Source organism: Labeo rohita, chromosome 24 (genome assembly GCF_022985175.1).
Source record: "Labeo rohita strain BAU-BD-2019 chromosome 24, IGBB_LRoh.1.0, whole genome shotgun sequence".
NCBI classification, from domain to species: domain Eukaryota; kingdom Metazoa; phylum Chordata; class Actinopteri; order Cypriniformes; family Cyprinidae; genus Labeo; species Labeo rohita.
Window position 1 is genome coordinate 22733304 of NC_066892.1, and position 121809 is coordinate 22855112.

Sequence of the window (121809 nt, forward strand, 5' to 3'; positions counted from 1 at the left end):
AATTGGTCGGAACAGGAAAAACGTGTACTGTAGACTGCCAAAAGTTATAACAAATCAAGGAGAGTGCAAAAAAAAAAAAAACTGTTTGAGGAATAAAAGGCATTTGCGGTTGGTTAAACTGAACCAGCATTTCCAAGGCAAGAATCTTGACAACATTCGTGTTTGTTCTTATCATTTCCGGTCAGGTAGGTTAAATATTAGGCTAATATCTTAATTAATACTGCTTCTACGTATCTTTATCACCTATTAACTAGTTTGTCAAAACATTGGACCCTTTCTTGTGTCCTTCTTTATATGATTTAGCAGCTTCCACGTGTTTTTCTGTGGTTAGGACAGCATAAATTAGCAGAACAACATATTGAGTAGTACATTATCTATGCTGTTGTTTACATCCAAGTACTGCCAATATGGCCGCATATCAGGGTAACTGACCAAATCGTGATTTAAGTGCAAACCCTTTATACTTTAAAAATCGATAAAATCAATACTTTATAATGTAAAAAATAAATAAATAAATAAAAAATTGGTAGGCTGTTGTTGAACAACTGTTCTACTATTGTTGAAAGAAAAATCCTATTTTGTACACTACCTGTAGAAAATAGTCATAATTAGTCATAATTGTTTAATTTTTTGGAAAATCGTTATTACTCATTATTATTCACTTACTTAAAGCTTTATGATTCTGCAAAGATAAGCAAAGTTATTATATATAAATACATTAAATAGCCTAAGTAGGCTTACTTTCACATTCATTCTTATTAGCCAAAAACAGATTTTCACAAGAGGTTTTTTTTTTTTTTTTTTAATTTCTTGCACTCATAATCAGATACATATCAACACAATAATGGATGACAATATAATAAAATAAAACAGGAAGACAATAAATGAAAACAAAAAAACAAGAAGAGCAGAGGTAGCAGCTCAGATTACATAATCATCAAATCATTACACATTTTCACAAATTTGACACTTTTTTGTTATTAATGTATTTAAGTGTTAAAATTAGGTAGTTGAGGTCACAAAGAAAATTATGTAATTCGGTTAATGTTACAGAAAATTTACATTTATGTATGTAATATTTTGCCAATAAAATAAATATGTTTCCTATATATTCTATGTCATGTTTACTATGAGAAAAATAACAGAATATACCGCACATAGTGAAATCAATGTTTAAATTGGATTTTGAAGAAAGGAATTTTGACAAGTTAAACCAAAATTCTTTAACAAGGGGGCATTTGAAAAAAAGATGATCAAGTGACTCAGTATTGAGATTACAAAAATTACAGTTCAAGTGAGCATTACCAAATTTGGACGTAATCTCATTAGTGGGGTATATGTTATGCAAAATGTAATTCCACTGTAATGTAATTACATTATTCCACTTATTACACAGCTGCTTGATAGATTATTTAGATGTTTCGTGTCAAAATAATTAGACACAAAACACTGATCTGAGTTGAAATATCTGAACACAAAGCTTCCATGAAGAAATCAGTTGCTAGCAAGCAGCAAGTTTAAACTAGACAGACATTTTAGGGATACAGTGCAGTCATACCAGTTTTCTTACACAACATTTCACCACATAAATAATCAAGTAGTAGTACTAGTTTGTTAATTATCTTATAATGCATTACAGTGTACAAAAAAAAAAAAAATAAAAAAAAATAAAAAAAAGGCAGCAGCTGCGTTTGTATGAAACAATAGAGCGAGTCCACGATACCACGGTAACAGAATTAAGAAATTGTGAATATAATATTGAATGGAGCTTTAATATTTTATTAGCTAACAAAACGCAAAGCTTCCACCAAAAAATACTATAAAGCATATAGCACCGACTTAAGTTGCTCCGAATGAGTCTGTGTTATTAGCTTTTACCAGTTGTTATTGAGGAATAACCTACCTTGGAATGTCATGACTGACCAATCAGAATCAAGCATTCCACAGAGCCGTGTAATAATTTAATTTAAAGCACAGTCACCACAAATTCAGATTTAACACTTCTTATTTACTTTGAGATCATTGTGAGGTTAAATACAGATCTGAAATCATAACAAGAAATAGTTTAATATCTATGATACTGGGTTTGAAATCAAATGTTTGCATAGTTATGACAGGAAACACTAGCATCTAACAATGCCTTGGAAAAAACAATTAATGTTAAAAAATAAAGTTTATACATAAACTCAAATAGGAAATAAAACACTTATCGAATAAGCATGTGTCCTGTTCTGTGTCCTAAATTCCTGAAACATTGGTGTCTCATTTTAGAGCAGTCAATGCAATTTACGAAAGAAAAGTCAATTAAATATGTATGTGGGTGTTGGTATGTGAAAAAAATCAGATGTAATCCCCTTTGTAATCTCTGGCATTTTTCAGAAGTAACTGTAATTTAATTACACATTTTTTCTCAGCAGCTGTAACTAATTGCTATTACATTTATTTTGTAATTAAATTACGTAATTCCGTTACGTGTAACTAGTTGCTCCCCAACACTGCTAACGACTTGATCTAAGTAAAGTCTAACGTAGTACATGTATCAAGGGTTTTTGACCTGCATTACAATACGTGATGACCTACATTACATTACATTGTAAATACTTCAATTTTTAACCTTATTAAAATCATCCACGATGTTTTCGTCTTTACAACTTCAAAGTTTTTTTTCTTTCTTTTCTTTTTTTTTTTTTTTTTTACCGCCTGAATTTTATATGTTATCGCCAGGATACACATATCAGTGTTGTATCCATTATTATAAGGATACAGCAAGCACTGTAACATGATTGATATGCAGACGCTGCACTGCAAATAACTAATTATTAAGATATATATCACTCTGACAGAGTAAGCCTACATGTCTTTTTGACTATATCCATCATCTTTATTTAAATTTATTTTGGGATATTAGATTAATGCTGCTACATTTTATTTATTTAGATTTTATATTATTCTAATATTAAAAACATTTACAATAATAATAAAAAACAACAGCCATTAAATTTAAATTAAGACTCTACTTCGCTAATAACGCCTCAGTCAGGTCAAATAAATGTTTTATTAGTTTATTTTCACCCTATCGTCTGATACAATACAAAACACTACAAAACTACAAAAGTCTCCCTGAAGAGAGAGAGAGAGAGAGAGAGAGAGAGAGAGAGAGAGAGAGAGAGAGCACAGTCTAGCCATTGAAACCGGCAGACGCAAAAAGAGCTGGTTACCCAGAGAGGAAAGAGTGTGTGCTTACTGCAAGACAGGGGAGATTGAGACAGAGGTGCACTTCCTCCTCCAGCTGCCACAAATTCAAATCTATAAGATAACTATATGTAAATAAATTCACAAGCATCATAAAGATCGTCAGAGGCATGATGAGGAACAAATATTGTATTTTTAAAGTCATGCCAATAAAGCTTTTTTTTTTTTTTTTGTCTTTAGCCATTAGGTCGATCTATCTCCAAGGATTAAATAATAATAATAATAATAATAATTAGAAATTGTCATCTTTGTGTTAATATACCTTGTCCCCGACCGTGTGCGCATTTAATTGTTGGACATGGGACTTTAAAGCCCCGGTATAACCCTCTATAACGAGTCTATCGGTTAAAGGGAACCCCGACTGACAGGATTGTTTTCCTTCTTTTTATAGGGTATAAAAAATGTCCGCATATTTTAGTAGGCCTATAACTTTTATACTCTGTCACGGCACAGAGAGTGAGAACGAAAAATAATATTTGATTCATGAACAAATTATTGATATAACTATAAGACTATCAGAGAAAAAAAAAATAAACCCCATTTTTTCATAAAGAACAAACAATTTTGTAATTAGCAGAATTTTTATTTCCAAAACGAATGAATAAAAAATAAAGATAACTTAAATCCTAAAACTATTTCATTCAAAACTACGCCATCGTTGCTTAAATAAAGTTTGAATGCACTTACTAGTTTAAAATCACAGAATATTATTATTTGTGTAAGCCTATGAAATGCACCTATATATCGTAATTACGGTTTAATTTACATGAAATACTAGCTTCAATGAAAGCCGCAATACTGCGCATGCCCGTCAGACATCAAATTCGTATTGGATCAGCGCCAGCTGACTCCTAAACTGTAGATGTCGCTGTGAACAAAAGCAATACGGAGATTTACTGCCGAAGAAACAACAAACACTGGAATATAAACTGAGTTTATTATAAAGTTTTATTCTGTTTCCAGCAGTAATCTGCCGTGCGTCTTTGCTGAAAAGGTGAGTCTATGATTTGCAGGTCTTGTCAAAGAAAATCTGCAAATATATAATGGAACAACAGAAAGACTTTAGAAACAATGTCCTCCTTTTGTCTTTGTTTATACGTTGCGTTTGATAAAATGTTGCATAGCGTTACCGTTTATTTAGACAAGTTTTATTTGTATGTAAAAGTGATTAGCTTGGGCTTCATTATCTACAGAAATGGCGTCAAACAAATAAATACAAATATAAACTTTTAGCCTTATTTTGGATTTTAGTTTGACATTATTTTGTGTTGTCTCTCTTTGTGTTGGACATTGTTTGTTGAAGGTCTTGTGTAATCCTCTATACTGTACGAATGTAAATGTTCAAACATTTAGACAGAACAACAGACTTTTAGACATTGTGTTGGTCTAAAATAGAATAAAAATAGGAAGTTCAGGGAAAACCCCTATTTATAAACTTCCTATTTCTATTCCTCCACTTACTATTTTAGACCAACGCAATTTTAAATACAATAAAAAAGCAACAATGGAGTGGAAGAATATAATTAAGCCAGGACTTTTCGTATAATAAATTAATACAGTTAAAAACATAATTGTGGATTATTTTGGTAGTGCCAGAATTGCCAAATATTTTATTTTAATTATTGCCGTACAACATATGCATCTACCCATGTCATTACAGCCTAAATAGAGTTTACAGCTACATATCTATTAAAAAAAAACAAAATGCATAAATTAAAAGGTTTATATATGCCACTTTTATTTGTATTATTTTTGAGTCAATGTATCCCTATTTTTAAATTAAGAGCCATACTTCAAACAGAGTTACATGTTTTTAGTACTTTCACAGTCTTGCGTCATATCTGATAAATCTATAACTGGTTAGACAGAAACAGAATTCAGTACGATACACTCACTCATTATCAGCACTGAACACACTTTACATGGTAAGAGTTGTGCAATATGCATATATTGACATTTTCTTTTTATTTTGTTAGTACATGTTATATTTGTCTTGAATTCATCTCTGCTCTACAAACTTTAAGTTTTCTGTATTATAGTGTATCTCTTTTGTGTGTTTTCCTCTTCAGAAATGTCTCTAGTCAAGCAGAATCTTCACCCGAATAATGAGGCAAACATCAACAAACTGATAAACCTCAAGCTGACGGCCTCATATGTGTATCTCTCCCTGGTCTGTTAAACATAAACATTGACCATGTTTATTTGAAATGTTATTTTTAGCTTTATGTGTTTACATTTGTGCACAGAAATACATTTTAACATAAAGGTTTCTTTGTTAGCAGTTACTTAATGCTAAATGTGCATTCTGCACAGGTTCTAAAATATTTTTAGAAAATATCAATTGTTGCTAAGTTTTTAAGAATAGAATATTTCAGTGTTTAAATCTGAATATTCTATTTGCACTAATGGTGAAATAACGTTGTTTATATATTAATAATTGACCCCTGTATGTCTGTTTAACACTAATACAGTCTCTCTTTGTCTCATAGGGAATGTATTTTGACAGAGATGATGTGGCTCTGCCCAACTTCTCAAAGTTTTTCCTGGAGCGTTCACTGAAGGAGAGGGATCAGGTGGAGCACCTTCTGGAGTATCAAAACACAAGAGGAGGACGAATTGTTCTCCAGACCATTGTGGTGAGTGGATTTTAAAGGAATAGTTCACCTAAAAATGGAAACTGTCATAATAATATACTTTCAAAACCATATACTTAAAGCTGCAGTCTGTAACTTTTTCTTGTGTTCAGAATTTACAAAATTTATGTAATAAGCGAGTACATTGAGTAAAGATTTTTTTCCAAGGACTAGAAAGATCTGTTCAATGACTGAATGAATAAATAAATAATTTTAAAACAAAAACTATTTATTTATTTACACACACACTCGTTTGTAATTAAACATTGTTGAATAATACATTACAGTTAAAATTATAAACAAGTACTTTACATGTACTTGTGTGTATTATCACATCAAAATTGTTGTTCTTGTTTAAAGCATGACAAGTTTATTAAAAGAGAAGTCCACTTCCCGAACAAAAATGAACAGATAATGTACTCACCCCTTGTCATCTAAGATGTTCATGTCTTTCTTTCTTCAGCCATAAAGAAATTATGTTTTTTGAGGGAAACATTTCAGGATTTTCCTCCATATAATGGACTGATATGGTGCCCCGATTTTGAACTTCCAAAATGCAGTTTAAACGCGGCTTCAAACGATCCCAAATGCGGTTGTAAATGATCCCAGCCGAAGGAAGTAGGATCTGATCTAGCAAAACGATCGGTTATTTTCATAAAAATAATACAATTGATATTCTTTTTAGTGTCAAACGCTCGTCTTGTCTTGCTCTGCCTGAACTGTTTTTTCCAGTTCATGAAATTATGTTGAAAAACTCCCATCTCATGTTCTCCCTCAACTTCAAAAACCCCCTATATGGCTGTTTTACCTTTTTTGTTAAGGGTGTTTGATCTTCTTTGCATGTTCACTTTGCAAAGACTGGGTCAGAACTTTTGCAGTGATGTAGGATGATTTTGAAATGATTTTTGAAGTTCAGGAAGAAAATACAATTGGACATCGTGAGCTATAATACATAGAGTTCAGGCAGAGCAAGACAAGACGAGCGTTTGAGATTAAAAAGTATTTAAGTTGTATTTTTTTAAAATGAAAATAACCATTCATTTCGCTAGATAAGACCCTTCTTTCTCACCTGGGATCATTTACAACCGCATTTTTGATCGCTTGAAGCCGCATTTGAACGGCATTTTAAAAGTTCAAAATCGGGGCACCTTATCAGTCCATTATATAGAGAAAAATCCTGAAATGTTTCCCTCAAAAAATGTAATTTCTTCACGGCTGAAGAAAGAAAGACATGAACATCTTGGATGACAAGGGGGTGAGTACATTATGTGTAAATTTTTGTTTTGGAAGTGGACTTCTCCTTTAAAACAAGGATTTAAATTGTATTTTAATGGAAAACTATTAATTTGACAATATGTGACCCTGGACCACAAAACCAGTCAATTTTATTTATTTTTTTTATTTATTTATTATTTATCTCTTTACTTGGATTATTGCATAATCTAAAAGCTGAATAAATACTTTCCATTGATGTATGGTTTGTTTGAATAGGACAATATTTGGCTGAGATACAACTATTTGAAAATCTGGAATCTAAGGGGGCAAAAAAATCTAAATATTGAGAAAATCACCTTTAAGTTATCTAAATGAAGTTCTTAGCAATGCATATTACTAATCAAAAATTAAGCTTTGATATATTTACAGTAGGAAATTTACAAAATTTCTTAATGGAACATGATCTCTACTTACTATCCTAATGATTTTTGACATAAAAGAAGAATTGATCACTTTGACCCATACATTGTATTGTTGGCTATTGCTACAAATATACCCGTGATTCTTAAGACTGGTTTTGTGGTCCAGGGACACATTAAGTGTGAAGAAACAAGTGTACTGTAAGTTTACTATTCTTGGGTACTTTAAAGTTTAAAGTGCATTACAAATGCATGTTCAATACAGTTGGGCACACTTTCACAAAGCTGGTGTCATTGGCATCAAATCTAGAAGCTTATAAAAATCCATTTTTATCTTGCTCCCTATCACTTATCAGAAGCCCAGTCGTGATGACTGGAAAGGGGGTATGGATGCAATCATGTTTTCTCTGGATCATCAAAAGTCTCTTAACCGATCCCTTTTGGAGATCCACAAAGCAGCTGGAGACAACTCTGACCCTCATGTGAGTAGCTTAAAGGAAATGGAACTGATAACCCTTCTTCCTTCTCATTTATTGTATGTGTTTTCCAATATATTAGCATGTTATTATTTTTGAATAACAGTGTAAATTACTTTCTCCATCACACTGTTCCAGCTCTGTGATTTCCTAGAGAACAAATTCTTTACTGACAGTCATGACACTATTAAGACGCTGGGTGACTACGCTGGCAGCCTGAGTCGCCTCATCTCTTCTGACCCGCACGGCAAAATGGGAGAGTACCTGTTCGACAAGCACACTCTCTGAACCACTCCGATTTGATGAGTTTTGTTGCCAACATTCCGTTAATCAATATGTGCACTGGTGAATGAGATTAAGGATTTTCTGCACATTTCCATTTTTACCTTTCAAGAGATAGTTTGGTAAGAACAAACCAGTGTTTTGACACCACATTTTGAAGTTTGTTTAAATCACGTAAAAGTGGGCCTCTACTGTGAAGTGTGGTAATCCAAATATGGTACCCTTGCATTCAAGCCTTAACTACTCCGTGTCTGTTTACAGAATTGTATAGATGATAGAGCCATATCTTGCCAAAAACCATCCTATAAGCTCCTGTAAGTTCTTTAGGACGGGTACAGTGTGTCAGCGAAACGAGAGCCTATATTTATGTATTGTACTCCAAAAACTTACCTCAAACTCAATGTCAATATAGCAATAACAATAAATCAAGTATTTCAAAAAATTTTTGGTTTCTGATTTTTCTTGGTCCTTTAATTTAACCTCTTTACAGTATTATTTTTTTTATAAAGTCTATAAATACAATTACATTAAAGCAAATTCATATTATACATATATATGACTATCTATAACTTTTTTTTTTTTAAACGTAGTTCAATTTACATTTGTACTCTATAATCAAATTAAGCAAATCATTTACAGATCACAGAGTAACTTGAGACATTGCTGTCTTGCTCATAAACTCATAAAATGCCGTCTTTTGTTAAAATGGAGGGTGTATGTACATTTGTTCATTTAGTTAGTTTAGCAAATTAAAATCAGAGGCATATTCAAGTTTGAAAATCTACAAAAAAGACAGTTATAAATTAAGTAATTATTTTAAGATATTGAGCCATAATAATGAAAATGGTTTTAAATTGTTACAACACAGTCAGTAAAAAACCATAAGCATCTTGGGTGAGAGTGTGGGAACTGAAATGTTCTCATGGTTGCACACAGTTCCTATGAAGTATGAAATTAATTAAGCTGGTATGTTTTACATATTTTATAGTAATTAAGTCATTATAACATTTTATGCACAAAATATTGTATTGTTTTTATTATTATTATTATTATTATTATTTTAAATTACACTGAATTATCTGACCAAATGAACCTGTTCTTTAAAGTGCTGACTGTGAATAAAAAAAGATCTTTTTGCTTATTTGACACTGCACACATCCTCCTTACGCATGGACATGGTTGAATACACCAGTTGTTTTAACTGACGCTAAAGGCAGTTATGAATTAGGCAGCTATAATGTGTCAGCCACAGAGATAAGGACTGAAACTGCTGACTCATTTTGTGTGTTGTTCGGATATGAAAAAGTATCCAGTTGTTTTCTTGTTCTTGAATGTTTTTTTGTGTGGTTTGTGTTCTCAAAACCACTGAACTGCACTGAATGCTTCTGCCCAAAAAACGTATTTCTATGACAATAGATACATAGATCTAACAAAAAAAAAAAAGAAAAGGATTATAATTTGTAAAATATCAGTTTTATGTAAAGTTATTGGTAATGTTTAACCAGCTAAAAAAGCAAAAGGGATTTGAATTACAATTGTTTTGTCATGGTACAATAGATATACAATGAGATGCATAGCAAAGTGGAAAATAAAATGTATTTAAGATCTTTACTTTTTTCGTTAATTAGAATGGTTTAGACCAACAAAAAAAAAAAAAGTATAATTTGATGAATCTGGAGCTATATAAAATATTTAGAGGCCAAAACTCAGCAAAATTCTAATATCTTGTATAGTTGATTACTTATCTAGGATGAATATAAACATCAGTTGTCATTCTGTATCGCCAAATATTATCTCTTATTGAAATGATCTTTTTAAATCCATAGTTTTATGATCAAAGCTCTGTAGTTTTTATTTTGGGAGCCAAAATTACAACGGCGTTGTAGTATAACAATGTTTTAGTGCCATGTTAAAAAATAAAAAAAAAAACGAAAATTACGAGATGTCATAATATTTTGAAAATAAATTAGAAATATTTTGAGAATAAAGTCGAAATGTTAAAAAAAAATAAAGCAGAAATCACAAGAATAAAGTCAAAATATTTTGAGAATAAAGTCTGAATTTTTTTTTGTGAATAAAATTAAATGTTTTGAGAATAAAGTCAAAATGTTTCGAGAATGAAGTTGAAATTACGAGAATATAGTCGAAATATTTTGAGAACAAAATGAAAATTACGAGAATAAAGTCTGAATGTTAGAGAAAGTTGAAATTACGAGAATTAAATTTAAATTAAAACAGGGTAAAAAAGCATGATGGCATTTTAGTGCCACATTTAACAAATAAATAAATAAATAATCTAACATTATGAAAATAAGGTCAAAATGTTTCTAGAATAAAGTTGAAATTCCAAGAATTAAATCGTGAAAGTCCACCAAAAAAATGTATTAATAATCCCAAATAATAATCCATTCATTTGTCTTTCATATTGCATGTACAACACTGTTGATAGCAAAGTTAAAATCTTATCATGCGAGGCTGTTGTTTTCAAGAGAACAGAAGCACTTTATTTACCAGCTCATAAACAGATGGGGCAATCAAAACCTCAAGAGGATGCAGAAAAGCGTGGTGGAAGATAATGAATGCAGTATGGCCCTGACTGCTGTCATTGGTTTGAGGTTCCTCTTTAAAGGAGGAAGTTTCTTGATGTCACCAAGAGGTTAGGAAATGACATCAGATTGGATGGTTATTGAGCACATGATGGACTGGATCCAATCATGATGTCCAGAGCATGCCAACATGCATGTGCTAGTGAAAAACAAAAACAACCTGAGTTGTTTATTATTCAAAATGATTCACAAGTCAAATAACAACCCAATCGACAGGATTTTAAATAAACTATATCAATCCAAGCATGTTTTCAATTATACTGCTTACTGTACAGCAGAATAGAAATATAACAACAACAACAATAATAGAAATTCAATATTTTTAATACCATCCACATATTAAACTCTACTGACCTTCATGCTGTACCACCAAAACATCACGTTTCAAGTAAATCGTTGTGGCTATACACTCATTTCCTTCTGCATTTTTTATGCTTTTTTACTGATTGTGGTTAAAGGAGAAGTCCACTTCCAAAACAGAGATTCACATATAATGTACTCACCCCCTTGTCATCCAAGATGTTCATGTCTTTCTTTCTTCATTCGTAAAGAAATTATGTTTTTTGAGGAAAACATTTCAGCATTTTTCTCCATATAATGGATGGTGCCCTGATTTTTAACTTCCAAAAGACAACTTAAATGCGACTTCAAATGATCCCAAATGTGGTTGTAAATGATCCCGGCCGAGGAAGAAGGGTCTTATCTAGCAAAACGGTCAGTTATTTTCATTTAAAAAATATACAATTTAAATACTTTTTAATGTCAAATGCTCATTTTGTCTTGCTTTCCCTGAACTCTTCTGATTCAAGACAGTTAGGGTATGAAAAACTCCAATCGTATTTTCTCCCTCAACTTCAAAAATTCATTTCAAAATCATCCTACATCACTGCAGAAGTACCGACCCAGTCTTTGCAAAGTGAACATGCAAAGAAGAGAAGGGAGAACATGAGATGGGAGTTTTTCAACATACCCTAACTGTCATGAACCGGAAAAAGCAGTCCAGGCAAGACGAGCGTTTGACATTAAAGTATATAAATTGTATTATTTGTATGAAAATAACCAATCGTTATGCTAGATAAGACCCTTCTTTCTCAGCTGTGATCGTTTATAAACTGCATTTGGGATCGTTGGAAGCTGCATTTAAACAGCATTTTGGAAGTTCAAAATCGGGGCACCCTATCAGTTCATTATATGGAGAAAAATGCTGAAATGTTTTCCTCAAAAAATATAATTTCTTTACGACTGAAGAAAGAAAGACATGAACATCTTGGATGACAAGGGGGTGAGTACATTATCTGTAAATTGTTATTCTGGAAGTGGACTTCTCCTTTAACTCATCAGAACCTTTGTCTTTTATTTTTTCAGTCGTAAAGAAATTATGTTTTTTGAGGAAAACATTTTAGCATTTTGAACTTCCAAAATGCAGTTTAAATGCGGATTCAAATGATCCCAGAACTTCTGCAGCAATGTAGGATGATTATGAAATGATTTTTGAAGTTGAGGGAGAAAATACGATTGGAGTTTTTCGACATACCATAACTGTCTTGAGGCAGAATACACAGAGTTCAGGGAGAACAAGACAAGACAAGCGTTTGAGATTAAACAGTATTTAAATTGTATTTTCTTTAATAAAACAAAATCGTTTCACTAGATAAGACCCTTCTTCCTTGGCTGGGATTGTTCACAACTGCATTTGTGATTGTTTGAAGCCGCATTTAAACTGCATTTTGTAAGTTCAAAATTGGGGCATCATAGCAGTCCATTATATGGAGAAAAATCCTAAAATGTTTTCCTCAAAAAACATAATTTCTTTACGACTGAAGAAAGACTGACATGAACATCTTGGATGACAAGGGGGTGAGTAAATTAAATGTGAATCTTTGTTTTGGCAGTGGACTTCTCCTTAAAGAGTGAGGTTAGAATGTCACAAGTGCAAAAATTTACTGTTTTAGAGTTTAAAAAAACACTAGTAATTTTTCCATAAAGATTTCCCTGGTGTAAGCAGAACTTCAGGCTGTAGATTTTCAGTAAAAATCACTGTCTTCATCAACTTCGAAATCAAGCACATGCAACTCGTTTTTTTGTATCACTCTTCCTTCCTCTTCCTCCTCCTTCTCCTCCTCAACCTCTGTGCTGTTTCTGGGTTGTTTTCTATCCCGTTTCCCAACCTGATGATATTCCTTATAGATACCAGTCAGAGCCTGTGCAGCCTCTACAGACACTTTCAGCTTTCCCACCACATCCTGCTCTTCATCTGCACTGACAACTGAGACAGAAAAACAGACAATTAAGTTATGCATGTTTTTATATTTTCATCTACTTTAAAAATGACTGCAGCTAACCATCGATTTGTTCTTCGATAACATCATTTCCAGTCAGCAGAAGTTCTCGTAAATCCAAGTAGGCATAGCCGACATCTTCACATTCTTCTTGCTCGTTCATGGGCTCACTGACTACCGTGAACTTTAACCTTAAAGGAAGGATTAAAGGTAAAAAAAATATATTTTTTAGAAGATTTTAATGCCATGTGCAATGATTCATATTTTTATATCTATCAGTATCTCTAATCTTCTTTCTCTTTACCTGCCCTGGTTGGGGTCAGTGCCCTCCAGCATGGTGTAGAGGTAATGTCTCAGAGGAGATGCTTCGATGCAATCCACATGAATAACTATGATGATGATAAAAGGTAAGAATACATGAAATCTTAATGTTGTGTTACTTTAGCAGTTTTTTAAATGAATCACATCAATACGTTGACAGCCCTACTTTGCAATATGTTCTCTTGGAGTGAATGCCCCAAAAGACCTACAACTTATTTGTAGTTTTTTTTTTTTTTTTTTCAGATATGCCATTATGCCATTTTTGTTGTGCTTAATTGTAAAGAATTTGCACTTGTTGTTGTTGAGTTTTTTTTTTTTATAATGTTGATGAAATAAAAAGCCTCCACTTACATTAAGTGAACTTACAGTATGTTACATTTTTTTTAAAAGTCCCCTTTTTATAATCTTGTAAGGTTTTACTAACATTTGGCTAACATACTAAAGCTAAATATAAACTACTTTATTATTATTTATGATATAATATCATAAATAATAATAATATGTTATTCATTGTTGCATTTAAAGTTCATTTATTTTGTAATATTTTATAATTGGAAATTAACTAAATGAACTACACTGGTGTAATAACAATATATATAAGTTTCAGTAGAAATTACCATAAATACAAACATGACATTGAAAAGTACACTTTAACCACATTTCGGTAACACTTTACTTTACACAGCCTTTATGTATAATGCATTTTAAATGTAGTTTTTTAAATAATGCCCTGTAATGCACCTTAAAATGCTTAAAATTGTACAATCTCATGAATAATTGTATCCACTGTTAATACATTATAACACGAATCAATTCATTGTTACACTATGCATTTTAAATTTGGTTTTATAAAACGGATAGTTCCAGTCCTTGATTCTGAATGGCTGAGCTGTGCTCAAAGATGTTGTAAATTACTCTACAAAAAAACACCTTTGTTTACGTATGTGTGTTGCTCGGCAACCACAACTGTTTCTGGGGAACTAGATTTTTTGGCGGAAGAATAATGTTTGTATTAATAAGCACACAGAAGAGTGGTTTATAAACAACTCTGTGAATGTCCTTGAGTGTCCCAGCCAGAGCCTGGGCTTGAACCCAATCAAATATTTCTGGAGAAACCTGAAAATGTTCATCTGCCCCATCCAACCTGACAGAGCTTGAAAGGTGAGGAGAAGAATGGCAGATAATTGCTAAATGCTGATATGCAAAACTTGTCGCATCATACCCAAAAAGACTTGAGGCTTGAGTTAAGGGTATGAATACTTATGCAGTGTGTTTATTGTGTTTAACGTTTTAAAACATTTGCGAAGTTGTGACAATTCTGTTTTTGCTTTGCCATTATGGTGTATGGAGTGTAGATTGATGTGGGGATGGGGGAATAAAGCAGTGTATTCTAAGGCAGCATAAATGTGGGGAAAAAAACTAAGGGGTATGAATATTTTCGCAATGCACTATAAAAATGTCAACTAAAGTGTTACTTATATTTTAACAAATAATAGAATTATGAAATTATATATAAAGATTATTTTAAATCCTACTTAAGTGGGTCGAAACATATATTTTTTAATTAGACATAACATAATTGAATTGCAATTAACTTGCAATTAAGTGTTCAAACTCATACATTTTGTTCACACATATGTTTATTCTTTTGAAGTACATTGTTTATGTAATAATTACTTGGACTTATATGGACTTTTTCATAAGGGTATGAACAGCATTTCTCTTTGTAAGTGGCTACAACCAGCAATAGCTTGTTGACTGCTGCAACAAGTTTCCAGGTTTCAAAGTTTTTCCACACTCAAAATTAGTGCAAATCACAGTCAGTCCAAACATAATTGATTTTTGATATACAGCTAATGTGTGTTAAATGGATGTTTGGGCCAATAAGACATCACTGTGGATGGAGCTACTTATAAGATAATTTCACTTTTGTGAACTTACCTCGTGTAAAATTATAATGTATTTCCTCCCCATCTGTTGGTTTACGCAGGGACATAGGTGTTTCTGTTGTCTCCATGGGAATACCTAGAAGACGGTACTCTACATAAACCTGGTGGACTGATTGGTCAAGTGCAACACTTGAAGAAGGGTTAAAAGAGAGTGACAGGATTTCCACTCTGAGTCTGTCTCCCTGTGACACACAAAGACAAATGTTTGACTTTATAATGTAGATTTGACTCTTTACATTTAAAAACAGAAACATACCCTATCCGAGTACATGATCACAAACATTTCTGGCTATTTCTTACACAAAATGTTCCAAAATGTGTCAAATAGTATTTAGTAATGTAAGTACCTGTTGCCACAAGGGGCACTTTAGTCTAATTATAGCAAAACTTATAATAAAATGTAAGTTCTAATAAAATGTAATGTTTTGATTACTTCCAGCATCTGGCATTTTAAAGCATGTCAAAGTTATGTCAACAGTGTCGTAGTGCTTTACCAAAGTGCAATATGATAATGATAAAAGCGATCCTCCAGATTTAAATCTAGCTATATTGTAGTTACATTGTAAATTGCATTTACATATAGTTGTCAAGCACAGATAACAGTATCATTGTGGCTCGGTCACATGCCTGTAATCAAAAGTAATCAACAGAGTTAGATAACGGATGATTTTTCCAGAGCTAGTTATCAGTCATTTAAGTGACAAGGTTGAGAAATATATGTTATGGCTATCATTTCAGTTAGTAACATTTCAGATTACAAGCAGAATTACTGTAACATTAAGTGTTGTTCCTTATTGTGGTTGAGCATGACTTAAATTGAGGCAATTATTGAAATGAGTTATACTGCAGTAATAACTTTGGTCATGGAGTAGTTTACGTGTAAATAAGTAGCTTAAACTGACAGCTGCTAGAAAGTAACACATAACGCTTTAATCCCACAGTGAGTCAGCCAGAGCTATGGAAGCCCATTTTGGCCACTGAATTAAAAAAAAAAAAAAATTATAATATAAACTCGCAATTCTGACTTTTCTTCTCAGGATTGTGCGATACACTGCCCTCCAAAAGTTTGGAAACACCCTAGAAAAGTGGGGTTTTGGACAATATTGGCATGAATCCTATTTAATTTGTGATAATTTTGCACTGATACGGGTCAACACAAACTACGAAAACATATTTTATTACATAAACAGTTTATACATAGAAAAAACTTTTTAAAAAATTTTCAATTCATCAAAATATCCACCATTAGCAGCTATTACAGCTCTGCATAATCTGGGCCTAAATTCATTGTATTCTAAATTTAATTGGCAATCAGTTGTTGAAGCTATTAAGGTGTGCTGACCCAAAAATCTTTTAAAAACCTGGGCCAAGTTTAAACCAGTAACCAGGCATCACAGCTGGCAAAGGGGCATGTCTGACTTTGATATGTATATATTGCCATTATTATGTAATCAAAAATGAAAATTATTATTGCTGGTCTTCAATGATAATGTCAAGTTACTTTAATGTATTTGCACCAAAAAATGATAAGGATTTATGCTTATATCGTCCAAAACCACACTTTGCCAGGGGTGTTTCCAAATTATAGTCAAATTATGAAGAAATTATGAAGAAAAAAGACTGATGTTTTCTTTAAACTGTGAGTTTAAATGCGAGGGTTTTTTATTGCAGTTGCAAGTTTATATCACGCAATTCTAAGGGGGGGAAAAAGTCAGAAATGCAAGATAAAAAGTTGCAATTATCTGTTTTATTTTTTTATTAAAGGGGTCATCGGATGCCCATTTTCCACAAGTTGACATGATTCTTTAGGGTCTTAATGAAAAGTCTCTAATATACTTTGATTAACAATTCTCAATGGTTTTGTAAGACAACACCCTTTTTACCTTGTCAAAATGAGCTCTGCAAAAATCATCTCATTCTAAGGGGTTGTTCCTTTAAATCCAAATGAGCTCCGCTCGCCCCGCCCCTCTCTTCTCTCTGTGGAATGACGAGCTTGATTACTTTAGCCGCATGTAGCCGCGTTTAGCCGCTAAACTTCCTAACTATCATGTTATAAGGAAAGGCGATCGCAAGATTCATAAAAAAACATTTATACACACTTCTGCTGTAAGTGAAGCTGGATCATAAATGATTCACGCGAACATATACGGATATATGTAGATCGGGAGTCGCATTCCATGCACAAACAAACATAATCTACTGCATCTTCAGCGGCTCAGATGTCGGGAGTAAATGACGACCACTATGTTCATTATTACATCCAGCATCACAACACCTCAATTGCATCAGAGATATTCTTGTCTAACTTACATCCGTGCTTTGAAACAAGGAAAGTTACTGGACTGTGACAGCTGGTCTGAGGTAAGAGCTCATGTCAATCAACTATCGTGGGAGCGGCCTCTGTCAGTGTGACGACACAACAACAGGCATCTGAGAATGGCTCCATTTGAAAAAGGGGATATTATTTTTACAGATTAATTAAAAACCACTGCATGGATTTTTATCATTATAGGGTAGATTTGTACATACACTGCCAACACACATTAATGTTCAAACAACATGAAAAAGTGAAGTTTCCATCCGATGACCCCTTTAAGTGGAGCAAATGGGCACAAAAGAGCACAAAAAAAAAAAAAAATGTGGCAGTAACATGAGAAAAAAAAAAAAACTCTGGGAGAACCCAGGCTACACCAGGAGTCACTTCCCCTCTATAACATTTTTTTAATTGTTGAGATTCTATTAATGTAACATGTTTATTGTCTGTTATCATCACCTTTTTACGTGGTTTTGGAGGGTGAGGACTTATGATGACATCACTTCCAGTTGAATCTCTTGATTCATCAGACTGAGGGGCATCTATGTCACTTTGAGCTATTTTGGATATAAGACACAACAAAAAGCTTTAACTTGCTGTTTTATAATTTGTGTAATGAATAAAATTCTGGGGGAAAAACTCACTTCTATCTTCAGTTTCATTTTCCTGATCTTCATATTCCTGTTCCTCCTCCATTTTAATTTGCTTCAAAAGAAAAGATATTGAAGACACTATTGAACTGATTCAAATACTCAGTCGACACCAAGTATTCTTGTTGCATTTCCTTTACAGTTCCTTACCTCTGTCGAGTCATTTCGATAGCTTCTGTGGCTGCGAGGGGTGCTTGGCTTTGAGGCCGATGGTCTGACAATAGAGGTGGCAGGACTCGGGTAAGGTGACGTTGTGGGTTTCAATTTGTCCTGAACTGACAACGCTGCAGTAGGATGTTGTTTCCGTCTAACTGACCTTGAAGGTTGAGCCAAACGAGGTTTCTGATGATAAGATGTCAGTTCAGTGATCTGAATGGATGGTGACTGAGAGGGTTTGATTGAACTTCTTTGAGGGGTTTTAATAGACATAGATGGGTGAGTGTCAGTGGTCTTGGCTTCATGGTCTGGTGGAGGCCGAAGCTGAGACAGAAATTAAGTTAAAAGATTGAATTTATATTTTTCTGGCATATTAGACTTGCAGTTTTCATTTTGTAACTACGCTCCATCTCTCACTGTTAAAATTTACTTAAGACTGTAAATCTAAAAGCTTCATGTGAAAATATCAGCTTGCTGCAAAAGACTGCCCAATTCTTTCATGTTTACGGTTGAGGTCAAAAGTTTGCAGAATCCGCAAAATGTTAATTATTTTACCAAAATAAGAGGGATCACACAAAATGCATGTTGTTTTTTATTTAGTAAATATGTTTACATATAGTCTACAAGAGAAAATAATAGTTGAATTTATAAAAATGACCCCTTTCAAAAGTTTACAATCACTTGATTCTTAATACTGTGTTGTTACCTGAATGATCCACAGCTGTGTTTTTTTTTTGTTTAGTGATAGTCGTTCATGAGTCCCTTGTTTGTCCTGAAGAGTTAAACTGCCTGCTGTTCTTCAGAAAAATTCTTTAGGTCACACAAATTATTTGGTTTCTCAGCATTTTTGTATATTTGAACCCTTTCCATGTCCGTGGTTCACTCCGCCCTACGCAGCTTGCATATTTTGCGTATAGGGAGGATCAGCTCTGCATTCAGGTAACCACACAGTATTAAGAATCAAACATATGTAAACTTTTGAACAGGGTAATTTTGATAAATTCAACTATTATTTTCTCTTGTGGACTACAAGTACACGTTTTTTATGTGAAATATCTTTTTCAGGTCAGTACTAAATAAAAAATAACATGCATTTTGTATGATCCCTCTTTTTTTGTTAAAATTATTAACACTTTGCAGGTTCTGCAAGTTCAAAAACTTTTGACCTCAACTGTAAATACTGTAAATAAACTGGTAGATGTACTTATGTACATTTAAAATATATATTCAAAATATTAGAAAAAGGAAATGACAAAGATAAAACAGCTGAAATGAAATGTTAGATAACATTTTAGGAACCAATTCTTAGTATTTGCTTTAGCATGCATTAGCTAGCAGTTTGGGTGTTTATTAGTATTTATAAAGCATTATATAATATTAATATTAGTATTAGTATTAGTATATTAGTATTGGCTTAATCTGCATGACTATATTTTAAATCCCTTAATCCCACCCCATGAATTTAACAACTACAGGCAAAAGTCGTAGTTAATAATTAAAGGAGAAGTCCACTTCCAAAACAAAGATTCACATATAATGTACTCACCCCCTTGTCATCCAAGATGTTCATGTCTTTCTTTCATCAGTTGTAAAAAAAATTATGTTTTTTGAGGAAAACATTTCTGCATTTTTTTTCCATATAATGGACTGGTATATGGTGCCCCGATTTTGAACTTCCAAAATGCAATTTAAATGCGGCTTCAAACGATCCCGAATGCAGTTGTAAACAATCCCAGCTGAGGAAGAAGGGTCTTATCTAGCGAAACGATCAGTTTATTTTCATGAAAAAAAAAAAACATTTAAATACTTTTTAATTTCAAATGCTCGTCTTGCCTCAAGACAGTTAGGGTATGTTGAAAAACTCCAATCATATTTCCTCCCTCAACTTCAAAAATCATTTCAAAATCATCCTACGTCGCTGCAGAAGTTCTGACCCAGTCTTTGCAAAGTGAACATGCAAGCAAGATCAAACACCCTTAACAAAAAACGTAAAACAGCAATAAAGGGCGATTTCAAAGTTTCTGAGAACATGAGATGGGAGTTTTTCGACATACCCTAACTGTCATGAACTGGAACAAAAACAGTCCAGGCAGAGTATGACAAGCCCAGCATGTGGCATTAAAAAGTATATCAATTGTATTATTTTTATTAAAATAACTGATTGTTTTGCTAGATAAGACCCTTCTTTCTCAGCTGGGATCGTTTACAACCACATTTGGGATCGTTTGAAGCTGCATTTAAACTGCATTTTGGAAGTTCAAAATCGGAGCACCATATCGGTCCATTATATGGAGAAAAATGCTGAAATGTTTTCCTCAAAAAACATAATTTCTTTACGACTGAAGAAAGACAGACAGGAACATTTTGGATGACAAGGGAGTGAGTAAATTATTTGTAAATTGTTGTTCTGGAAGTGGAGTTATCCTTTAATATCTCACTACAGTTAATAGTGAGAATTGGTCCCCAAAATTAAGTGTGACCAAATGTTATGAAATGTCAGTTATTAGTTACAACATTGATAATTACCCCTTTAACAATTAGACTTACATTAAATATTATATTTGTTTTAATTGTTTATTGCTCAAATTAATTTAAAATTGTAACGTGAAATGTAGAAGTGCGAATGAAATACTGTGGGCAGTTATTGTCATTCACAGGCACTCACCCTGGGCTTTGCAATGGGTCTCTGTGAAACCTCAGCACTAGGCACCATTCTCTCTTTCTCTGCTCCGTCTTTTTGTCTTGAGGGTGCCTCAGGTGATTGGAAAGGGTACTTCCACCTGAGAGTGGCCCTCACCATTCCTCTTGGATTGCCAGCAGGGTCTCTAAGCACATAATCACCTGACAACAGGAAACAGAGTAAACGTTATTCAGCACAGTTAACCTTTGTCTTAGTGAATACTGGTTATGATTTTAAATTTTAGCTCATGGATTTTGGTGATTTTTGACCCTGCATAGACAGCAAAGCAACTGAAACATTCAAGGTCCAGAAAGGTAGTAACACAAAAATTATTCTTTTAACTTCATAAAATTACGGTTGAACCACTGATGTAACGTGGACTATTTTAACAATGTCCTTACTACCTTTCTGGGCCTTTAGCGTTTCAGTTGCATTCCTATCTATGAAGGGTCAGAAAGGTCTCAGATTCCATTAGCAATATCTTAATTTGTGTTCCGAAGATCTTACGGGTTTGGAACGACATGACGTTAAGTTATTTGACTTTTTTTTTTAAGTAACTCTTTAAATTCTCAATTACAGTTACTGTTTAATCGTACTGATTACCTCTGATTGGTCTGCCTGCTGCAAGGGCTCGTAGTGGGATTGGTGTCTTTGCCAGATAAGTGGGAGGAGTCTGACGTTCACTGTCATCAAACACGTACACCCACAGGTTGCCCACATTCAGGTATTCCAGTACATCTGTGGTTACAGCTAATGGATAGCTCGCTGAATCACCAAAGACAGGATCCACACAGCATTGAATTATGGGTGTAGAATGAGGTGGCAAGTCATAAAGGCGATATGTTAAGTATGCATCAGGGAGTAGTCCTGGCCAGCGAGTATTGAGGCCCACACAGCGCTCTAGTACCACCTCAAGCTCATTGGGTATCCCTACGCCATAATCATATATTTCCTGTAACACATACACAAACACATGTTTATCATTTTGAGGTAATAAATAGGGAATAGTTTGACTTTTCTTCTTTCTGGAATACAACTAGAAATGTTAATAACTTCTAAAATGCGTGCAGTAATAAAAGCATAAAAAAACAAGGTTGTTTAAGATCCAAAAGAGATAAAAAGCACAATAAAAAGACTGATCTACTAGGAAATGAAAGCGTCAGCAAAGGCTCTACCAGGAAGACTCTAATGCTATGTCATTTATTCATGACTATAAGCTCTGACCAGTCACTGCTTGACATTTGGAGCATGTAAGTACTGAACTTTCTTTTTTACTTTCTCAGTAGATGACACTGATATTTCTCACCACCACCAGGTGGGTTTCACCTTCAGGCAGGACCAGCCAAATATGCATTTACAGGATTTGGCCTATGCCATAAAACTAGACTTGAATCACTGTAGCTTCAGCTACAAAATCAGACATCAGAAGATTGCAGAGAACGGTCCGGACTGCTGAGAGGATTATTGGTGCTCCCCTGCCCACCCTTCAGGAACTATATACATCCAGAGTGAGGAAAAGAGCTCAGAAAATCACTCTGGACCCCTCGCACCCAAGCCATCCCCTCTTTGAACTCTTACCATCCGGCCGGCGCTACAGAGCCCCAAATATCAGGACTACCAGACGCATGAACAGTTTTTTCCCCCAGGCAATCCACCTTATGAACAGTTAAAATGTTCCTCCCATTGTGCAATAAAAATTTGTAGAATAATCTGACATCTACTGCTACCACCTCCACCCTAATACTCCCCTAACACCTCCCTGCATTCCATCCTATCACACATAGCACAACTGTACATACCAATAGTTATTTGTCAATTTATTTGTTACAAATTATAATTAATATATTCTATTTTATTTTGGTCTATTTATATTCTATTTATGTTCTATGTGTATTTTTCTTATTCTTTTATTTTTATTGTCTGTGCGTTGTTGTCTCTGTGTACTGGAAGCTAATAACACTGAAACAAATTCCTTGTATGCGCAAGCATACTTGGCAATAAAGCTCTTTCTGATTCTGATTCTGATTGTTACCATCTGTTAATTCTTTATGGAATGAATACCATGTTAACATTCACCTTTTCCCTCTGAGTCTTTCTGGTAGAATATCCTTATGGCTCTTTTGCTGCTTTTTTGGGGGTGGTATTTGATATATTTAAAATTTCATTTTAGGGTGAACTATGCTCTCAAGTCTTTCCTAAAAAGTCCTGTCCCATTTACCTCTGGTTGCCCATGAGCCCATTCTGAACCTCTGGTGTGTCTTACAGCTGTTCTGCTTGTGGCTTTTTCCATTTGAGGTTCTGTGAGTTCCACCTGAGGATGCAAACACACCCAAAACTCAAGGATTCCTATGACTTCCCCTTCGGCTCCTGCAGAATAAAGGAATTAATGATTTGAAACTGCAGTGGCAAATACTATTGCAATAAAGAGCAACAAAAATAAAAAGATGCCTAATTGAGCACACCTACACAAGCATTTTTAAATGCTATTTTAATTGAAAAGTTTATGTGACCTCATTTGTGAGCCTGGACCAAAAAACAGTCCTAAATAGCATGGATATATTTGTAGCAATAGCCAACAATACATTTGTGTGGGTCAAAATTATTGATTTTTCTTGTATGCCAAAAATCATTTGGATTTTAAGGATATTAAGATAATGTCCTTAGATATTTTGTGAATTTCCTAACGTAAATATATCAAAACTTAATTTTTGATTAGTAATATGCATTTCATTTGGACAACCTTAAAGGTAATTTTCTCAGATATTCGAATAGTTGTATCTCAGCCAAATGTTGTCCTATCCATATGTCCAATGAAAAGCTTAATTATTCAGATTTCAAATGTATAAATCTTAATTTAAAAAAATTGACCCTTATGACTGGTTTTGTGGCCCAGGGTCACATTTGATCTTACCTGTGATGTTGGTTCTGTTTTTCATTCGTTCACCTCTGCGTTGTACAGCTCCCATTAGAGAAATTCTTGCCTTCCCACGGGTCATAAATTGTACCCCTCCAAGCCCCTGGTGCAGTTCAACAGTAATGGACCCACCCTGAACTCTGAGCTTCTCCAGGTCGAACTCAGAGAGGGCGTAATGCGACGTGAAGCCATAATTTGGCTGCCCACCTGATATTAATGAAGTTGAGAGGGTTTCAAAGTCAAGGAACCCATAGGTACAAAATGTTGCAACCCCTTGGTGATCTCCTGTGCCTTGTCCCATAAGTCTCAGTCCCAGAGGTGTAAAGGTGGCTCCTGTGAGATGGATCTCCAGAAGAGATTCTCCTCCACGCAAATGTGTGATTATGGCGCCCTCTGCAGTGGGATGGACTGACTCCTGTTCCAGCCCTGTCCAGGTGTACTGCAGGGGTATGGTCTGCTTATAGTTTCTAGGGCTGTAAGCGAACTCTTTGAGCTGAGCTACAATAGTGCAGAAAAAAATATGATGTCATCATACTTGCATTATTAACTTGAAATAGAACAGTAGGGGAGAACTGCCTAATTTTCAATCATGTCATGTTTTTTTTTCAGTGTCTATATAGACACAAAAATAATTGTTATTGTAACCAAAATTATCGATTTTTTTATGTTTAATAATAATAAAGAAAATTTAAATATTAAAATTTAAACAAAACAAGACTTGGTACCAGTTGAAACTTATGACAGCTAGCCCCAAACTTGTGTATATTGTCCAGCAGTTTCTCTAACCTTGTAAATTGCTGATTTGAAGGCTTCTGCTTTTCAGCAGCTTGTCTTTTTCACCTGCCCTCCTTCTATTCTCCTCCCTCTCTCTTTCAAATTTTTCTGTAATTGTCTTCATCTCATTCTATAAAAGAAAATACTGTAGGTATAATGATTGATGTTTTGGTTTATGTGGAGTGAAAAGAGTTATTCTGAGCAATTTACCATATGCAGCAGTTGAAATATACAGTATTCCTCACTGCAAATTTATGTGTACCTGAAGGTCAGCATTTAGTCGATGCTGCAGTAACAATAAGTCCCTTGTTTTCTGGAGTTCCAAAGCAGTTTCTGCATATGAGGCCTGTACTGCAGTCAAATCCCTTGATGTGTCTTCTAACTTTTCATCTGTTTTCAAGAAGCACATCATCCCTTGAGTCTCCCGCTGCATTCTAAAGGCCTAAGAGAAGAGCACAGGAATGAAGAGAAAAAGAGAAAGAGGGAATGAAACAAGCAAGGCAAAATGTTGTTACACAGCTGCTTAAACGTTTCAAAATATAGGAAGGCAACTTTTAAAACTAAACATGTTACCTTAATCTGCAGAAGAGTCTCACTCAGATCTTCCACACTCATATCAAACTCCTGATAGAGAATGAAAAAAAACATGGAAAAATGTCTAATGAATTGAACGTCTGGTCCTGGGATTTGTTTGTGAAGTAAACTTTAGCATACAGCAAATTTTACTTTTGTAACAGAGTCCAGTTTTTCTTGCAAAGATGTGACTTCCTGCCTGTGCTGCAGGACTTCTCGCTCCAAGCAGTCATGTTTTTCTCTAAGGAACATAACCATATCTGAAACACATTCAAAACACTTTTATTTCAGTGAGAAGATGTGCATGGATTAACACTAACATTAGATATATTTATCATACTGACAGTCCGATATGATGTGATGACTACACAACATCTTAGAGTCTGAGTGCACACAATATCACTTTTAAAGCATTTCCAGAATAAGCTGAGATGTGGTCTGGAACTGATGCTGCTAGTCAAAAGTCCAGCAATGCAAGAATCTTACCTCTGTCTCGTTCCTTCTCCTTCTGAATCTGATCATTCTCATGTGTCATTTGTTCCTTTTCCTGCTCCAGCATTTTCCTTGCTCTCCTTTCTTCCTCCAGTCTTTCTTCAAGCCTCTGTACTTCCTCTCTCCACCTCTCTTCTCTAAATTGTTCACTTGTTTTGTCTATTTTCTCATGTTGTCCTTCTTGATGGTTCTGGATAGACATAGTGCTATGGTGGAAACCAATTTAAACATATAAAAATTATAGGCTTTTCTATACTTTTTGTGCTTATTTATATAAACCTACAACCTGATCCATAGACAGAATTCAAGAAGCTTGTGACAAAATTGCATGAATGGGTCCAACTGACCTTACAAAAGATAAATTAATAAAAGCCCAAATACCCAATGAAAACACTGTGCTCAGAATGCTTATTTCTATCCACCAATTTGTCCATCAAGCTTTAAAGCTTGCTGAATTATCAGACGAATACAAAACCAAGTGTTAGATGATACTTGATTTTCTTATGACAATCGTCATTTTACACTTCCATGATTACATGATATTTTCTCCAAAAAATAAAAAGACTGTGATAAAAGCTTGTGTGTTTGGGCAGTTTTCAATAACACTAGATCCAGTTTACATGGAATTTTACATGGCAATGTGCTTCACTGTCAGAAAATCTGAGGAGAATATTGAGGAATTTGAGGAGAAAATTTGGTTTATTTCCTCTGTAAATCTGAATGTCTTCTGATTTATTGACGCTTCTGTAGATTTCCTAATTTCCCCCTTGTAATTTCTCAATTTTCTTTTATTCTGCTGTTATATTTAGTCTTTCAGCATGATAATCTGATACTAATTTTGTGCTTTCTTGTTTCTTTTGTGATTTTTACACAGTGACAAACTATGATAAAAACTGCATTTCAAGTAGTTTACTCCAAAATCATCAGCTAGCGAGCCAGCTGTGTCATCATTTTGTTAGATATATATAGACTGAAAAGTAGTGGGGATAGTTAGGTGACCACTATCATAATATGTGACTCTGGACCACAAAACAAGTCTTAAGTCGTAGCAATAGCCAAAAATACATTGTATGGGTCAAAATGATTGATTTTTCTTTTATGGCAAAAATCATTAGGAAATTAAGTAAAGATCATGTTCCATGAAGATATTTTGTAAAATTCCTACTGTAAATATATGAAAACTTAATTTTTGATTAGTAATATACATTGTTAAGAATTTTTTTGGACAACTTTAAAGGCAATTTTCTCAATATTTAGATTTTTTTGCACCCTCAGACTCCAGATTTTCAAATAGTTGTATCTTGCCAAAATAAGTCATATCCTAACAAACCATACATCATTGGAAAGCTTATTTATTCGGCATTCAGGTGATGTTTAAATCTAATTTTTGAAAAATTGACCCTTATGACTGATTTTGTGATCCAGGGTCACATATATGACTCTGGACCACAAAACCAGTCATGAGGGACCATTTTTTGCTTTCCATTGATGTATGATTTGTTAGGATAGGACAATATTTGGCTGAGATACAACTATTTTTAAATCTGAAATCTGAGGGTGCAAAACAACATTGAGAAAATCGCCTTTAAAGTTGTCCAAGTAAAGTTCTTAGCAATGCATATTACTAATTAAAAATTAAGTTTTGATGTATTTGTGGTAGGACATTTACAAAATATCTTCATGAAACATAATCTTTACTTAATATCCTAATGATTTTTGGCGTAAAAGAAAAATAATTTTGACCCATGCAGTGCATTTTTGGCTATTGCTACAAATATTCCTTTGCTACCTAAGACTAGTTTTGTGGTCCAGGATCACATATCAAAGCCAAAAGAGTGGCTATTATTTAGAAAATAACTTATCCCAGTGTCAATGAAAAGGTCCCTGATTGTCCCCCACTATCAATGCCCCTGACTACCTCCTATGAAACACTGACCTCTCCAGAAGTGAATCATAGCTATTCTTCAAGAGGTTCTTCTCCCCCTCAAGGTCTGAAACTCTCTCCTGAAGCTGAGAAACAGATGTTAGTATAAGACTGCAAACAAGAAACCTTGGAATAAAACCACAACTCGAGCAGTACCTCCCCCAGAGCTTGCAGTGAAAGCGATGCAGTGTTGAGCTGGCCCTCAAGTGTTATCACTCTCTGCTTCTCCTGTTTCAACTGCTCGCTCAGTTCCTCCACCTTCCCCAGCAGTGCTCCTTGGCTCTCTTTTAAAGACCTTTGACCCTATAGTATAAGACAAAAAAGACATACAACAAAACCCAATTTATTCAATAGCATGTATCAATGTTTTTTCCAGCTATGAATATGACTTTAATGGTTGTTTTTATTCTCAGACCTTGTAAATGTTGATATGACCATTTTTTAACATTAAGAAAGAGTAAATTATGCAAAACATAGGAAATGTTTATTTTCAGGTTAAGCTCACCTCCTCCAACTGGTTCTCATAAGCCTTATGAAACAGAAGAGAGGGAGAAATGAGGATAATGTGTTTTAATGCAGAAATATAGTTTGGATGACATTATACATATGCTTTCAAAGCGGAAGACCCCATCTAAAACCCAATTTACCATCATCACACACTGAAAAACAAAAAAATATACTTTGAACCAACTTTGCCATAGCTACATTTATTAGTTTTTTCTTAAATTATATTGATATGATTTTTTTTTTTTACATGATTTTTCAGTGTACTAAAATGCCTGGAAATACAGTAATGTTTATACTATTGCTGGTTTTCTGACATTTCACTTTGATGATGTGACAGCAGCTGCAGCAAGTACACCCGAATGCCAGCCATTATGGGAAATACAAAAAATGATAAAGTCAGTTCAGCCTTTTTGAGAAACCCTTTCTGATGGTTTTTTACTAACCACAGATGGTAACTTTGTAAAGTACAATGTTCTCATCACCATACTGGGGCATTAATTGTTCAGTGAATCCCAAATCAAAGACAAGCAATAGTAAAGTGGATGCATTATTTTAATGTATAATAGTTTTCACTGTTTTTGCTCTGTTTTGGTCTTATAGCTCACCTCCTGAAGAGCACCGAACTTTTCCTGAAGGACCAGAAGGGAGGTGCTCTTTTCAGAAAGCTGCTTCTGCAATTTTATCACATCTACATTATCTTTTATAATGAGTCTGTAAAGAAGAATAAAAATTGTTACATACATGCTTTGTTGTTGCAACTGTGGACATTATTTTTGACTGAATCTGAATAGCAACTGAACAAGCATGAACAGTCTATTGTTAATTTATTAACTCTTTTCCTACCTGTGTCCATCGGCTTGCTGTTTGCGCAGGTCTTTCACAATACCCTCAATTTCTTTTTCTTTGCCCCTAAGCGTTTCTCTAAGAGACTGAGCTGTCAGCTCCAGCTCTGCCACCCTCCCTTGCTGGGTTTCTATGATGGTAGATCTGCTGAGAGAGCAACAAGTTGAAAAAAAATTAGAAACATGGATGTAAAGGCCAAAAATGGACAATGCACAAGCAAGGTACTTTACATTGGCAATAAATATGTTATTTGATTATTAATAGCATTGCAGCAGTGTCCTATCATATGCATATGGGTCATGAAGTATATTAGGCAAATTAATCTAGCAAAGTCTTTTTGAATAAAAGCAGATCTACATGACAGAAGTCTATAAATTCTGCCATAAGTTTAACAATGCAAATGTTGAGACCCTTTCTTTCTTGCTTTCTTTTTACTTTGTTTGCCTTAGCTCAGTTGCAGGTATATGAAGCAAGACACTATAGTGTGTTTTGCAGAATTGCAAAGATAAAAACATCCAACAAACCTGAGTAATGCAAGTCTGCATATATAGATGAGAAAGAGACAGAATGAGTAAGGACAATATTTTTTGTGCACTGAAAATAACAATTACCTAAAGGTTCTGGCTGTTTAGATTTACATTAATTAGTTATACAATAAGCATGATTGCGTAAATGACCTGATAAACACCCCCTGATTTATTTTTTATTTTATTATTAATATATAAATATAATTAATATATAATTATAATATATATAATTTATATATATATATATATATATATATATATATATATATATATATTAGCAGTTTGAAGTTAGTAACTTACATATAATCACATGAAAATGTAGATAATGTAAATAGTATCTTATATATCATATCATGAGCACCTATTTATGTTATATACACCAATCAGGCATAACATTTTGACCACCTTCCTAATATTGTGTTGGTCCCCTTTTTGCTGCCAAAACAGCCCTGACCCATCGAGACATGGACTCCACTAGACCCCTGAAGGTGCCCTGTGGTATCTGGCACCAAGATGTTAACAGCAGATCCTTTAAGTCCTGTAAGTTGCAAGATGGGGCCTCCATCGGACTTGTTTGTTCAGCACATCCCACAGATGCTTAATTGGATTGAGATCTGGGGAATTTGGGGGCCAAGTCAACACCTCAAACTCGTTGTTGTGCTCCTCAAACCATTCCTGAACCATTTTTGCTTTGTGGCAAGGCGCATTATCCTACTGAAAGATGCCACAGCCACTACAGAATACCGTTTCAAGGATGGTCTGCAACAATGCTTAGGTAGGCGGTACGTGTCAAAGTACCATCCACATGGATAGCAGGACCCAAGGTTTCCCAGCAGAACATTGCATAAAGCATCACACAGCCTTCGCTGGCTTGCCTTCTTATCATTGTGCATCCTGGTCCCATGTGTTCCCCAGTTAAGTGACGCGCACGCACCCGGCTATCCAGGTGATGTAAAAGAAAATATAATTCATTAGACCAGGCCAACTTCTTCCATCGCTCCGTGGTCCAGTTCTGATGCTCATGTGCCCACTGTTGACGCTTTCAGCAGTGGACAGGGGTCAGCGTGGGCATCCTGACTGGTCTACGGCTATGCAGCCTTACACGCAACAAACAAACAAACACACACTATGTATTCGGACACCTTTCCATTAGAACCAGCATTAACTTCTTGAGCAGTTTGAGCTACAGTATCTTGTCTGTTGGATCTGAACACAAGGGCCAGCCTTTGCTCCCCACATACATCAATAAGCCTTGGCCACCCATGACCCTGTTGTCGGTTCACCACTTTTCCTTCATTGTACCACTTTTGACAAATACTGACCACTGCAGACCAGGAACACCCCACAAGAGCTGCAGTTTTGGTGATGCTCTGACCCAGTCGTCTAGCCATTACAGTTTGGCCCTTGTCAAACTTGCTCAAATCCTTGTGCTTGCCCATTTTTCCAGCTTCCAACACACAACTTTGAGGACAAAATGTTCACTTGCTGCCTATTATTTCCTACCCACTAACAGGTGCTGTAACGAAGCGGAGATGAGACGAGGATCTATGTGCAAGAGTTTATTGTACATCCAAAGAAAACAACAAATTATCCAGAACGGGGAACCCTTAGAATCCAGGCAAGAACAGGGAGCAACCATCACAGACATTAAACAACTGACAAAATACAGGGGAAAGACAAGGACTATTTATACACAGGGTGAGGTAATGATCTAATTGGTAACCGGGGTAACTGATGAGGGAGTGGGTGTGGTTCAATGAAGATCCATGGCAACAAACAAGGGAACAGAGGTACAGGGAAGCAGGGAACAATAAGACACAAAAACTACAAAATAAAAGTCCTTAAACACGAATACAGAAGACAAAGACCAGGCACATGACATAACCCCCCCTCAAAAGAGTGGCTTCCAGACGCTCCAAACAGAAATACCAGTCCAGGAAGGGGGAGGAGCTCAGGCAGAACTGGGGAAGGGATGGAGGGCCAGGTCCATGTAAGGGGAGATAAACAAGGGACTGAAGCAGAGCAAGAGGCCAGGGTGGAGTCGGCCAGATGGGAGGAGCTGAGGACCACCAGATCATCATGAGAAGACCTCCACGGCGGAGCAGGCGGTACCCAGCAGGGCGGAGCAGGAGGCTCAGGAGCCCTCCAGGGCGGAGCCGGAGGCAGAGCAGGTGGCACTAGAGCCCTCCAGGGTGGAGCCGGAGGCAGAGCAGGCGGCGCTAGAGCCCTCCAGGGCGGAGCCGGAGGCAGAACAGGTGGCACTAGAGCCCTCCAGGGCGGAGCCGGAGGCAGAACAGACGGCGCTACAGCCCTCCAGGTCGGAGCCGGAGGCAGAGCAGGTGGCACTAGAGCCCTCCAGGGTGGAGCCGGAGGCAGAGCAGGCGGCGCTAGAGCCCTCCCAGGCGGAACAGGAGGCGGAACAGGAGGCGGAGCAGGAGGCGCAGCAGCCCTGCGGGGCGGAACAGGAATCTGCATCACGCTCTGGGACCTGGGGAGAGCAGGGACAGAGGAGGCAGACAGAATAGAGGGAGAAGGCGCAGCAGCCCTCCAGGGCGGAACAGGAGGCGGAGCAACCCTCCGGGGCGGAACAGGAGGCGGAGCAGCCCTCCGGGCGGAACAGGAGGCGGAGCAGCCCTCCGGGGCGGGACAGGAGGCGGAGCAGCCCTCCGGGGCGGAACAGGAGGCTGCGTCACCGACTGGGACCTGGGGAGAACAGTGACAGAGGATGTAGACAGGGAAAAGGGAGAAGCAGAGAGTTTGGTGGTTAACGCCCCCTCCGTAAGAGGTTCTACGGCTGGCGCCGACACCTCTGGAGGCATTGGCGCAGCTTCTCCGACGGGGAAGGCCTCTGGAGCAGACTTGAGACCAGACGGGGCCTCTGGGGCAGACTTGAGACCAGACGAGAGCTCTGGTGCAGGCTTGTGATCAGACGAGAGCTCAGAGGCTGACCTGTGAACAGGCGTGACCTCAGGAGCACAGTGTGTAGCCCACACACACCACATGGCCACTGCCATTAAGGGAAGAGCAGCAGCGATAACGTCACTTGGCTTGTGAAGATCTGCTGTAACGTGGCTTGACTCGGGAACAACATGGCTTGACTCGGGAACAACATGGCTTGACTCGGGAACAACATGGCTTGACTCGGGAACAACATGGCTTGACTCGGGAACAACATGGCTTGACTCGGGAACAACATGGCTTGACTCGGGAACAACATTGACTTGGCTTGACTCGTGGGGAACAGCTGCTGTAGCTTGACTCGGCCCTGTAGCTTGACTTGAATCAGGGGTAGCTGCCGCAACAAGAGGGAGCGCCATCTTAGCTGTCCGTACAGCCATTAGGGGTGAGTCCAACACGTGGGTCATCATGTGGCGTGACTTGGAGACAGCGACCATCTTGTGGACTGGCTTTGGCGTGGCGGCCATCTTTGCGACAGGCTCTGGCGTGGCGGCCATCTTTGCGACAGGCTCTGGCGTGGCGGCCATCTTTGCGACAGGCTCTGGCGTGGCGGCCATCTTTGCGACAGGCTCTGGCGTGGCGGCCATCTTTGCGACAGGCTCTGGCGTGGCGGCCATCTTTGCGACAGGCTCTGGCGTGGCGGCCATCTTTGCGACAGGCTCTGGCGTGGCGGCCATCTTTGCGACAGGCTCTGGCGTGGCGGCCATCTTTGCGACAGGCTCTGGCGTGGCGGCCATCTTGCAAGGAGACTCAGGAGTGGCGACCATGCTGTGAATTACCCTTTCTACTTCCTTAACAGAAAAAGGGGATTCACAGAACAGCAAAACAAAGTCTATATACTGTGACAGGGTCCAGCTGGGGTCCTCATCCGGTAAGTTTAAACTAACCTCTGGATCGAGTCCACTCCAGAAACAGTCCTTTATTTTGGTGTCATCTCCAGGCACTAGCTGGCTGTAATAAAGGAACTCCTCCACATAATATTCGATCGGTCGGCCGTTTTGAAAAATTGAGCAAAGAGTGCTCAGAGGGTCGCGATAAACTCCTGCTAGATCCATAGTTGGTCAGTTGTTCTATGTCTGTGATGGTTGCTCCCTGTTCTTGCCTGGATTCTAAGGGTTCCCCGTTCTGGATAATTTGTTGTTTTCTTTGGATGTACAATAAACTCTTGCACATAGATCCTCGTCTCATCTCCGCTTCGTTACAGGTGCCATGATGAAGAGATAATCAGTGTTATTCACTTCACATGTCAGTGCATAATGTTATGCCTGATCAGGTCCCTTAGACTTTTTGGTGCCATTTTTTAATGTCTTTCTTTCATAGTGAGTGAAAAACATGCACAAACACATACCCACAGGTCAACTTACAATCTGTCTATGTCTCCTCTGGTGTCATCCAGTGAACTGATGCCACAGCGGGCAGGAGCAGTTTGGGCAGCTCGTCTGACCCCTCCGTCCCCATCCACACCTCGCCCTGAGACAAAGAACGAGAAAGTATTGATGCAGCATTGATGTAGTACTGACTTATTAAGTCATTTAAAGTAGGCTACCACAGGCTATTCTTTGTATTTACATGACACCACTGTATTACCATGATGTATGTTCAAAGCAATATTACCATTTTATCATATTCAGTGGCTCCTCACCTGTTCGTGGCCTGTTATGTGTTCTGACACCAAGGTCTAAGATGTGTTGCTTGGCTAAACTGAGTTTACTCTGCAGCGCCCCCTTTTGACTCTCAAGAGTCGCTACACGAGCCTCCAGCTCTTGAATAGTGTCCTCCAGCTCTCCATCCCTCCCTGCAGACGGAGGTCCTTGCCTTAATCGCAGCAGTTTTGTTGACAACCTGAACAGCCAAGACAATAATAAAAGTACCATAAAGAAAAATTGGCAGTACCCAGGTTGTATGTTTCTGGAAAAGCCAATTGAGATTTATGGAAATGACGACGTTAAACTTTCTCCTGGTATTATAGATCTGTTAGTGTGTTTGTGTACCTGCGTAGTTTTTGCTCTTGTGTGCGGCTGTGTTGTTTGAGAAGTGTGTTCTCCTCCTGTAGACGGAGACATTGGTCCTCCAGCTGTTCGCGTGGTATTCTGAACAAACGTTGGCGATCTGTATAAAGACAGAGACACAAAACGACCTGTAAGACATAGTCATTTACAATATTTGCTCAGATGTTGCTTTTCCATAGCCCATAGATATTGATGGAGAATGCAGAAAATAGTTCATAGTTATGGTAACTGGAATGTCTGTCTTAGATGTCTGTTCTGAAAAGGACAGATTAAAATGAATGGCATTAGCTATAAAATGTGGATAGCATAGTTGGCCAAAATTCCAAATTTTGTCCAAAAAGTAACAACTAATAAATATAGCAGCTCAGATAGTTTGAATGTTTGAGTTCATCTGAAAACTTCTGAGCAGTTTGAGACATTGTGATCTCCTCTGAAATTTATAAGGAGACTCATGATTTCTTGTTTAAACAATAAAAAATAGTAAAAATAGCACAAAATTAAAATAATAGGCTATATATAAGAAATGAGTGCTTGTTTTTAGGACTGTATCTACACACTTCTTACCTTTTATTTTGAGCACCTGTGGTGGTCTTCTCCAGTTTCTGGTATCTTGATCTGTGTCTGAAATAAAGCATGCATTTTCCTCAAACTAGAAACGAAGCTACAAATGATCTTTTAACCCAAATAAACACACAGCCTTATACACACCTGTAAGAACAGTTATCAGCCCTGATCTCAAGCCCACATCCCTCACGGGGAGGTCACCTGCTGTCTCATCCACTGCCAGTGACATTATGAGAACTACCAGTCCCAACCAATCACTGCCTTTTTGAGGCAAGGGGTTTAGGAAGTGATGACACCACAGAGGAAGGCAATGGGGCACCTTTCATTGTATTTTTGTAACTTATCCTGTCACACAACAAACAAGAAATATTTCTAACTAAATGTAGCAGTTGAATTTCATCTAAACTATATTTACTGCATGTAATATTCAATTATTATAAAGAAGGGATTTTCAACTTTACAGAAAACTTATGGACCTTCCAATATAAAAACGTTTGTAAAAGATTAATTCATATTTAAAATAATGTTATTCATCATGATTTGACGATGCTCCAAATGAAACATGTTGTTATAAAGTGTTAACTTTTGATTAGTGACCTTGGATTATTTATTTATTTATTCATATTTATTAGTATTTATTTATTTATTTTTATGTATTTATTTATTTGGTCCAACAAATGACCATGTGAAAAATTCAAGCATTCAAAATATATACAGCTGAAGTGAAAAGTTTACATATACTTTACATAAGTAAGAGGGATCAAGCAAATGCATGTTATTTTTATTCAGTACTGACCTGAATAAGATATTTCACATAAAAAACCTTTACATCTAATCTAGTCCACAAGAAAAACAGTTGAATTTATAGAATTTACCCCATTCAAAAATTTACATGTACGCTTGATTCTTAATACTGTGTTGTTACTTGAATGATCCACAGATGTGTTTTTTGTTAGTTTTTTTGTTTAGTGAAAGTTGTTCCCTTGTTTGTCCTGAACAGTTAAACAGTCACATAAATTCTTCACACAAATTTTACAGCATTTTTATGTATTTGAACCCTTTGTGTATTTTTATTTGCCAGGGATGAAAACTTTTCGAATTTTCGAAAGTTTAGGCTAAATGTCACTTATTTTGTCTTCTGGGAAACATTTACACCCCCGGCTCTTAATGCATAGTTTTCTTCTGAAGCATCAGTGAGCATTTGAACCATCTGTAATAGTTGCATATGAGTCACTCAGTTGTCCTCAGTGTGAAAAGATTCTCAAAATCATACAGTCATTGTTGGAAAGGGTTCAAATACACAAAATCCTGAAAAAAAAGTGTAACCTGAAGGATTTTTCTAAATAACAGTGGGCAGTTTAACTGTTCAGGACAAACAAGGGACTCATGAACAACTAATACAAAAAAAAAAAAAAAATGCCTTGTGGATCATTTAGGTAACAACATAAGAATCAAGTGTATGCAAACTTTTAAAAAATTGACAATATGAAGAATGACAATCAAAAAAACAAAAACAAATTGACAATATGAAGAATGACAATCAACAAAAATAGATATGTAACAAAGCAAATATTGTCAGATTGAAGTAAACTAATAAAGAGTGATGATACTTGTTCATCTGTTCAAATATGCTTATTGCTTTTTCCTGAGTAAACGGTATATCCAATTAGTTAAATGATGCAATGAGAACACAAAATATTGTATATTCAGATTTTATGTTTTATGACATTTGTTATTTGTAGATAAATAAAGTTCGGAAATCGCTTGTACTTAAATGTACTTAAATCGCTTGTACTTAAATTTCTTTCATCATTTTTATTCTTTCATGACCTCATATTAATTGAGACACTACATCAAATTATTCTCCAATCAAGTCCTTTTATAAATTCATGATAATTCATCATGAATTGATTGTCATTCTTCATATATTCAGTTTTTTTTTTTGTTTGTTTTTTTGTCGTGTGGATTATATGTAAATGTCTTTTATGTGAAATGTCTTATTCAGGTCAGTATTAAATAAAAAATAACATCCATTTTGTATGATCCCACTTATTTTGGTCAAATAATTAACATGCAGATTCTGCAAGATGTATAAAATAACATACTGATCCAACTTTTTCATTTAGAACTATTTTACTATCTATTTTCTTTCATCATTTTTATTCTTTCATGACCTCATATTAATTGAGACACTACATCAAATTATTCTCCAATCAAGTCCTTTTATAAATTTATTTGTCATAACAGGTGAAAGCAAACAGGTGCATGGAAACAAGCTTCAGATTAACAATATTTTAGAAATTTCCTATAATTACAATAACATCTTACAACGATTCTGACACAGATGGAAAGAAAGACATGGATGACACTGATATACATAATAATATAAATAAACTGTGTAAAGTTTTCCCAGTCGCATACCTGTATGTTTGTCTGTGTGTCTCCACTGAGCTTTATTGAGTACTAATCCTCCTCTCAGCACCTGTCTGTCTCATTCATCTTCCCCCAACGGATCTGTCCTCTCCTGTCGTTCTCTTGTACTGCTGTCTTCCTCACAATCAACTCCTAATCATCAGCATGAAACTTCTCTCTCGTTTTAGGTCTGATTGTTAGCTTCTCTCTTGGAAAGATGCTGTTTCATCAATCCAGCTTTAATCTGCTTAATCTCTCTGCAGCTCCTCCTCTCGGTTACTTGTGTTCCTGCCAGTCTCACAGCATTTCTCAGTTACAAATACGCTGTGTATGAATGTGAATATATATATAGAAACAACTTCAAACACTAATCATCAACTGTTTAATTATCAATAACATTGTCTAATGACAAATGCTAAAAGATAAAAAGTTTATTATTGAGTTAAGCAGCATATGGTTTGATAATTCCTGTCTAATGTGATTGGTTGTAGTAATAACTGTGTAATAATCTGATTGGCTGTTGTGTTTGTAGTAAAGACAAGAACAGGAGGTCAATGGAGAAAATCAGATTACAAGACTAGGATGAAAGGAAGCTTTAGTGTGTGTGTGTGTGTGTGTGTATATGTGTACTTGTTTTTGCTACATTGTGGGGACCAAATGTCCCCACAAGGATAGTAAAACCTGAAATTTTTGACATTGTGGGGACCCGCCTGCGGTCCCCATGGGTACAAAAGCTTATAAATCATACAGAATGAGATTTTTTGAGAAAGTAAAAATGCATAAAGTTTTCTGTAAGGGTTAGGTTTAGGGGTAGGGTTAGGGTAAGGGGATAGAAAATACAGTGTGGACAGTATACAAACCATTGCGCCTATGGAGAGTCCCCACAAAGATAATAAACCAGACATGTGTGTGTGTGTGTGTGTGTGTGTGTGTGTGTGTTGTTTAATAGATACAAACTGGAAAGTGCAAATTGATGTGACTGGAAAAATTCTACACATTTAAGTACAAACAATTTCCGAACTTTATTTATCAAATAAAGTTCAATTAACAAATTTACAAATAACAAATGTCATAAAACATCAAATCTGAATAAACAATACTTTGTGTTCTCATTGTATCATTTAACTAATTGGATATATAGTTTATTCAGGTAAAATCAATAAGCATATTTGAACAGATGAACAAGTATCATCACTCTTTATTAGTTTACTTCAATCTGATAGTATTTGCTTTGTTACATATCTATTTTTGTTGATTGTCATTCTTCATATTGTCACAGTATCATATGTCTTATCCTCATTATCGGCACCAACAGGTTGTATAACTAGTGGGGCATTGTTATTTCCTGTGTCATTCATGTCTGGGTTGAAGTAGGCCAGTAAGGTCTCAGTAAAGCACTGTCCAGTGAATGAGTAGATATGTGTGCATGCACTTGCATCATAAAATGATACCTGACCTTTGTCGTAATCCACATATATGCCAATTTTCTGTGGAAGAGTCTTTAGTGCCAAAAGCAATGATTCACGGTCACAGGCCCTGTACTCGGTGCCCCCCCTCAGACAAACTGCCCAGTAACCATCCTGTGGGCTCAGTGTCACCAAACCCTTCCTGTTGACAGATTTCCTGGCCACTCCCAAGTCCCATGCTGTTTTACCTGAGACTCCAACTTCCCAATAAGTCCTTCCCTTTGAGATGGGCTCTCTTGACAGGACGCATGGTGCCACGTCAAAACGTTCAGCATTGTTTGGAACTTTGCGTTCTACGTTGCCGTCGGTCACGCACTTCCTGTCTGCAGACACCACCAACCAGGGGTTTGCTGTGTCAGGGTCAAGGGTCATATCCACTGCAAGAAGTACATCAGACAACATCATAGAACGTTTTCTAAATAGTGGTTTATGTCATTTATAGTGTATCCACATGTTTTTGTTTTACCAAAGTAGTAGTTCAAAATGTACCAGAACTGTGTTGAATTGTAGACATATTTATACACAAGATTTTTAAAGTTTAAAATAAAGATTCAAGATGGTTCAAGTAAAGACACAAATTTGTTAAAGATTTTAGGTAAAAGAAATTAAATGAAAAGATTCAAGAAGGTTCAAAGATTCAAGAAAGGATTCAAGAATGTTTGAAGACTCAAGTAAAAATTCAAGATGACTTAAAATATTATGAAAATATTCACAGTGGTTCGAAGATTTAAAGTAAAGATTAAAGATAGCTCAAAGATAAAATAAAAAATAAAAAGATTCACGATTGTATAAAGGTAAAAGTAAAAATTCAAGATAGCTTAAAGATTCAAGAAAAGATTCAAGCTGGCTTGAGAAAAGATTTAGGATGGTTTGAAGATTAAAGTAAAGATTCAAGAAAAAATTCAAGATGGTTTGAAGATTAAAGTAAAGATTCATGATTGTTAAAAAATTTAAGAAAAGATTCATGATAATTCAAGGACTCAAGTAAGAATTCAAGATTGTTCAAATCTTTAAGCAAAAATGTGAGATTGTTTAAAGATTCAAGTAAATATGGTTTAAAAATTAAAGAATTTAAATGGTTCAGTGATACAAGAAGAGGATAGATTGTCCAAAAATTCAAGTAATGATTTAGTATGGCTCAAAGACTCAAATACAGTTTCAAGATTGTTCAAAGATTCAAGTAAAGATTCAATATTGTTTATAGCTTAAAAAAACAAAACAAACAAAAAAAAAAGTAAAACATTAAATGCATTAAACAAAACAAATGATAAAGTTAAAAAGACTATGCTTCAAAATGGTTTGAAGACCGAAGTAAAGATTCAAGATTGTTCAAGGATTTCAGTAAAGATTTGAAATTGTTTAAAGGTTCTAGAAAAAAAAATTTTTTTCAAAGATTCAAATAAAGACTCAAAATGGTTAAAAAATTAAGGATTTAAGATGGCTCAAAGACTCAAGATACAGACTCAAGTTGGCTCAAAGATTCAAGTAAAGATTCTTTAAATGCATTAAAAATATAATAAAATTAAAATAAATTCAATTCAATTCAATTCAATTAATAAAAAACGATTATGTTTAAAAAATGGTTTAAAGACCAAAGTAAAGATTCATGTTTGTTCAAGGATTTAAATAAAAATTCAAGATTGTTTAAAGATTCAGGAAAGACAAAAAAAGTGATAATTTTAAAAAAAATGGTTACTAAAAGTTTCAAGTAAGACTCAAGACTGTTCATAGATTTCAGTAATAATTAAAATTAAAATAAAATTATAAAAAATAAACAAACATATATATATATATATATATATATACATACATATATTAGATCTGTTATAGTAAAAGTCTTCAGAAGATTCATAGATCTTAAATATATTATTATACCTGCATACTGGGATATTGCTTCAAGTTCTGTGGAAAAAGAAATATATATATATCTTTTTTTTTCTATCACAAAAATATGTTACTTTCCTTTGCAATTAGAATAATAACATTTATTTACTGTTTTTAGCTGTCAAATAAGCAAAATAATAATAATAATAATAATAATAATAATAATAATAATAATAGTAACCTCTCTTAGTGACGGTGTATATTTGTGTTTTCAACAGTTCTTCTGCAGCATTCAGGGTTTCTCTGAGCACCTCCAGACCTTGATTGGTGTGCCCACTGACCTGAGACCAGCTTTTACACTGAGGCACCTCACTTGGTCTACGGAAAGCCTGGGAGGGTCATATATAAATATTACAATAAAAGTCATCATCCTGTGTCACAACTTTATGTATTTCAATTTACCTGAAAAAGAGTTACCTGTATAACGTAGAGGTGGTCTTCAGAGCGTGAGAGCTTTTCCAACTCAGAGTTTCTAGCATTAAGTTTAGCAATCTCCATCTCCAGTTCTTTAATAAGGCTCTGTACACGTTTCTCTTCAGTTTTCTGCATGTGTTTCATCTTTCTGAGCAGCTCAGACTGGCTCCTCTCAATAAACTGCTGCAGAGCAGTGAAAACTTCAACACTGTATGCCATCTCTGCTTCTGTGTTCTCCTAAAAGAGAAATAACAAATCAACATATCAAGGAAGGGCTTGTGTGAAATGCATTCATACTTTTACATCTTTTAGTGTAACATTTAATTTCAGTAAGACTATGGCTGATGTCACCTTAAAGAAAAAAAATTTGAACATACATTTTTGTGAATATAAAATGTATTTTTCAGGCTCTTACATTATTTAGTTTCATAGAGTGTCTGAGATCCTCAACTTTACTCCATCTCTCCATAATCATCCGCTTCAGGTCAGACTGTGTCTTTAATAACTGAGTCTATGACAAAGACAAAGAGAAAATATGAATGTGCTTACAATTCTGTCTCATGAAAATATAGACAGCATGAGACTGTAAAAAAAAAACAAATGCTGATTAAAAAAATCATATCTAAATGTGCTGTATTTTTTTTTTTTTACCGATTTATTTATGAGGCATGTTTGTCAAATTAAATACAAATCAACTGAAATGTAAAATCTTTGCATTTGAAATTTTGCATGTTTGTAGATTTTCATATAAAAAAATAACCAAAAACACAACAGGTAGTTTTCAGTAAAATAAGTACAAATGGGAGTCATAAAAGTAATAATTGGAAGAAATAAAAGTAAAAATATGTATTATTCCTATGTATTTTCTCCATAGAGAATTAGTAGTAGTAGTATTTCATTTATTTATTTATTTTAATAACATATAAATCTTTTTAGACAGACCAACCATGAACTGACAATAAGTAAAGACACATTTTGCATTATCATCAAGTCAGTGTTATTTATTTATTTATTTATTTATTTATTTATTTTAATCCTGTTAAATTTAGTTAAATCCTGAATTGCTGAATTCCCTGTGAATAACAAAACTGGCAAAGAGAGATCCAGCAAGTTGGAAATGGAAATTACCCCCAGCACTGATAGCCCACTTCCATAAAGATTTGCAAAGGATATTTATCTCACTGCATTATCAGTCTCCCTTATTATCTGTACATATTAGAATGTTTGACAATAATGTAAATAGAAATGCAATCATTCACTGGACAAGCAGCAAACCTTTCTCTCTGCCCATTCTCTCTCCACTGGTATTGTGTGATGTGAGTTGTGTTCTGTATTCATGCACAGCACACAAACAGCAGACTGGTCAAATCTGCAGTAAAGCTCCAAGGGTCTTTCGTGTATCCTGCAAATTCGCTTATCCATCCGCTGCGGCTGCACCAGTCTGTGTTTGGTGAATCTGGAGGTGTGGGAAGTCACATGAACCTCACAGTATGATGCCACACACACTAGGCATGATTTTACAGCAGGGGATGCATTCTCTAATGGGCACATGTCACATAAAATGTTATTTGATGCAACTGGACGCGACTCTGGTGGCCTCTGACCCCTCTGCTTATGGATTTGTTCAGCCATCTCACGAGCAAAAGAATTTTCACGGAGCTCTGGTGTTTCCTGGAAAATTGTGGAGCATTTAGGGCAATGGGAGGAGCCCGATGCTGTCCACTGTGCAAGGATGCATGACTGGCAAAACGTATGACCACATGGGAGGGACACGGGATGGGTGAAAACATCTAGACATACGGAGCACTGGAACAACTCCTTAGACAGAAGCGGGGTGGAAGATGACATCACTAGGGTGGATAAACAGGGAAGAAAACACAGTGACTTCATAAATAATTGGATGTATTTAGAAACCAGGACAAATAACAACTGGGTGGCAGATTTTGCTTGTGGCTGGTCCCATTAAATACAGCAAACACTGAAATAGCAATGACTAAAGCCACAGTTAATAGTGAAGCTATTTATTTCCTCATTGTAAACCCCTTTAAGTTGCACTCAGAAAGCACCCGGGAATCTATGATCTTCTTTAAGTTAGTAATGCATACACATGCCAACATTCTTAACCATTCCAAAATAAACATTTGGTTTGAAAGACTCATCCTGAGCTGCTGTAAATTTCATCCCCACGAGTACATCCCCAATTCCAGAAAAGTTGGGACTATTTGTGAAATTCCATAAAATTTTCATTCTCTTTAACTTTTATTTAATTGACTAAAGTACAAAGAAAATTTCCAGTGTTTTCAGTGGCCATCTTTTAATTTTATTTTGTAAATATAATCAAATTTTGATTTTCATGGCTGCAGCACACTCCAAAAAAGTGGCGACAGAGGCTAAATAAAAGTGAAAAATGTTATAGAATATCTCAATTAAACTGTTTTGAAACAGTTTACAGTAAGCAGGTGAAATGGAAATAGGTCAGGATATCATGCTTGGGTATAAAACATGCATTTTAGACTTTATAAGTGAAACTGGATCATGGCTCATCACTTTGTGGCAAAATTCATTACAAGAGTATCAAACAAATCAAAATCCAGAGAAATGTCAGTCTGTGTAGGGCAAAGTAAGACACCTCAGGTGAATGTGGATGACCTTTGAGCCCCCAGATGGCATTGCATAAGAAACCACCATGCTGCGGTGTTAAATATAGCCACATGGGCACAGGAGTACTTCAGAAAAAACGCTGTTACTTAACACATTCTGCAGCTGCATCATTAAACGTAACCTTAAATTTCTGTTACTCTAGCCATGAGGTACACTTAAACTGCCATGGGGTTCTCTGGGCCAGAGCTCATCTCAGATAGTCAAAAAACAATGGAAATGTGTGCTGTCCCTGGTGAAAAAAAACAGCATATGCTGGTAGGCATGTTTTGATGCTGGGATGCTGGATCAACCAGCAAACGACCAGCATAAACCAGCTAAGGACCAGCATAAACCAGCAAAGGACCAGCTTAAACCAGCACCAAAACATACCTAACCAGCATCCCAGCATCAAAACATGCCTACCAGCATATGCTGTTTTTTTCACCAGGGGTAGTCATGTATGTCCAAGCTTCTGCTTGGTTCTAGGAAAAATGTCCGTCAAGTTCTCAGTACCAAAGACCAAAGGGACCATCCAGACCTCCATCAGTAACAGATGCAAACGCAAACAACTGTTATGGTATGGGGGTGCAGCAGAGCAAACGGCATTGGTGACTGGAATATGTGCAAAGGTACCATTGAAATGGTGACACATATACTGCCATCAAGCTGATTTCTTTCATGGGAAGTCCATGATTATTAAATCAAGACAATGCCAGGTCTCATTCTGCATGTGCTACAACAGCGTTGTTTTGTAGACACAGACTGAATGTGTTAGACTGCCTGCCTGCAGTCCAGATCTGTCTTCTATTGAAAATGTATGACCCGCCATAAAAAAGGAAAATCACACAACAACAATCACAGACTGATGAGCATCTGGTGTTTTTTTATCAAGCTATTGGACAGCCATTTTGCTTGCAAAACTTGAAGTATTACTATCCTTAATTCCCAAGCAATTAAACACTGTAATTAAAAGGAAAGTTAATGTGTCACAGTGTTAAACATGCATCTGTGACCACTTTTTGTGCTACAGCCATGAAAATCAACATTTGTTTATATTTACAAAATAAAGTTAAAATTTGGCTAGTAAAAACAATTTGTACTTAAGTCAGTTACATAAAGGTTAAAGAGAATGAACAGAAAACATATTCTTGATTTTATGGCATTTCACGAAATGTCCCAACTTTTCTGGAATTAGAGTTGTACATCCACATTTACACATCAACAATGCCTCTGTGGCCCATCCAGTCATGATGAGGAAATAACAACATATAGGCATCATGGGACATGTCCCCACTACTTTGCAGAGGCTGAATTTGTCCACACTACTTTATGAAAGTTCACAGCAGTGATTTATAAGCTTCTTCAACTGTTAAGCAGGAATTTTTATTATGTCTGTGAGTTACAATGTGTGGTAATCCACTGCTGTAATTTAGTATTACATAAATTTCACAGCTGTGGTGACTTATGTTTAGTGATATATATATATGGGCAGACTGTTACCTGGAAACACAAATATTGGTACAATTATATTTAGTGTACTTCAAGTCTTAAATGTATATATTGTGCTTGCAGATAATATAATATTCATGGAGTAAAAGACCCCTTAAGTATACTTAAAGAGAATACACTTCACAAATATCTAATTACATATATATTTAAATATATAATACGTTTTTCAATAAAAATACATCAAAGTATATTTTAGTTTATCATATGTAAAAGCTTGTCCAAAATGGTAATTCAGTTTCAGTATATCCAATTAAGTGTCTGAAATCATGACATTTAGTCTGTGAATATACATATTTTTAATTGTATATTAAGCCCATAATAAGGACTCTTTTGCAAAGGATAATATTTGCACAAAGCATTGTATGAATACACTAAACAAACCACATCAATAAAAGCCTTTGAAACTGGTTCATGATGCGGGGGTGTGTTCCGTCTTTTGTTCATTTATGCACTTGCTAAAAAATAAAGGAAAATGTATCTGTGAAATCTGTGAACATCATGTGAATTCTGCTTTAATTAGGTGTTACACAGTTTCATCTTGCTGCCTTATCACTAAACATTCACCAAGAGGTCAAAGTCTAGTAACAGCAGGTGAGCACTATACTCAGCTAATATAGTACCCAAGAAATAATTTTCACTTGTTATTTTCATTATAGGTAAATATAGGTAAATCATGAGTAAAATACAATTTCTCAAGGATCCATGCCCTGTAATAAGCATTTATAACACAACTCTTACCTGTAAGAAAAGGTGTTTCAGTCAGGAAGCAGAAAATAATGTTTTCACCAGCAGCTGAATGACTATTGTAAGTGATTGTGAGGTTTAACCCCGCCTCTTTTGGCAGGGATGGGATCCTGCTCCGTCAAAACTGTTGAGTTAACCCTTTCAGTAACAATAAATTTAAAGGCTGTTGTAAATGCAAAAGCTGTGTAATGTCTTACATAAGCCCTACACCATACTAACACTTACTTCTTCCATATTCCTTTTTAAACCCTTTAAAAATAAAATGGAGTAAGGTTTTTCTGAGAAATATGTTTTATTTTGTAATTGTGCTTAGTGAATGGAAAAAATGGAAATTTGCCTTTTCAACAGGAAAAAGCAGAAAATAAACTAGGAAACATTCTGTACATTCTGTCATTTGATGTCAAGTATTGAATCATGACATGTATTGTAATGTACTGTATATCATAAAATTAGGTATTTGATGACCAGAGCTAATATAAAGACACCAGAAAGGTAGATTTGTTTAACTCAAACATATCTCTTATTCAATAACAGAACAATAGAAGAATCTGTCCTAGTCTCTGTCCATCACATTTTGAAGCACACAAGATATCAAACTAAATAACTCTTGTAATTGCATTATTCTCATTTGATGTTTCTGATAAGAATCCCATTGTAAAAATGTCCACTTTAGCATACTTTTTTGTACTTATAGTACATATTAAATAAATACTAGCCTATAATCTACTTTTAAAGGAAAGATATCTAAGAAAATTATTTAAATGTGAAATTAATACAGTGTTTCCAGAGGCTTAATCACAGGGTAGAATGTACAGTGAATACCACAGTCACCCACTCCATCCGTGTCACCTGAAGCAAGCCACACCCGCTCTCACTCACCTGAGTTCTAATCGTTATCACCTGGTTCCAATTAGCTCCACTGTTCACACCCGTATGATAGCTCCAGACCTCTCCTCGCTCCTTTGGTTCCAAAGACCGGCTACTCACCTGGATAACCCGAACTATTCACCCAACAAACTCTCTTCTTCCACTTTCATTGACAAGGACATTCAGAATAGCTTGCTCATTGCTCCATTTGACCATTCTCTTCATTTGCTCCAACTGTTCAACAAAACCCTGTTTGTTTGCAATTTACTACAGTCTCTGGTCTGCTCACTACGTTACCATGACAGAAGACCAGACCAACACCGAAATGAGCACCGGTTCACCTGTTTCACCCGACCCCATTATGGAATTAGTGAATGCCTTTAAGGCGGCTCTACAACCTACCCCAACGCCGCCGTCTGTCTCAGGAAGTCCCATGGCCTTGCCGACAACATTCTCCGGGGAAGTGGCTGAGTGTAGCGTTTTTTTTACTCCAAGTCTATATATACAGATGCAATCATCACTGTTCACCACCGAAGACGCCAAGGTCGCATTTCTCATCTCACTCCTGTCCAGTAAGGCCCTACAATGGGTGAAAGCTATCTGGAACAATAATAATGAAATAATCCATTCGTTTAAAATGATTTTCCGGTCATTTCTCTGAAGTTTTCTGCACAGGTACAGGTACACTTTCCACCTCCGATCAACTCTTCCGTCTCCGACAAGGCACTTCTTCGGTAAGGGATTACACCATTCAGTTCCGCATGCTGGTGGCGGCTAGTGGTTGGAATGAGACGGCACTCCTCAGTGCATACCGACAGGGACTGAATCCGGAGACTCACTCTGCGATGGCTTTGTATGATGACTCCATCAGACTCAAATCATTTCTACAACGTACCACCAGGGTTTCTCAACGACTAGCCGCTTGCCAGCCATCTGTAACCGCTCCTCAGTCTGCCACCGTGGCTACCTGTTCTTCAGTACCAGAACCCATGCAAGTTGACACCACTCGTCTCTCACGCATTGAAAGGAATCGTAGAATTTCATTAGGACCTTGTTTGTATTGTGGACATCCGGACCATTTCATTTGCAACTGCCCCACCAGACCTCCACACCCCGTGGTGAGTACCATTCAATTTAGAGTTGAAATAACCTCCCTTACGCAACTTCCAGTGACTCTCCACACTCCTAAAACTTCTGTGTCTGTTTCTGCTTTGGTTAATTCAGGTTCCTCTGGCAACATCATATCGCAAGAATGCTTAGATTCACTCCAACTCACTCGTCAACATCACAGTCATACACTCTCCGTCAAGACAATACAGGGAAAACCACTGGGGTGTGGTAAAGTACGATACTCCTCACCATCCATCATACTACAAGTTAGTTCTATATTTTACAAGGAGGAATTACAGTTTCTGGTACTGGAGGGGTCCACCGTCAGCATCATCCTGGGATGCCCATGGCTAAGTCAGCACAATCCGGATCTCCACTGGGATCCCTGTGACGTCATTCGTTGGAGTGACCAATGTTACGACCAATGTCTCCAAGACTTACCACTTCCGAACACTCCATCTGTACCACTAGTGTCCACCCACGTCGAAAGTCCCGAACCTGAGTTTTCCCCCGAGATCCCAGAGGAGTATGTGGCGTTCCAGGATGTATTCAGCAAGTAGGCAGCCACCGCCCCCCCCTCCATCGGCCATGGGACTGTGCCATCGAACTGCTGCCTGGAGCTCAACTCCCCAAAGGTAAAATTTACCCACTGTCCATCCCGGAGTGCCAGGCGATGGAGGAATACACCTTCATCAAGGATTCATACGACCATCTACCTCACCAGCCGCTTCGAGCATCTTTCTTTGTGGGCAAGAAGGATGGAGTTCTTCGGCTGTGTATCGACTACCGCCAACTTAACTCACAGATCCAACAACAACCTTACCCACTTCCCCTGGTCCCCGCAGCACTCGAGGAACTCCGAGGGGCTAAGATCTTCTCGAAATTGGACCTGTGGAGTGCAATTAACCTCATTTGCATCCGTGAAGGAGATGAATGGAAGACAGCATTTATCACCCCACCGGCCACTACGAATATCGGGTCATGCCGTACGGTCACTCCATCAGTCAGCATGTCCAGCAGGTCCTACTCAAACTCTGAGAACACCAGCTTTTCCTTAAACTAGAGAAGTGTGAGTTCCATCAGCCCTCGGTACAGAACCTCGTATATGTAAAAAGTGCAGAGGGAGTACAGATGGCCCGTTCCAGGCACAGTGAAGGAGCTACAACGCTTTCTGGGATTTGCAAACTTCTGTCGTCGGTTCATCAGGAACTACAGCATTATCACGGCCCCATTGACCTTCCTCCTGCAGGGTAAGCCTAAACATCTCACCTGGAACGCCCGCCGCCCACAAAGCTTTCCACCAGCTAAAGAACATCTGCTGCACTGCTCCCCTATTATGCCATTCGAATCCCGAGCACCCTTTCGTGCTGGAGTTGGATGCCTCCACCACTGGAATCGGAGCGGTGTTGTCCCAAGCGGCTGGTGAGCCTCCTCTCCTCCATCCCTGTGCCTATCACTCTCTTAAGCTGACTCTGGCGGAGCAAAACTACAATGTAGGAAATCAGGAACTACTGGCCATCAAGTTGGCTCTGGAGGAGTGGTGTCATTGGTTAGAGGGAGCCTCTCATCAGTTCACCATTATAACCGACCACAAGAATCTACAATACCTATGGGAAGCCAAACGTTTAAACCTCTGACAGGCCCGATGGGCACTATTCTTCACCAGGTTTAACTTCAAGATCACATACCGACCAGGAACAAAAAATGTCAAGGCTGATGCTCTCTCCCATCTGTACTCCACCGACACACCCCTGGAACCAGAGACAATGTCTTCCGTAATTATGGTTCGCCAGAGGAGATTGTGTCGGACCGGGGACCTCAATTCATCTCGCATGTCTGGAAAGCTTTCTTTAAATTACTTGGTGTATCCGTTAATCTGTCATTTGATTATCATCCACAGACAAACGGCCAGACTGAGAGGAAAATTCAAGAGCTCGGACGTTACCTCCGGTCATACTGCCACGAAGGTCAACACAGCTGGAGCGTAGGCCGAGTACGCACAGAATTCCCTTCGCCAAGACACCACCAGCTTAACGCCTTTCCAGTGCATACTCGGTTATCAGCCCCTGCGGTTTCCCTGGACGGAGGAACCCTCAAATGTTCCAGCTGTCGACCACTGGTTCAGAGCCAGCGAGAGAGTGTGGGACTCAGCTCACCATCATCTCCAGAGGGCCATCAACCGTCACAAGAGGTTTGCGGATGCTCATAGGAGGGAGAATCCGCAGTACCAACCCGGAGATCAAGTCTGGCTCTCCACCCGTGACCTGCGTCTGCGACTGCCCTGCCGCAAGCTGAGTCCCCGCTATATTGGTTCGTTCAAGATCCTGAGACAGATAAATGAAGTGACATACCAGCTCCAGCTCCCACCCAGGTACCGTATTCACCCCACTTTCCACTTATCACTCCTCAAACCATGTTTTCCTTCTGCCACAGAAACCACCGGAGCTGGAGCTGAACCCCCTCCTCCCAATGTCCTGGAACAACCTTCAATCTACACAGTCAACGAAATCTTGGATTCATGATGCAGAGGGGGTCGGCTAGAATATCTCATCAACTGGGAGGGGTACGGACCTGAGGAACGCTCTTGGATCGCCAGAGAGGACGTCCTTGACCCTGCCCTGCTCCAAGAGTTCCACCAGAACCATCCCAACTGCCCGGCCCCTCGCAGTCATGGCCGCCCTCGGCGTCGTGTTAGGGCGTCAGGAGCCGCCCCTAGAGGAGGGGGTAATGTCAGGCATTCACCATAGTCAACCACTCCAGCCGTGTCACCTGAAGCAAGCCACACCCGCTCTCACTCACCTGAGTTCTAATCGTTATCACCTGGTTCCAATTAGCTCCACCCTTTATAAGCCTCACGCCACCATTGCTTCACTGTCTGGTCTACCGTTCACACCCGTATGATAGCTCCAGACCTCTCCTCGCTCCTTTGGATCCAAAGACTAGCTACTCACCTGGATAACTCGAACTATTCACCCAATGAACTCTCTTCATCCACTTTCATTGACAAGGACATTCAGAATAGCTTGCTCATTGCTCCATTTGACCATTCTCTTCATTTGCTCCAACTGTTCAATAAAACCCTGTTTGTTTGCAGTTTACTACAGTCTCTGGTCTGCTCACTACGTTACCATGACATATTATAATTACTTCTGTTGTATTAAAAATATAGCTAATGTTTACTGCCAAATGTGATAAGCATTTATGGTAACTAAAATATACTTTCATTATATAATTTCTATTTGCTTCTAAGCAAGGGTACCATGACAGTTCTTGTACTATATCAAACCCTAATTGGCATACAAAAGCTGTAGAGTGAGATCAGTAGCAGTGTAGAAAAAAATGATTGATTTTAAATGACTGAACTTGCTTAGTATGAATACTTTCTGATTTATTGATTGAAAAAAATTGCAAGTGTAATCCATGATCAAACAGATTATCAGGGCAGAAAGGCTATTTTCATCCACAACATGTCCCAGATGGGAACAATGATGTTGAGCATGATGTTTTATGTGGATTAGAGAGGCAGTTGATGCTCTGCAGCCACATAAGTAAGAGCTCTCAAAGGAAATGAGCACAGATTAACATGTTCATCAATGAGGAGAATTTATTTATTTATTTATTTTAATAGTAGCATACTCGAAATAACGGCAAAGGCATGGTTTATATGGCTGTTGAATTTATGGAGAAACCTTCTATAACTGCATAACAGATGTGATGGGGAGGGGGAGAGAGATTAGTGGTGCTTTAATGATTTGAAAGCACTTGAGCTTAAAGCTGATGGGGAGGGGGTTAAACCACCAGCACCACACTTATCACCAATATACACACTTCAGCATGTCTGGCTGAGGGCTACTGGGAAAACAAACCCGGGCATCGTCTTAATGTTAACTTAGGAAGGTATTTCCCAACCAAGATATTTATTTATCAGGTACGTTGAAATTTTATTATTGATTTTTCTATAGGCTACAGATGCATGCTTTCATTTTATATCGCACTTTAGCAGACCTTAACAGGACACACATCAGCAGTAGACACATTATCAGGGCAAATTGTTTCATTTTTTGTAAAATATCGTTACCATCGTAACCTGTTGCTGAAAATGAGCGCGAATGACGCGCGCATTCCTGTGGATGATGCAGTGCGCGCACACGTCCACATCAATCACAATTATTATTAACTTTTATTTGGTAGCGATATGTATTTCATGTAGTTGTCAGAAATGTAGATAAATTTGCAGTTGATAGCCTATGTAAATATTACAATGGAGCTGAAAGAAAAGTGTAGGCTATAGCAGTGGGGAAACATAATCTGCGTGAAAAGAAATAGCGTAAATAATCATGGACAAAAGGACCCAAGGTACAGTGGTTTGTCACCCAAGTACTTTTATTATAGATGTATTTAGTTACATTTAAGTCAATATAAATTACAAGACGGTAAAATGCAATGTTAGTTTACAAATGAATCGTGATTGGTGTCTGCTTTGCAGATATAGCGTACTTCATTACAAATCCATTCCTTCACGATTTTGGAAAACAATTAATTGCACTTGCTAATATCCCAAACAATATTTTTTTTGTTAGAATTTTTACCCAAAGTTGGTCCTTTTTAGCCTTAAGAACACGTGTTCTTATTATCCAATAGAATATTGTTTAATCACCTTAAGCAAAATTGAAAATCATTTTCATTAGTTACATGAATCTGCTTAAATCTGAAATTAAAACTAGACATTGCATAAGGAACTCATGCACAAAGCATGTAATGATAAACAGGTATTTCATGTAATGATAAACAGGTATTTCATGTAATGATAAACAGGTATTTAAGTACTAAGGTGTTGTTTCTTTTCATTCACTTTTTATTCAGACCTGAACGAAGTGTTAATGAATGAACGAGGCGATCAATGCAGGAAAGAAAGCTATAATTTCTCAAAGAGTTGCCTTGTTTATCCGAGAGCTTTGGTTTTGTTTTTCCCCCATAATCCTGTTAAGCATGGGAGAGAGAAAGAGAGAGAGACATAGACCAGCAGAGATGGGGGTGGATGGATGGTATGGCAGAAGAGGGTAAATACATCATGGATTAGAATCAGCCATGTTTATGTTCTGGCTTTAGGGAATGTACAAGCACATATGCATTTGTATTATAAATATAGATAAATTATGATTTCATAATGTATTAAATTATGTGAACCAAATTCTCAGCTCTGAATGTGTAAATAGACTGTATAGAATTTATAGACTTCAATGTACAATACAGAACTAGACGTAACAGTATAAGATCATTTGAGCTGCTTTTAGCACTGACTCTTGTGCTGTCATGTTTCCAAGGAAACACAGTTTCTCTTTGCCAATTAAAAAAAAAATGTGACCATGATCACATTCTGTGCCAAGAATAAATATTATTGTTCAGATAAATATAGATAAAACATAAATATTTATTGTTTTCACTAGAGCTGTTACTCCTACATTTAGTCACCCTCATGTCAGCATCAAGAATGACATCATGGAGTTTTTTTTTTTACCGTTACCTTTATGATAAAGACATTTCTTACTCAGACACTCAATTTTAGGCAGTTTTTCCGAGATTTACTGAACTCTTTTTGTGTTGTTATTTTTAGGCTGTGCACTGGATTCTTGACAGACAGCTGGTATGAGGTTTGTGAATATGGGTGGTCGTGTTCGGCGGACTGCTGAACCAGCAGAGCCAGAACCTGAACCTGAACCAGAACCTGAACCACAACCAAAACCAGAACATGAGCACCATCCTGCTCACCCAACTCATCATGACTATGAAAACATGAAGAACAAGTTCATGAATGAGCTGGAACATCTTTCATGTAAGTATCTACATTTAGTCATATATTAACATAAAAAAGTAAGACTGAAAAAAATCTATCTAAACTATAGTGTGGGGGAAAAGCATAGCTTTTAGCAAAAGCTAACAGAGTAGATGTAGATCAGACAATTTATTGCATTAAAAAATAATTCTATTAAGTTCAAGTCACTGCACTTAATTTCAATGAAATACAGAATACACTGATTTTGCTCTGATTGTGTAATCACACAGGACACAAAATCATTATTCATTTTCATTATTCTGAGTCATTATCTGCATTTGATAAGAAGTCAGATTACATAAATAGAGCACTTTGATTTATAGTTTTTGCTCTGCTTTACAGATGATGATAATTTCAAATTAAAAGTGCATTGAGCTGATGTGATATGACGTTAAGCGAGGATTGTCCTGTGTCATTTCTGTCCTATACCTGTTTCCATGGAGACTGACCATCTTTTTGTTCTCTATAGTGCCGATGTGGGCTGTAGGAGCCATCGTGGTGGTGGTTCTCGCCCTTGTGGCTTGTTTTACATATTGCATGTTCAAGAAATGCTTTGGCAAGAAGAAGAAATCCAAGAAAGCTAGAGAGAGGAAGAGAGCAGGACGAAGAAAACTAGAAGGAACTGAAGGAGAGGGTGAAGGAGAACAAAAGGTACAAGAACAAATACACAAATACAACCTCAATTGTGATCGTGGACCACAAAACTAGTCATAAGGGTCAATTATTTGAAATTGAGAAGTTTACATTATCTAAAAAACGGAATGAATAAGCTTTCCATTGGCGTATGGGACAATATTTGGTTGAGATACAACTATATAGGGTGAAAAAAAAATCAACATATTGAGAAAATGACCTTTAAAGTTGTCCAAATAAAGTTGTTAGCAAACTAATCAAAAATTAAGTTTTACTATATTTAAATTTACAAAATATCTTCATGGGTCATGATCTTTACTTAATATCCTAATGATTTTTGGCATTAAAAAAAAATCTATCTTTTTAACTCTTCGATGTATTGTTGGCTATTGCTACAAATATGCCTGTGCTACTTATGACTGGTTTTGTGGTCCAGGGTCACAATTTTGAAGTTTATTATTTTTTTGCATCATGGTTTTTTATTTAAAAAAGTAACACTTTTCAGTAAGGTTCCCTAGTTAACATTAGTTAATGCATGAACTAACATTACCTAACAATGGTTAATAACAATTATGTTAATATGTTAATTAATTAACACTAAGATGTACTGCTTTAGCAGTATTTTTCACTGCTAGTTCATGTTAACTAATGTATAATGTATATAAAAATTATAAATAAAAATACCCGTATAGCTAGATTTAAGAGTTTTTAAGCTAAAACTCATCATAATGTCCTTTGTTATTTAAAATTTATGTACATATTTCAGGGGCACACTGTATAAAATATGACTATTCATATCTGCAGGATGAAGGAGAAAAAAAGGAGGGAGAAGTGCAAAAAGAAGAGCAGGAACATCTTGGAAAACTGGAATTTTCTTTGGATTACAACTTCACAGATGCTCAGGTGCCTGATGTATTAAAATGTACCATAACAGGTAACTAGTTGATTTGTAATAATGTCATTGTAACAACAAAATGAAATAAAAAATGTCTAATTTTGTGTCAACAGCTGATAGTTGGAGTTCTTCAGGCTCAAGATCTTGCCGCTATGGATATTGGCGGTACATCCGACCCATATGTAAAAGTTTACCTGCTTCCAGACAAGAAGAAGAAGTTTGAAACCAAAGTCCAGCGCAAAAACCTGTGCCCTGTGTTCAACGAGACCTTTATCTTTAAGGTTTTTAAATGTTTTTTGTTTGTTTATGAAGTACAAAGTCAGGTTCAGATTTATGTACACGATGAGTTAGGTATGTGTTCCAGTGAACATGTTTGTATAACATTTAGTTTTGTCTTTTGAGTGTTCTCATGTCTGTTTAGTTGCGCCTGTAGTTTGTTTGTCCATTTCTCTCTCTCTCTCAGGTTTTGTGTCAGGGTTTTGTCTTCTTGTGTGGCATCCTAAGTTCCCAGAAATCCCTGCTCCCCTACACTGGTTTTGTCATTCATTTTTTGATTGACAGCTATTCAGGTATCACTGAGGTTATAAACGCTTTTGAAGGAATAGTTCACTTAAATTAACACTCCATTTTTTTTGGAAAATAGGCTCATTTTCCAACTCCCTTAGAGTTAAGCAATTGAGTTTTACCATTTTCGAATCCATTCAGCTGATCTCTGGGTCTGGCAGTAGCACTTTTAGCATAGCTTAGCAAAGATCATTGAATCTGATTAGACTGTTAGCATCTCGCTCAAAAATGATCAAAGAGTTTTAAGATTTTTCCTATTTAAAATTTGACTCTTCTGTAGTTACATTGTGTACTAAGACCAACAGAAAATGGAAAGTTGCGAATTTCGAGGTTGATATGGCTAGGAAGTATACTCTCATTCCAGTGTAATAATCAAGGAACTTTACTGCCGTATTGTGGGTGCAGCAGGCACAATGATATTACGCAGTGCCTGAAAATAGGCTAACGTCCATCAACATAACCAGCCTCACAACATGCTTGCACAGGGAGAATATTTTCAGGCGCTGCGTAATATCATTGCGCCTGCTGCACCCACGAAACAGCAGCAAAGTTCCTTGATTATTACCCCCGAAATGAGAGTATAGTTCCTAGCCATATCGGCCTAGAAAATCGTAATTTTTCATTTTTCATCCGTCTTAGTACACAATGTACCTACAGAATCAAGTTTTAAAGTTTTAAAGTCAAGTTTTAAATAGGAAAAATATAGAAACTCTTGTGTCATTTCTGAGTGAGTGCTAACGGTCTAATCTGATTCAATGATCTATGCTAAGCTATGCTAAAAGTGCTACCGCCAGACCCGGAGATCAGCTGAATTGATTCGAAAACGGAAAAACTTAACTGTTTAACTCTAGGGGAGTTGGAAAAAGTGGTGTTCCTTTAAAAATGAACAAATATTTTCATATTTATTATATGATTATTCATAATCATGTTGTTCCAAAACCACACAAAGGAAAGAATGTTCATGCTGCCATTTCCATACAGCAACAGTTCATGCTGCCTTTTTATGGAAAATACCTGCATAAACATTTGCAATTTTGGTGCCTAAAATGGCAAAATTTAAATTTTTAGATGAATTATTCCTTTAATTACCTGTGTCAGGAAGCATTTGTGTCTTTTTGGGCTTGTCTGCATTTCAGAAAAAGTTTATTAATACATATTAACAATGGAAAACTACTTTACACAAAATGCAGATACACTGATTTGTGCTTATTTGTTTCACATGTTTTTTGTTCCTGTCTCTCCTTTCTTCATGCATTATAGATTCCCTACGCTGAACTGGGTGGCAAAACTCTGGTCCTGCAGGTGTTTGATTTTGATCGGTTTGGTAAACATGATGTGATTGGCCAGATAAAGATTCCCATGAACTGCGTGGATCTCGGCCAACCGCTACATGAATGGAGGGACCTTGAAAATGGAGAAAAGGAGGAGGTTCATTTTATTTTCTGTCAATATTTGTATTTATTTTGCATGATTGGCTTCTCAGCTATGCCATCATTTATCCCTGGATTTTTAAACTGTATATTCTAAATTTGTTTCCATGATTGTTCTTTCTTTCTCTTCAACAGGAGAAACTTGGAGACATTTGTATTTCTCTGCGTTATGTGCCCACTGCTGGTAAACTCACTGTCAACATAATGGAGGCCAAAAATCTCAAAAAGATGGATGTCGGTGGTTTATCAGGTACAATTCAAAATTTAATTTGCAGCATTTCATAGTTTTAATTACAATTTTTTTTTTTTAAATAAAATATGGATAATACAGCTAGTTAATGAGCAGGTGTGTTTGAACTGACTGAATAATAAATTACATTTATTTACATTTGGTTAAATGCTTTCTTGTAATTTTTTTGGTAACATTTTATGTCCTTGTTACAGATTTTACATGTACTTACTATTATAATAACAGTAAATTATGCATAATTACATGCAAGTATCTCTAAGCCAAAGCCAAACCCTAACCATATAGTAAGTACTTGTAGTTAATTCAGGGCTCGACATTAAGCCTTGACATGTGCTTGTCCTTCGGACAAGAAAATCAGAATCAGAATCAGAAAGAGCTTTTATTGCCAAGTATGCTTGCGAATTTGTTTTAGTGTCATTAGCTTCCAGTACTCAGAGACAGCAACAACATATAGACAATAAACATAAGATGAGAATAAAATACACATATGTAAATATAAATAGACAAAAATTAGAAAAATAAATTGAGAAATAAATAAATATGTGATATGTACAGTTGTGCTATAGATGACAGAATAGAATAGAATAGAATAGAATAGAATAGAATAGAATAGAATAGAAAGAGGTAGAGATGCAGGGATGTGCTAGGATGGGGGTGGTAACTAATAAATAAAAAGTTATTGCACATTATATTGCACAATGGGGGAAACATTTAACTGTTCATAAGGAGAATTGCCTAGGGGGAAAAACTGTTCTTGTGCCTGGTTGTCCTGGTGTTTGGGGCTCTGTAGATGGTAAAAGTTCAAAGAGATGATGACTTGGATGTGAGGGATCCAGAGTGATTTTCTGAGCTCTTTTCCTCACTCTGGATGAATACAGTTCTTGAAAGGTGAGCAGGGGAACACCAGTAATCCTCTCGGCAGTCTGAACTATTCACTGTAATCTTCTGATGTCTGATTTTGTAGCTGAGCCAAACCAGACAGTTATTGAACTTATAGAACTGTTTTAGCAGCTCCTGTGGTAGGCTGAACTTTCTTAGCTGGCGAAGAAAGTACAGCCTTTGTTGGGCCTTTTTTTACAATGGAGTTGATGGAACTTCAATGTCTCCACTGTAGCCACAGTGCTGTCCATGATGCTAAGAGGGGTGAGTGCAGGGGGTTTCCCCTGAAGTCTATGATCATCTCCACTGTTTTGAGCATCATCAGTCATTCAAAAAGCCCTTTTTTTTGGCAGAAATGTAATCCATTCTGAAGCAATAGTCTCATCACTGCTCTATGAAGTCTTACTGTAATCAGCATATTTGTGATATTTGCCTTAAATTGATTTCTAGGACACTTTTTAACTTTATGAAGGGCAATATTTTCCTAACCTTACTAAATATATGTGTCATCATATACGTCAAATTAAATTTTATAAATCCATTCATTTAGAATAATTAGACTCTGTATGATTGTTACCATGAAATCAGTATCAACAAACTCCATCTTTCCACTGCAGAGGAAACACTGAATGTGCATTGAAAGTGCCATTAAGATGTATTTACTTAGACTGTTTAATGAAGATGAGAGATTCCATAAATGCATTTACACAGTAAAATTGCAAATGCATGAATAATGATAAAAATGTATGTTTTACTTTTTTTAAACATAAATCTGAAATGTTCGAAAAATGCAGTGATACTTTTAAATATGAAACCAAACCACCAGTAGGTGGCGTCAAGTCACTGTCTTAATGAGTTGAGTCATTGATTCAACCAATTTGCTCAAAGGGCTAGTTCATTTAATAAATAAAGCAAGTGACTTTTTGAATGGTTCACTGAATCATCGACTCGATTCATTCAAAATTGCTGTGCTGCTCTGAGATGCGTGACTGTCCTGCTGTGGCTTTGCTTGGAACTATTTTCATTAGCAAAAACGGCCAATAATGTGTCTAAAATGTAAGTCAGTTAATATTAACTACTTGTTTATTGAACTACTGTTGTAACAATCAATGCCACGTTTGCAGTCGTGCTGTTGCTTGGTTGAGTGTTGTATATGTAATATACAATATTTATCTTTTTTTTTCCACCACAGTATGTTTTCTCATGTTTGTTTCTTTGTGTGTGCTGTTGCGCCTATTAGTTTAGATTTTTCCGTGAGTCAGATAGACATGAGCCCCAACTGACGCAACCTTGATACTGTCCATTATCAGTCACTGTTTACACCGAAAGTAATAAAATCAGAATCATTCGCACCAAAGTTTCGGTGCTGCCCTAGTTATTGTTTGTTACTGATGTTTTAATCTGGACAAGCGGACAAGCGTTATTGTCGAGTCCTGTAATTAATATTACTCAGTACTTAAATGTATAATTACACTGTAACAAGGACACTATAAAATAAAGTGTAACCATTTTTTTCCACTTTAATTTTATTTAAAACACATTGACAATGATCCTACTTCATGTGTCAGATCCGTATGTGAAGATTGTGTTACAGCATAATGGAAAGCGTCTGAAGAAGAAGAAAACTACAGTTAAAAAGAACACATTGAACCCATACTTCAATGAGAGCTTCAGCTTTGAGGTCCCATTTGAACAGATTCAGGTGATTTACGATCATTCTTCCATCTGATATAGCCTATATTGTGTTTATTTTTATACATGTATATATTTGAATCCGAAATGGAATGAAATCATATTCTAAAGTCCAAACCCACTATATCCTAACACAGAAAGTCCAGCTCCTCATTACTGTGTATGACTACGACAAGCTGGGAAGCAACGACCCTATTGGCAAAACCTTTATTGGCTATGGTGCCACAGGTGTCGGCTTACGCCATTGGTCAGACATGCTGGCCAATCCCAGACGTCCAGTGGCCCAGTGGCACACGCTTCAACCGGAGGAAGAGATAGAAGCTGCTCTGAAAGCGCCACATCGCTAAACATCGTCATGGTAACAAGTGGGTAATATACCTAGAGTATACAGTCACATCCAGGGCAACAATGAATCATCCACCTACTGAGCAACTTAGTGAAAGGCACTGATAGACACTGCATGCATCAGCTTGCTAGCATGACCAGTGAACTTTACAGTTTATGTTTCGTGGAAGCTTATAGTTTCACGCTTAATGTTTTCTCTCCCAAGGTTGTTTTGTGTTACGTGAAGATTGTCATGATTTGTTATGAGTTGTATTACTAAATGCATGTTTTTATGTTTGGAGTAGATGTGTTTCCTTTATGGTAGCTGTCACTCTGCATGGTTTTGTAAGTTGTTTTTTGTGTTGATGAATTGTTGCTAATTTTGGTGAGAGTTAAACAAGTACAGACAGTAGTCACTCATTTTTGGCAAATATAAAACGAGATAAAAATTAAAATCTTCTCTTTCGCGTTTAATTAATAGCTATGCAAATGACAACAGGTAAAAAAGTTATATTTATATAAGCAGATTGCTATTGTCAAAAAACGTACAATTTATTAAGTTCTACTTTTGTATTCCCAATGCTTAAGTCACTTTGTGTTTGAAGATGCAAATCAAATTAAACAGATGTAACATTTGTTTCTTGTGTATGCTCTATTTAATTTTAATGTGGTTATGTGGGACTGTCTTTCTAAAGTCAAAGCCATAAAGCAGCTATAAACAATATGTTATGAACATAAATTATTGTTGCAGAAGTAATTTGCTTTTCTATTGTCATATTCAGTGTTGGGCATGTTACTTCAAAAAAACTAATTAGTTATAGTTACTAGTTACTTTTTACAAATAGTAACTGAGTTAGTAACTGAGTTACATCATTATAAATGTAACTAATTACCAAGGAAAGTAAATATTGTGTTGCTTTAAAAAATATATATATATCAAATAACTTGGATGCCCCCAATATCAAATATGTTGAATAAAATTTAAATTAAATTAATTATATTTTTAGTTTACTCACCAGACGATTATAAAATATGTATAATTACATTATAATAAATTATAGTAACTCCGCATTTTATTGTCAGTAATGGTAACGGCGTTGTAACAAGGGAAACAGTAATTCAGTAGATTATTTCAATACAACAATAGTGTGATAAAATGCATTATGCATTCATTTTGATCAGAAACACCAGTGTGAAGCATGATTGCTTTTATTAACACATTAGTGGTTAAGACGTGTGACATTACAAGAGAGTATTCATATGCATCATCAGCTACACAAGCAAAAATAAAACAAAAAAAAAAGATGATTAAAGCGTAAACGTTTTGTAAGATTATGCAATTGCTGAAACAATACTATCTGAACATTGAGGAAATTAAGTTTACACATCTCAGAAGTGATTGTGCTCTAAGGAATAGCAGTGATTTATTCAAATATGTGTTTAATTTAAGATCAGAGGTGCAGATGACATTAAGCTGTAGCTTTTTGCAGCTCATGCCAATTTGGCTTATTATAACCTTTGTGCTTTTAAATCAATAAATGAGGCAAGGGTTCATCGCTCATTGGCCCGTTACAACATTACCACACATGTCCACCAGGGGACGTGCAAATGTTACACAAACAGTAGTTGTAATTGGGTAAAGAGCACTGGTGTCTTTGTTGAGCAAGCCTGCAGCGCCATTCTGAAACCACAATCATTTTATAGATATTTATACTCCTTTTAGCGTCTCGATAGTTTCCAGTAAACCTCATGCAAAAGGACAAAAACATATATTCACATAATCATTTTTGATGTGGTTTCATAATCTTCTTTTCATACTATTTACTATTTGTGTAATTTGAGACCAAAACAAAAAAAAATCAGTGTTGTATGACAGTATGACAGCTTGTTGTAAGGAAATGTACTGTAACATTATTCATTAAACTCTAAGATATATAAAAGATATATATAAAAATAAGCACTTAGAAGCAATACTTCAGGTTTTCTTATCATGGTTTGTTCCTCCACCTTATATGAAAGGTGAAGAACAGTCTATAGCTCTACATATGAGACTAGAACAAGAAGGAAAATAATTGGTCTCACTTTACATTAAATGGCTTTCACTACTATGTAGCCTACTTAATTATTTGATACAATATATTTATCATTTCATTTGTACACTGTTAACCGTAACCCAACCCTTTAACTCACACCTCAAACTCATGAGCAGTAAATGTGGGAATGTGGTTACACAGTAGTAATTTAATGTTAGTACAAAGTAGTTAAGGCCACCTATTATAAAGTGCGACCAAATAATCTTCTAGAACAAAATAACTATGAAGTCTTTTGTTCGTTTGATCAAACCATCTGTCTGTTATCTGTTTCAGTCGCAATTTTCTGTTCATCCTGTCCATCTAGCACAAAAATGTTCCCAGATACCATGTTGCATCTTATTGGATGCCACAAAATGAACTCAAGGAACTAGTTTACTTGGACCAGTACAGTAAATCTCACTCACACATATGTTAGGTGAATGGAGTCACCTTATATTTGAAACATTCTGCTGCTAGAAAAGATGCAAATACACACATGCAAACAGACACACTCACATTCTCCTGCAGAATCCAATATCTGGACTAGCAGTACAGCACACATGCTCAGGGCGCCTACACACTAGAGTTTATGCTATATCGGAGAACACTGCAAATACTTTAATGGTTATGGTGCTCCGCAAGGATGCAGAAAAAAACAATCAGGGTTTGGTGAAACTGATGCTTTGTTAAGCAACCAAAACATCTCAGTGAGATGAGCTTTCAGAAATCAAATTTGATATCTAACTGAGCCTTCTAAACTGTCCTACCATTCAAACATTCTGTTACAAGCTTCTCTAATGTGTAAGCACCCAAACACACACACAAACACTAATCGCTATCTCTGTCATGGTCTTCCACCAACACCAGCTCTTCTCCCCTCTCCAGTAGCGCTCTCATCTCAGGGCTGTCTTCTGTCTCGTCGTCTTCCTCCAGCATCTCGCCACCTTCCATCTCCATCTCCTCATCTTCTCTTCCCTCCATCACTGCATTCTCCACCTCGTCTGCGTCCCCGCCGACTTCCACCATCTCGGTTCCCTGGATCTCCACTTCTCCTTCACGGATTTTCTTCACATGGAAGGTGAACGGTGGAACCTTGTAGACAGCCGTTTTGGAGCGGGCATAGATGGTGTGGTCAGGAGTGAAAGACTTCACCATCTTCTTCTGCGAGGACTTGATCTTCTCCTTGCGCTCGGGATTCACAGACATCCGATTGCCGAGCTTGCCCATCTTTTTCTCTATGTTGTGACGTGTTTTCTCCAGGTTCTCTCGGGTCTTCTGTTTGGTCTTCTCAAGATTCTCCTTGGTCTTCTGCCTGGTTTTTTCCAAGTTCTCTTTGGTCTTCATGCGAGTTTTCTCCAAGTTCTCTTTGGTCTTCTGCTTGGTCTTCTCCAAATTCTCCTTGGTCTTTTGCTTGGTTTTCTCCATTTTTTCCTTGGAGAAAACGGTTTTGATGTTCTGGACGCGTTGCAGGCTGCTTCGTTTGATGCGCTCTGCTCGAGACTCCTCAATGGCCTCCTCGAGCTCAACCTCCTCTTCATCAGAGGACAGGTCCAGATGGACTTTCTCTTTGTCCTCTCCTCTTTCCTCTGCAGCCACTTTGGGTTCACCTTCAGCTTCTCCTTCCACAGGCTCTGGAAACTTCATAGACTTGGCCACACTGACTTTCGAAGGTATTTTCACTTCATCCTGCAGAGAGACACGAAAATAATCATGTAATTCACAGCGATGAATGCAAGATGACACACATTCCTCGAAACATTTGTAAATTGACTTTCTTTCTTCATCCAGATACAAAAATGAAGAAAATCAGTGGTGGGTCATTTTTACTCAGCCCATAACCTACTGTACCAATTATTCAAGGACCACTAATACTTTCTGCTGAAAATGTCTTCTATTTTGTCAACGGTTGTATCTCTCTCAAGGAAATGAGAAATTAATAAGCCTCCTTTGCCAAAAGCATGTAACAGATCTCCAAACCAAGCACTGCCAAAACAATCAATGTCCTGTCTTTATTTGTCACATTTTATGACCCTATTGTTCAGTTTCCATGCTAACATTAATGGTGACCTTACACACATTCACAAAAGCACACCCGCCCACATGCTAAATTCACAACAAGACCATTATTAGGCACAGCATTTGATTTCACTTGGGTCACTAATATGATTTTATGATGTTTGTAGGATGTGTTTATAGGGTGACTACAAACATTTTGTTATGCATAATTTAAAGGCCATTTAAAGAGTTACCTTCTGTATCCCTTATTAATACCAACTTTAGCAGGGAATTCCTAATGCAAACCGACTCACAGCCAGAGCTGTTCCTCTTATGTTCCTCAACAGAGTTTTTGTTTTCTTTCTTTTGTTGTTCTTCCATTCTTTCATCGCCCTTCCCTTCCCTTCCGACCTGTCTCCCACCCACCCTCCTGCCCGACCCTAATTCCCAGCATTCCATCCTGCGAAGCCCCTCGTTCCCAAGCACACTCTTTTTCTACAGCACAATGCTCTGACTTGTTTGTAAAGGAGACATATTTTCCGTCAGTGTGATACATTGAGTCATCCCGTTTTATAAATGACTCTGCCAACATTCCCTAGCCAAACTAACAAATATAAGGATGTCTTTTCATGTTGTTTGATTTATTCTTTCCTCCGCAACGCGCTGGGACAAATGATCTACACAGGAAAACCAACAAACGGTCTGTACGGTGCTGTAACGGTCTTTGCTGCTGCTGGAGGTGTTTGTATTTGCATACATTTTTACCTCCAAACACACATAAAAACAGACATATCATACAGAGTGTCTTCATTAATCCAACTTGTTCGTACTACACATGGGCACAGATGTATTTGAATAAATATATTATGTCATAATATTTAGGTTGTTTCATGAGCATGATGTATCCATTATTTATCAAACTCAAGAGTTTATTTTGTGTCAAACAGAAAGGGAAGTATTAGAGTAAACCAATTATTAAGACCAACAAGAGCTTTATCAGTGTCAAAGTTGGACTATCTACACCGAAATGGATTTGTGTGACTCCTCCCTTTTCCGCAGTCACATTAGCAAAATTTCACCGGCCATTTTTCTGTTGTCAAAATGTGGCGATGTACAGTATGAACCACACAGCTCACACAGAAGTCACCGTCAAACCAAGCATCTTGGTTTTTAGCTTTTTAACTTACAAATCTTTCATGACCAAATTGAACATGAGCAAAATACGCCTGCAACTCTTTCACCCTCTCACAAAAGTCATGATTGCTCAGATTTCTACAGAAATTACAGGATTTCATCCACAAATTTTTTACTCAGTCTAAGTAAACCCTGTTGAAAAGAACTGCATATGCTGTTAAGGTCTGTTTTGAAGCATGGCACCTGGTTTGAGCTGGTTTAAGTTGGTCTTTAGTTGGTCCTGTGCTGGTTATAAGATCATTCAAGTGTGCTACTAGTATACTTCTTTTAAACTAAAAACAGGAAAGTATACTTTCAGTATATTTAAGTATACTTGACTTTATACTTCTAGAAGTCCAAATATATTTGAGCACTACTTGTGCATAGTGTCGTTCATAGTCTTATTTCAGCTTGTTGTTGTTCAAAATGTTGTTAATTTTTTTTTTCTTATTAATGAAACACATTCAAGTGTTTATAAAAAAGAATGCATGAAGCCAAAATAAAATGTTTTGTTTACTAGCAGATACCCTGTTCTTTCTTTTGATGTTTTGTATGTTCAGATATTCAGATATTCTCAAATTAATACCTAAATAGGGATATAGTAGTATACTTAAAGTATGATGTAAAGTTCACTTAAAGAAAACTTATTAGTATACTTGCAGTATAAAACTACAAAACCAGTAGTTTACTAAGACTATACTTCAAAGTGTACTAAAAATGCTACAAGTATTTAATTTGTGAACTACCAGTATAAAACTACTAAACTAGTTACTTTACTGAGACTATACTTCAAAGTGTACTAAAAATGCTACAAATATTTAATTATTAAACTATCAGTATACATATAAGTTCACTTTTAGTATAGTTGCAGTACAAATTAAAAACAGATGTAAAGAAGTTGTGTACTCAAAGTTTACTACTGTTATACTCAAAGTATTCTTAAAAGTATACTTTTATATACTAGAAAGTGTGCCAATTTAGTCCCAAAGACTACTGAAATAATACACTTACAAGTATACTACTATAGTATACTTACTACATAAAATATACTTAAAATATATTTTATTAAGTTTACTTAAGTATACTTAATACAATAAACTTTAAGTATACTTCTTTTTGGTAAGGGTTAAGCTGGTCATGGGCTGGTCCAAAGCAACTAGCTCCTCAGGGCCAGCTCATAACCAGCTCAGGACCTGCTTAACACAGCTCATGACCAGCTACGGGCCAGCTTAAACCAGCTCAAACCAAATGCCATGCTTTAAAACATACCCAACCAGCATATGCTGGTCTTTTCAACAGGGAAGACTTTTTTGTTTATTTGTCAGCGTTTTGCATGTAAATAAAAGAGTGGAGATCCGATGGTAGAGAGGTCATGTTGTAAGACCTGATTCGAATCCATGTCCCCACAAGCACAATAGATATGACGAACAGTGCAATGATATGACGATATGACGAACAGTGCAATACCCTAATACATTTTTAAGGTAATGAACTTGATACTCACATGCTAACATAAACAGTACTGAGAAATTTGTGGTATCAAGGCACACACTTTCTAGTATGAACTTGTGTAATACTATGCAATAAAAGTACTTTGATAAAGTAGCGTGTTATTTCATAAGGTTCAAATATGAAGTCAGATTACAATGAATTTCAGAATATTAGAAGGGCATTTAATCTAATGCACTAAAGACCCAAAGGTCAGAAGGTCACTGATTTTAAGTAAACAACATTCTCTACAAGCAGTTGTAATGGAGGAACTGTAAGATGGAAAACATGTTAGAGGAAGTCAGGCAGTCACCTTGGTGAGCCCACATCCCAAAGTGCCTCTCTCAAGTTAATGTTGCATTGTTCTGCAGAGCAGAGAGGAAGGGAAACACGCACTACAGTAACTATTGGAAAATGTGAGTAAATGTGTGTATGAGGGGAACGATAAGAGCTGGGGAGTTACATTTCACATTCCCAAGAAAAAAAATCTCTTTGAACTTGTTCCCTTCCGAAAGGTTAGATCCTCACAAACCACGAGACAGAAATCTCTTTATATATTTATTATTATGCACTGAACAGTCCATATTTATCTATCTGTGTAAAATGCATGACGCATTTGCTGTTTGCACTGCGGATCAGAGGAAGCCTGGTTTCTTCTTCTATTATATACTACAAGTCAAAGTTAGTTTACTGACATGGTCTGTAAAAAGAGTTTAAGGGACACTAATTTCACATTCAAGGGTACTCCCTTGTGAAAGAGAGTAGGCCTACTTAAATATAATAATATATATACTAAATAAGTACAGTGGCATGCAAAATGATTTTTGAAAAATGTAAAAAAATTAGAGTTATCTGTTTTTGCAAAAGAGCTGCTGTGTGCCTAGTAATGTGAAATGGAAAAAAAAAAAATTCACACAAGATGCAAAATATAATTTAATTTAAAACAACATTCTTCTTTCATAATCCAGAAATAGATCAGTGATTACTACCAGACACAATTATGTCATTGTTGAAAGTACATGTCCTATATCAATTAAGCCAACTATGTTTGTTCAAAAACATTTGAGAGAAGAGAAGAGAAGAGAAGAGAAGAGAAGAGAAGAGAGAAGAGAAGAGAAGAGAAGAGAAGAGAATTACCAAGCAATCCCACCATTTAATTCCAGCTGCTTTCACCCATTACACGCACACACAACACAGTTGTCCTGGAAACAAGTAACATGCAGTACATCTGAGTCAGCGAGGCAACAACTTTCATATGGATTCCTCTTTTTCTTTCATTCTGTTGCTGCCTCACCATGGTCTGGGAAGAAAAATTGTGTCATGCAACGGCTTTCCCCCTTTTTCTTCTTAAACACAAGGTGTTCTGCACGTACACACATAATGAGTCGCTTACAGAGAGCTGAGAGCACATCACAGACTCCTTGACTTTTCCATGAGCCAACCACAGAAGCATGGAGGGCCGTGGGCTACAGAGATTGACAAAATATATAACAGAAGAGTTGTTTGTGTGTCTCTGCAACAGTTAATGTTTGTCACAGTGTATAAACGCAAACTGAAACAACAAGAGCTCTTTTGACTGTGTGTGTCACATGGTGTGTGGTTTGGTTAACTGTCTCTCTATCTGTCTGTCTGTCTCTCTCCTGTGTTTGCAGGTAGGTTTGTCACATGCTGATATCAGCTGGCTTTAACCCCAACCAGTCAGCAGAAACGTCCTTTCTTTTATACTTTCGTTTATTTATCCATCCTTTCTCTTGCAGACAGTATCTGTTGTTTTTTAAATGAAAACTTTTTTTTCTCACATTCCACAACTTTATATTTCCACAAATGAGAAGAAAAAATGAAAATGACCTAAAATGCTTCATTATGGTTCACCAAAAATGAAAATTTGGTCATTATCTTCTATATTATCTTCATGTCTTTCTAAACCCTCATATGCCGGAAAACAGATTTTAAAAATCTCATTCTCAAGTTCGCTGAGTTTAACTTTAGAATCAATTAGTGAACCAATTATTCTTTTAAGGTGGTTTGGAACAAACAAATTTCAGTTCATTTTTCACACAATCGCCATCATATGAATTCAGAAGAACGTAGCACAGAAGCCGTATGGACTGCATTTACACTCTTAAAAATAAAAGATTTACACGGTGTGTTCAACAGCGATGCTATAGAAGAACGATTTTGGGTTCCCAAAAAAACCTTTCGCTAAAAGGACATTTTATTTCTCTAAAGAAGGACCTTTAACACAATGGAAAGTTTCCATAGTTGCCGATAAAGAACCTTTATTTTTAAGAGTGTATGGTGCTTGTTTTCTTTAAATGATGCATGGCAAAGACCTCCGTGAAGCTTTAATCAAAATGTTTAGGTTTTTGTTCCACAGAAGAAACAAAAGCAATACAGGTTTAAAAGAATCTAATGGTTGTGTTTAAAGACAGAATTCTCATTTTTGGGGGAATTGATCCTCATTAGAACAAAAAAGTAAGCTGAAAATGTTTTCCACATGTCAGCAGACTGATAAATGAAAACACTGTGTGAGTGGATGGCGGAATATTTCCACTGCCTCACAGAAGCGTCTCTCTTCAGTCACATGTGAAGAGCTCTTTCACATCTGCCTGCCTCCAGCCTGCCGAGTCTCCATGGCGATGAGGGATTCCCTACCAAAACACCCTCCGCCCCACCTTTCCATTCGAGCCAACCACCACACCCACAAACTCCAGCACAGGGTCAGAGCAAAGGGAAAATGAGTGGGTGTGGGGTTTTCCCAAGAATATAGGGCTGGATCTGTGGAAGGGAATCCTCCGGACATGTTGCATAACTTCATCATGGCAGGAAATGGAAACGTGGAACACCAGGGTAGGGAGTACGTGTGGAATGTGTATGTGGAGCACAAACGGCTTCAGTAAGGTTCTGTTTCACACAAATTAAGAAACTTAAGCACACACTAAAGTAGCGTTTTGATGACCAATTTCTTTAGCAGAACAGTCAGATAAACATATCAGTTTCCTTTATGTCTCATTTAAATAATATTCCCCTTCATCAGAGCTCACAAATATAATTCAGGCTATTCATTCAGGAAGTTTGTAGCAATCCTAAAGACCTGATTAGTAGGTTCAAGGGTTTAATTATGGTTGGAGCTAAGATTTTTCTTTTTACATACTGTGATTACATGTTTCCACAGTTATTAACATTGTAAATCTAACAAAGTTTTTATACTTTTTAAAGGGGTCCTATTATGCTTTTTCACTTTTTTAATTTTAGTCAGTGTGTGGTGTGTATGTTTGATCTACAAAGTCCACTCCAAAGGGAGATATTGCATTTAAAAAAAAGTCCATTTTCAAGAACTACAACGAACGGCTTCTATGGACTTTGATGTCACAACTAGAATATCATTAAAATAAATCCTGCCTACAGAAATTTGAATGGTTGGGGGGTGGGTAGGGATGAGGTAGGGGATTAGCAATGAGCCACTTCTGGGACTCTTCAACGCCCGCCTGGTATAAACACAAGCATTGACTAGAGTGGCCACGTCAGAGCTGTAACGCACTGCAGACGTATAGGGAGTCGAAACACATGCCAAGGCGCGGCTGGTGTGAACACAAGCATTGACTAGAGTGGTCGCGATCAGCTCCGGTGGTTGTGTTGGAGCCATAATGCGCCGCAGACATGTGCAGTGTGTGGTAAGAGATTTATTCATCATACAGTGTAGATAGCTTCACTTGTAATGCAAGTGTTTTGTAAATTGCATAAACTTGCACTAGACTTGGCTAATCAGTGATGATGTTCTTTGATAATGTTAATGTTCTTTGCTCATTTTCTGTAGCTTTTAATAACTACTAACTTTTCGGAAGGCGGGCCTTCATCAAACCTGGAACTTATCGAGCCATTTGTGCCAGGCTGTAAATTATGTGAAAACTAATGTGTTTTTCGAACCACCAAGCATGAGAGTATGTTCTAGTACACTCCCAAAACAAAATCAAGACTTTGTAAAAGAGCATAATAGGACCCCTTTAAGGTTTTATACTTTTTTAAAAAAAATAATAATAATACTGTACATTTAGAACACCATACATTGTGTTATATAACCTTGGCATTACATTAGTTAATGCTGCTGCAATGATGGCAAATTTGACATCTTTTGATCAATTTCTTTTGATTTTGCAGCACACTTTCAGAGTTACTCTGAAACCCTCCACCTTCCCCAGCTCCACCTGTATAGATCTTCTATGGGTTATTATATAAGCTGCTTGTGCAGCAGCAGTATGTCTTAAATACTTATAGTACCGTATGAATTTGCAGTAGCAAATTCCTGTACTTGCTTTTGCAGCGTAGCAGATCTATTCCGCCAACACCAAATACATTAACATCATCATATCCATTACCATGATAAAATCCTCTGAGAGTTGTCAGGTTGTCATGTGAGGGGTTTTTTTTTTCATTATTTTGCTATTAGAGCAAATGGGAAAGCAAAAAGTATATTTGCTGTAGTTTCGATTCACCACTATAAAATTTGCCCAACATGATGACATCAGCTTCTGAAAACCCCGGAAATGTGAAAAGCGTCCCTATAAAAAGAGTAGCCAAACTGGAAAAGAAATGGTTTCAAACCTGGTTGCATTGACAAGAAAGCTGAGAAAGAGGAAAACAGCACCACCTATTAAACTGGTTGACTGAAAGAAATGCAACCAAAGCAGCGTTCCCTCCAAATAATAACAATTTATAGTTTTAGAAATTTATCTTGAACATTCAGTACTCACACAAACTAGGGTTTTAGAAATGCAGTCATAGGACTGCGGTCCTGAAAACTACAGCGTCCACTACCGCAGAATAATACATTTCAAAAGAGCTTGAGATTTTAAAAAACAGAGCATTAATGTGTATCGGTGTGAATACTATATAGTTATTGTTATAGTGATTTTTATAATTATCATTTTTTGTATGAACAGGCCTTTAATGTGGCATCATAGGCATGTGATCCCATCAGAATTCAGAGTCCATTTTTTTATACTGATAATCCTCCTTTTTATATTAATGGGGGAATAAGGAGAGAGAAATGGGAAAATATTTGTGTGGACAGACTCTAGGGAAAAGAGGAGTCTTCAGCTGTTCTTTTGCAGAGTTTTTTTTTCTACTTTAATGTTTCAAAGGGAGAGAGAGAGAGAGACAGAGAGAGAGAAAGAAAGAGATTTGACTATATAAAGTGATGGTATGCTAGCTTTCCCTGCAGGGAATATTGTTTGACGAATCAGAGGCTGTTGTTGAGGTACAGAGAGCTGTTCAACTGTTACAACACCAAATTAAACTGTTTGATGTCATAAACACTGGGTGTTTCCATGGCAACCACACAACAATATCCTCATGGTGATCCTCGAGACAACTGTGGCAACTGTGTGCTTAGCAACTGCAGCTGTCCATGAAGATTCACGTCCCTGTGGAGGCCAGTATAAACTTCAGGAAATCAGTCATACTATAAAATGGCAGATCTGGCCAGATTCCATTAGAACACGCTGCTCTTAGAAAGTGAACATTGGCATAGAGCATCTGGAACTCACAAAGCAATTCTTTATTTCCATATTCATTAACAACAGATTGTTCAAAAATGTTTCTTAAAGGTTTAGCCATGGTGGATGGATAGCAACTTGTGCGCTCATTGCCATTTGAGTTTTATAAGCAAAGCAGGCAGTTTCCAGTCTGTGGCAAGCTGAAACCCTGTTCTTATACTGTCATTTTTCTATATGTAGTACAGTAAAGAATATTTAGCTTGTTATTCAGAACATGTAGTTGCCATCCTGTACTGCCCACTGATTTAGAGCACAGCCCGGCACCACAATCATGGTTGCTATGGTGCTGCTGAGTTACTCTTTCCAATAACAATGGAGGAGAGAGGTTTGTGTTTACACAGAGATTTATGACTGTGTGGAACATCAGCACATCCTCTCTGTACAGCCGTAGTAATGTACCAAATCCTCCCCGCAGCAGAAAAGACTGATTCAGACTTCTGTTTCTTGTTTTCCAAACTTGCTTTTTACCTTGCACCAAATGCTGAACAACTAAATAATCACTGAATCCCTGAATACAAATAAATACAAAGGCTTTGAAATTTTAAACACAAAAGGTTTGTCTTTGTGAAAATTATACTATTGGCAAAAAATAATGCAAATCTGATCATGAAAGAGCACCTATTATGCTCCTTTTACAAGATATAATATTAATCTTATGGCTCTCCTGAATGTGTCTGTGAAGTTTCAGATCCAAATAACTACAATACAGATCGTTTATTATAATGTGTTGAAAAGTGTAATTTGTGGGGTGGGTCTAAAAAAGTGCTGTTTAAGGGGTGTGTTCCCTCATGAAAATGAGCTGCAACTTCCCGCCCAACTCCTAGATGTCTCTGTTTTGCATATGGCAAAAAAAAAGAGAGAAGAAGCAACATGAGCGAGCGTGAGAGGACCAGTATTTTTACTATACTTAAATGGAACAAATACACAATTTATTACCAAGAGTTGCTGAACAGTGAATCAAAGCGTGCAATCTGTGATCACATGCAGTCGCTTTCTTATGCGTGCTGTTTTACCGGTTTCACTTTCGCTTTCGAAATCTATCACATTTAGCAAGGAGGGGAGAGGATAGACAGGGGGCATAGCCCGCGAATGCCCCCCACTTTGGCACGTCCTGCTTGACATGGACGCAAAGTACTCTGTTTAACGCGTTTACATGGCAGAATTTTCATTTTGTTCAGTTTATAGAAAGGTTTATCCCACCCCTCTCAGACTGATTACAATTTCATTCGGTTTGAGCATTTTTATTCCAATTGAGGTGTTTATATGGAGCATTTTCATTCGGATTGGACTTTTAAACCGATTACAATGCTCCATGTAAATGAATAGAATATAACTGCAGTAGCCTGTCAGATGATCTTACAAAACTTTTAGCTTCACATTTTCCTAGTTAAATCCAATAAATGTATAAATAGTCAGTGAACAAGATAAACTCTGTACCTTACTGTTGTTATATTTGTCAAGTAATCCATGAAAACTTGCATGATGTAATTACTTTCCTTTATTTACATGTATAGAAAAATATCAATGAACTTTACAAAAAAGATATATAAATAAACTCAAACAAACATTTGTAAAACCAAATTGTAGTTGTGCATAGACTTATAGAAAATTTTGTAAAACTCCTAAAATGCCTCAATAGACATTTACAGCGGAAACATCCTTGAATGTTCTATGATCATGAAACAGAGCAAGGGTGTTCCTGACAGGACACTGCTTTCGACACAGCCAATCGCACGCAGACAAAATGGCTGAGGATATGGTAATACATGCCTGTCAATCAATAGCGGTGGGTGGGGCTACCGAAATATGATGTCATTTTGTGGACAGGCGCCAAAGTGCTTGTTTTTTGAGCCTGGTTTGATTTTATGAAGATTAAACAAAAAGACTGGATGTATTTTTGTCATTCTAAGATGGTTGTGTACACACAATACCAACACACATTTCTGCCCAAAACACCTTCTAAAAGTGGATTTTGCATATATTTAATATTTCTTTGGTCACAAATAGGAAATGCCAAATCGTTTACAGCTGTGAGATACAAAGTGCATATATCAACATATATTAGGGCTGGTAAACGATTAATCGTGATTAATCGCATACAAAATAAAAGTTTGAGTTTGCCTAATATGTGTGTGCACTGTGTGTAATTATTATGTTTATATAAATACACAAATTAATGTATATATTTAAAAGAAATATGTTATGTACATTTTTTTTATATATTATATTTATTATATTTTTTATATTATAAAAATAATAAACGCATATACTTGTAAATATTTCTTAAATATATGCATGAATGTGCTTGTATTTATATATACATAATAATTACACACAGTACACACACATATATTAGGCAAACTCAAACTTTTATTTTGTATGCGATTAATCACGATTAATCACGATTAATCATTTACCAGCCCTAACATATATACAATATCAACATACTGTATCAAGCATTGCAAAAATCCGTCATGTTTGGGAGTGACTTCTGTATTCTGTAAACACACAGTTCATTTCAGGGGATTCACAGCCGCATTTATATTTGTTTTTTGACTCCAAAAGCTTTGCAGTGTATATGTACTTCAGTGCAAACATACCCAGGGATCAGTCTTTCTCTTTTATTGTTTTTGTTACCGTTTATACAAACGGCATAGTGTCTTGTATAACAAAGGAGAATGCTACCTCTTTGTAGGCCCACTGTGACCATTATTCATCTTAGAAAAGAACCACTAGTGGGAGTAACTACTAAAATGAACAGTTCCAAAAGGGGTTTTTCACAGCAATGTTATTAAATAACAATTTGGGTTCCCTGAAGAACCTTTTATGGAACAGAAGAATCTGTAGAGCCTTTTTACTTTAAGCAACCTTTTGTTTGATGAAAAGACTCCACAGATGCTCTCCGTGGAACAATACATGCCTATATTTTTAAGAGTGTACCTAAATGTACAAATGTACAATAATGGGTATTTGTAATATAATATTTAAACTATAACACGTTCTCATTTACAACTGCAATCAATATGTAATAAAAGGTGTCAGAAATCATTACATTAATTTTGCACTTATAGTATATTTTAAGTGCATTTTGTTATTTTTAAAAGTATGCTTTTAAAAGTATGTGCACTTCTTAAGGTTTTTTTTTTCTTTTGTATTGTATCTTTATTTGTAGTGTAGTAAACAGTTTGTAGCTGAACTGTAGTTGAACTACTTTAAATGAAAACTAGTTTGTAGCTCATACAGTTTCCAAAAAGTTCACCCAACACTGAACAAAAGAGAACCTTGAGAAGAAGGAGAAGAGGAAAGATGAAGGGTAGGCGATCAAGAGCAAACAAGATAAACCCTCTGCCAAACTGAGAAACATGGGCCAAAAGCCAGAGTCCTGCTGCTATGCCTCATGCCCGCCTGAAGATTAACTGCACAGAAACAACTCCAAAAGATACACAGCACTGGGCCGTGCCAGTAGTGGATATAGTCATCCATTCTGCTGTTGCCTTCGGCTGGACATGAGGCTTTCTGAGTGTCTGCTCCAGATCAATTACAGAGAATAACCCAGCCTAACCGTCCATGAGCCCTTTCCCCCTCATAATCAAACAACTATGCAGCAGATCCTATTTATAGCAACCACTAGTGCCTTTCCTTCCCTTCTCACAGATGTGTGTGCATGCTAGCTGTGTTTTAGAAGCCCAGATGGCTTTCTATTCTCATAACTTCACCCTGCACGTTTCATACTTTTCACACACTTTTCCTCTAATTCTCTTCTTTTCCTGGTCTGATGTGCTGCTTCTCTCTCGTTGGTCAGTGGAGAAAGCCCATGCCTCGCTGAAATTGCTTCCAAAGTGACAGAAGACAAATGGGCTTTTCTACATGACGTAGATAACGGGAGTATTTCTGTAACTTTGCCATTTATGGTCTACCAGTGTTAGGGCCAGATAAAGTTCATTAGTTATGGACTTACTTCACAATGTGATTGCTGTTAATTATGTTACAAGTTACATGATACAGTTAAGCATTCCGGTCTTTGAAAGGTGGACAAGATCCAAGTTTTTCCTAATTTCTGGCTGTGTTTCTTACAGACCATTGCTTGCTTGAAATATTCAGTCTCTGTGATACCAAAATACAGAAAACTACACATCCAGGTTGAGAATTTCTAATTAGAATAAAAAAAAAAAAAAATGAGTTCAGGCGTGGCCAGAGGCTTTAAACCAAACCAGGACTCGAGTTGACCATTATACCAAAGTTTGCCATTACTGAGCTGCCAATGGGACCATTATCTGGCCCTGATTGTAACAGACTACTGTTGTAAACTTGTAAACAGTTCCCCTTTGACTAATAAAAACCTGTGTCTCCCTTGTTTTGTGCAATATGCATTATGTTTACATTTTTGGCCATTATAACTATAGGTAAATAAATGTGTACAGTGCCTTGAGAAAGTACTCAAGTACTCACAATCTGAGAGTTCTTTAGGTGCTTTGTTGCAAATTCTAAGTAGGGTTTCCTGTGTCTTTACTGAGGAGAGGATCGAGTTGAGACACATCGCCATAAAAACCACATTGGTGGAGTGTTGCAGTGATGTTTGTCCAACTGTAAGTTTCTCCCATCTGCATACAAGATCCTGGAGCTCAACTAGAGTGACCATCAGCTTCTTGGTCAATTTTTAGTCTAAACAAGGTCCTTCTCTATCAGTCGCTTAGTTTGGCCAGGAGGCTCTAGGAGTCCTAGGAGTCCTAGTTTTTCCAAATTCCTTCCATTATGGATAATGGAGACTACATGCTTCTGTGAACCTTCAATGCAGCAGATGGTTTTTGATCTAATATGCATTTTTAGCTGCTAGACCTTTTTTTGAGAGGTGTGTGCCTTTCCAAATCATACCCATTCAATTCAAATAACATGAATGGTTCTGAGCTAATTTTCAACTGTCCCAGAAAAGGGTATGAATACTTATGCAATGGAATCATTTCAGTTTTTTATTTCTAATAAATTTGCAAAGTTGTTACAAACCTGTTTTATGCTTTGTCATTATGGTGTATGGAGTGTAGATTGATTTGGAAAAAAGTAATTTAAAGCAGTTTAATATAAGGCTTAACTTAACAAAACACAAATGAAATACTTTTGCAAGGCACTGTATATATGTTTATGTGCATAATAATGTGTTAAATAAATCCCAGCTGCATTGGCCTTCATACATTTTTTTTTAAAGTTTTGGCTTAGCAAGTTTTTTGTTAAATGAAATTAGTTCATATTTTTAGTATTATGAAGGACCAGGTGACATGCAAAACTGAAGTAATGACTGCTGAAAATAACTTTAAAATATAATAAAATAGAAAATCATTATTTTAAATTATTATAATATATACACAATATCACTTACATCAATGTCTTTGTGACACTTCTTGGTAAAACATTTTAAAAATGTTTTTGAGTTCAAACTTTTCAGTGGTGCATTTATTTATCTGTTGTTTTTTTGTTTGTTTGTTTGTTTGTTTGTTTTTTAGTTTTTTTTGAGTAGCATTACTACACTCCGAGATACCACACATACTTGATCTGGAAACCATCTGCTGCGTACAAACATCTGTCAGATGTCTGTAAGATGTCAGTTTTACATGCATTCTAAATCATAAACATCTTAAAGACATCTAATAGACATCTATTTGACATCTGAAAAGAAATGTTCTATAGATGTACTGCAGATGAGCAAACGCTGTCAAATAGACATCTCCAAGATCAGGGGTAACATTATTCTTGCTTGTATTCTTTTTTATATAAAATTATTTATATGTCTTATTATATTTTGTATATTAGATTTTTATGTTTAAAATTAAGCAAACTAGCTTGCATACCTCGATATTTAGACCTTTCTCTAAAGGCAAAACAAACTTCTCACATAACAGCTATCAGTAACAGTCGCAGCAAATGTGTTCAAGAGTTTGAGTTGAATTTCAGGCCAATGAGCTATCAGGATTTTGGAGGCAGGGAGTATCAGGGTGTGAAAGGTACTGGAAGGTTTATAAATGCATGATATACTGGGAGGGTGGAACAGAGTGGTTGCAAAATGAGATGAGAAGCAAAAGAGCTGGATGGAGACAGGGGAGTGAAGATGCCTGAAGTATGAATCAGCACGGTAAATATGAGCTCTACTTTGTTAAGACACCACACCCTACCACACAACCCTCCTCTCCCAATCCCTTCCCTGCTTTTCACTGAATAGAAGAGGAATAATAACTGGAATACACCTCTTTATCCATGCCCAGAGGACCATGCTTTTAAAATATTTTAGAGGTTTATTGTAGAAAAGCATTTAAAATGTTATGTATTTTTTTGTTTTAGTGCCGGAATAAACTTTTAAATATTAGTAATGCAGTTTATGTATATATCAATTTTTTTGTTTATTAATCTCCTAGTCTTGCACAATTCTGAATGGTTTGTCTTTCTAATGTTTCCTTAGTTATAATAAATTGCTTTACTTCTGAAAAAAAGTGCAGTTTAGTAGGTATTTTTCTGCATTAGAAAATTAGAATCAGAAACAGACAAAAACAGTAATTAAAAAAAAAAAAAAAACATTCTCGCATGTGATAATGACTCAGCCATATCAGTTGCCTAATAAAAGCGACTCTATGTTTTGTGGGTCACCTCATAGCAGCTGACATGTCAAATCCACTTTTCTCCGCTTTTGCACACAGAAGGAAAAAAACAAAAAATATATATATATCTAATAATATATTATATAATACTTATTATATGACTGCGAAAAAAAAAACTTTTCTACAATGGGATAAACAAAATAATACAGAAGTCACTTTTTAGGTCCTCCCAAATATTATGTTTCATTCAGAAATCTGTCCTGGTAAGCAAAGTAAGTTTAAAAATGTACGTACTATTGAGTAAAGTGTAAAAACTAAAAAGCTGCAAAATCGAAAATATCATGGCAGGTTAATGCATCTTTGCTTTTATTGTTAGCCAAAACACATCACACATAGCTATAATGTTTAACAAGTGGCAGCTGATTTGAAAAAGATTTTGTCCCACTCAAATTAATATTAAACATATAATAAAAAGAGAATAAAGGTGATATAAATTATGTCAAGAGCATAGCACGAGATAGACAGAAGCAGAGAGAGAGCCAGCTGTAGCAGCAGCAGATGACAGGATGAATGTTTATGATGATATAGAGGGGTCAGGAAGGCAACAAGTCAGCAGTACTAACTGGTAACAACCCCAGGCAGTTAGTTTCAAATACGATTCCTATCTGCTTAAAAGGGAAGAGACCTGTCTTGAAAGTTGAAATTCAAACCAGCTATAAAGTGTGACAAAAGTATCATTTTATATTGAATATTGACCGTCTCCTCCTTTATACTGTCTCTGCTGTAGTCTACACTTCATTATGACTATCTTTCAGTAGCTTGGCAAGTAACTTCCACACTGCATGAAAGGCCCCTCAGTGATAGTCCCTGCTGTATGAAAACATGTTATTCTTTTCACTCTGAACAGAAGAGCTCAGTGGGGTGAGGAGAGAGGCGTCTACTTTGGGCAGGGACACAAAAATCCCCTAAACACTTTCTAACTCATGACCCTGGAGTGTCTGTCAGACACATACTTCACAAATTATGAAATACGGAACATTGGCCTACTGTGCTGAAGGAGACAAATGATTAGAACGCTCTTTGTCCTATTAAACATTTCAACACGCTCATGAAGCATGCAAATCAGACGTGTATGTAATTATCTAATGGCTAGATTTGCATGCCATTGGTAAAAAGACTTGGCTCTGATGAGATCAGTACTCTGCATATGACATGTATTAGGCCTGAAACATATGCTATGCAAGTGCACAAATGTAAAATCTTCCACAGTAACTACTAAAGCTTGATTTCACAACCAGAACAAAATTTACACAAGCATCCTCAGCACTGATAGAGAAGGTGCTATAGTAGGCATTATCATAAACTATTTTCGAAAAGTCAATTTTCCAAATCGGTTTCAAAGAATTTGCAGTGATGACTGAGGTGTTGCTTCACTTACACTTAAACATCAAAAAGACCACAAAGGCCAACTAGCATTTACGTTCTGCATCTGCATGAGCGATAATAACTCTCCATACCAGCAGGTGGCAGTAGTTTATATTCATTATTCAAAAAGGGATACTTGGAAGACCTAGGACTTCTGGAATATGAAATAAAGCCTTCTTGCTTTAGTCAATTTAGTTTTTATTCTAGTGCATTGGTTCACTAAGTACAACACCAAATCAGAATGATCTCCTCACCAATGGGCTTTGCTGGCAGTTCAACATGCCCAATCAGCCAAAAAAAGCCACCGACAGGGGCTCAGACTAGTACCAATGGTGCAGAACAAACTGCATTGCAAAAACTAGGCCGACAGACGATCACAATGGCCCAACATTTCCCGACCATCACAGTCTATGGATCAACTACTGTTATCATGCAAAAACTAGTCACATGGTTTGCCAAAGTTCTGCAGGTTTGCGTCATCAAAATTTAGTTTGAATTTAGTTTCTTTGATGAAAGCACATGGGATATTCACTATCATAAATATATATTTTGCTTCATGTCTGTGCAATAATCTATGGGTCATTTCACAAATTATGTGCCTTTTGCGTCCCTAGGAAATAATCAAACATAGATTTTATATAACAACAAATAAATATGCAATTTAGTCAATGTGCATTTAAATATTAAATATTATTTTAAAATAAAGTCAATTAAATATTATTCTAAATAATTTAAATTATTTGCATAGTTCTAAATATAGTATTATTGTTAAGCCATGTTTTTGGCATAAGTATGCATTTTTTCTATAAAATATAAATCATTTTATTGGTGTCCACTGATTTCATGTCAGCCCTGTTACCCTCATCAAAAAACCCTTGTAGATTCAAGTGACATCATTTCTAGGAGGTTACATCATCTCTCAACCAGGATTCCAACATAATCATATTTCTCTCACTCCTCTATAATGTTCTATTTTTGGTGATTTATGAGGCTTGACTGAAGGGGGGGCCATCATGCAATGTCAAACCTGTTAGGATTTTTAATGTAAATTTCTTACATTTAATATAATCAATATCTTAAAGTTAAATCCTTTCAAAGTGTACAGTATGTACTTTTGTGAACTTGACTATTAGCTAGCAAGTAGCAAATTTGTTTAAAATCGTCAAAACTGTTACTGTCAATCTGTTCATTTTTAGAGTAACAGGTTTTGACATGTGGGTAACAGGGATGACATTGATTAGGTTGTCTGTGTAAAATTCAAACATTTTAAAGGTGACCCTCTGTATATTATTGAGCTAGTGCCTATATCATTCAGTGGCATATGAGTTCTAATTAAACTATAGTGTCTAGTAACACTTGTGTCGGTAACAGGGTTGACAAAAATACCAAAACACGAAGTTGAAAAATAGCCATAAAATAATACATTACATAGCCTGAGATGGCACACTACAATTTCTTGTCATTTTAAGGTGTCTTCATTCCATGAATATTTAAAAAATATTGATTAAACGTATTTTATTTTTAATTGTACTTATTTTATTTTATTTTAATTGTAAATTTTTCCACATGGAAAATTTCGTGGAATGAATACTCATCATTTTGGATGGACAGAATTGTTTTTGTGTCAGTCAGACAGTTTCTTCCTTTCTAACTGGGCAGTTCTTGGCCAAAAAATCTGTAATAGACCACAACTGATGGTGAAGTCAAAAGTCTGGCAACTCTAAACAATAATGCCAGAACGTACACTGTATAATGGGATGCTTCCAGTGCATCTGTATTTACATACTTGACTAAATTCATCATGTTGAATCACCCAATGTACAGAAAAAGATGAGGGAATAAGTAATTGAATGAATGAAAAGAGTGGAATTTGATCCTCGTAAACTTGCAAAATAATAACAGGGTGGAATTCTGACAGACCCTCCCTTTCTGATGAGTGAAATAAGGATGTTCGGAAGAGTAATTAGTGAATTCTGTGTGCGTGGGGCGGGCTCCACCAGCCTCTTCTGACTCACTGTGTGGAAACTCTGAATGTTCTTGCACCACTGTGCAAAGCTGCAAGCTATTACACATTGCACTATACAGCCAAAAAAAAAAAAAAAAACAACTAACTACAGACAGACTGTCTAAGTAACTCTCTGACTATTTTTGCATGAAGCTACCCATTTTCTTGCTTTTCCCACTCCCCTCTACTCTGTTCATGTTCTTCCATTCCCTCGTTCCCTAACAAACCACTCCCACCCTTTTAAAATAGTCTCTGGGTTTTGCTTGTGGTATTTTCCATCTCTGAGAAAAAGAAAGAAACCTTCTCTACATTAATCCAGCATGCCTGCCGTGTTGGAGAGAGAATACATGTAAAAACATGTCAGTGTTCGTTTATTCTGCGACCATCAAACATAATCCTGCTTTTTAAGGCAGCAGGCAGCCTAGCTGAGGCGAATTTAGTAACACACTGCATGCAAACATAAAAACGTATCAGTTCAAACTAAAAAAGCTTTACATGATTGATTAACAAAGTGTTTGTTCACTTAAGTAACACCTTTAAATGTTTACATGTTATTGTGTTGGATAATAAAATGGCATGTGTACAAGATGCTGCTAGAGCTTCTTCTCAAAACTCTTTTCTTCAAAATTTTTGATCAATGGCTTTTAGTCATCTGGTGATTTTAGTAAATGTCTGAAATGACGCTTTGCAGGTGCCCTAGCAAAGTAACCAGAGATGAACATTTCACGATCCAAACATCTTAATATTATTCTACACTTTTTTACTAAGAATAGGGCTCAGTGTGTCAATATGAAGGAACGTTCCATAGGTGTTTTACCTATATTTTGAATTACGCATTGCATATTGTCATGTTCTATGGTTAAATTCTCCATTTGAAAAGTGTGCTTTGAAATTTTGTTACATAATGCAGTGACATTCAATTTTAAGTAAGAAAACAATTTTTTAGGGTCAGCGTACATGCTTATATTTATTAATGGTTAGATGTACTTTACTTTTGGAGATGTGATTTTTACCAAGGCCACACCCTACCAACTATGACTGTGACAAGTGATGCACCCAGCATATTTTATATTGCACTCATTGTGTATACAAATGTATAATGCAAATCATCTTTACAAAACACATTTGTGATAACTTTTACAAAATCTATTTGTAATTTATGAAAGGAAAGAAGAAACAACAACTGAGATCTCTCTTTTCATATCTCAAATGATTCTTCTAGTAGCCAATTACAATAAATGGAGAGCAAATAGAAACTTTTTAAGAAAAGGTCCAGAAATCTTGCATCTATTCTTGGGTTTGAGAAGATGTATCAACCTGTTCTCCGATTTGCCAAGAAACTGAAATCTGCAGTCAGAAGTCAGTGTAATGTAGTGTAATTCAATATGAATGTTTCTCATCAAGTTTTCCCGAGATCTGAGCTAGTCTATCCACTGTACATTCATTTTATAGGTCTAAACATCTGAGACAAAGTTGATGTTTCAATGAAATGTAAGCAAGCTATGAAACCTGACCAACCTCTAAGCAATCCTAACTGTCCTCTGTGTGAACACTCCTTACCTGGTAGATCATGACTTTGAAGTTTCTTCTCTTCAGAAGTTCGTTCTCGTTGCTCTCCAGGCGTTTGATCTGCCCGGCCTGTTTCTCCAGGTTCCCCCGCACCGTCTTCACATTCACACTGACTTTGCGCACCTTCTCCAGCATCTTATTGACCGAGTTGGCTGTGGTGGTGTGGCTCTTGGACAGTTTGGTGAGTTCGCCCTGGATGCCCGTTACTGATCTCTCCATCTCCCGTTGACGGGCTTCCAGCCCGGCCTGCGTCTGCTGGATCTGGTCCACGGCCCCGATGATTTTGTCCAGCAGCGCCAGGACCATGACTCCATTCATCTCACCTTTGTCTCCCTCACCAGCTTCTTCTTTCTCTTCAGCAGTTTTTGCTTTGTTCTCAGCGATGGTCTCATCTTCATCATCTGAGGCTGGGAGGTTGATTTCATCTTCTGAGATCTCAGTAAGGGATTTGTGCAGGTCAGGCACCTCCAGGTGTAGATGGCTGTCTTCAATCACTTCCATGGTTAAAAGCTTGAGTATTTGTTAAAATAGCGTGGAATGTGAAAGGATACAAGCAGTGGAAAGTTCTGTGTCCTTACTCGCCTTTCTTTATGCTCTCAGGATTCCCCTTTAGAGTTCACCTAACTGTTCCCTCCTCTGTCACACTCACCACATCTGCTCTCCTCTCTCTCTCTCTCTCTTTGAGTGTGTTTGGGATCTGGCCAGAGCAGCAGAGGCTGGCAAGCAGGCTGTGGACGGTCTGTACTGCATGAGCGCTGGGTCGTGAATGCCACACTTTCCTGTGAAACCCTCCAGACAAATCAGCTGCGTGCCAGCTGCCTTCCTCTTACCAACCGACACTCCCCCTGCACACTGTGTATGTGTGTATTGGAGAGCAGTGCTCCACCCAGTGGCCTGCATTGGGACCCCTAAGAAAGAAAAAAAAACACGTGACACTAATGAGATTTCTGTAGAGATTAACTTTTTCCACTGTCAAAATGGTTTACATTTAAAGATGGTCTAGAAGGGTGGTCCATCTCATTGTGGCCACTGTGAACAAATAACCAGACAAACACTACACACCTGAAATCATGGTGATACCATTGTGAAAAAGAAGAACACTTTAAGCATACTTATTACAGAAATAATATACTTAACTGCAAACTGAACGTAATGTTTTCAGACACTTAACTGCATGTTAAAAATGTGAAACTTATTATTGTTTACATTTCTTTAAAATGTAGTTTCATCCACCTAAATAGGACTTCATGTGTAATTTCATAATTACTTATATTGTCTTTGAAATATGGTGCTCTTCTATATGCACTGACAGGCATTTATGGTAAACTAAAATACATTTAAAAATCATTCCTAGTATAAATGTTATGTCATGTATATAATTAAATATATATGCAATTAAGATGTTACAATTGTAGAGCCAATTAGTACACTTCACACATATTAGTTTACCCTGAATGTCTGTCAGTATATTTTGCAGTAAACTTATTTCAAACACAACAGAAGTATGAAATGAAAGTCCTTCTTAAGTGGGTAAAAAAGCTAATAATAATAAAAAAACATAATAATAATAATAATAATAATAATAATAATTCAACTAATTTAAAGGAGTTCACTTCCAGAACACATTTACGGATAATTTACTCCCAGTTGGTTACACCCCCTTGGCATCCAAGATGTTTATGTCTTTTTTTCTTCCGTTGAAGAAATGATGTTTCTTGAGGAAAACAAATTCAGAAATTATCTCCATATACTGGACTTCAATGGTGCCCCCAAGTTTGAACTTCTAAACTGCAGTTTAAATGCATTCTCAAATGGCTATTAACGATCCCAGCCGAGTAAGAAGGGTCTTATCTAGCAAAACGATCGGTCATTTAAAAATTTGGAAATTTGACTATTTATATTCTTTTTAACCCCAAACGCTCGTCTTGTCTAAGTCTGCGTGAACTATTTTTTTTTCGGTTCAATACGGTCAAGGGTATCAGTTAGGATATGTCGAAAAACTCCTATCTCATTTTCTTCCCCAACTTCAAAATCGTACTACATCGCTGCAGAAGTAACATACCGACCCAGTGTTTACAAAGTGAACATGCAAAGATGATCAAACGCTCTTTACAAAAAAGTAAAACAGTGATGTAGGACGATTTCGACGTTTAAGAAAAAACAAGACGATACCCTAACTGTATTGACCAGAATACACAGAGTACGCATGAGCACCGCAGAGACGAGACAAGACAAGCATTTGAGGTTAAAAAGTATATAGATTGTCAATTTGTTTTGAAAATTACATATTGTTTTGCTAGATAAGACCCTTTTTCCTCGGCTGGGATCGTTTAGAGCCATTTGAAGCTGCATTTAAACTGCATTTGGAAGTTCAAACTTGGGGGCACCATTAAAGTCCACGACATGGACAACATTCCTGAAATGTTTTCCTCAAGAAACATAATTTCTTATCGACTGAAGAAAGAGAGACAGCTTGGATGACAAGGAGGTGAGTAAATTATCTGTAAATTTTTGTTTATATTGAAAATATGCAATAGTGTACTTCTTATTCACAGGAGTGAAAACTCAACCATTTCTTTAAATAAAGGTCAAATGATCTTAGCACATTCATTTTATGGCTGTAAATTCCTATTGTATATCAACAATTGTCTCATTCATGTCTATTTTATACCTCCAGATGACTTAAGCGAAAGGTGATACTTATATGATACACAATTCCAAACTCCACTAATTCTTTTGAGCAAACTGACTAATAATTTTTTTCCCTCTGGGACAGTGCTGTATATGTGTGAAGATAACATGAGGTTCTGGAGAGTGTAACAGTATTAGACAGGCACAGACACAGCTAGAGCTGGAATGTAATCCAGACCTACAGGGTTTTAAGTTCCCTAAAGGCCCATTTTTCCCATATAGCACACCAATAAAGCCACCCAAAGGGAAGAGTATACAAAAATAACTTGAGCTCTTATGCGCATGGGCCCTGCATGTGTACACATGTGCGAGTCTGTGTGTTATTCCAGCTCATCTCTCTCTCTAATATAATGTTGTTATTTATGGTTTTAGAGAGAATAATATAATATTCACTAGAGAATGATTGACGATTACATTGTTTCCAGTGAAATGGAAAAATGTTTTTGTGGATTTGAAAAAAAAAAAACACTATGACGCTAAAATGTCAGAGAGGATATTTATTATCTTTAAAGCTTTGATTGTCCAGGTGGTAATTAGTTCTATAAATTCTATAAATAAAGCTATAAAATATTGTAAGTTACAGATAAAGCTAAACTTCTTGGAAAATATTTACTTTAGGTGTAAGTTCTGAACACCCATAATAGGCCTTAATTATGGGTTACTAACAACACTAAGGAAACTAAGTGAAAGTTACTAAGGAAAGACTTGCAGTTTGTCTCAGATGGTGTGTGTGTATGCAAGTGTATATTGGTCAGGCGTATGTTTCTCACCTCTGGTTCTTCAGTAGGTCCCAGCTCTAAATATATACAGGTTAATTACAGAGTCTGTGCTACATTCTTCTAAGGTCTGCACTCTCACCTCTCACTGTTACACTGGCACACAAACTTGCATCATTCAGTCCATATCAGGTAACTCTGAGCATAGTATGTCATGGTCTATAGGCTATTTTCCTACAAACACTATGGCTAAATAATTAAATAATATGGAACTTTACAGAAGCGTCCTAGCTTAATTCTTGAAATGAAAGATTTGAAAAAGTTCTAAATCAGTACATAAATAGGATTCTGAGTTAGGATGTGTCTCTAATACAGCCTCAGGTAGCAAAATAGATAGACACAGTGTCAATAGTATCAAATGATACTATCTATCATATAGCCAAAAAAGAACAATACATAAATACAATACATAACACACATCAAAATGTCCTGCAAATGTGACTTTTAACAAGCTGAATAAGTGTTACAGAAATAGTTTTAATAACTGAATTTAATTCCCTAAAATGTATGGGGAAACTGTTAATAGATATGAATTATTTATAAGTTAAAACATTTGTTAAAATAAAGATTTATTTGAAGCAGTTATATTGCCATTATTCCAAATGAAGGGGGTATATATTTAGATTATAATGATAAAGAGGAATAAACAAACCGAGGTACGCCTCCCGCTTTGGATAATAAGGCACGACCATAAATAGAAAGAAACATCAAAAAAATCACGTGACCCTGTAGCAGTAGCAGGTGTGACGTCACGTAGCAGGTCTGATCATCATCGCAGAGGTGAACAGATCTCTTACTGAAGACGTCAAGGACGGTAAGAAAATCTGTCTTTTACATATTCGTTTTTCTCTTTCTCTACACTTTTAACTCTTACACTATATATGTATATAAATGAGTGGATGAATAATTGTATTTTTGGCCGCTTGAATGAGGTTGTGATGCTTGAATATGGATGTATTTAGTCTGTCAGCCATTAGCGTTAATAAATATTTGAATGTTTGCACTGATTATTACTTTAATACTATGTTATAATTGCGTGAAAAAAGAAACAAACAGCTGATAACATTTGAGTGATTAGTAAGTTACATTGAAAATCTGCGTTAATCAGTCGTGCATATTTAATGTTACTCACTGTTTCATTCATGTATTAATTTATTCAATCACGTATTAATGTATTAACTCATTTTGTTCAAAATACAACTACATGAGCTCGATGTCTCTAACTGGTCTACTTATATTTATTATTAGAATGATGCCAGAATGATTCGCCCTAGCCTTATTAAACAAAAACGAACATCTTATAAATAAATACGCGTGTGTTAGATGTTAGATCTAACACACGCGCCGAAATTCGTTAGTATATTAAACAATGTGATAAAACGCTGATGAAACGCTGAAATTTATTATTGGTACAGTGTAGATAGAGAGATGAGCGTGTAATGGCGCCCTTCAGAGCTGAAGGACAGTGCGGCAGAGATGTGGGCGATGTTGAGCCATCAGCCAATCAGCTCTCAGAGATGCGAGGGTTGTTGAGTTTTTTGGCCAATCAGCTGTTAGAGATGCAGGGATGTTGAGTTCATCAGCCAGTCAGAAGGGATGCTGAGCTTTCATCCAATCGGCTCTTTGGGATGCGAGTGATGCTGAGCCCAGCGCAGAGATTCTCGCATTAGAGGAGACCCAGCTGACTTCTGTATTGGTTTTAATATCATTTGAGAGACGTGTAATGGTCAGTATGGATTTGTGTAACCGATGTCATTGCTGTAATCGTTTATTTGCAAAAACACGATTACATTAATAAAGGTTGTACATAATGTTAATGAATGCTAATGAGAAAATTATATGATATGTTATAAAGGTTATAATGATTTTGATGTAAAATATCTATCTGTCTATCTATCTATCTATCTGTCTGTCATCCAGACTGACCTGTAGCATCCATTTGAGCTGTGGGTGAGTTCCTGTGGCCTGCAGCACCATGGGGGAGTTATTCCGCAGTGAGGAGATGACTCTGGCCCAGCTCTTCCTCCAGTCTGAAGCGGCCTACTGCTGTGTCAGTGAACTGGGAGAGCTGGGAATGGTCCAGTTCAGAGATGTGAGTAGATACAGTTTGCTTTCTTTCTCTTCCTGCTCTCTCTTTTATCATATGCTGATAATGAGTTCAAACCTTTTTCTTTTTAGCTCAACCCAGATGTGAACGTGTTCCAGAGGAAGTTTGTGAATGAAGTGAGACGTTGTGAGGAGATGGACAGGAAACTCAGTGAGTGAATCAATACATGTACAAACTAATACACCAAGACCAGTGACAAGTCTTGACTCTCCAGAATGACTGACAGCTGCAGCTACTTCTCTGATTGGTTAAAATGGCAATATGTGCAATATTCCAAACCATCACTTACAGAACCTTTAAGTTAAATATCAAAATAATAAAAAAAATGTACATACATATAACATCATAAATAACTAAGGCTGTACATTTTGATTTATGATTTTACATATAGGGTACATCAGGGCTAAAAGTGCATATTAAGGAAAACTGTTCATTTAATTATGTTGAACAAACCTGAAAATGTCTGAAAATACATTTGGTAATTTTAATCTACAATTACAATTTTTAAATCTACAACATTTAAAAAAAGACTGAAAGACAGATTTTACGAATGCTGAAAATTCAGCTTTGCATCACAGGTATAAATTATATTACATTAAGAAAAAAAAAAAAAAAAATATATATATATATATATATATATATATATTATTTTATTTTATTTTTTTTTTTTTTACAGTATTACTATATTTTTCTGTGTTTTGGATTAAATAAATGTAGCCTTGGTGAACAGAAAATACTACTTTAAAAATATTCTTACCTTTCTAAAACTGGTAGTGTACTATCATATTTAACACATTTTTTATTTTTCTGGTGTTAAAGGGGTTTACTATAAAACATTGGCACTCAAGATGGCTGCCCATATTGCTTAAGCAAGAATTTACCACTGAATAAGACACAAAAACTTGTGTCTCTGTGAGAAATAATTATACAGAACAAATCAGTGAATATCATTAGTAATTTGGTACTGGTGTCATGTTCTGCAGGGTTCGTAGAGAAGGAAATTAAGAAAGCTAACATTCCAACAATGGACACTGGTGAGAATCCCGAAGTCCCATTCCCACGAGACATGATTGACCTAGAGGTAATTTCACCCGCTCATGCTGCTTTAATCACATATAAACTTAATGGAATAATTCTATCCAAATAAAAATGCTGTCACTTACTCACTCTCATATGGTTCCAAACCATGTCTCATATGCTGTTAATTTTTGGTGAAAAAGGTGACATTTTAATGTATCTTCATGCAGTTCTGTTCCATATGACAGTTCATAGTGGTCTATGAATTTCTGTTAATTTCTGTCAATTTCTAAAAAGGGACCAAAACAGTCTGTTTCCATCAATTTGACAAGACCTTTCAGCAATATTTAAACAGTTAAACATAAAAGTACCTTTTAAGCTCTTACCAAACCTTTTCTAACATCTTATAGCTTCACTCAGTGACAAACTTTGTATTGTTATTTCTTAATAGAATTAATTTTTATTTATCATATTGATCACCAGGCAACCTTTGAGAAGCTGGAGAATGAGCTGAAAGAGATCAACACTAATCAAGAGGCCCTGAAGAAGAACTTTCTAGAGCTGACAGAACTCAAACATATCCTCAGACGTACCCAGCAGTTCTTTGATGAGGTCTGACTGTCTTCTGACAATATGATCACAGATCTTTAAGAGAGAGAGAGAAAAAAGATCTTTAAAACTGTATCTATTCACAATGTTACACAAGTTACAAATACTATACTAACTATCTTTGACCCTTACCTATAATTCTGCTGGACTCTCTCTAGATGGAGGATCCAAACCTTTTGGAAGAATCATCATCTCTGCTAGACCCCAGTGAGGCTGGTCGAGGTGCCCCGCTGCGACTAGGGTGAGTTCCAAGTAGCTGATATACTGTATGTATAGTCAAACCAAAAATTCAGACAACAGTTATAATTTTAGATTTTCTTTTTTACTAGTGGTTGCAGGACACTATAGTTAATTTATGTAAGTGAGGATAGCAAAATAAAGTAATCTGTGACGTATTATACCCAAAAATTCTTTATACAATGGACATCCAGTAAAAGTGATAGAAATGTGGGACCAAAAATTTGATTTGGCACTTTGACGTGACCATGTTTTGTTACATAGCTTTCTATCAAAGTTATCTGATATTATCAAGATGAATTTGTTCTGACACAGTTTAACGAGTGAGTTCTTATTATATTTTATTACCGTTTTCTAAACTATAGCGAGTAAGCTGTTAGAAATGTTGAAGGTGTCTGAATACATTTTGGTTTGACTGTAGCTGATATATATGTACCTATATATAAACAGTCAGTAATAAAGATAATAAAGAAACAAATAGCACAGTTAAAATAAAAGCAACACATTTTTCTAAATTAAAAAGCCAATGACATTCATGTCACATGCTGCTACAAAACACATGTGGTAAAGGCAAATGAGAACACTACTCATAAATTAGCCTACATGACTCAGTGGTCAGCCCAAGGAAAAAATGTTCAATGTCTCATAATTTTCATAATAGGTGGACACCATTATTTTGGTCATAGCGGACCATTCCCTCACTGTTTAAGAATTTAGTCACTGTAGATTTTACAAGAATTTACCCTCATAGTTTAGAAGATAAACAATTATTTTATTGTATGTTTTTAACAAAATGGTTTATGATTGTGTGTTTAGGATTTTTTTATCTAAATAATTTTCAATGTAATTACACAAAGAAAAAAAAGGAATTGGTGTGTCCCTATTCATGTTAGTACGCTTGTGTAATTATGTGCAAGACTTTTATTAAAGTAAAAGTAAAAAGGCCTGTTCATTAAAACCTTTTTCTATAGACAGAGATCACAAAAATTTCATTTAAAACCTCTCTGTACTCTGCTAAAAATACAGACTTGTTTACCCTGTAGGTTTGTGGCTGGGGTTATAAACCGGGAGAGAATACCCACGTTTGAAAGGATGCTGTGGAGAGTCTGCCGTGGAAATGTCTTTTTACGTCAGACAGAGATTGAGGACCCTCTTGAGGACCCCACAACTGTTAGTGTCTATTTTTAATCTAGATTATTTTATTTAAGATGTTTGCATTTAATACTTTATACCAGCATGATAAAACATTGATCAAGTCATGGTTCTTTGTTTATCACAGGGAGACCAGGTGCACAAATCTGTGTTCATCATCTTCTTCCAAGGAGACCAGCTGAAGAACAGAGTGAAGAAGATCTGTGAAGGGTGCAGCATGGTCCTTTCTGATCTTTCATTATTCACATCATTTCATCCAATGCTAATCACAGACTTTAAACTTCATCTCCAGGTTCCGTGCATCTCTGTACCCGTGCCCTGAGACCCCTCAGGAGAGGAAGGAAATGGCAGCAGGTGTCAACACCCGCATTGATGACCTCCAGATGGTATGCCCAGTTTTACAGTCTGTAGATTTTTCTCCAACTTAATATTGTTGATTACATTTAAACTCTGTTTGAACTTGACCTCATTTTAAATGTTGATAATACAGTGTTTGCTGTGTTTACAATAATACAGGTACTGAATCAAACGGAGGACCACCGGCAGAGGGTTTTGCAGGCCGCTGCGAAAACCATACGTGTGTGGTTTATCAAAGTGAGGAAGATGAAGGCCATTTATCACACTCTGAATCTCTGTAACATTGATGTTACACAGAAATGTTTGATCGCAGAGGTCTGGTGCCCCGTTTCTGACCTCGATTCCATTCAGTTCGCTCTGCGGAGGGGAACAGTGAGTAATATTAATCAGTATTCATGACAGATGAGTTCATCCTCTGAAATGTGATTTATTTGAGCCATTCAATCTGCAAATTAAAGCAAGAAAAAATAGGATTTGCATATACAGTATTTACTTCCAGTCTAAAGCTTAGACACACTTTATTGTATTTATCATCATGAAGCCCATAGATCTACATGCCAATGATTAAATAATTTACATTTATTTTGTAGACAGTATTAATTGTGCCTGCATATACATTTTTACTATACTAAAGTTGTAATTGCATTTAACAATTAATGGGTTGGAGCAGATAGTAAAGGAAAAGCATCCAACATGTGAACAAGTTTCACACTGTTTTAAAGCCATCCCAGTATGCAGCTCATGAACTTGATTGTGTTTCTATTTGTTATTTTATAGTTTATGTGGAAATATTACTAATAAAGAATGAGTAAATGTGATTGGTGGTGTACTTTAAAGGTTACGCTTTATTTTGATGGTCCCCTTTAGACATTCTGTTGACTGTAAGTAACTTTGCAACTACATGTCAACTAATTAGAGTATTAGTAGACTGTTATGGTTCTGGTTGACATGTACCTGCTAAGTTATTTATAGTCAGTAGAATGTCTGTTAGAGGACCATCAAAGCTATCAAAAGATATAAAGAAGCAAATGTTAAGAAGCCAGTTTTTACAGCATGTCTAAAGGGAATTGTCAAAATAAAGTGTTACCACACTGTAAAGGCAATTCTTTGGTGGTAGTATTGTCAGTTTAATCAAGTTTTTATTTACGTAGGAACGGAGTGGCTCCACAGTTCCCTCCATCTTGAACCGCATGCAGACCAAACAAACTCCACCTACTTACAACAAGACCAACAAGTTCACCTCGGGGTTCCAGAATATTGTGGATGCTTACGGCATCGGGACCTATCGAGAGATTAACCCAGGTACCATCACAGGAAACATAAAAAACATCTTTATAAGATTTTGAAAACAATCATACTTTTACTATTTAGTTTAAAGAAGTCCACTTCCAAAACAAAGATTCACATATAATGTACTCACCCCCTTGTCATCCAAGATGTTCATGTCTTTCTTTCTTCAGTCGTAAAGAAATTATGTTTTATGAGGAAAACATTTCAGGATTTTTCTCCATATAATGGACTTCTATGGTACCCTGAGTTTGAACTTCCAAAATGCAGTTCAAATGTGGCTTCAAACGATCCCAAATGTGGTTGTAAATGACCCCAGAAAGAAGGGTCTTATCTAGCAAAACGATCGGTTATTTTCATAAAAATAATACTATTTATATACTTTTTAATGTCAAAAGCTTGTCTTGTCTCATCTCTGCCTGGACTATTTTTTTCTGGTTCATGACAGTTAGGGTATGTCGAAAAATCTCCCATCTCATGTTCTCCCTCAACCTCAAAATCGCTCTATATCGCTGTTTTATCTTTTTTGTTAAGGTTCTTTGATCTTCTTTGCATGTTCACTTTGCAAAGACTATGTCGGTATTCCTGCAGCAATGTAGAATGATTTTGAAATTATTTATGAAGTTGAGGGAGAAAATACGATATGAGTTTTTCGACATACCCTAACTGTCTTGAGAACTGTCACAGAGTTCAGGGAGAGTGAGACAAGATGAGTGTTTGAAATTGTATTTTTTTAATGAAAATAACCGATTGTTTCGCTAGGTAAGACCCTTCTTCCTCAGCTGGGATCATTTACAACCACATTTGGGATTGTTTGAAGCCGTATTTAAACTGCATTTTGGAAGTTCAAACTCGGGGCACCATATCAGTCCATTATATGGAAAAAAAATGCTGAAATGTTTTCCTCAAAAAACATAATTTCTTTACCACTGAAGAAAGAAAGACATGAACATTTTGGATGACAAGGGGGTGAGTACATTATATGTGAATCTTTGTTTTGGAAGTGGACTTTAACAATGCACAGTTTCTTTTTTTCTTAACCAATAAATAAAAAAAAAACTAATGTTTTTTAACACTTGTATGATTGGATTGTTTCTGTTTTGTTTCTTGCAGCACCATACACAATCATTACGTTCCCATTCCTGTTTGCTGTCATGTTTGGAGACATGGGTCATGGAGTGCTGATGACATGTGCGGCACTTTATCTTGTCATCAGAGAGACCCGGCTGCTTGCTCAGAAGAGTGACAATGAGGTCTCAGCTGATCGATAATAATTACATTAAAGAAATATTATATCAGATTTGGAGATGAAGACTAATTGGAGTTGTTAGTGTACATCTAAACATTAACAACTTGAAATGTTTAAATTCACATTCATACATTCTCATTTTAAATTTACAGTCTTTGGCTGAAAATATTGATTATACAAACAAGCAGTATACATGCAGTTGGCTATTTAAAAAAAAATGTGTGTGCAGCATTTAAATATATCCAGAACCAACTTCCTATTTCAATAGAAAATATGCCAACACTGAAAAAAAAAATTAATCAAACCAAATTCATGAAGATTTTAACGCACAATTGTGACCCTGGACCACAAAACCAGTCATAAGTAGCACTGCTATATTTGTAGTAATAGCCAACAATACACTGTATGGGTCAAAATTATCGATTTTTCTTTTATGACAAAAATCATTAGGATATTAAGTAAAGATTATGTTCCATGAAGATATTTTTTAAATTTCCTACTGTAAATATATAAAAACGTCATTTTTAATCAGTAATATACATAGCTAATAACTTAATTTGGCGAACTTTAAAGGCAATTTTCTCAATATTTCGCTTTCTTTCTTTTTTTTTTTTTGTGCACTCTCAGATTCCAGATTTTCAAATAGTTGTATCTCTGCCATCAGTAGGAATCAATGTATTATGTATAAATCTCAATTTCAAAAAATTATCCCCTATGCCTGGTTTTGTAATCCTGGGTCACAATTATGTAATCATAAAATCATATTAAGAAGTGCAAAATTAGTTTGAATATTTATGATATAATTTGCTGAATGTTTATGAAGTCATAAAGGTCTAACCTTAGTTTTAATTTCTTTTCCCTTCGTTTGTATGTGTGTGTGTGTGTGTGTGTGTGTAGATGTTTAACATGATTTTTGCAGGACGCTATATCATTCTTTTGATGGGGATATTCTCAGTCTACACCGGATTGATCTATAATGACTGCTTCTCCAAGTCCCTCAACATGTTCGGCTCAGGCTGGAGTGTGCGGCCCATGTTTTTCCCTAAGGGAAACTGGACGTAAGTTCACAATATTAAATTAGTAAAACATTTTGAATGTGATCAAACAACATTAGCAACCATACAATCTTACTTTGATTGTCAAATTAATTTATAATGAAAATAACAAAAAAAAAAACAAAGCATTAAAATAGCATGTTAAATAGCATTTCTCATTTCAAATTTTTCTGCTGTGAAGCAATTATTATATCCTGAGTATTGTACTATTTCTATCCTTGTATTTATTTGTAGGTTTGAGACTTTGGATGGTAACACGGTTCTTCAGTTAGACCCTGCTGTTCCTGGCGTGTTTGGTGGCCCCTATCCTCTGGGCATTGACCCCGTATGTATTGCACAAAAACACATTCATACAGTATACACAAAGACGTGAGACAAAGAGACATTGATTGTATACATATCGTGTAAAGTGTATTTTATCATAAATTTATGTCTGTATATTTGGCAGTACACTTTATCATATTTTAAGGTTTTTGTGAGTAGACAAAATGGAATATGTTTTTTGACATTTTTGTAAAAGTTGGGGAAAAATTATCTTGTCAAACTTAACATTTTTCATGTTGTAAAGCATATCGACACCTTAGAATTATAAGGTTCTATCTGCATTCTGAGCACTTTTGAGATATTGAGCGTCAAAGTTTTTGCATTCCATAGACTTCTGTAGATAGAACCATTTTTGTTTTCTAAAAAACAGGCCCAAAATATACACAGCTTACAAAAGAAACATCACATAATGTAAGTAAGTTGTCACCGAATAAGAATATGTGAATAACTCAATTTTGACAAAAATGTCAGATAGAACCTTATAGTTCTAAGGCAACGAAATATGCAATGACCTATAATTACCAAAAAACACAAATGAGACCTTCTTGTCCTCTGTACTTTTACACTGTAATTTATCTGTATTATTACAAAGACCAAAATACAATTCTTCAGTTCAAATTATAACAAAGCTACAGAGATGATGGTATAAGACTACTAATATTTCTCTTACAGATTTGGAATATCGCCACAAATAAGCTGACTTTCCTGAACTCGTTTAAGATGAAGATGTCTGTAATCCTGGGTGTCATTCACATGCTGTTTGGAGTCACGCTGTCCCTCTTCAATCACCTGTAAGTGTATGTTAAAAAGTTTGCGAGTGAAGCTGCTAGTATACAAATTAGTGACAGGGAATCGTCTGTTCATGAAGTGCTCTAACTGCATATTTTTCCATGTGTTTCACAGGTACTTCAAGAAACCTCTGAACATTTTCCTGGGTTTTATCCCTGAGATTGTGTTCATGAGCAGTCTGTTTGGTTATCTGATCCTGCTCATCTTCTACAAGTGGACGGCTTATGATGCAGCAACATCTAAGGATGCACCCAGTCTACTGATTGCCTTCATCAATATGTGTCTTTTCAACTACAATGACCCCACCAACAAACCCTTGTACAGAGGACAGGTAATGCACAAAAAAAGTTGTAGATGCTAATAATTCTGGTCAGAATCTGACAGAATTCTGATTAGATGACTGGAGGATCTCTTTGTATGTGTGCATAGGCAGGAATTCAGTCTCTGTTGGTGGTGATAGCTCTGGCGTGTGTGCCGTGTATGCTGGTGGTGAAGACTATGGTCCTGCGCCGTCAGTACCTGTGGAGGAAGCACTTGGTATGTTTATTTACTCTAATCAAAACCAGCCAAACTTCTTATTTCATTTCATGTCATTAATCAGAGAGCATGATATTGAAGTGGAATGTTGAAAGTGTTTGTTTTGTTTCATTGTCCATGGAAAATGCAGACTATACAAATATCACTAGGTATGACAAACAAACACTCCTCTGAGATACTCTGGTTTGGAGTTACAGACTGTGAACATTGTGTTTCCTCAGATGTTTTTAACAGCATGCCATGGGACAAAGCCAAGTACAACACCTTTACTAAATTTCTTCATAGATGTTTATTTGTGTGCACATATGTCTGTTTGATAGAGTAGAAGTGTGCATGATTTTTCATCTGTGTAGGTAAGATCACATGAGATTATTAAGGAGGAGCCAACTCTGTTTTGGACCGATGGGGCACCTACCATTCTGGAAGCTTTTACAGCAGGTTGAAGATTGTTTAGAAGTTAGTATAGTTAGGTCAAAAATAAAAAAGTAGATAACTAGATAACTTCACATGTTCCATTCACATGACAGTTTTAGTGTTGAGATGTTCTTAATAACTATTAAATGCTTAAATAGTTATTAAGCCTTAAATTCATCATAATGTTTAACTACTACCAGTTCTTGTTCAGGAAAAATCTGTAGAATTGATGGATGGATTTTAAATTTTGAAAATTTGTCTTGAAAGTGGCAAAAAAAAATGCCCCAGAAATTTAAAACATGGTGGTCACTAATGCAAGTTTCTTGTTTCATGTGTTAAAGAAATATTTCACCTAAAAATTTAACATTTGCTAAACATTTACTCACTTTCAGAACATCCAAGTTGTAGAGGAGTATATTTTTTCATCTAACCAGGTTTGGAGAAATTTAGCATTATATCATTAGCTCACCAACGATCAGATTCTGCAGTAAATGGGTGCCGTCAGAAAGAGAGTTTGAACAACTGATAAAAACGGTTTTTGAGTGAACTATCCCTTTAAATTTTGAAAGTACAGTATTTTATCTATTGAAACTTGTAGGTCATGTTTGAAATAATTTCTACAAATATTTTTCTTAAAATTACAATTACGAATTTGTAATGAAGTTGCAAATTAGCACATTTAAAACACATTAACTTCAAATGTAATACTGAATAGCACACTATAGTTAAAATCATAATGAAGTATTTTTAATGTGCTGTAGTATGTTAGTCAACAAATCAAAATAAATGTATTCCATTAAAGCAAACTTTAAAGTTTAAAAGTGTGTTTAAGTGTGTTAAGAAACATGAGTGCACTTTCTCTAAGTACACTAGTGCTTTTTATTTTTTTATTTTTTAAGATTTTGAAATATGAGTTACACTATAAGTGCACATTTACTTCAAACTGAGCGTATTTCTTTTTTTACATGGCTAGTGATAAGTTTAGTGCTTTTAAAATAACTGTTTTCTATTTGAATATATTTTAAAATGTCATTTATTCCTATGATTTGAAAGCTAACTTTTTAGCATCATTACTCCAATCACATGATTCTTCAGAAATCATTCTAATATCCTGATTTGCTGCTCAAAAAACATTTATTATTATGCTGAAAACAGCTGAGCAGATTTTTTTCAGGTTTCTTTGATGAAAAGAAAGTTCAGAAGAAACCTTTTGTAATATTATAAATGTCTTTATCATCACTTTTGATCAATTTAAAGCATCCTTGCTAAATAAAAGTATTAATTTCTAAAAATTTCTTTCCCCCGCAAAAAAAAAAAAAAAATACTGACTTGAATGGTATAGTGTTTAATGTTACAAAGCTTTTTTATTTCAGATAAATGCTGAATTTTGGATCTTTCTATTCATCAAAGAGTCATGTTTTAAATAATGATAATAATAACAATAATAATAATAAAACTAGACGTACATTTTCTGAAGAAAATGTGAGTGGTGCTTGCAGTGGCAAAACTCGGCACTCGTTGCTCAGGGAGGTTGCTAGGGTACCCAGGATAGTTGCTAGGGCCGTTGCTAGGGTACCTAGGGTGGTTGCTAAGGTGTTGCTATGCAGTTGCTAGGGTACCCAGGGTGGTTGCTAGGGTGTTGCTATGCGGTTGCTAGGGTAACCAGGGTGGTTGCTAGGGCTGTTGCTAGGGTTCCCAGGGTGGTTGCTAAGGTGTTGCTATGCGGTTGCTAGGGTACCCAGGGTGGTTGCTAAGGTGTTGCTATGCGGTTGCTAGGGTAACAGGGGTGGTTGCTAGGGTGTTGCTATGCGGTTGCTAGGGTAACCGGGGTGGTTGCTAGGGCGGTTGCTAAGGTACCCTGGGTGGTTGCTAAGGTGTTGCTATGCCGTTGCTAGGGTATCCAGGGTGGTTGCTAGGGTGTTGCTATGCGGTTGCTAGGGTACTTGGGGTGGTTGCTAGGGCGGTTGCTAAGGTACTTGGGGTGGTTGCTAGAGTGTTGTTAGGCAGTTACTAGTTGTCACAGATCATTAATATGGAGTGTTATAGAGCTCTTAGCCTGATTTAGCACTTAGCTAATCACTATTAGCATGTAGCTATTCACTACTAGCATGGCTAGCATCTTAAGGATTCCTATTTGCTAGCATGAGTCAAAAGAACCAAGTCCCGTGTCTCTACGATGTTCTGATGTAGAGATATAGGACTTGCTAGATGGTTGCTAGGGTACTCTGTTTGGTTGCTAGGGAGTGGCTTGGCAGCTGCCAATGACGATACTCCAAAGGCTGCTTGTCAGTATGAATGATATAAAGCAACCCCCATGTCTCTATGACATTCAGATTTGAAGATATGTCTGTGTGGGTTTTCGTTGCTAGGGTGCTCAATATTGGTTGCTAGGGCGTGGCTAGGAAGTGGTGAAGCTGATTCATGATTGGCTGTTTACTGCCCCGAATCAAATGAGCCCACCCCCATGTCCCTATGACACTGTGATCCAAAGATATCCATCTGGGCTTTTATAATGGCAGTCTATGGGATCAGTTGCTAGGGTGCTATATATGGTTGCTAGGGCGTGGCTTGACGGCTTATCGGTGATCCTGAGAGTCTGATTGGTTGGCTGAGTTAAATGAGCCCTCCCCCATGTTTCTATGACATTGTGATGCAGAGTTATGTTCAATGCAAAATTCCTATGTAAATTACCATAGTAGGAAAAACACATGCTTTTTAATGGGCCGTCCCTCCCCATAGTATGTCAATGGGAAAATTTGGGGGGCCCTTGCGCCCCAGGGGTACAACTTACACCCCATTGCGTGGTATGTTCTCGCACAGCCTGCCAGCCTCTCCAAATGTGGTGAATCGCATGTTTCTACGAAATTCTCGCTCGGCGCTACGACCCGTCAAAGTTGGCCGCAATGCATTGTCTATGGGATTTTTTCGGCGATTTTTCGCCCCGTGTACGATCATCGTACACCCGATCGCTTATAAAAGTCATAGCACACCATTCCCGAATAGGCCGCATGATTTGACGCCCATTTCGTGGGTCTGTGACAAAAACTGTGGGACGAGTTACGCGCCGAAATTTCATACGGAAGAATAATAAGAATAATAATAAGAAGCACACAGCATAGTAATAGTGATGCTTTGCCTTTGGCAAGCACCACTAATAATACATGTTTTTTGAACAGCAAATTGGCATATTAGAATGATTTCTGAAGGATCATGTGACACTGAAGACTGGAGTAATGATTTAACTTTGTTCACAAGAACAAATTTCATTTTAAAATATATTCAAATAGATGGCAGTTATTTTAAATAGTTATCAGTCTTTCACAATACTACTTTTGCTGTACTTTGGATCAAATAAATGCAGGCTTGGTGAGGAGAAGAGTCTTCTTTAAAAACATTAAAAATCTTACTGTGCAATTTTTTTTTTCCACTGGTAGTGCATATGTTTATACATTTTGTATATATATTTATCTTATATCTTCTAACATCAAGTCTGAAAACAGTAAATGTTACATTAAAAACATTAAAGAAAACTGAAACAGCAGTTATATTGAAAACTATATAATAATGGCTCAAAATTTATGTCAGTTAATTTATTGCCATTCAATTGAATATTTGAAATGAATGAATAGCATGCTTTTTTTTTTTTTTTTTTTTTTTTTTCTTTCTTTTTTTTTTGGTGCAGTAATGAAAATGCCCTTCCACGGAACACAAATTGTCCCTTAATTAACAAAAATAGTTCATTTATGATACTGGCCCAGCTGCTTTGTGACTGACAGGTGAAGCTCCATCGTGTTTTGGTAGGTGCCCCAAGCAGCCATACCAGACACAGCATACACTCAGGCGGCCCATGGCGTGCTGATAGCCACACAGACCTTGTTTGTATTTAGTCCCAGATGAGGGAGGCAAGACCTGCAGAGAATCTAGAAACTTTAGAGCAGACAGGCACCAGCTCACCCACCGGACTCACCCAACAGGGCACGCAGAAGTTCGGTGGCGTCCGGGTCGGAAACGGGCCTACAGAGGACGAGGCGGAGATCATTGACCACGACCAGCTCTCGCAGCACTCAGAGGAAGGAGATGAGGTGGGTGAAGTCTGTAATGTCAGCCAGTTGATGGAATTATTTGAATTGGGAACATCACTGTAGTATACTTTACTGATAGGTATTGATGCATATAATCCTCATTACATATGCATACAAATACAATCTAATCACAACAGCTGAGAGACCTTTTGACGGCACATGGAGAAACATTGCTAGAGTGATGTTTTCTTGTGAGATGTTGTAGTTTGTAGAAAGGAAACCATAGTTTATATACTACCAATGTTTTAAGTGTAGACAGAAGAGAAACTGATTAAAGGATTGTCATCCTGCAGTAATTTGAGAAATGTAAACAGTGGAGTAACTCTTCACTGAGACTCGGTGAGCAGTCTGACTCACCCGCTCAAAACATACCCACCACTGGAATGTGCAAAATATTTTCATCCTCTGTCTTAACTTTTGACATTGCCCTGAACCGTCTGTTCCTTCATGTGCTGAGCAGATAAAAACAACAAATATTGAAGATACACTTGAATGAATTAAAGGCTGCTTTCTTGGTAGCATAATGTTTTACATGAGGGTCAGTTTCATGAAATATGTAATGAAAATTTCCAAGTAATACTTTACACCAGAATCAATAAAAATACATGCAATTATATTTTGGATAAAGAAAAACTTACCTAAATACCCTTAAATATTGCTGGCGCCAATAGCCTTGTGGTTAGCGTGCCGACATATATAGCGCCATTGCGTTGTGGGTGACCCGAGTTCAAATCCTGGCTTGTGGACCTATCCCGATCCCACCCCCTTCTCTTTCTCCCACTTCGCTTCCTATCCAACTACACTGTCCTATCTAAATAAAGGAATAAAATCGCATGAAATAAATCTTTAAAAAAAAATTCACTTAAATATGTATAGTATAATGTTTAAAAAATAAACTAAATAGCAAAAATTTTTATTTTTTTATTTTTTTGAGATTCAGCCTATTAGATGTTTTTGTGGACAAGATAAAGAGCAATAACTTGACAATTTGAACAACACATTTATGTCATTTTATTTATTATTAAATGTTAGTTTTATCACTGCTATTGATGTGTGGTCTGTTTAAGACAGTGGAAACAGAAATATAGCTATACGATGATTCAGTGATTTTGGAATGCACTGAAGTTTTGAAACTTGTTTTGAAACAGTGATTATTTATGGCTATCTGAATTGAATCTATCTGTAATTTATTATTATGAGTATTATGATGAGTTATGACTGAGGTGAAGGTCTGTGGTATTACCCACACATGGCATTAATTGTTCGTGGTGAAAGAGGATTGCATAGACCTTCCGAGATGGAAAAATTTTGTATGAGTGCAAACACAAAGACAGGATCCAGCATGCACATATCAGATATTGAATAATAGTAGTCTATCAGTATAAGTGCTTGGTGCATGTGTGCCAGAGTTAAAGAGAGTACTACACACATCACACACCCGCTAGAGAATGAATTTCCTAACAGCTTGCAGATTGCTTTCTTGATCTGTAACCTCTGACCTACCTTACTTATTATTCTCATTGGTATGCATTAATATTAGATGCAATTCATTTAACAATAATTTAATTAGAAACATTCATACTGTACTCTCTGGTTTGTTTATCTAAAACTCTGTTTTCTACTTTTCAAGCATTCAGAGGAAGAACCGGTAAGAGAATTTTGTGTATTGTTGTGTTACTTTTGCATTCACATAATCTTTCTCATATATAAATTATGCATGAAAAGGATTTATAATAAATATTTTATTCCAACACAATTCATAATTTATTAAAATTAACAGCTAATAAATAGAGGAAATATGTGACCCTGGACCACAAAACCAGTCATAAGGGTCAATATTTGGAAACTGAGATTGAGATACATCATCTGAAAGCTGAATAAATAAGCTTTCCACTGATGTATGGTTTGTTAGGATAGGACAATGGCTGAGATACAACTATTTGAAAATGATATCTGATGGTGCAAAAAAAAAAAAAAATATTGAGAAAATCACCTTTAAAGTTGTACAAATAAAGTTCTTAGCAATGCATATTACTAATCAAAAATTAAGTTTTTATATATTTACCAAAGGAAATTTACAAAATATCTTCATGCAACATGATCTTTACTTAATATCCTAATAATTTTTGGCATAAAAGAAAAATTTAGAATTTTGACCCATACAGTGTATTGTTGGCTAATGCTACAAATAAACCTGCACTACTTATGATACTTATGGTTTTGTGGTCCAGGGTCACATATCATAGATGTAAATATAAAATGTACTCAAAGAAGTGTCAGATCAAATGAGCTACAAACTGAAAAGGGTGCATTCCATAATACTACAGTACAAAACATGGCCCTACAAGTTACACTTCCCACAAACAAAAAAAGTCATCTGTGGATGTCAAAACAGTGTTTTCAAGTAAATTTATAGTATGCTTTATGCATGAAATGTTTGCAAGCTAAGTTATATGGATTCGACTCTTATGAAAAATACAATAACAGCTCTTAGTGAAACATACAATAAATAATGCTTTAAATATGGACCTATTATATGGCAATTATAGATATAACCCCAGCCCCCCAACCCTAAATCTAACTTCAGTAAAATTAAAAATTATTCTAGAGTTTCACTTTACACAAAGGGAAAACAACAGTATAGGTTCTGCCATCTGCGATCGATAGACCTACAGTACAGTCAATTATATATAGATTATTATCGGGAAGTTATGACCTTCAGTGACCCTTTTTTAGTAGTCCACAGTGTGTTTTATTGTATGTTTGCATGTGCTAGGAACCACACATGCTATTTTTTTAGAGTAAGTGGTAACAACTGTAAATGAATGTAAATGGGTGAAAACAATTCGTGACACAGTGCGGTTTCTTAGTAAGGCAGATTTTTCAATACACGATTGTTGTAGAATTATGTAATATCCTTGATATTGTGTTATTGAGTTAATGCACATTAGTGTAATCTATGCACTTTGAGTCACTCAATAGCCTTGGCCTTCTGGTTTCTATGATATCCCGGTAACACACCTCTGCTGTAGAACAATGAGTGTGTTACGTCAGGTTTTCCATGATGGCTTTTGACCCATTCGGCACTCCTAACAAAAGAGTCAAGTGGAAAAGGGAAACAAGCCTCTGCCAAACCAAACTTTACAAGACTTTGGGAAGAATTTGTCCTGTCTTTTCCCTCTTGATAAACACACCTGACATCAATGCTCTTTCAATTATTTTTCTTGCACAGTAAAACCTATTTCTATTGAACAGAACCTTCGACCACCTAAGCAGGACCACCCTCCTGCTCCAACTCTAGTGCTGTCCATTAATTTAGGCCATGTTCAAAGTGTTTTTTTGTTTGTTTGTTTGTTTGTTTTTTTATAACAGTGTGATTTTAATTTGGGCCACTTCCATATGTGGTTCTAAATCAGATACTGGTCTTATTGGAATTTGTGACTTTAGCATCACTCTAGATCAACATCTGACAGAATTCAAGTCAATCCAGAGATTTTACTTAACAGTAAACTCCTTGGTCAGTCTGTGTTTCCATCCATTTTCTATCCATTTATTCTCCAAACCACTTGTCCTAAGTAAGGACTGGATGGCCAGTCCATTGCAGCACTCTACATTTATTATAAAATAAACTTCAGTAAGGACTCTTCATCTAACAGTGTTTTTTACGCTGCTCATGACTTGACAGAAGGGGATATGCGATATTTAGATGAATGGAAAGAACATGCTTCTGTCTCTCTGTAATCTCTCTGGACTGTTAAAAGACAGGAAAAAGATCACTGACATCACAATCAACGCAGCTCTATTGTTCTCAAATACTAATGACTCCATGCATCTTACACAATATGAAAATATTTTGATGGAAAGTGAAGATGAATTACAGAGCCAGTACTTATATTAAAAAAGAGTGCTGTTTTCTACCACTCATTTATCATTACTGAATCAGATAACACTTGACTAGACACATGCTTGAGTTTAAGACGATTTTAGCACAACAGCAAAATAATAAAATAATATGTGCACAAAAAAGTGATTTAGATAACTGATTGAAAAAAATTGTACTATCAGTGTAATGTTAGTCACTTTGGATAAAAGTGCTTTTAACTTTTTTTGGATCCTACATTCAAAGATCATTATTGACTCTTTCCTGTGTTTTTTATTTTTTTTTCCTGTAGTTTAACTTTGGAGATGTGGCTGTTCATCAGGCCATTCACACTATAGAGTATTGTCTGGGCTGCATCTCCAACACTGCCTCATACCTGCGGCTCTGGGCCCTTAGTTTGGCTCATGCTCGTAAGTTCACACACACAAACACACAAACATATAAATATCCACAACACATCCACAGGCTTGTTAAAATTTAACTTACTCTTTCTCTGTCTGTCTATCAGAGTTGTCTGAGGTTCTTTGGGGAATGGTGATGCATCTTGGACTGTCCTCAAGGAGTGGAGGCGGATTCTTTGGCCTGTCGATCATTTTCTCTGCCTTTGCCACGCTAACAGTGTGCATCTTACTTATCATGGAGGGACTGTCTGCATTCCTGCATGCTCTACGCTTGCATTGGTGAGATAAACACACACATCAACACACAGAGCTGTAACTTACCAGTGTAACCACATACAAATGAAGTCAGATTACTTTAAAATTGAAACATTTTTTCTTTAACATTTTTGTAGATATTATGAGGACATCACTCAAAAAAAAAGTTCAGTAGTTCAGTCTTGAAAGAAAAAGATCTTTTTCATGCATTGTGCTAGCAATCACATCATTTAATGCGGAGCACAAGCCGGCTGGCCTCTGAATATCAAACATTATATGATCCGGCGGCCCCGATTTGTGTGAGAGCAGATCAGGAGGTGCAAGGTTCCATCTGTGAACGTCTAACATTACCAGATAATCCATGCCGAACATCGGGACTGATCAAGGTGCTGGACAAGATTTTTTCTCTGATTCTCGGGAGGGGAAAAACGGGGCAAAATTGGGCTAAAAATCCAGTAGTGTGAGCCCGGCTTTACACGTCTCACTACAAATCTAGTGAAATGCTGTAACTATCTGCGGTGAAAATAAAGCACAACTGATGGTCGTTGCATTCCCAAATGCACGCTAAATTCACAGCACATGCAATAAAAAAATTCACTGCATTCATTCACTGTGAATGGAGACGTTCTGAGGCGTGGAAAACACAGCATCGCCTGAACGAAATGCGCACTTGGCTTTGAAACCCACAGCGAAAACAGATTTGATAAAGGGAAGCCATATTGCACTTTTGGTTTTAGTTTATTTGACAGATACTGAGTCAAAGCATAATGACCCAAAACACGACTTCTCATATTAGAATAAGAAGTTTAAATATAATTTAAAAACTACACTTTTTGTGGTTTATGGTCATGTGACCACGATAATATTGAGACAGTTTTGCTATCGCAATATCACAATATTAATAATATTGTTACATTCCTACTATCAGAGTTTCTCTGAAACCCACCACCTCCCCAGCTCCACCTGTCTATATTTGCTAGGGTATTTATGTATGCCTACTCATGCAGCAGCAGCAGCAAATTTCAAGTGCTCACAGCAGCGTGTCTTTGTATCTGTTGGCAGAAGCAAGTCATATTTGCTCTGCAGCAGCATTTCGTAGAAGATCTAGTTCGCTAAGACCAAATACATTAAAGGAGAACTTCACTTTCAGAACAACAATTCACAAATAATTTACTCACCCCCTTGTCATCCAAGATGTTCATGTCTTTCTGTCTTCAGTCGTGAAGAAATTATGTTTTTTTGAGGGAATCATTTTAGGATTTTTCTGCCTATAATGGACTTCACTGGTGCCCCGATTTTGAACTTCCAAAATGTAGTTTAAATGCAGCTTCAAAGGGCTCTAAACGATCCCAGCCGAGGAAGAAGGGTCTTATCTAGCGAAACAATTGGTCATTTTTTTCGGAAAATAAAAATTTGTATACTTTTTAAGCACAAAAGCTTGTGTAGCACAAGCTCTGGGATGCGTGTTCACGTACTATTGAATCACGTCGAAAGGTCATATGGAACCTAGGTGGAACTACAGACCCAGTGTTTACAAAGCGAACGTGCAAAGACTAAGAAAGTGCAAGTAAGTCAAACACTGTTTACAAACAAAAAGGTAACGTTGTTGTAGGAGAAAATTACATGGAGTTTTTCAACCTACTCTACCTTTTTGAGCTGGAGTACACAGACGATGAACTTGTGGTGATTCGAAGATGTGATTCATAGTAGTGATGGGAAGTTTTTCCGACTCGTCTCGTTCAGTCTCGTTCAGCAAAATGAACAAATCTTTTGTCGAGTCATTTCGTTCATTTTAGCAAAATCAGCATCACATGACAGCCCCATAAGAATGACTCGAAAAACCCATAGACTTGAAACAGGTGAACTAATTCCGGTAGAGAACCTAATAGAATGTTGCGCATGCACGACTGAATGAATCACTCCCCGAGACGACTCGTTCTTCCTGAGTCACATTAAAGATTCGTTCAAAATGAATAAATCGTTCAAGAACGACCCGTGGACGTGCATTCCAGAGCCTGTGCCACACTAGCTTTTGTGCTTAAAAAGTATACAAATTTTTATTTTTCGAAAACAATGACCGATCGTTTCGCTAGATAAGACCCTTCTTCCTCAGCTGGGATCATTTAGAGCCCTTTGAAGCTGCATTTAAACTGCATTTTGGAAGTTCAAATTCCAGGCACCAATAAAGTCCATTATATGCAGAAAAATCCTGCAATGCTTTTCCCCAAAAAACATATTTTTTTACGCCTGAAGACAGAAAGACATGAACATCTTGGATTATTTGTAAATTGTTGTTCTGGAAGTGGAGTTCCTTTAAAGTTGTCATAACCATTAACACAATTAAACTATTCAGTCACGTTGAAATTATATTACTGAAAAGCTATGAATGAATAGAGCTGTACAGCTGAGGGAAGTTGTCTCTTCTCTTTTTTTCCCACAATCACTATCCTTGACACTCTTTTCTGTTAACATCTTAATGTATAGATTATGTCATCTTTCTGTAATGTGCTACAGAGGGAAAGAATGTGAAGAGGAAAGGTAAACATCACTGCCTCTCAAGAATAACTTGTTCTAATAATGATTTTACAAGACAGAACTGCATATGTATATGGATATATATAGCAGTTGTTGTATTTTATAGTGATGGCAAGAACAAAACATTCAGTGAGAGGCGCTAAGTATGGCATTTTAATGTCATTCCCAGCTCACCCCATTCAAAAAGCCTTACATGGACAATACACACACAGACAAGTTGGAGGTAAATGGGGTTCTGCACACTTGGTGGTTTTATTTGGTCCGTGTGTGGAAAGATGGAAGAGTCTTTTCTCTCTTGACTTAAATATTTACCACAGCAGTGAGACATTCCCTCACTCTTAAATGTTTCCTTCTCCCATTTATCCACCCAACAGGATCTCAAATAAGGAGGCAATGTTATTTTTATTAAGCTCAATGTAAAATCTTGTTTTATCTGATGTTTAAAGATTTCTGCATTAAAGGCATATATGGAATATCATTTACTTTTTTTCTCATCTCCCCCAGACAGCTGTCATGTACACAATCACTCACTAACAGCTGTCTGTTTGATTTCAAAAATCTGTGTCTGGACATTACCTTACTCAAAATCTCAGCCTTCAGTTCAAAAATATTTCTCTCAAAGGCAAAGCTAAACACTCTTATCTATGAGCCAATGATAGTGACGGAATGTGTGCGATTATGGGTGTGTTTTTTCACTCCTGGGAGCAAAACCTGGAGAAATTGAAAAATGTGCCCATTATAGACAAAGTTGGGGAAATAGTTCAAATAACATTTTACCCACATTACAGGTATGAAAATTTCAGAAATTAATACAAAAATATGTTGAATAAGACACATTTAGCTCATTTATAAGGTTATTTGAGCTGTTCAACCTCAGTATTCCCCATCATCTGTTCTTACCATAGTGAAAAAATAATAGATTTAAAATGCATTTATTAAGTCTATTAACATATTTACTGACATATTGCTTGAGAATTTCTGATATAAAGTTGTAATTAAGTTTTATTTGGAGTACTACTTGTACACAATGCACATTGCCTAATATTAAGCCTAAAATATGTTTTAATATCACTGTTGATGATGCTTGTATGGTCTTTAAATAATATATTTCTTTAAATGCAAAATATTTAAAGTGTACCTAAAGTATACTTGCAAGTGTTTTTTTTTTATATTTAAGTATATCTTTAGTTGGACTTCAGCACTACTTCTTCACAATTGAAGTGCATTAAGTACAAAATTAGTTATAGGAAAAATTAAATATACCAGTTTAAAATACTTAAAGTACAATTGCAGGATATTTTTATAAAGTACATAATATGTAAATGCATTTGTAGTATACTTAGCATGAGATAAATGAATTGAAATGCATTTTAGTATATTTATTTTTCACTAGGGTATATAGAGAGTATGATCTTTGCACAGAACATTCTGAGAAATTAGTGCTTTGTGGTTATTTTATAGTCTGTCTATAATGTGTGAATTGTTTTATATAGGATTTAAGTTTGTACAAGTTCTGTTAATCAGTCAAGTGAGAACCGTTATCGACTGATGCCAGTAATCTTGAAAATGAACAATAGTGTAGGTGTGTTGTAAGAGGGCACGAGAGAGTTATTTGACCCACTAATAGCTGCCATAGTGTAACAGACTCTTCACCAGCTGTCGCATTCCTCATATGGTCATACAGTCCAACCCGATTCTCACCCTTTCACTTCAACACACACGCTTTTGAGGAAACAACCACAACATACCACAAGTAAACAAAGATGCAAGCACATTGTTATCAACAGGAATCCACAGGTGTTTTAAATATTAAATGTCCCACTCATCACCGCTCTGACATTGCGTTCTTTTGTCCTGTCCTTCCTGTCATTTAGGGTGGAGTTCCAGAACAAATTCTACACAGGACAGGGCTTCAAGTTTGTCCCGTTTTCCTTCGAGAGTATCCTGGAGGGTCGATTTGACGAATGAGCGACTTCAGCTTTATCAAATATCATCAATTCCCACTCCTGCATGGATCCTGTCTCACCCTGTCCTCTTCAGGAGCAGTGCTGTCTGGTGAAGTGTTTGTAAGATGTGACCCCTAACCTCTAAATGCACATTTTCCTGGGTGTTTTTGAGATGTGCTGTGTTCTGTAAGCCTTTCTGCCAGATTTATAACCCCACTTTATGTAAACAGTCCTTCAAAACAGTGTGTTAACTATAATGGATGTTACAATGTTAAAAATATATAAGGAGTCCTGATTGGAAATCTAGATTGAACAGTTTTAATTATTTAGAGGTATTTCACAAACTGCACTCTAAAAGGGCTTTTCACACTGCTCTTAACCCTGAGTTATTGCCATTCTAAACCCCGATTTTAACCCCAGGTAAAGGAATGTTATTGTCACGGAGCGACTGAGACAAGAGACGTGCGGATCCAAATGCAATTCTTTATTATAAGACAAGGTCAAAACAGGCTTGGGTCAACACCAGCAAACAGATATAAACAGGGCAAGACGAAAGAGTAATCCAGAGACAGGCATGGGTCAAACAACGGCGAATTTAATCCAAAGGGCGAAGAAAACGGGTAATCCACAGACAGATGAGGAGCAGACAAATTCCGAAACAGCAAGACAGAGGGTTAATCTAAGACAGGCTAACGTTATAATTCCAGGACAGGTATCAGACAGACAGGACAAGATAAACCAGGCAAAGATCAAGACACGGATGAAACGTGTGGCTCTGTAATGTTGCTATTGCTAACACAGTGATAAACACAAACAATACTCATATTTAAAGTCTGTGTGATTGCAGGTGAGTGTGTAATCAGTGCAATGGAACATGGGAAATGTAGTCCAGGGTGACGTGTAACAGTCTGTGTAGTGTGAGTTTTAATGTAATCGGATGGCAACCTCTGGTGGTGAACAGGCAGAAGACCACAGACAGAATTTAAAAGCAGGGTTAGCATCAGATTGGGACAGCATTAGCACTCACATACTTTAGTATTCACATACTTTGGATGGCCACAGAAACACTTTAGCGTTTGAGGGGAAAATGTCAACTGGTTATGGAAAATTATTGTAAACAATTCACATGCTCCATTCTTCCAGTCAATGACACTGACACTGCATACATGCAAATACAAATGTTCTATTTGATGGGGTTTTAACGGGGTTTAGGAGTGTACTGTGTGAAACATCATCTTAAGAATAGGCAGGATTAATTATTAACCTTGGGTAAATTATGACCAGTGTCAAATGTGAAGCAAGATAACCCAGGATTTTTACCTAGTACTTAGAATGACCCGGGGTTAATTATTTAAAGTGTGAAAATCCTCAAAGAGTAATATCCAGCTAAAGCAGCGACCTCCAATCCTGTTCCTGGAGGTCCAATGTCCTGCAAAATTTAGCTCTAACACACTTGCCTGGAAGTTTCTAGTGAATCTGAAGACCTTAATTAGGGTTAAAGCTAAAGTCTGCGAGAAAACGGTCCTTGAGGAGCAGATTTGGACGCCCCTGATCAAATTATTTATTGTAGAGCAGTGGTTCCCAGCCACGTTCCTGGAGCACATTTTAAATGTCTCCTTTTTTGACACACCCATTTCATGTCATGGAGTCTCTGCTAAAGAACTGATGACCTAAACCAGGTGTGTTTAAATAAGGACACATTTAAAATGTGTAGTTGTGGGGGAGGAGGGCTCCAGAAATGTGGTTGAGAACCGCTGTTATAGTGCAGAGAACTGGAATAAATTGTTATTCACTGTAGAAGTTTCAGTGGCGTTTACATGAAAATGTTTCGATTTAAAAATATTTCCAGATTAACAGTGAAAACCTGCATTTACATCTAAAGTCATCAGTAAGTCTAGTCTTTATGTTTCCACAAACCATTTAATTGTATTTGTATTGTTGTGAAGGGACAGATGAAGTACCATAGATGGTTGCAGGGATATCATATTGCCTTGTTAAAACTTAACTGAAAAGTAGTCAACCTTGATCCCATCATGCTAAAAAGCAGTTAGTCAAAAAATCAACTGCATTTTACAGAATAAAGGTTAACATCCTGTTACTGAGTAAACAAAAGTGGATATCATAAGTCTCATGAGGCAGCTAGTAAAAGGTGTTAATGTTTGGTGGACTGTCTTCAGCTGTTTCCTGTTAAAAAGTGAAACATATCAACGGAAATAAAATATTGAAGATTTACTTTATTATCTATTTATTAGTTGCTGTGTTTGATTGTTTTGCTGTGGTGATGTGGTAAGTCTTTGACATGCAGAAGAGAGTGTGCATAAATGAACATTTCAGTGAGAACTATACATTCAGAAGAGTCAAAGCTATCTGTTGTAAAACCCTGTTCCTGCTAAATCAGACAATTAAAGATCTGGAGACAATAAACTCATGTCATTGATTCTATTAATTAAAATACACATTTGTGACAATGGACCACAAAACCAGTCATAAGTAGCACAGGTAGCAATAGCCAACAATATATTGTATGGGTAAAAAGTTTCAATTGTTCTTTTATGCCAAAAATCATTAGGATATTAAGATCATGTTCCATTAAGATATTTTGTAAATTTCCTACCGTAAATATATCAAAAATTAATTTTAATTAGTAATATGCATAACTTAATTTGGATAACTTTAAAGGTGATTTTCTCAATATTTATATATATATATATATATATTTTTTTTTTTTTTTTTTTTTTTTTCTTTTGCACTCTCAGATTACAGATTTTCAAATAGTTGTATCTTGGCCTAATATTTTCCTATCCTAACAAACCATACATCAATAAAAAGCTTATTTTTCTGCTTATTTATTTATTTATTTATTTTTATTTTTTTAATTGACCCTTATGACTGGTTTTGTGGTCCAGGGTCACATTTGATTGTTGGTCTTGAAGGGTTATTTGGTATTGTGTGACTTGTATATTTGTTATAAAACAAGATAGATAATGTCTCAAGTTTAGAAGATTTTGTCTGAATTAATTTTACATTAAATATAACATGGAAAGATCTCTTGTTTCTTGACCCTGTGGCCATGGAAGGGATAGCAACGCCTCAAAAGACAATGAAACACTTAATGAATCCACCAGGCCTTACAGCTTTACTGGCTCCAGATTTCCGCCATGTTTGTGTCCAATTTCCTGTGGAGGGAGGGAGGAAGAGATGCAAGCATGGATGGAAAAAATGGAATCTGGATTTGAATCCTGAGTTTGAAGTGTTTAAATCAAGACAACAACACAAGAATCATTCAGTTTCAGCTGTAAGTTTATTGCATTTTACTGAATATCATTTCATGTATTTTGAATATGTTGTACTTTTAATATGTATTTGATTTCTATCTACTCTACTCCATAAATATAGCAGGTTTATAGCAGTTGTTAACAGTGATTAACAAGCATTACTAATAAAGAGCGGGTTTGGGTCGGGTTGCTATAAACCTTTAAATTAAAGCTCATTTGGTTAGAGTGTAACCAAATGTGTAGAGAGCAGGAGTGTAACTATACAGACTTAACACACTTTTACTTTCTACAAGGGGGTCTGCACATGAAGTTGGGTGCAAACTCCTAACAGTCAGCAGGTAAGGTACCACAGATTTACAACAGAGAAACATGTCAGTAATTCCGCGAGGAGGGTACATCATCTGCTGAACTTGATGCTCTGAGCTTACCAAGAGTCTTTTTGAATGCTTCTTTCCAGATCGCTTTCTTTTTTTCTTTTTTTTTTATAAATACGTGCTGTCCAATTTAAAGTAGTTATTCACTGCTGACATATTAGGCCATAAATACTAACATAAATACCAAGAACACTTAAGCACATTGTTTTGTACGGGGATCATATTAATTTTATTAAAAGTAATAAATTCCCTTTTTGTGAAAGTCACATTGATATTTTTTTTCATGTTTTACGAGAAACATCTTACCACATGTTTCATTTCTTTTTGAATGTTATTTATGCGTACTATTTTATTTTTCTACTCTTTACTCTTCAAAATTTCAATTAACTATAATGCTTAAAATTATGATCTAAACAAAGGATAAGCTAAACAATTTTTGTATTTATTATTTAAATGTAAAGGGGGTATGCAAATGTTTTTGCATATGGCTCCAGGCTGACTTGCTACGCAACTGTTAATAACTAAAACATCTGCATTATGCATTATAACCAGGTCCACACGTAATCTACATGCCAAACTCCACACCAAGCTTCTCATATTTCTGCAGAATTTAAACATTTTTGCGTTTATTACATATTCTGTCAAATCAAATTATGCATTTGGAGTCAAAAACAAGTAAAGAAGTATAATAAATATTTCCAGTATAGCTCCAATATAGCGCTCCAATTAGCTTCTGACTGTTTCTGTTGAGAAGTTTGCCAATTCACAATTTGCCGGATCTGATATAACAGCAATAGCAACAGCCTGCTTTCCTCAGGCCTTGGTTACAGAAGTTGGATGAAGAAGTTGGGACAAATGCAGTTTGTCATTCATGGTGCGCTCCCTGCTGGATAGTCAGGGAAGTCCTTTGGCGTTCTCCTTTATTTGAAGACATAACAATGTTGGCTTATCAGAAACTAAAAAATTGTCTTTTTACTCTTTTTTTGTTATCTGGACTTTTTGAATCTAATCGAGTTTTTTAACTGATAGTTAAAGTGTTGTGAGATTGAGAGTGGGATTCACCTGAGCCATGTTAAAGTTACACAAAGTACAGTTAGGGTATGTCAAAAACTCCAATCTAATTTTCTCCTCCAAATTCAAAATCCTCCTACATCGCTGCAGAAGCACCAACCCAGTGTTTACAAAGTAAATGTGCAAGGAGAGTCAAACACCCTTTACAAAAAAGGTAAAACAGCTATGTATGACAATTTTGAAGTTGGAGGAGAAAATGAGATGGGAGTTTTTCGATATACCCTAACTGTGTTGAACTGGAGTGCACAGAGTATGCATGCACATCGCAGAGCTGGACAAGATGAGCATTTGTGGTTAAAAAGTGTATATATGTTCTCGTTTAGAGCCCTTTTAAGTTGCATTGAAACTGCATTTTCAACCTTCAATCCGTTGAAAACCATTAAGTTCCACTATATGGAGAAAAATCCTGGAATGTTTTCCTCAACGAACTTTGCGACGAAAGAGAGAAAGACATGAATATCTTGGATACCAATCCAATGACCCCTTTAACTTTCCTTCTATGTTTTCTTGTCATTGTTGCCTTCTACTCTTTTTGGTCTTTCTGTTAACAAGGTGAAAACTCAAGGCGGTCATTTAAACTGGATAAAGAATTTCTCCACATCTTCCCCTTTTACAAAACAAGTAAATTGTGGTTCATAATATAGTTTAAGTTAGTTGAGTTGTAACTTGTACGGTGTCAGCAGGATGAGCTTGAGCTGTAAGTGATGTCTCCTAATGGTTGTGTAATAGCACTGGGGTAGCTAATGGGTAGTGTGTAGGTTGTCTGACTTGTTCATCTGATCCCCACTCAATTCTAGGTTTTTGAAGGGTAGTGAATTTTACAGTTATTCATGGTGGGGTGAAAATACAGTGAAACTGACAAAGCATAATCATCCTTTGCACAAGTGAAATGTTTGATATCTCAATGTGGCAATCAAGCACGTCTAAACTTCTTGAACAGGCAAGTGAGGGTGGCGCCTCCCGACTACCAAAGCAGTAGACATAAACATACACAAACTAAAAGAGATTGCATCATGAGCTTCCGGATGCAATCTCATGTGCACCACTTCTTATTTGCAAGCTCTATCAAAGAAATACACTCCACATAGTGAGGGAGAGCGAGGGAAAAAGAGAAACCATCTTTTCACTCTTCATAGCCTAGAGCGCAACATCTGATCATCAAAGAGACACTAACTCTAACTTTGGGGGATGGCCAATTTTCCTCCATTCCTCAAAAAGAAAATAGGCCTTGAGCAATGTACTTTTATTTTAAAGTTATTGCACTGTTAGCAGCTTAGTGAGATGAAAACCAAACCCACAACACTGAATTGTGCATGTCCTTTTTTCTAATAATGAAATGAGGACAGAAGCACACAAAAGTCATGTTCCACCCTGAAGAAAGTGTTTCCTCATAGTTCACTCTTTAATTCTCCTAACAAACTAAAACCAACCAACCTTAAACTATGTTGAAAAACACCAAATCATTGAACTATGTTGATAATGATGGAACGTGTGACCATAGTTGGCTAAAAATGCTTTTGAAAAACACACCCCAGAATAAGTATGCACCTGCAGGTACATGCATTTAACTATACACTTCTACAAGATATCAAAGCACATTTTTGTGAGTAGCAGTCAACTTTGCCTTGCCTATGAGCTAGATTTGATGGTTGCAGTTGGCGGACAATCTAAGAAAAACATAATTCATATTCACATAAATGAATTTAGTGCTTAAGAATTTATGTGCATGTACTGTATGTTATATTATTCTTAAATCAAAGTGTTAAATATGGTAGCCTGTTTTTGCTCATAAGTGTACATACCCCTTGCAGAATATGCAAATATGTTAAAATTTTTAAGAAAATAGGAGAGATCATTAAACTTGCATGTATTCTTTATTCTTTATGTACTGACCTGAATAAGCTATTTCACATAACAGATGTTTACATATATACTCCACAAGAATAAAAAAATAGAATGGAGAGGTGTACATTTTTCTTATTTTGCCCAAATATCATATATTTTCATTTAGTACTGCCCTTCAGAGGCTACATAAGATATATGTTTCCTAAAAGACAAAATAAGTTAAATTTACCCTGATCTTCAAATGCAAAAAAGTTTTCACGCCCCGGCTCTTAATGCATGGTTTTTCCTTCTGGAACATGAGCATTTTAACCTTCTGTAATAGTTGCATATAAGTCCCTCAGTTGTCCTCAGTGTGAAAAGATGGATCTCAATACAGTCATTGTTGGAAAGACAAAAAAATTGTGGGACCTGGATTTTTCTGAAGAACAGCAGTCATGAGTTACAAGCGACTTATGAACAACTATCCCAAAACTTCAAGATTCAAGAGTATGTAGACTTTTGAACGGGGTCATTTTTATAAATCTCTCTTATTTTGTTCAAATTATTAACATATTTGCATATTCTGCAAGGGGTATGTACACTTATAAGCACAACTGTACATACTAAATGCCAATATTGTCACATTAGTTAATATTTGTCACAAATACAGTACTGTGCAAAAGTCTTAGGCCACTAGTATTTTCACCAGCTTAAAAATGGTTTAAAGTCAGTTAAAGTCGGTCTTTTGCTGTAGTGTGTCAGTAAGAAATATCAGTTTACATTTCGAAACATTAATTTTGCCATTAATTGTAATAATCCAGTGAGATTTTTGTGTGGAGCACAGTCTGTTGTCAGACTCCTTGTGCAATCCATCATTCAATCCAGTCTTAAGAAACAGAAAAACGGAGACAGACTAAATTCAGAAGAACTGTGGCAACATCTCCAAGATGCTCTAAGAGACCTATACCTACAAAGCTACATTAAAATTTTTAGGCAGTTAGTCACATAAAATGAGGATGCTGTCAAAAACAATGTCATAAATAGATTTTCTTTATCAATGAACTTATATTAACTAAAATAAATTGGCATTGATGTGACCATCCTTTGCGTTTAAAGCAGCTTTTGCCCTATGTGCACTTGTGCAGAGTTTTTTAGGTAGCTTTGCAGGTAGGTTACTTGAAACATCTCAGAGATGTTGCCACAGTTCTTCTGGATTTAGTCTGTTTCAGTTATTCTGTTTCTTCATGTCATTCCAGAGACAGACTGGATGACTGGAGATCAGATCTCTGTGTGGAGCACTGGCTGTTGTCAGACTGCCTGTGCAAACAAAAATCTCACTAGATTATTACAATTAATGGCAAACATGTTTGGAAATGTAAACTGATGTTTCCCACTGACGCACTACAGCAAAAGATAGAAATAATTTACTTTAAACCATTTTTTAGCTGGTGAAAATACTAGTGGCCTAAGACTTTTGCACAGTACTGTACAAATGTTCGAAAATTGCATTTAAGAATTCTGATTAATTTAATGACATGCTTTTCAACATGTCACATGCTTTGTTTGACTCTCTTAGCTTTTTCACACATTCCTTCACTTTTTTTCCGTCAGCGCAATTCTAAACGTTGTCTCAAAACTTGTGTGGTCCAGGTGTAATTTGCTTTTTGTAGTGCAAATGATAGGTGTAGAAGTGATAATTATACCCGGGAGGCAACTAGTTCTGTAAAAATGTTAGCCACCCACCCATAAGCATTTTGCACAAAGCATGTTATCAATTAATGTGAGACTACAATGATTTTTTTTTTACATTTTCACGGCTTACCAAAATAGGGAAAAAAAAAAAAGAGAGAGAGACTGACTACAACAGCAAGGAGAGAGACAGTCACTCTCTGGTAATTTAACACAAAGCATAGTGTTATAAATGTTATAAACAATTGCTGTGTAATGTACATTGACATTTATGAAATACATACAGACACAGAAAAAACACCACAGTGGGTCTGTGTACACCACTATATCACAATAAAAAAAGTAAACTTACAGTTTGTAGAGTTGGAGGTGTCTGCATTTCAACAAATTAAACTTGCACAGTACATGTTCTTTCACTTATCTGTGATTTTTTTTTTTTTGTCAAGTCTTTCTCAAAAGCAATACTAAATCAAGTGGGCATTTCTACATGCAAAGCAGTATTCATTTCTGTGCAAAAGAATCACTCAGTAACAGTGTATTTGCTGTCAACAAGCTCCATACTTGTCAAGCCCAACAGTGGTTTTAGTTTGGTTCTGTCCAGAAAACATGAGAGCTATGAGAGCTTGCATGAGTTTACTTTTACAGTCTCCAGACAACCATACAGTTATTTTTCTGCTTACAGTATCAACCGTGTTGAAATAAAAATTACGAAGTTCAGTCACTGTTAATGTTGTCTACTGCTGCTTCCAAGAAATGCTCGAAGTTCTTACTCATTGCACTTTTTTTTTTTTCAGTTTGGTTTCGGCTGGGTGCAGATCACAGCAAATTTTTTAATTAACTCTTCCTCTAAACAGGTTTTCTGGCAAAATCAGCTGTGCAATTCACAGACTTAATGGCTGAGAGTAATTCTATGTTTTCTGATTGAAGCATTTTGTATGCTGGGTCAAGACGTTTCGGCATAGGCATTATATACAGTACCATTACTGCAAAGCTGAAGTTAGGGTTTGTCACTGATTACACCAGTCATGTAGCCTACACACAAGTGTCAGTTCCATGAGCACAATCTTTACTTGGGTCGTGACGCCCAAATTTTCTGTCCGATTGCATTTTTTCAGTGAAAAATTGGTTTAAATACATAAAAAGATATAGA

General features: G+C 36.3%; 6 protein-coding genes across 7 annotated transcripts; 3 read left to right on the forward strand and 3 right to left on the reverse strand.

Annotated features, from left to right (window-relative positions):
* The first annotated feature begins 4110 nt into the window (after positions 1 to 4110).
* On the forward strand, positions 4111 to 8713 carry zgc:56095 (Ferritin, lower subunit-like). Its single transcript, XM_051098844.1, has 5 exons — positions 4111 to 4246; positions 5322 to 5422; positions 5742 to 5888; positions 7876 to 8001; positions 8134 to 8713. The coding sequence occupies exons 2-5, from the start codon at positions 5324 to 5326 to the stop codon at positions 8281 to 8283; spliced, it is 522 nt and encodes a 173-aa protein (XP_050954801.1). The 5' UTR covers positions 4111 to 4246; positions 5322 to 5323; the 3' UTR covers positions 8284 to 8713.
* Positions 8714 to 12314: 3601 nt separating this feature from the next.
* rpgrip1 (RPGR interacting protein 1) lies at positions 12315 to 38720 on the reverse strand. Its single transcript, XM_051097613.1, has 27 exons — positions 37739 to 38720; positions 35462 to 35662; positions 35318 to 35374; positions 34736 to 34853; positions 34387 to 34586; positions 34109 to 34214; positions 29260 to 29406; positions 29022 to 29127; positions 28415 to 28438; positions 28066 to 28212; positions 27922 to 27995; positions 25980 to 26191; positions 25647 to 25753; positions 25494 to 25544; positions 25183 to 25362; positions 24933 to 25050; positions 24144 to 24644; positions 23451 to 23599; positions 21836 to 22184; positions 21218 to 21393; positions 18547 to 18876; positions 18391 to 18451; positions 18206 to 18303; positions 15425 to 15614; positions 13467 to 13551; positions 13226 to 13353; positions 12315 to 13149 (listed from the first exon to the last, which is right to left on the reverse strand). Exons 2-27 carry the CDS (start codon positions 35544 to 35546, stop codon positions 12908 to 12910), a joined length of 4041 nt encoding a protein of 1346 aa, XP_050953570.1. The 5' UTR covers positions 35547 to 35662; positions 37739 to 38720; the 3' UTR covers positions 12315 to 12907.
* An 88-nt stretch (positions 38721 to 38808) lies between these two features.
* btr33 (bloodthirsty-related gene family, member 33) lies at positions 38809 to 46566 on the reverse strand. The gene is made up of 7 exons (XM_051097720.1): positions 46381 to 46566; positions 42769 to 43343; positions 41909 to 42004; positions 41497 to 41730; positions 41261 to 41408; positions 41071 to 41097; positions 38809 to 39572 (listed from the first exon to the last, which is right to left on the reverse strand). Exons 2-7 carry the CDS (start codon positions 43339 to 43341, stop codon positions 38995 to 38997), a joined length of 1656 nt encoding a protein of 551 aa, XP_050953677.1. The 5' UTR covers positions 43342 to 43343; positions 46381 to 46566; the 3' UTR covers positions 38809 to 38994.
* A 5578-nt stretch (positions 46567 to 52144) lies between these two features.
* On the forward strand, positions 52145 to 61499 carry syt5b (synaptotagmin Vb). Its single transcript, XM_051098004.1, has 9 exons — positions 52145 to 52291; positions 53978 to 54196; positions 54666 to 54847; positions 55634 to 55732; positions 55838 to 56005; positions 57549 to 57716; positions 57854 to 57968; positions 60416 to 60549; positions 60677 to 61499. Exons 2-9 carry the CDS (start codon positions 54010 to 54012, stop codon positions 60884 to 60886), a joined length of 1263 nt encoding a protein of 420 aa, XP_050953961.1. The 5' UTR covers positions 52145 to 52291; positions 53978 to 54009; the 3' UTR covers positions 60887 to 61499.
* Positions 61500 to 62056: 557 nt separating this feature from the next.
* cavin1b (caveolae associated protein 1b) lies at positions 62057 to 85522 on the reverse strand. The gene is made up of 2 exons (XM_051098003.1): positions 84718 to 85522; positions 62057 to 64621 (listed from the first exon to the last, which is right to left on the reverse strand). The coding sequence occupies exons 1-2, from the start codon at positions 85225 to 85227 to the stop codon at positions 63764 to 63766; spliced, it is 1368 nt and encodes a 455-aa protein (XP_050953960.1). The 5' UTR covers positions 85228 to 85522; the 3' UTR covers positions 62057 to 63763.
* A 3398-nt stretch (positions 85523 to 88920) lies between these two features.
* Positions 88921 to 114850, forward strand: atp6v0a1b (ATPase H+ transporting V0 subunit a1b). 2 transcript variants are annotated; one of them, XM_051098007.1, is made up of 22 exons: positions 88921 to 89007; positions 90114 to 90285; positions 90372 to 90450; positions 91284 to 91381; positions 91801 to 91929; positions 92085 to 92167; positions 93207 to 93333; positions 93443 to 93525; positions 93608 to 93701; positions 93832 to 94044; positions 94824 to 94974; positions 96073 to 96212; positions 97106 to 97266; positions 97498 to 97588; positions 98260 to 98378; positions 98491 to 98707; positions 98806 to 98913; positions 103215 to 103409; positions 105040 to 105057; positions 107582 to 107699; positions 107798 to 107969; positions 112355 to 114850. In XM_051098007.1, the coding sequence occupies exons 2-22, from the start codon at positions 90169 to 90171 to the stop codon at positions 112446 to 112448; spliced, it is 2607 nt and encodes an 868-aa protein (XP_050953964.1). In that variant the 5' UTR covers positions 88921 to 89007; positions 90114 to 90168; the 3' UTR covers positions 112449 to 114850. The 2 variants fall into 2 exon arrangements, with proteins under 2 accessions (XP_050953964.1, XP_050953965.1); XM_051098008.1 differs by having other exon boundaries at positions 103302 to 103409.
* The last annotated feature ends 6959 nt before the right edge of the window (positions 114851 to 121809 follow it).

Bases quoted from the DNA above. Each gene is read 5' to 3' on its own strand.
- zgc:56095 (XM_051098844.1), top strand. From the start codon at position 5,324: ATGTCTCTAGTCAAGCAGAATCTTCACCCGAATAATGAGGCAAACATC. The intron at 5,423-5,741 runs GTCTGTTAAACA...TTTGTCTCATAG, and splicing joins CATATGTGTATCTCTCCCTG to GGAATGTATTTTGACAGAGA. The intron at 5,889-7,875 runs GTGAGTGGATTT...ATCACTTATCAG, and splicing joins TTGTTCTCCAGACCATTGTG to AAGCCCAGTCGTGATGACTG.
- rpgrip1 (XM_051097613.1), bottom strand. From the start codon at position 35,546: ATGTCACTGGCAGTGGATGAGACAGCAGGTGACCTCCCCGTGAGGGAT. The intron at 28,439-29,021 runs GTGAGCTATAAG...CTGTTTCATAAG, and splicing joins AGTTCGGTGCTCTTCAGGAG to GCTTATGAGAACCAGTTGGA. The intron at 13,552-15,424 runs GTAAGTTCACAA...TCATCATCATAG, and splicing joins ACATTATAATTTTACACGAG to TTATTCATGTGGATTGCATC.
- btr33 (XM_051097720.1), bottom strand. From the start codon at position 43,341: ATGTCATCTTCCACCCCGCTTCTGTCTAAGGAGTTGTTCCAGTGCTCC. The intron at 41,731-41,908 runs GTAAGAGCCTGA...TTTCTCTTTTAG, and splicing joins ACTCTATGAAACTAAATAAT to GAGAACACAGAAGCAGAGAT. The intron at 39,573-41,070 runs GTATAATAATAT...TACTTCTTGCAG, and splicing joins AGCAATATCCCAGTATGCAG to TGGATATGACCCTTGACCCT.
- syt5b (XM_051098004.1), top strand. From the start codon at position 54,010: ATGAGGTTTGTGAATATGGGTGGTCGTGTTCGGCGGACTGCTGAACCA. The intron at 55,733-55,837 runs GTGCCTGATGTA...TTGTGTCAACAG, and splicing joins ACAACTTCACAGATGCTCAG to CTGATAGTTGGAGTTCTTCA. The intron at 57,969-60,415 runs GTACAATTCAAA...TTCATGTGTCAG, and splicing joins GGATGTCGGTGGTTTATCAG to ATCCGTATGTGAAGATTGTG.
- cavin1b (XM_051098003.1), bottom strand. From the start codon at position 85,227: ATGGAAGTGATTGAAGACAGCCATCTACACCTGGAGGTGCCTGACCTG. The intron at 64,622-84,717 runs GTAAGGAGTGTT...GTCTCTCTGCAG, and splicing joins TCAAAGTCATGATCTACCAG to GATGAAGTGAAAATACCTTC.
- atp6v0a1b (XM_051098007.1), top strand. From the start codon at position 90,169: ATGGGGGAGTTATTCCGCAGTGAGGAGATGACTCTGGCCCAGCTCTTC. The intron at 97,589-98,259 runs GTATGTATTGCA...TTTCTCTTACAG, and splicing joins ATCCTCTGGGCATTGACCCC to ATTTGGAATATCGCCACAAA. The intron at 107,700-107,797 runs GTAAGTTCACAC...TCTGTCTATCAG, and splicing joins CCTTAGTTTGGCTCATGCTC to AGTTGTCTGAGGTTCTTTGG.